We start from the raw sequence: 143235 nt of genomic DNA on the forward strand, positions 1-143235 counted from the left end.
CCTGTCACTAGGTGTTTAAAATAGTTCTCTTCACTCATTGAGAGATTTCTGTTCAGTCATATAAAATATGTTCCTTTGTACATTTCCACATTATGTGATAGACTTTGCTCGTCTGAGAGGCAGCGATGTCATGAAATTTTACCTAAAGAGCTTCTTTAAAGGCACAATCAAGTTACAAAAACGGCTCCAGTTTGTGTTAGTCGAAAGAGCCAATCAGCTCCTTGTAATTTAGGGCGGTTGGCTAATCGAGCACAGTGATTGGCTTTTAAATCGACTCTGTCCCGCCTTAAATGGATGGAAACAGCGAATGACGTATTGCGTGGCTTTATCAGATCGACACATGGTATGGACTGGTGACGGCAGCTGAAAATCCCAACCCGCCTGTTTTATGTGTCGTATAGCGCCGCATCGTATCTCACCGTCTCGTGCGCTGCTACGTGTTTGCTAGCTAAAGTTCTCTTAGCACTCCGGTGTTTGTGGGTCGGTTGAAGGGCTTCGGAGCAGGAAAAAAGACACCTGACCCTTCACAATGGCAGCAGTTCTCCTTCGGTCACTGTTGACCAAGAAGGTAAAGAAAAGTTATTCCCTTCCTTTCCAAAACAGCTGAGTTTATTTGGACGCTTATGGAACTCAATATATAGCTAACAGCCCGAGCTGCAAGCTAACGAAGTCGTTGACTGCCACGCACGTTGCACACAAACCTCTCATTCTTCTTTGATATATACATCAATGTGTAATTTAATTTTGATGCGTTATTTGCATTTGTATATTGGAGTGACATTTTATGAAGTGCATAGACTTGGATCTTGTTACCGTAAAGAAGTCATTGGACAATGAGTTTGATAACCGTCTATGACTAAATGGTGTGCTGATTGTTCCTCACAGGTCCCCCTCCAGCTGGGTCGCTGTTACTCCTCCTCCTCAGTGGTAAGAGCCTTCACTCATCCCATTTCATACCTCAGCAATGAAGAGTGATTTGAGAAACTAAATGGTATGTGTTGTACTAAAAGGCAGTCCATCAGTGCAAGAAGTCTTAAACACCCCTGCGTTTGAAATATGTCCATTATTTGACTCATAGCCTTGCACAATTAAAACAACTTGTTTGCTGTTTACATGTTCTCAACGTTAACTGCAGAAATAACATAACGCACATTTGGGATGCACTTTATCTGATACGCCGATTTTTACTAAATGATTTTAGCAGAGACCGATATCATTAGTGATATTTAAATGTAGTTCAGACCTAAAACTTCAGTCCTTTAAACACCCAATTTAAAGTTAAGGGATGAACACATTTTTTAAAAAATCAGTCTTTAAAACACACCTTGAAATCTAAGGATTGATGAAAGAAGAAAAATATTTTAGCTGATGTAGGTCTGTTGGTCCAGCCTCGAACTCCACTAACTTATTTGTTTGTACAGCCAATATTTACAGCTTATGTAGGCAGATTTTTATAGCCTAAATATCAGTCAGAAAGCCATCCATCCATTATTCACACTGCTATCCAGTTTGGGGTTTCAGGGGGCTGGAGCCTATCCCAGCTGTCAATGGACCCTGGACTGGTTGCCACTCAATCAGTGGGCTGACATACTGAGACAAACAACCAGGCACCCTCATTCACAGCTACAGCCCATTTAGAGTCTAGGAGAGAACCCACGCTTGCACAGGGAGAGCATGCAAACTGTTGATATCGATATGAAAATTTCTGTTCATATTTACGTCTGATATATCAGCTGTAAATATTGGCAGTATATATGGCTTTTGATATACAACTGCACCATCAGGTAAAAGTCGTTGCCTAGGACACTACATAAGAAAGGGTGCCGAACATGGGCCCTATACTAATCTACTTCCCTACTCCTCTCTAGGCTCGACTTTACACAGCCTCTCTATTCATGGAGACACTGTGTTCTTAAAATGATATTGTGTGTGTATAAATATATCAGGATCAGCCAAAATGAGTTTGTAAATATCTGCATATTGAACATGGTTAAAATCCATTATCGATTCTTGCATCCTCAATAATCAATATTTTGGGATACATTAGATGGTATAGTCGTTAAGCATAAACTTCTTCTTGTGAAAGTGAAAAATGATCTTTTTGAAGAAATGAGAATTATTTTTTTCTGATAGGAAAACGGTTTGGTGAAGTTAGACATTAAATAATTAAATCAAGCATATCTTTAGATTTCTTATTACCTCTATTTGTCAGTGGCTTGTTGCAACTCCACTAATATAATATCGTCTGAATATACCAGGCTTGCTCATTTATTGTTCAAATATGCCTCCTGATTTAGTTTGTTTGTACAAATTTATTCAGCTTCAATATTTGATAACGCAGAACACTTTTAAAGGTTTTACAATGATTACAAAGGCTGAGGAAAAAGTGATATTGAATCAAAGAAAATGTGATTAGTCTAAAGGCACAGATGATGTTGAAGTATCGATTCAGAAAAGAGTGTTTGCATTCTCCCCTAGGAATTTTAGTTTAACATAGCTTATGGTGTGATGGAAGAGTCAAATCAAAATAGATAGAATTTCACCATTTATGTCAATGATAATGTTATTTATTTACCAGCTCAGTGCTCTATCTCAAAATTTAACTTGCAAAAAAAAAGGAAGTAAAATGTTCTAAAAATTTCCACTAGTTGCAAAGTAGCTTTATTCTGAACTTCTGTGAGGAGTATTGAGCTGGCCATAAAGCTGGTAGTTAATACCGATACCTCAGCTTGGCTTACAAAGGCAAATGGGGCCATTGTTTATCAATTCTGTCATTTTCAATGCATGAAAATGCTTGTGAGGCTGGTGTAAGACAAAGTGACCCAAAGCACGCTACAGACACTGACTTTTTCTTACAGCAAATATCTATTAGTGACAGATCCATTTGACTGCTGAAAACTAGAAGGTTGAGATTTTCCATATAAACCCCAATTTATAGAAAAAATTCAGCGAAGAGATAAAAAGTACTCCTTTTTTTCACAGGAGCAGAAAAATCAATACTGACTGAAAGTTCTTCTCAGGAGCAAAACATCCTTGCGTCATATCTGCTCCTATTTCCTCTTCTGGTGTCTCTGGATTTTCAATAAGTGCTTCTCTGAGTAACATCCTTAAAGGCCTTTGAAATTAAAGACCTACCATCAAGACCACCTGATTTATGCTGCAAAATGCAAAACTTTGACTTTGAGAGACCATCTTTTAATTCAAGCAAAGAAATCCTTCTGTTAAACTGTGCCATGCTAGGTTTAATGCCCTTTTTGAAATGATTTTTTCCTTTATTGCTTTTTTCAAAATTGCCCATGAGCTTCAAATGTATTTACAGTTTTTATACTAAGCATGTATTCTAGATTTTGCCATTATTTCAGTGTACCAATCAACTATACAAACAAGGTGCTTAAAAATTGTAAAGTGGGATTAGATGCCAACTAATACAAGAGGGAGACTGTCTGAACCATCAGTGCATCATAAGATAACAGTGTATGTTGTGTGGCAGTGGATGGATGACCTAAGTGAACTCAGTAATGATGTAATCAGATGGCATGAATTAAATCATATGCTCCTGTGATCTTCTAGCCCACCACCAAGCTGTTCATTGACGGCAAGTTTGTTGAGTCCAACACCTCTGAATGGCTTGACATCCACAACCCTGTAAGTACTCGCAGATGAACTATATTCAACCCCGTGAAGAGGCTGTAGTAATAAGAGTTCTGATATTATCTGGCTGCAAATAACCAGTTCAGGTTTGTAGCAGTAACTTTTAATGATCCATGTAGGGAAGATAACTCTTATAGCTTAATTTACAAAGCGAGATAAATCAGAGCCCAGTCTGCTCAGCCACGTGTTTTAAATCTTTAAAGTCCAGCCCTGCTGTAGTTTAGCCAGACAAGTGTATGCTTCTAGCAAAGCAATGATTGGTGATAATAGTGTGCAGAAACAGCCACCACACAAGAAATACAATCTGTAAAGAAAATAAAACATTTGGTTATAAATATTAATGCATTAATGATATATGAAGTAATGATTTCCCCTGCTCCAAGTCAACCTGTTTGAACCGACTGTCTGCTACTCCTCAGGCCACTAATGAGGTGGTGGGACGGGTCCCCAAAGCTACACAGGAGGAGATGCTGGCAGCCGTGGACTCCTGCTCCAGAGCCTTCCAGTCCTGGTCTGAGACCTCCATCCTCAGCAGGCAGCAGATCTTCCTGCGCTATCAGCAGCTTATCAAGGACAACATTGTAGGGAGAGTTTTCACTTGTTTGCTTCTAACAGAATTGAACTAGTTTATATGCTGGTTTAGAGCTAGAATAAATAGTTATTTTGTTTTGTATTATTTTTGGGAGATGGGGAACCTTTGATGTCATTGTACAATGTACAACAAAGTGTAAAAATGCAGCTCTTGTTAGAGTATGACATTTAGATATCCACATTAACATATCAAAACATTCAGTTAGGTAGAAAAAAAAATGCATTCAAGGACGGATTAGTTTGATGATTAAATCTTGCAGATGTGTCTTTGCTGAAAATATAATTGTTTGAAATGTTCCAACCTAACATCTTTAGACTGTTTTATTATTTTTAAGATTTCTTGTCAGAATAAGTATATATCATTTAATGAGCTTTAACAAAAATTTTGCATTTCTGCTTGGAAAAAATGACTGTCACAGAGTGTCTGATATGAAAATAGTTAATTTTCTCAGGTTAATTAATTAAAAATTGCTTTTTTAGTGCCCATCTTGTTTATTTGCTTATGTATTGAATGTCTCATGAGCTATTTCTCAACCATGCTTTCAGAAAGAACTGGCCAAAATGATCACCTTGGAGCAGGGCAAAACCCTTGCAGATGCAGAGGGAGACGTATTCAGAGGACTTCGTAAGTAGCACTGAGATCTCCCGCTGTGCTATTGGGTTTAGATGTCCTGATTAGATTAGAGTGCAGGTGAATATACAGCAGGGATCAAATTCCTCTGTTCAAACTGTTGTCTATAGTATCCGTATCTCCTGATGAAAAGTCTGTGTCTTTGGCAACCCTTTATGCCTCTGTGAGTGAACTAAGTGGCTGCAGGATGTCAATTATTTGCGTGAAACCCAACACTCTTCTCACTTTTAAATTAATAATGTGGGGAGGTTTCTTTTTTGGCCATATTGGCATACAGAGACTTTCAGGGTGTCTAATTATAGCAAAACAATGATACGGAAATGGTATCTCTGCAGTGAACATTGTTACATACTGATATTAAAGTGAAACCTCCTGGTTTGTTTTCTGTCTGAAACACTGCAAGCTCAGCTTTTAGTTGCATACTATATAAAGATAATTCTGCAGCCCCCCTCTCCCTCCTTTTGGAGCTGCACTTGTTCAGGTTGGCAAACTTGCATTAACAAGAGCCATGTTGGGAAATTAAAAGAGCCATGCACACTTAAAGTAAACCAAGATATATTTTTGTTATTCAGTGACAGAGCTGCCAAAGTTTATTTTGTTCTTGGTACAGCTCCCAGTTTGGGGATGCCCGAGTTATTCTGGCAGGCTCGCTCACTAACTTATCAGCTGAAAATCAGGCTACATCTGCAGGTGTGCTGCCAACATTAGAGATTTCCCACAGCACTGGGACCAATGGGGCATGAAGATTTTAAGGCTTTTTTACAGTTCACTCATAGGGGAAGAAATAACACTGGCACAGGTTGTTATGTAATTTTTCTGTTACCATTTGAGATGAATTCATATGTTGATTGTGTATTTATGATGTCTATCTTCGCAGTAATTATTTTTTTACTGGTGCAATTTTACTTTTTTTGGAATCCCACAGTAACAGATGTGTAAACTGTCATTATGGGTAAGACAGTTTCCAAAATGATCCATCTTTTTAGCATTCACTGTATCATTTTAAATTAGACGAAATGCAAGATGGGTGTTTTTTTCCTTATTAAGACAACAATATGAGACATGCATGGAAATAGAAACAGTTGTTTATAATGAACATTACCCAACTTTCGCAAAATGAGGTTGTCTTGGAGAAGTGTCCTCCACTCCTCTAATATTTCCCATTTTTTTAAGAGGGTTATCTTTCAGTCATAAAAATTTCATAAATCATTCTGGTCCTCAGTAGAAGGGTTGACTGGTGTAAGCCATTTCTTTTTGTTGCCTTCCTGGCAGCTTATTTGTGTTCCAAACAAGGATTCAATTTGAATATTTTCAGATGAATGTGAAGTAAAAGTTTGGAATAAATTTTAAAAGTTGTAATCACTTTCTTGGCCTTTGTAGATGTCTCGTTGCAAATGAGTACTTTTCAGACATGCCCGATACCTCTGTTTAGTATTGCTTAATTGAATCCTTTCACCTCCTCTTCACTCCCCCCCAGAGGTGGTCGAACACGCCTGCAGCATTACCTCCCTCATGCTGGGTGAGACCTTACCCTCCATCACCAAGGACATGGACACATACACCTACCGCCTGCCCATCGGCGTGTGCGCCGGCATCGCCCCTTTCAACTTCCCTGCCATGATCCCCCTGTGGATGTTCCCGATCGGCATGGTATGTGGCAACACCTACCTGATGAAGCCCTCTGAACGGGTCCCTGGATGCACCATGCTCCTTGCCAAAATGCTCCAGGATGCCGGGGCACCAGATGGTACACTCAACATCATCCACGGCCAGCACGCAGGTGAGTGTGTGACTCTGTACATTCAGAAAAACACAATCTGTGCATATAATAAGCAGTGGGTAAAGGTCCAATGATGATTCACACATTCATCAGATACCCCCCAGCAATAAGTAGATGGGAGATTTCCATAATATGAACAGCCTATATCTGTAAGTAATTCACAAGCATTCCAGGCACGAGGGTTTAACTCACTGGATTTGAACCTTTGTTCTCTCTTGTGCCTTAGGGTGCAGCACAGATGGTGAAGAGAGGGTTTAAAGTATCTGTTTGTATTCTTTTGTAGCGGTGAACTTCATCTGCGACCATCCGGCCATCAAAGCTATTAGCTTTGTGGGCTCCAACTCAGCAGGAGAGTACATCTATGAACGGGGATCCAAGAACGGCAAGAGAGTTCAGTCCAACATGGTACATGGGAACACCAGTGCTTATTTGATACATTTTCACATCCACATATACAGCTGTTAGACTTAAAGTCTCACCAGGGTGATTTGCCTTTTCTTCATACTAATTCACATGTAATGTTATGTCAACATATGAACAAAAACATATGTAAGAGATCTACAACTGTTTCCAAGACAACAGCAGAGTGCTCAGTGGTCAGTGGCTGATGTGTAAACCATATGTGAACATCATCATTCTGCCTCTGTTTGAAGTCTTGCTATGTAACAGGAGAGAAACCCTACTGAGCGCTGTCCTATATATTCTATATTAGGGTGCCAAGAACCATGGTGTGGTGATGCCTGATGCCAATAAAGAGAACACCATCAACCAGCTGGTTGGTGCTGCATTTGGAGCAGCTGGCCAGCGCTGCATGGCTCTCTCCACGGCTATTTTTGTAGGAGAGTCTCGTGAGTGGCTCCCAGAGCTGGTGGAGCGCTCCAAATCACTACGTGTAAACTCAGGTAGCGTCACTGATGACTGTGTCCACATAGAATACATGCATTTGGTAAATGTTTTAAACTGTTTCAGTTCTTGTGCATTGTTTGCATGATTTGGACTTTCATGCAGAGAAATTTTTCAAATTTATGTCCCTAAGGTGATCAGCCTGGAGCAGACGTGGGTCCTTTGATCTCCCCTGAAGCTAAGGCAAGGGTAGAGTCTTTAATCCAGAGTGGGGTGGATGAAGGTGCCAAACTGCTGCTGGACGGGAGAAATGTTAAAGTCAAAGGATATGAAAATGGCAACTTTGTAGGACCGACCATCCTGAGCAGTGTTCAGGTGAGAACTGACTCCAAAAGTACAACATGGATGCCCTTTTTATAGCTAAATAATAAAAATACATGATCTGCAAGTCTGCACACAAAATTTTGTGTGTTTTGAATGACAAAGCTTTGCTGCGCAAAAGAATCAGTTTATGATAAAACACTAAAAGCTGCAGCATTTTAACAAGATTACGACTTGTCTTTTAGATGAAGCAACAAGTTTTAGAGGGGCTTTTATTCCTCAGTCAAAACTCTCCTTTTTCTGGTTAAAACTCTTTCTGCAGCATTCTGAATTAGCGATAGTTTTATTTTTGTGGTAGTCCAGTAAAAAGAGAGTTACAAGACTGAGGTGATTTCTCCAAATTTCATAGTATGTAAAGCATATCAACTGATGTGTTCTCAATTGCTGGACTTCACATGATTAAACAGATGCACTACACTGTATGGGCTTAATGATTCACCTCCTATAAGTTTACCTGCTGAATTATATATAATTATATAATGTTAATAATTTTGTGACTATGGATGTACTTAGAAACTAAATCCTCTGTTCATTAAACAGAAATTTAAGGTAAGATATGTCAGTGAGTATAAAGGAAGGAAATTTATTGTGCAAAAAAAAAAGAAATCAAGTATATTTATCCTGGCTATCCCGTTCCAACCTTTTTCTGCATGTTGCTTCCTTTGTTGCATCTAGAAACATTTATCACTTTATTCAGTGAAAAAATTACGGAGCCCTTTAAAAGGGACATAGGAGAAGAAAAAATTAAGGGAGAAAAAACAATTTTAAGGAACATGAAAAAAAAAATGGGAGAATTTTTTTTTTTTAACAGTTTGCGAGATCTCGCAAAGTAGATTGAAATCATTCCATAATATTTACGGTGATTGAGGGTTTTTTTTTGTAAATATGATGATCCTCTGCTGAGTTATTATGGGGAAAAGCAGAATCTGTGAATATCTTTAAAACTTTACCAAAGTTCGAAATTGGCCTAAAATTTTGAAGAAATTCAATCCATGCTTAGTCTCAGGCATGCTTTTAGTCTCAAAGAAAGGCACATGAAGGCATTTTGGGTGAAAGGGGACTGTTGTCGTAACACTCGGATCTGGTGGACCTGGTCGAATTCATCAGCAACCAGTTGTAATCCTCCGGACAGCTGCACGGGTACAGATGAGTGTGTGCCAAATGTTGTGTTAGGTATTAAGCCATTTGATCTTCCTTAAAAAGCCAACAATGCCCCCATTGATATATATTCCATATGGCTTCAGTTTATCATATGAATCCAAGTGCCAGATGAAGTGAGCTCCTTTTGCAAAGTAGTTCCGTCTACTTAAACGGCTCGCTTGTCTTACTGAATGCCGTCCTGGATCCATCTCTTTCAAACCCATTTGTACGTTTTCTTTACTTACACGTAATATTAGCTCTCTGCATTTTGCACACACCCATCTGTACTGTGCAGCTGTCTAGAGGATTGCAACTGGTTACTGATGAATTCGACCAGGTATGCTGGATCCGTGTAAGTTTTACGACAAAAGAGTCCCCTTTCACCCAAAATGCCTTCAAATGCCTTCTCTGAGAAGAAAAGCATGCCTGCAACTAAGCATTGATTGAATTTCTTTAAATTTTAGGCCAATTTTAAAGTAAAATTCAATTAATCTCCCCCACAGATGCTCACCTTCTGTTGTTTTGGTTGGTTTGACCCGGAAGTAGTTACTGCTATGTCATTTAAATCTACTTTTGCAAGAGCTCGCAATACTTTGGTGAGACCCCACAAACTGTTAAAAAAAAAAAAAAAATCTCCCTTTTTTTTTTCTTTTTTCCATGTCCCTTAAAAAAATTTTCTCCCTTAATCTTTTTTTTTCTCCTCTGTCCGTTAAGGGGCTCTGTAAAAACTAGATGTCCATTTTAAATGCAGCTGAAATGTTTGTTACTTTCTGTTGGGTATTTCTCTGAGGGTAAGTGATGTCAAATGGGTTTGGGAGTGTGCCTAAAGTTAGCAGTGCCAGCACCACAAGCTGTAAATATCCAAATGACTGCTGAAGATTGTTACTTATTGTTTCAGTTGAGTGGTTATATTTCCTGCGTTGCTCATACAAGATGCAGTCAAATCCTGCAACAGGATGGACAACTAACCATGCACATCCCTCGTTATGACCCAACAATAAGTACAATAAAATGCATATTAATAGATCTGTTATCAAACAACTTTTAAAAAAGCATTATTACAGAACATTACAGAACATTGCCTGGTTTGAGTTAATATGTTGTCTTAATGTATTCTGGGATATTTATGATATTGTAGTGTGTGTGGTGCTTTCAAACTTCTCTATTATGGGCATACTGTAATACTGCTTTCCCTGTTTTAGTGGACTAAGTAGCATGTTTTAGAATTTCCGTCTCAGCAGGTGTCCTAATATTGTTGTAATGAGCACAGGTTTGGCCATCTCTGCAGCTCATTTTTACCCTGAGGAGATAAAGTCATGTTCCAGGTTAAGAAACCTGAGGAAGCTCTAATTATAGGACTTTTTTTTTTTTTTTTTTTTTTTTTGCTTCAAGCAGTTTGGACTAACCCTCCTATCCAGACCACATAGCTGTCATAATAAAAAACAAAAAAAGGAAACCCTTACCTAATAATGTGAAGCTGTCTCTGTGACATTTTTCTGTTACAACTGAATTTCATGTAGTTTCAGTAAAAGGTGATGTTATATTGCCAAAGGGAACTCTAAAGGAAACCTTCCTCTGTTCTTTCCAGCCTAGCATGAAGTGTTACAGAGAGGAGATCTTCGGTCCAGTGCTTGTCGTCCTTGAGGCCGACAGTCTGGATGAAGCCATTTCTCTAATCAACAACAACCCATACGGCAACGGCACTGCCATCTTTACCACCAACGGAGCCACAGCACGCAAATACACACATGAGGTGGACGTGGGCCAGGTGAGAGCACGAGCAGAATAACAGAACACTGGGGGTATCTTCATGAGAGCTGCTTGTGTTGTATGATTTTCAAATTGTTTGTCAAGATCCAAAGTGACAGTCACCTTTTGGTGTTATTTTAGTCCTCAGTGAATCACCTGTGAGAGACTTTGATGAGTAAACAGGTTTGTGTGGGAGGCGTTCTGTTTCAAAAAGAGGAAACAGACATTGTTCATGTGAAGTGGGAATATTTATTGGAGCGACATGAAGGCTCAAAGGAAAAGTGCTATAAAGAATTCATGAAAGTGAAACACCCTGTGCTGATTTTTCTCGTCTACATTTAAAAGCTCCTCCTTTAAACCAAAGCTACTTCTGCTTATTTTTTTGGTATTTAAGTCTTTTTAAACAACAGCACAATCTTTCATGTATTAAAGGGATGTTATGACGCTTCTTTAAAGAGATGAATTAATGCAGCAAGAAACACAGTGTGATTTAAGACAGATGTGAAGAAACTGTAATCTTTCTTATTTCGTTTCTTTCATATTTATTTACACATTTATTTTAATAAGAGCAGAGATTGTCTGTTTGCTTAGTATTTACCTTGTAGTACAAATAAAGTGAAGCAAGCAGCCGGTCCGTACATCTTAATCCTGCCAGATGTCACCTGCCAGTGTCTATAAAGATCTGGGCAAACCTGCATTAAAAAAGGAGCCAATTTGCAGCAGGTCTGCCCAGAATCTGTGACAATTTGATAATCAAGTCTTGTTCCACTGGAGTCGATGTAAAATTTAAGATTTATAAAGTTCTATCCTGCTGATAGATGAGAAAATTAGTTTTCACAGCCTTTTTCTTGAGGATTTATTAAGATAATGTCTCCCCTGCATAGACTCTCAAAGGGAACTCAGAAAAGCATGCATTTGTTTGAAGATGAAAGCTTGATTTTGATATGCCTCACTTGACTTCTAAGTAGTGTTCCCCAAAAATTTAGGAAGATTTCGTTAACTAAATTACGCAAATCATAGCCTGATCTCTTGTATTTTTAACCCTGCAGTAGTTGCTTATGAAATGTAATTCATGTGTTTATTTATATTTGCAGATTGGTGTGAATGTCCCTATCCCCGTCCCCCTCCCCATGTTTTCCTTTACTGGCTCTAGAGGCTCATTCAGAGGAGACACAAACTTCTATGGCAAGCAGGTAGGAAACATTAGCAGCTTGTATTATTATAATATAACAAACACAGTGTTTTCCACAGGATTTTAGGAGACTGTGGCAGGGGGACCCTAGACCTTCAAGGGGGTCCAGGGGCATGCTCCCCCAAGAGAAAAATTGTGACATTTTTAAGTTAAATGCACCAATCTTGTGCATTTTTAGAGCAAAATAGAGGTTTTATCCATGGAAACTTGGTTGTCTTTAAACAATTTTCTGTGGTAGTAATTCAATCAGAGGTGTACTGATTATTATTGATTAGCCAGTTACATTTTGGAGTTTTATCTGTGTAACTCAAGAATTAATGAAATCACAGAAACAGATGTTAACAGCAGCTGTATTAACAAAAAGTTCAAAGGCACGCTCATCCCATAAGGTTAAGTATTGGGTGCTATACCAAGAAAAGTCACAGGTAAAACAGAAAAATAAGTCTGCACACCAGAATATTCTCCGAAGCTTATTTCATGAAGATTACCACCACATATGTGACATTTCAGGCCCTAGCCCTTTATCAGATGTCAAGACATTTATGTCTGAAGCTCAGTCACAGTAACCTGGCAAGCTAGATGGATGTGTTTCACACATCCATCTGGTAAACCACTCATAGTCAGCGTTTAGGAAAGGGCAGAGCCTTTGAAGCTGCACCCCTTCTGAGTTGTAAACTCCATAGAGAACTGTATAACGCAAACCATGGCGACTGTAGACATGTCAGTACACGACTTGTCGTTTTTTAAAGGAAACAACTCACTGCTGTTCTTCAGAAATGGGTGTATCCGTCTGCTTTGTAAGGTTACAGTCACAGTGCAGAGCTTTTTTTCATTCGCTCCACACACTGTGTGCGCAGCATGGCTCACGTGTACGTATGGGTTCCATTCTGAGCAGGCCAACAGGATGTCAGCTTTATAAAAATTGTAACATTGGCTGGGCAAAATAGACTATGACGATAAAAATTAGACTATGGCAGAGTGCCATAGTCTATTATTAAAGGGAAACCCTTATGGACATAAACATAGTGGCTGACACAAACATGCTTCTTTTCCACCAGGGCATCCAGTTCTACACACAGATCAAGACTGTGACTTCTCAGTGGAAGGCTGAGGATGCAACTTTGACCAGCCCTGCTGTGACCATGCCAACAATGGGACGCTAAGCTAAACTGACATCACATTTTATGTAACCATCAGTGACTTCTCATTTGCCTTAAGAACCCCAAGGAATGGGTTTGTAGGAAAAAAAGTAAAGGTCTATTTTGCTGGAGACTATTAGTTTGTGACTCTAAACATGTTTGATAATGTTGCACAAACTCACACAAAAGCAATTCATTTAGACAAAATGGACTTATCAAATGAACAGTACTATCAGGCTTTGTTTGGAGTTGTTTTCTTTATTACTATTCTCTTCTACCTGGGTGGACTATGAGTTAATCATGGTCAATCGTGTCCTTATTTAGCGGGGTTCTCTGGTGTCAATTTTTAAAACCTACATTAGAATCAGGTTCAGGGATTCTGCCTTAAAGCCGGCTACAGCACTAGTCTTCCATGTTTATCTGCTGTGGTTCTTTGACCTGCATTTTTCATCACAGCTTGACTTGAGATGTTAACAAATGGAACAACTGCTCGAATGACACTCCCATACTGCTACTCCGTTTAAACTGAAATGTTTGCTGTCCAGTACATGATACTCCACTGTATACTATGTGTTTGGATGTGTCTGTGTGCCAGATAAAAGGGTCATAGTTTGCACTGTACTGTAAGACTGATGCTTGTTTTAGTATACTATCCATGAATGGCATAAAAGCTGAATTGCAGTGTTTAAAACAACATGGACTTGACATTTGAAGTTCTTAGAGAAACTGTTACAGAACATTATGTGCTCAACATGTCTTCATCAGATGTTTTTAAACCACTTCAAACTATGTTCCTTTGTCACTTCTCTGTTTATTCTTGTGACTGATTACAGAGAAAATAAAGAGTTCAGTCTGTGATGCACTGAAGAAACTAATTTGACTCAATTCAGTACTGATTTTGTTGCAAGTTTATGTATTGTTCATTGCACATAAAGTAAATAGAACGTAGTGGTTTACTGGAGCAAAAAGGAGAAAATCTAAATGATGCCTGATGAACCCTGCAGTTGAAAGGCATACAATAATGGTTGAACTTGATTTGCACTGTAACCTATAATTTTGCTGTTGAAAGCTTCCTACTGCTTTGACTGCCAGCAGAATATAAGCAATAAAAATAATGCTCCTGATGGCTTTCCCTGGCAGAATAAGCAACACATTGCTCCATTAAGTGTTGTTTTAAACACGGCACAATATATTCAGATTTCATTCTGACATTTATAGGGCCGAGATCTCTGAACGAGACCAAACAAATCCATCACAACCTAGCAACGCTGACGTGACGAGGAGTCAGCTGCTGCTGCTGCTAGTCGGACATCATGGTGAGCCAGGACAATGTTTAGCATCCAGACAACACTGAAAGTTAGCTTAAAGATACTTTATTATGGTTTTAATGTGTTTCTAAGTGTTTTGATAGTTCCATGGTCTCTTTTTGCCTTTTTGAAGACTCGGCGGTACCGAGCGACTGTTAGCACACGAATGTAGCTTCATGTCAAACTTCACCGGCTAGCTTTCTGTAATGCAGCATTTATGCTAGCACTTGTCAAAACACTGAACTGAGAATAAACATCAGTGTGTACAAAACAACGGTTAATAACGCTAAATGCAAAGCTAACTTTAATTTCTTTTATCAGTGACGACAAAGTTGGCTGTTCAACGTAATTCAACCTTGTACAAGTTAACGATCGGTGTTTTGGTTAAACGAGTTACCGTGTTAAGTGGAGACTCTTGGATGAATGCGTCCGTAGGAAACATTAAAAATCTCCTTGTTCTTGCGCTTTGCTTAGTTTTTCAATGAAAAGTAATAAATTTATCAGTGTGTATTTATTGAGAAACTAAAACAATGGGGGGTTCGTGAGGACTTCAACATTTCTCTGAGAAACATTCAGCTAAGAGTCGCTATTTAACATGATGCCTTGATAATCCACAACACCTGCAAACCGTTTACACTGGCATTTAAAACTTTTTTGGAGGTAATATGGTCTTTTTTGCAAAGTTATTTTTCAAAGCGATGGCTCAAAAGAGCAACTTAACACACGTAACGTCAATATCCACAATTCGAGTTAGTTTTATGTAAATATTTTAACTTAGTGGGCTTTAAAGTTCCTGTAAAGTGATTTAAAAATAGGTTTGCTGTGTGACAAGCCACTGTGTTATGAACCACCAGGCCGAATTTGATTAATGAAAAACAACTTCTAAATTTGTAAAATTATTCTTCAAAATCATGAAAAATAATGCAGTAAAATCTGCTTTCGGATGTTGTGATGTGTCAGTTGAATGAACTGAACCTGCACCCACTCACCAGAAATACACCCTCTCAAATTTTGAAATGATGTTTCTGATTAGAATTTAGCTGCCTCGCTCTGTCAAAGTGAGGAGACAGAAGTTGGGGATTGAATTGACTGTTTTCTGGAAAAAATCTCTCTGCTATGATGATTTTGATGACCCGTAGGCCAATGTGGCTAATAGATCTTGGAAATTCACCTCACAATGACCAAAAACACAGCCTGTCACTGGCTGTTAACTTTCAGTGAAGACAGTGTCATCAGCTAACAACAGATTGTATTGAGATGAACTGGTCTGCAATTTCAAATCATTGTTAGTGTTAGCGATGTCATGGGCTCAGATTTTGCCCTGCTCAAATTAAACCAAGCCAGGAAAGAGGTTAATGACTTCCTAAAGATTAAAGTCAGGCATTCAGTCATGCATAGATCTCTGGGGTTTTCACATGTTTACAGCAACCTCATTTGATCATATCTAGTGTGTTTAGACACAAATTCGGGATTACGCTTTACAGGGACCTTTATTTAATTAAAGGCAGTCGTTAACCACATGTAGACAAGTTTCTCCCTGCATCATAAACACCCAGTCAGAGGATGCTGGCTGATTAAACATCCATTCCCTATTCACTGACATCCCTTAAGTTAAAAGCATCAACAACAGTGGATTATTAGCTTCACGAACACTGCAGCTTTAAAATTTTATGTCATTTGCCGCTTCATTTCTGTTAGTGTCACAGTAGGAAAAAGCCTATTTTAGTAATAAGCTTGCTATTGTCCTGCAAGCCAGAAAAGGAGGCTGGCAGTTCTAGAGATCCAGCATTATAAACAACACAAAAGCAATTACACAATGATTTAATATTGTCATCAATTTGAAGCAAACACTGGATATTTGTGCTCTGCAGCAGTGGTTCTCCCTTGGGGGTTTGTGAGACATTTGGACGGTGTCACCAGATGCCTTCCAAAAAACAAAGAATATTTTTAAATGATTTCAAATGGTATATTTTACCCATTTTTAGAAAAATACATGCATTCAGTTAGTCCAACATGAAAACATGTTATGTTTATAAAAATATTTAAGATTTACGCTTGCACATGACTATTCTTGAATGTGCATGGCTGTCCTCTGGTACAGTGGGGGTCCCAAGTCTCTGGAACCTTTATTTTCAGGGTCCTGGGATGAAAAATTGAGAACCCCTGTTCCACAGAAAGGACAAGTGCTCAGTGAAGGAGTCCCCAAGCCCAGTTCAATCTGTATTTGCCTCCACAAGTCAACTGTGCCGACAGATGGGCAGCAAGAAGCTAACACTCCACCAGGGTTGTCAAGTGGGATCTCAGCCTGTCAGCTGTGTTTCGTCCAATCAGTCCCACGACATCTCCAGAGGGCTGAACAGTGATGATTGTCTAAAGTTTTGTAGTGACATATTGGTTTACTACTCTTTTATCATGACAACCTTAGCTGTGAGAATATGGTTTATTTTATTGGTTTATTTGTTCATTTAACAGCACTGAGTCTCTCTTGAATATGTTTACCGCCTGAAGTCAGCCGTGGAAAATAAGCTTTTTAGAAAACAACAGGCAAGAAATTTCCCAAAAACTTCACACAACTGTTTGGCATTGTCAATGAATCATGCAAGGTTTTCTTAATTTAACTCCAGGCAGACTGCTTCTGCCTTTTGCACCTTTATTTTGAACATTATTTTATTTTGATACCAACAAGTCAGTTTAGTTATCTGCAAATTTTCACACAAACAGACTTCAGAAGTTTTTTATCTGCTCTTTTAGCTAATAAGGCATGCAACACCTTGTATAATAACATTGTGACACGTCCATGATTGCACCTAATCTCCCTAAACATTTGTCATTGCTTCACAACTACATGTTTTGTTCTGTAAATCTTTCAAGGATGGTTTATTTTACAACTTTTCAAGCTAAGAAGTGCAGACATTAAGGCTGGAAACGAGGTTTAAATGCAGACTGAATGAGAAGTAAACCCAGAAGAATTGGTTCTTTTCTTACTCCTCTTTTCAGATAACACTTTATTTCTTAAACACTTCAGTGACAGTGAAATAAATAATAAAGGAATGAGAAGGCAGCCAAAAACTGCTTTTATCTAGAAGTCACGATTCCATAAAACATTGTCTATCCGTTTTTAGTTTCTATTAATTTCTGTATCTTGCTCCAGGCAAATGAAATGGCTGGAATTTAAACTTAAATTGGGATTCACAGGGAGTGGAATTACTCAAGAAAGACTATTTTTAGTGTCTTTATTTTCTGTTTGCAGAAGGTTGACATTGTCTCAGCAGGGTTCTCCCACAGCAGTAACTGAGGCTTTGAATGCATCCTAATTCGTCACGTTTTATATCTCAGTTTTGTAGGGAGATGTAGAAACACTTGAGTTACCATGTATTGATTGAACGTCAAGATCAAAGAATTAAAGTTCCCCAGTGTAAGTTTAACATGTTGAAAGTATGATGTTTTCTAAAGTGTCTGCAGGAGTTGACTCAGCAGGAAGACAGGTTGATTTTGGGATTTGTCTCCATGTGGTTGGCTGGGAAGTGTAACAGGGAGTGGTCATATATCCCTAGTGGAAATATCTCTTATCAAGTCTGACTCTTCTATAGCATGCCATGAAGTAATCCAACATCTCCCATTACAAGCCAGCAGCAACAGTTGCAGATGCCTTTTTGATACATTTATAGTCCTGTAACGTGTTTTGCTGTTTCTCCAGAGTGAAGATGAAGCTCTCCGTGATGTTTTCACTCCTGGTTTTGCTTGCTGTTGTAGACCTGAGCCGAGCCCAGCTAAAGACCTCTCTTGTGGATTTGACCAACAGCATAGGGAGCATCCTTCCCAGCCTCAGCCGGCCTGCAAACCACAGCAGGATATTCTATGCTGTGATGTTTGATGCTGGGAGCACTGGGACACGGATTCATGTGTACACCTTCATCCAGGGTGGCTCAGGTAATCATAGCTTGTACTCTAACCTCTTTAAATCTCTATAATATCAACACGCTTGATGAAAGGCAGGTTAAATAATTTTGTGCTCATACTGTATTAGTAGTGCTATGCAATGCTGAGCTCTGTCTTTATTTCCTCAGCATGAGTTCTGTAAACCTGTATGCTTAAACTTCAGTAGAGGGAGGTTATACTTGACTTCATTAACTTTTTAAGTCATAATCCTATTTTGTCAGATTCAAGTCAACATGCCTCATTTTAGAATAAGGGGATATAAGTCTGTGTATGTATGCTAAGAAGATTTAAGCGTCTTAATGCTTTTAATAGCTTGCTGCATATTTGATGTGGGTGGATCTTGTATCTTTAAGCAGAGCTGCCTGTTTTGGACAATGAGATGTTCCATTCCATAAAGCCAGGTTTGTCTGCGTATGCTGACTCCCCTGAAATGGTGAGTTCATTTTCAAATCTAATCAATGATATTGAGCTGAAAAGAAAGGTCTACTGGCTCTACATTGTATTCAGAAACACTGCTGATGGTGTCCCTCTGCGGGGAATCACATTTCACAAATGAAAGTAGGTAGGAAGTGAGAAGTCAAAGTGACAAAGAAGTGACTGATATGCAACACTTGGAGGGTTTTCTCGGCTCTTACTAGTCACCCTGTTGTCATTGCTGGGTTTTATTGTTTTAAAGGCTGCACACACAGTGAGGATGCTGCTGAAGGTGGCCAAGAAGACGGTGCCTCGTCTGGAGTGGAAGAGGACTCCAGTGGTGCTCAGAGCCACAGCTGGACTCCGGCTGCTGTCCACAGAGAAAGCCCAGGCTCTGCTGGAGCAGGTAAAAAGAGTGCAGAGGTACTGAGATGTGACATACTGTTGGGAGCTCTGTAAAGAGGAGTGCAGTTTTTGTATCTAGGGGGAGTTGTTACGCGCTACATTGTCTGACACTTTCAAAGAAGAGTGCAACCTCTTACCCAGCGAAGGAACAGGCGCAGAAGAAAAGGAACACTTTCTCTGCTACGGCAGGTAGTTCAAACACGAGAGGAAGAGTATTGTTATCAGAGTGGTGGAAGCTTAGAGTAGAGGGGATAAGATGGTAATGGATGGCCCTGGGGCACCTTGGAAGATAAGTGATACTTTATTAATCCCCCTGAGGGGATTAATTAATCTTTTCAAGCAAAGGGCACCTCTGGATGGGCTACCATTACAGTAGATAACATTAAGGCCAACTCTCTGCTGCCCCCTCCTTTTCTCCCCTCTGCTCTCTCTTTCATTTTGCTTCTCCTCCTGCTTTTCTTTCCCCTCTCTAGGTTCAACATGTGTTTGATGAATCTCCTTTTTTGGTCCCAGACAACAGCGTCAGCATAATGAACGGCAAAAATGAAGGTAACGTCTGCCCACCCTCTGCCCCGACAAACAACACTTTCGTCAGTAATCACAGCCACTCATGTTCACTGCGCAGCGCTTTGGAGGTGGCATCAGAGAATCTTCTGCCCTACTTTCAGAGCGAGCTATAATTTCTGAGAGGGATCTATGTTTACTGCAAACATTCAACTAAATTGCAGGAGATTATTGCCGTCGTTTATGATGACTCTTAAGAAAATGAACTGGCTCTTCACCTCCAAGTTGTTGAGACTTTAAAAGCTGTGATTATGTGCTGAAAATTTGTTTTTGTCTGATGTGTTGGAGTGTAAATGATTTGTCAGCATTTCAACCCTATTATCAGAAATGTAGCTCTTACTAAAATGTTTGCACATCTGTCTATGTTTACACTGTAAACAGCATCATTTTTTATAAAAAAAATTGTCAACAGCTCCTCCAAATGAGCTGTGCATTTCAGATGTAATGTTGTGTGTCTCTTTGCTTTTCTTTTTGATGAAGGAATCCTGGCTTGGATATCTGTCAACTTTCTGACAGGTGAGTGCTGTAAACTCTACATGATCTGCAACATAATTGACAGAGCATTTCTCCTGAGCATATTTCTTTTCTACTGTAAAGCCAAATTTAACTCAGAGCCTGAATTTGTCAGTGTCTTATTATAGACCATGGTTCACAAATACAGGCTAATGCGATAACAATGATTCTGTAGCCTAAAGGAGAGAGCTGTGATCTTTATCAGGCTCACTGCTGAGATTTTTTAGACTTATTTGGGATGCACATTCTGTATCACACTGGCCTTTTGAAGATTACATCTCAGGTGTGACTGATTAGCTCCTCTCTGTTGTGGCTGTGGGATTAAAATGTTTTCAGGTCACCTGAAAGCTCAAACCAAGAAGACAGTGGGAATCTTGGATCTGGGAGGAGGATCCACGCAGATCACTTTTCTGCCAAAACTCAGGGTGAGCTGCTTGTTTGCAGATCTGTGTACAAATGACACTCATTGGTGAGCAGTGCCCCACTATGTCTGTTATTCCATTGTAGAAAACCATTGAAAGTGCCCCTGTTGATGATTATGTTGCCAGATTTGACATCTTCAACTCAACATTTGAGCTGTACACCCACAGGTAACAGATCCAGTAGTTAGGAATGTGTGAATTATTTGTGACTGCACCAATCATGTCTATTTCAGGCGATTTCAGACATTTTACATTTTAAATTAGGATCCAGTATTGACTCATTATAGTACACATGGTGCTTACATTACAGTGATACACACAACTCAAGATTCAGTAAGTGTAAAGATGCTGGTTCAGGATTTTATGAACTGTTTCCTGATCAGTGTTCATTTGTGCAGCTATTTTAAATCTAGTTTTAAAAATACTGACATACCTTACATGCACTGTGGAGATATATCGTGGATTTTGTATAGGAGCCCATGACATCACTGATCCCTATGAGGATTATAAACCATAGTTCATCTCAGTACAGTGTGCTGTTAGTTATGTCACTGCCTTCAGTGAAAGGTATCAGTCAGCTACATGTTGGGTTTATGTTTATTGTGAGGTTAATGTGCAAAAATCTATCAGCCATGGGTGATTAAAAGTATCATAACAGATATTTGTACTAGAAAACAGTAAATTTAATTCCCCACTTCTGTCTCTCTGCTTTGTCACAGAGCCAGCAGCTGAACTCTGATCAGAAGCATTTTTAAATTTTATTTTAGAGGATCATACTTCTTGTGAGTGGATGTGGCTTTAGCTTATTCAGCTGACACGCCCACACCATCCTAGAGCAGATTTTAATGCCTCACTTTTCAGAATTTTGAAGCTTAATTTTTTTTTTTAACTTGGAGATGTTTTTCATCACAAAAATTTGGCCTGGTTGTTTATAACCCAGTGGCCTTTCAACAACAAACCTAAAATAAAGGTTTTTTCCCTTTACAGGGACTTTAACAATTACAGTTGTATTAGTACGTGTTTTTTACAGTTGATGTAATCAGTTGTTAGCTCAATCGTCCAAGTTCCCCCTGCCTTTAACGTGCCCGATAGGCTCTTCCTGGTCAATGGAGAGACCTGGTTCACTGCTCAGTGTGTCTACCTCTGAAGCTTACTTCTTGTTTTGAATTGAGGACTCTATTGGTTAAAAACTGCTCATTCATAGGTTTTCTTGGGTTTGCACTGCAAGTGATCCCAACATGCTTTTAAAGTAGTATTGCAAACCCTGGGAGGGCACTATTGGTCTAATTGTGCATCCCATGTACAGCTACAGGCTACAGCCCTCAAATTGAGGGTCCAAGGTTCATTTCCCTACCTCAGCCACTCACAGACTCCATCCACCGTCCTGCCCATTTAATTAAGGCATATTTGTAATATATTTGGTCTCATTTTAAATTGTCCTTTATTTTAATTGATTTTAATGGAATTTTAAGGTATTGTTACATCCCTATATTCTTCAAAACTCCATTACCTATACCACTTATCCCTGTTTGGGGTTGCAGTTGGGGCTAGAGCTGATCCCAGCTGGGCGAGAGGCCGGGAATGCCTTGGACTGTTTCCAGTCTATCACAGGGCTGACAAAAAGATAGATGACCAGGCACAGTCACACCTATGGGTGTGGTGTGACGTAGTACCCTGAGAAAACCCAGGCGTGCATGCCCTGTCTGATAGGGATTCAAACCAGGAACCTTCTTTCTGTGATGCAGGTGAACAAACCCCCTGCATCACTATTCAGCCCATAGTTGAAACTTTTTCATCTAATCTTATCTGAGTTTAAATTGGGACAAATTTATTATCTGATGAGTCACAAAGATGTGAGTAACAGGCTGACCATTTATTTGGCCTATTTACAGAATGACTTGCTTGTTAAATGTGCAGTCTGTTCCTGTTTGCTCTTTTGTGACCATGCTTTCATCTTACATGCAGTTACCTTGGAAATGGTCTGATGGCGGCACGGTTGGCCACCCTGGGCGCTCTGGGTGCAGAAGGTACTGTGCTTACATGATGAAAAGGTGGCCTGTCGCCATTAGCTGTGGGTCAGTGTTGTTCATTGTGAGTGTGTGTCTCTGACGGACACAAAGCAGTGAGTCAGTTCTCTGGTCGCTCGCTCTCCAAGCACTGAAGATGTTTTTGTGGAATGTCTTTCTTTCTAATAAACAATTCAGCTGAGACCCTGAGATGAATCACCAAAAAGCTTTAGAGGAAATTGTGTTGGTCCCCAGTTCTCGAGACAGTCTCGGACCACTGTGGCTGTTTGTGAAGCGGTTGAACCAGTTAGAAAATTAAATGAGTCATGTTTGTGCTCTCTCAGGGCTGGAGTGGCGTGTTTTTAAAAGTACGTGCCTGCCAAAAAAGTTCAGGGATGAATGGAGCTTTGGAGGGCTGACGTATCAAGTGAGCGGACACCCAGATGGTAAGAATCTGTTCATGTTAAATTAGCACGCTGAGTTCAGTAAATTCAGAGCTACTTAGTGTGGGGATAAACACTTTTAAACACCGCTTTGAATTCATTGTGATGGGATTAACCTTAAGACTACAAACAAGCACAGTGTAGAACTTTCAACTTTTGTGATAGCAACCAACCATCTGCAGAAAAGCTTTTAAAGCCCATTTAAATAGACTTAGTGGTATTGCGCATCATTTTTTGTTGTTGTTCCAGTGTAAAGATGCATAATTCACACTGCTGTCTCTGTTTTCTCTGCAGGTTATTCAGGATACAAGCTCTGTTATCAGGAGGTACTCAAGGTGGTGAAGGGGATTATTCATCAGCCGTACGAGCTGGAAGACAGCAGCGTCTTCTATGCATTCTCCTATTACTTTGACAGAGCGGTGGATGCCGGCCTTATCGGTTCGTACACTCTCTCAAACGCACCTTACGTAATTATACACACCCAGCAGGATGTTATTACCCATCCCAGAGACAGACACAGGCAGGACAATGTGAGTCATCAGCACCTGTCTCAGTGGATTTGAAGAGCTATAGGTATGTAGTTATTAGAGAAATTGCTATCCTCTGTCAGTCTGAGCTAAAAGGGCACGAGCTCGGTTATTAGTATTGTGGAAATGTGAATGTAAATCTTCTCTCTAATGATTGGTATAACATTTAAATGCAACAAAATGACCAAATCCCTTCTCCGATGTCACAGATGGGGTCCAAGGAGGGATGCTGGAGGTGAGACACTTCAAGAAGAGAGCAAAAGAGGGTGAGAAGCAATGCATCATAACAGTGACAGATCTGCAGCTCCCTGTACTTGAGACACAGTGCGCATCTCAATAGTCTGGACTAGTGTCCTCGCTGCTTTCTGAAAGCCTGCCCTCATCCTCTCAGTAGAATACAGATGACTGATTACCCATCCTAACAGACATAACTCCCCTTCTGTCTGCCCAGTGTGCAATAAGATGACCAAACACCCTCCCATCAGTTCTTTCCTGTGTATGGACATGACCTACATCACTTGTCTGCTCAAGGACGGCTTCGGCTTCAAGGATAGCACCGTGCTGCAGGTGAAGCAGAGCTGCAACAAGCACAATCAGCAGAAGCAATAAAAAGGACAGTTCTGTTCAAAAGGGTTTGAATTAGTAGAACATTACCATTGGAAATTGTGTAGCTCAGACTCATCGCTGTATGAGTCATCAGCCATTTACTCTTGTTAAAAGGCATTAGTGCATCTACGTTCAGCATTTGTTACTATCATCTGATTATAGATGATAAGACTGAAACATCAGTGACATTTGTTAAAACATCAAACCCAATTATTGAAGAAGTAGTTGCTTTAAATCCCCAGGACAACAGACTGATGCTCCTGACCTTAAACATAAAAAAGTGAAGAAAAGACTCAAACTTTGTGTTACTTTTTTATTTCAATAAATACAAAAGGCATTTAAGTGATTTGGTGTTGGGTTTTTTCCCTCCTAGTTGACCAAGAAAGTGAACAACGTGGAGGCAAGCTGGGCTTTGGGCGCCACGCTGGACCACTTCCACAACCTGAAGATCCACTGAGGAGGAGGAGGAGGAGGAACAAACACTGCTCATAGTGTACACTACTTTATCTAACAGCCCCAGACATCTGCTGTTTGTTTGTTTTTTCTAACCTCATGAGTAATTCTTCATTTTGTTTAAAAAGCAATTATTCTCAAGTGTTAATATATTGAGCTGTAAATGAGAAATTTGTGCCTTACTCAGAGAACAAGTAGAGCGCTGGAGGTCCACACTTTGAGTGGAAGAAGTTAACCAATGACACGCTGAGTGAAGCAGCTCTGGGCATTTTGTTTCAGATGGTTGTTTCTGTGTGTTTTTCTCAGGTTGATAAACAGAGAGGCTGTGACCGGTGTTTACATGCAGCAGCGTGATATTCTGTGCTGGAATAGTTTGTTTAATGTCAGCGGTTTTCTTATTAGTAATACAGACAATGGAGTATCTTCCTATGCTGGTACATTTTGACAGTCAATTATATCGGCTGTGGTGTCTTTAAAAGTAAGTGGGACTCCATTTCCATCAGAGAAAACATCTCTGCATTTCAAACTCACACTTGTTTACAATGATGCTGCTCAGAACAATGCACGGTCATTATATTTTCATACACCTTGAAACCCGTCTCAGTTTTTCTTTGGGACTATTTAAGTTCAAAAACTTGAGGAAAAAATGTTGTTTGTACAAACATCGCCATGTCACTCTTTTCAAAATAAAACCATCATCATTATTACTAATTACAGATATCTACAGGGTTAAAGTCAGTGATTAATCTATGTACAAATGGATGTCTACGTTAAGTCCGCTCTGGCTGCAGGAAACGGCAGTGAGTGTAATATTGCATGATGACGGGCTACAGCAATGCCACCACATCTTCTCCATATGCATGGCCTTCGGTCGTCATGGTCACCAATTCATGTGGCTGTGAAAGGACTACCACTGAGTCTGCAGAGCCTGGAGAGAGGGATACAAAGGACAAAGCACCTAGTAGCATGAATAATGTCCAAGAGTGAGTCACCTGTCGATCAGTCCCAATATATAAACTCTGAATGCAAAGCTGCATTCATGATGAGACCAGGCACCTCTGTTTTAAAAGAAAAACTTTCTTTCTTCTGTCCTTGAGTTCCTTCATGTTCTCACCTGGTTATGCTTTTTGGTTTTAATGCTGACAGGCCAATTTAACAAAACTGAAGGGTGTTCAACGATCCCTTTAATGAGCTCAGAAAATATTCTAGCTTAGAAAAATAAAAGGAGTAGGCTTTCAGGAATGACATATGGAGCTGTGGAAATGTGACTGTGAGGAAAAAAGCACAGATTGATAAAATCAATGAACGAAAGCTTAAAAACTAGGTCATATATGCCAAGCATACGCCTTACTTTGATTTGATAAAAAATACAATGAAAGTATAACTTTGAAGAAACTGTCAGATGAGATTTAAACATCCAAAAAGGAGAAAGTTAAAAAGGTTACGCCTTTTTAAGTCTGCTTCCTTATTTATATAAACCACATAGAGGTTCTCTGTCATATAGGTCATGGTAATCCAAAGCTTCATCCTAAAGGGGACTACTTTACTGGATTTGGTGTTTTTGAGGACACTGACCTTCTCCTCCAAAAGACTTATTTCTGACCTGTCACTTTCAAAACTGAAGAAGCCTGTTTGGAGTAGAAGAAGAGAGAGGGGGAACATCTTCAAGAACATTAACCAAGTCCAGGAGCACCCTTTTGGATCCAGCTTTGTATTATAATAATATACTAAGCCTTGCCTTTATATTATGTCTGTATATTTATTACCTTTTTTAAACAAATACAACAGATTTACAAACCTAAACAGCAGGGATGCAAAATAGTAGAATCTTGGTGATATACTGATATTTCCAAACAAAGTTTTGCAATCTATCATTCAGCTTTAAAGTCCACAAATATATTACTTGCTGTTTACAGTGAAGCAATTTTTCTTCAATATTCAGCCACTCTTTCTTAAAAACACAAACAAAACAAAACAAAGATTTCAACTGACTATAAAGAACAAAAGAAGAATAATTTAGTGATGTCAGGTGATCAGAGATGGAAACGTACCAGATTATTGTAATCAAGTAAAAGTGCAGTTATTTTGGTTAAAATGTACCAAAGTAGAAGTAAAAGTACAGGTCTATAAATCTATTCAAGTAAAAGTATAAAGTCTTTTAAAGTTTACCCAAAGCACTGAGTAGCTACTTTAGATATCCAAAAGGCTTTCACAGTGATAAATGATCTTTCCTTAATGTGCAGTAACTACATGAGAATGTAAATCTCCATCCAGGTTGGCTATTACGAGGTGTGACTTCACCTAAAGTAAAATGCCACAGCTGTTTTGTGATTAAATGTAGAATTATAATCTCTCTTGTGAAAGTCAAACTACTGGCTATTCACTTAATATTGTGAGAAAACTTGGACCTCCTTGTTTAGTCTTAATGTGCTAAATATTTTTACTCAGTATTTGATATTCTTTACAAATATAATGAAGAACAGTACTTTCCCCAGTGTAAACTTCAGTAAAGAAAAAGTTTGAGTTTAAGAAGTTCTTGAAAAAGTATAAGTACACAAAAAGGCTACTCAGTTACAGTAGTTGGAGTAAATGTAATTAGTTACTTTCCATCCCTGCAGGTGACACAGCCGAACTAAAAAACTAACTTCACTTCTCTTAACTGAAGAAACAATTGTACTGGATATTTTTATTGAAATTATCAGTTTATTTAATAATCATTAAAGCCAGTGTCACATGAAAAAGATAATCTTAAAAAAATTAGCTCTAAGAAATGCTAAATCTGTTAACTCATTAGAAGTGATTCTTGGAATGTGTCAGCATCAAGCTAAAAAATACAACACAATTTTTCTATCAAATGCACATCCCTTACAGATAAGGACACAAATATTGGCCCCTTGTGAAATCTTGAGGTTTTCTCAAGTGCTGTTAAACTAAGTAATTAATTAGGAACAGAGCTTTTCTAAACATCCTAGTTTTATTCTGGGTCCTTACATGATTTTACTTTGAACACAGAAACAAACATATTTCACTAAAGCAAAAACAACCCCTGTCTTTATCATCAGCCTCCTTTTAAATTGACCTTTTTGTTGAGCCATAGTGTCAAGGACTAAACTGAAAAGTAATCTTAAGAAATTCAAAGAGAGCCACAAAGTACAGAACAAGCCTGGGAGAGGTAGGAAGAAAAAGATTTCAAAGACTCGGGAAGAAAACTAGTGAGAGATGTGTCCAAAGACTCCAGAACAACTGCCAAGACACTAGTGAATGACTTAGCCAAGTCAGGAACTGTAGTCTTAAAGAAGACCATCGCTAAAGCCCTGCACAGGAATGGACCGAGAGGTTTCAGACCAAGAGAAACTCCACTTCTGCAGTAGAGATCCCTTCAAGCCAGACTGAAGTCTGCAAGGCACAACCTGGAGAAAGATTATGCAGACTGGAAGCATGTCCTTTGGTCAGATGAGACCAAACTAGAGACTTCTGGCCAAAGAGATGTTGCTTATGTTTGGAGAAAGAAGGTAGAGGTGTATGACCCAAAGGACACGGTCCCCAAAGTGAAACGTGGTGGGAGTATTATGCTGTGGGGAAGCGTCAGTGTGTCTGGAACTGAGAATCTCATAAAGGTGAAAGAAATCATGAAGAAAGTGGACATTTTGAAAGAAAACCTCAAGCAGTCTGCAGCAAAACTAGATCTTGGTTGTCGCTTTGCCTTCCAACACGACAAAAACCCCAAACATCTGGCTCCTGGTGAAGAACTACCTCCAGAAGACCAAAGGGAACCGTACTGACTGGCCTGCGCAAAGCCCTGACTTTAAACCCTTTGAAAAGCAGTGGAGTGAACTGAAGACGAAGGTCCATGCCAGAAGACCAACAAATGTGGAGGAGCTGGAGAGATCAGCCAAGGGAGAATGGGCTGGGATTCCTTCAGGAGACGTGTCTGAGACTTGATGAAAACTACAACAAACAACTGCGACTGTTATCAAAGACACAACTGGCTATTAGCATCAGGTGGCCAAAAATTTAGAAACTGGTATTTATTTATTTATTTTTTGTGGAATAATTTTGTTTCTGTGTAAAAAGTAAAATATGTAAGCACACCTTAATCATGATAATAATATTACTAGTTCCTTTGTTAGTTATTTAGCCCTTCTTAGATAAAAGTAAGAAGGAAAGTAAGGAACCACTGTTCTCTAAGATACTGAAAAAATCAAATGATACTAATACTGGTCCTAGGCACCAAATCATGGGAACTTTCTAGTTTTCAACTATCAAAAATTTTAAACAAACTTCTTCACAATGTCTAAATTCCACAAAAACACTGGCAGGGTTTAGGTACTGAAACATTAACAATGTATTTGTGCAAAAAAGGGAAAAACAGACTGCAATTTTGATGGATTCATTCCTCTCCTGAGTACCTGGTTTTTGAAATAAATGTATTTTTTCAAGGCTTTGCCACCTGGGATACTATCATTCCCAATATTTCATACATGCATCTATACGTCTTGTATCCAGAAGAATTAAAGTATGAACATTTTGACATCCATTGGACAAAGTGACATGTAACACAGGAGGACATACCAGAGTTGTGTTTCTGTATTTGTCAAAACCATAAGTGATGTTGTCTTGTAGTTGTATTATATAAACACTCTATTTATTAAATTGCAGTATGTGGTACGTCCTCTTGTGACCCCTATTCTCATTTAGCAGTAAAATTCTCTGGTGTTTGGCAAAAGTTGTCAACAATTCTTTGAAGTTTAGATCACAGAAAACCCAGCCGGATGGAGAAAATTAGAATGTCAGCCAATAAAGTAATAAGGCAGACTCGACTAGTGGAAAAAAAAACCCACAGTTTATGTTATATTATAATTAGCCTGTGTATATTGCAGAAGCAGCTCATGTCAGTGTCTGAAGTAAATGAGCTGCACAGCTAGATTAATATTACAAACATATGTTTGCATGAGAGCCAATGTTATTAAGGTACTTGAGGCTGTAGTAAATTTGACAGCATGAGACCAGAATTAGCATCATGTTGCTTCACTGCTGAGTGCTTGTGTTGTGAAATTTTACTGTAAGCTATGGTCAGAGAGTTTTTAGTTAATCATATCTGCAACGGCAGCTTTTAGAAGTCTTTCTGGGACAAACAGCAGGACTACGACTAAGAGGAAACAAGGCGACAGATGGGAGAGAAACATCCAGAGAGTATAAATAGCATCACAATAACAAAACATATGTATTTATGTGCCCACAGCAGAGGAGCAGGTGTTTCATTTAGCAGAATCACAAAGGTTCATCCTGAATCTACGAGGTGGGTGAGGTAGAGATGTGTCATCGCTGTGCTCATTGGTAATGTTTTCTATACCTAAAATTCAGGCTACACTATTAAAAGATGATACCACAACTGAGAGCTATGGCATTGACGTACCAACAGGTTGTTTGTTTGAACTCTGACAATCAGCACTTCTAAATCAAGAGCGTTGAAGGCAACATATATAAGAGTGGAGTAAAAAGAGGTTTGAAAGCTGCCGTGTAATAGGCTTGTTTGCTCTAAAGTTTGTAGGAAAACACTCAAAGTCACGGCAAGTTAGAAAAACATAAAAACCTTGGCCGAGAAAGAAGCTGGTTAGAAAATCAGCTACACAAAAACACTGGAGAAGAAACAGCAGCTCTGTATGTTGATACAGCACCGCTGACATTAACATAAATACAGTTAGCTTCACTAAATCACTGTTTACAGCAGGACTGTCAGATATTAAATCCTACCTGGTGATCTCAGCATGGCGTGGTGAAGATTTATGGGCTCAACAGTAGTTGTCATGGTGACGATATCATCTCCATTTTCACCGTCTGCCTCAAGCAGGCTGCTTTGAGTCAGAGCCTCACCTGTCGCACCATAAACACAAACTTTAGTATGACAGTGGGTAACACTTGACTTTTACATTTACATTTCAACAACACTTTAGACTGGACCTTCCAAACTTGTCTGTAGATTTTACAACAATTTATGACATCAGAGTTCAAATATGTTGATTTTTATGTCATTATATGGGTTGACATTCAGAAAGTTAAGATGTATGTTTTATTTTTAGCAATTTTTCCTTTTTTTTAAACCCGACAAGCCAGATAGACTGTTTCATGTATCCATAGCACGGATATATTTCACATTCATCTGGGAAACCTCTCATATAAAGCGTTTGGGAAGGGCGGGACTTATAAAACAATTATCTGATGGTAATCGGCTCTTTGTGCCATCAGTGAATCTGTGTAAAGTGTCCGCTCTCATACGGAAGGAATCTTCATGAAGTAAGGCTTGTGTGTCATGCACTTCCTTGTATTTTTAAAAGCAAAAGTTTATCACCACTGTCAGAGCAGGTTCTTCACCATCTCCTTTACATAGCGGTCAAAAATTGAGTTAAATTAAAAGTAATGTTCAGAGAGGGAAATTATTCACTTCTTCAGTTGTTGTGCGATGTCACTGCAGTGATTCTGACTTGTCTACATCTGTTTTCCCCCCTGACTTGTCTGTAGTCAAACAGCACTTCGCAGGGTTAACTTACTTAACAGCACAGCTCTGTTTTCTGTGCACACATATGAACCTCATCATGATCTAATGAAGAAAAGGTGTGAGAAAGTGTCACCACCTCTTCCAGCACAGCCTCTGCTGGTATGTATCAACACTTTTTAGTGCAATAAACGATGAAGGGGGATATTTTCATTAGTGTCAGGTTACATACAGTGTGTGATGATGGCAGCTGCACCTACAGTTAGGACAGTGTGTCTCAGAATTAAACACTAGTCTATTTTTGTTACATTGATAAATAGAACACAAAGAGCTTCTTAGATGAAAAACTAATGTAGGGAATGCAACTGTGTCCAATCACTGAATTTCACAGTATTTACCTTTTATCTCTAGATAAATGTGCTGATTTGGCCATGAAAACAACTCATACTAATCAGGAAAAAGTTGTGACAGTGTCACCTAAAGTGTACATTCAAATGGGTTTAACTTAAAAAGTAGAACTGAAAGTTAATCATTGAAGATGGCAGGTGAAATGTAGAACTACTTGCATTTTTCCTTAAATTGGGACTTTATTTTGAAACAAAAAGAGTTAAATCAAATCTATGTTTTTGTTGTAATTCATTTATCATCTTCATCAACTTGACACACTATGTGCACAAACATTCTGGGGACAGGTTTGAAAATAATTAAAAGTGGAATGCTTTATGATTCTGACATCTAAAATATATTAATTGTATTTATTCAGAATTGATGCGTATTTCATTTTCAAATATTCTACAAGGTTAAAGGTTTTGCTATTGTCCTTAAAAGAACCCTTTACGTGTTAAGCACTAACTTGAAAAAGGTTAAGTGTTAGAAAGTTTAAAAAATCATGAATATATGGATAATGCCTTCTTAGGGCTTCTGTCCTTCACACAGAAAAAAACTGAATAAAAAAATATTGGCACATTCCCTCAGAATAATAAAGGAATAAATCACAGATGTTATGATGACATTTTTCCTGATTCTTATACTCGGGTTGCAGATCTGGCTCTGTAAAGGAGCATTAAAAAGCACTGATTGAGTTGATTTTTTTCATGGGGCAACAAATGATTGCATTGTTTAAGAGCACTGACAGGCCTACTTGCCAATATTAGATTTTTACATTAAAAAAATCACAGCAAATATTTTTGGAGGCTAATGCCAATACTGATATCTGTATTGAACTACACTTGCACAGATGTATAGATTTAGCTGTTGGCACTGTGCGTAGAGCAGTGATGTATGGATGTGGAGGCAGCTCTAAATAAGAGGGTGTTGGGTAGCCTGTGATTGAGTCTGCATGCTCCATGTACAGAGGCTGTCGTCCTTGATGCGGTTGGCTCAGGTTCAAATCAGCCCTGCGGCTTCTGTCCTGCACGTCATCCCCCACTCTCCAAAGTTTTAGATACTATACAATGTCCTTTATAAAATGACGGCATAAAAGCCCAAAAATACATCTTGAAAATACCATAGTTTTTCAGCTCAAGACCCTAAAGGGGAAATCTTCTCTCCCTGGGACCCAAACTTCCAAAAATACACCATGTATTGCAACAAAGTCAACATATCAAAAGTGAAATAGAAATCCCCTGCAAGTTTTATGCTAGCTTATATTCATTTGTTGGATGTCTTTATCTCGTTTAATTACTTAACAGCAGGGTTTTAATTCTGTAGTGATGTAAAACTTTTTGATCTGTTCTATGCACTGCAACAAGTGATGGGCAGCTTTTAATTAGTGGATTAATCTGTGTTACATTTAATACTTGGTTTTAGAAAATGCTGAAAGATATCTAACTGGCTAGAAAGGCACTCAAAATAGTGTCAAAAGTAAAATACAGCATTTGTAGGTGACTCAGTGAGGATAAACTATTTAACTTAAAGGCCAGAAAACTGTTCTTGGCTATGCTTTATTTGATTTTTTGCCCTGTCTTAAGCAAAGGGGACTTAGTTTTCTTTCTGGATATAAAAAACATTATTTGAAAGGAAAAAAGGGTTGTGACAGCAACTTTACTCCGAACAGATCACGTTCACGACCACACATGAAACACACTGAGGCCACTCTTCTGTGTTTCCACTTACTCCTGGTAAGTCAACATTTATGAACTCCTCTTTATATTGGCATTTTAACAATATGGACAAGACAAAGCACTTTTCAGTAAGTCCGTTACCGCTCACCCTCTCCCTTGCACAGTCAAGCCAGAGGGCGAGTGCAGATGTCACTAAGGATGGCATGAAGACGAAGGAGGGGGGAGTGAGTTAGAGTGACATAGCATGCAGAGCAAAAAACAATTCTGATTTGACTGGGGAAATCAATGTAGTCATTTTGTAGGCCTTTTACTCAAAAACTGATGCTAAGTTTAGGAAATGCAGCTTCAACACCATGGTAAACATTTTGGCTGCAGAGTTTGCCAGTGTTAAACACCATGAAAACACTCTGCTTGTATTTTAATCCGTCATCAAATGCAAGAAAATGGTGCCATGGCCTGGAAACATAGTTTTTCTCTTACTACCGTTTTTATTTCTCATACTTATCCAGAACTGAAGAATGATTAAAATCAATCACCATATTTTGAATACTCTGTTTGAACCCTGTTTCTAAGATAAGCAGACAAGAATTTACTCTCGTCAGAGATATCAGTGTTCAAGACTGAAATCCGCTCATTACTTCAAACTTTTAAAGTTACCTTTTGACGCCTTTCTTAGGGTTGTTTTTAGGACTGTCCTTATTCCAACAAAGTCGATTAAATAATTCATCGGGTATAAATAACACAGAAACTACCCCTCTGTTGTGAAGCTGCATCTTTCTTGTGCTCTGCTTTTTTACAAAAGACCAGCCTCTTTGGGGAAGCTGACCCGAATAAATCTGCTGTTTATAATTAGAGCTTTGGCAGCCGTTTTCCTCAGTGGTGATTCAGCTGCCGTGCTTCCCACTGCTACACAAATGTGACAAGGAGGAAAACACTCTGTCTGCTCTCATGTTTCACACCAAGAAGACAACCTAATTTAAGCTGATTTTGTACAATTAGACCTTATGTTGGAATGTACAGCACTCATTGAGAGTCGCTTTTATTCGGAGCTGATAATGAGATAAAGCATTTCCCCACAGCTGCAGTGGGAGATTTATACAAACACCCACTCATTTCTCTCAGTAATGTTAGGTGGAGGCAGAAGAGCTTGAGTTACCGTGTCGTTTAAATATGGTGATTACAGACCAATGTGACCCCATCACAAGACACCCAACAGGCCTCGTTCTGCACAGCTCTGCTATCTCTGCTTTTCTGCTGATATGAACCATCTAAAACAATTCAGCCACTGAGCCTGAAGAACAAAAATCTTAATGATGAATTTTTAACTGCTAAAAAAAAGCATTAATTATTCAAGAAATGCTCCTGAATGTAACTTAAACCAACACTTTCTCTGTGCACTTTTTAAAATGTATGGGCTGCTTAGAGCTACATAATCCATGGATTAGCATTACCACCTACTGCACGGGGTGTGTATGTGAGAAAGAAAAGGGATAATGTCAGAGAAAAGACCTGTTTCTCTGCTCTCAGTGCTGAGCCCCTCCTCTCCGTGCCTCTTCCTCATGTGGACGTTCCTGCTGCCCGACTGAGAGAACGTCTTCCCACAGATCCCGCAGTGATGAGGCTTCTCGCCTGAGAGACGACAGACAACAAACATAAAGAGACGTGAAATCCTGTGATCCTGCTCTGTATCTGCAGCAGGATGCATCGCTCAGGAACATCAGGATAGAGTGGCTGTTGTCAAGCACTAATTACAAAAACAGCGCTGGGCCGTTCCAGCTGTAAACTGTGTCCCACTCACCAGAATGTACGAGCATGTGTTTCCTCAGACTGGAATACTCTGCAAAGGATCGCCCACATCCATCTGCTTCACACAGAAAAGGCTTCTCTCCTGGAAGCAGCCACCCACCACACACGAACATAGAGGCACGCACACATAGAACTCCATATTACAAAGATTTACAAATGTACAAAGCATTACTTTGCAGAATTGCACTGAATAATCGGATGAGAATATGGGAAAATGGATTTAAACAGCTCAAAACCCTCTGGAGGTGTGGAACGCAGCTTTTCTTCCTGTTTATGTTACCCACAAAGACAGCTGACCTAATTTTAGGCAAACTAACTTATAAAATATAAAATAATCTGATCCAACTCAGGGTGTTTCAACCATTTTTCCTCTCTGATAGCAATTCAGGAACATGAACTTCTGCTGATACTAAATATAAATATGATTTCAATCCAATGAAAAATATACAGTTAACTAAACTTAGCACAAAAAGAAAGGAAATTTGTGTTTGGTAGATTATTTCTTTGTTGTAACAATGCAAAGTATTCCTGGCTACCATTACACCATAAAGACAGAGGAACACTGCAAGCAATTTAGAGGGAAGTTTATTGGAAAGAATAAGTCAGAGGATGGGTAAAAAAATATTCCAAGATCCTGAACATCCCCCAGAGTTTAGTTAAATCCATCATCAAGAAATGGAAGGAATATGGCACATGTGTAAATCTTCTTAGATCAGGCCACCCTCACAAACAGAGCGACCATTCAAGAAGGAAACTAGTGAGAGTGGTCACCAAGACACCTATGACTACTCTGAAGAAGTTTACAAGCTTCAGCAGAGGAGATGGGAGGGACTCTGCATAAAAAAAAATCTGTTGCTGGGGTTCTTCTGCTGCTTTCTGGTCATCAGACAAGATGCTGCGTTTGGCAGACACCAACACTGCACATCACCACACACACCATCCCCACTGTGAAGCATGGTGGTGGCAGCATCATGCTGTGGGAATGCTTCTCTGCAGTCAGTTCTAGAAGGCTTGTAAAGGTAGAAGGTAAAATTAATGCTGCAAAACATAGGAAAATCAATCTTATTTAGTCTGAAAAAGAGCTACAGCTTGGGAGAAGATTTATTTTCCAGCATGCCAATGACCCTAAGCACACAGCGAAAGCAGCTAAGAAATTATTTAAAGACAACAAGGTGAATTTTCTGGAGCAGCCAAGTCAAAGCCCAGACCTCAATCCAATAGAGACTTGGTGGCTGGACTTGAAAGGCCTGTTTAAGCCTGATCCACAGGAAACCTTGACAGAACTTGAGCAGTTTTGTAAAGAAGGATGAAGTAAAATTGCAGCGTCCAGCATCCATGTTTTTAATTGATTTTTCTTTGTGGAAATCTGTTTTCACTTTGACATTAAAGTGTTTTTTTTTTTTTTGTTTTTTTGCAAAAAAGCCTAATTATATTAACCATGACTGATTTATAAAATCAATAAAAGGGTAAAACATCCAAGGGGGTGAATTCCTTTTATAGGCACTGTAGAACAATCCTCTCTGAGAGCCAGAATAACTCTAACAAAGTAAGTTTGCTGTTTCTTTCACAGTAAGGACTCCATCAATCACACTCCACTCCCTCTTCTCTCCTTTGCCAACCCCACTGTGGCCACCAAATTGGCAGCAATTAATGGGAATATAGCTGACTCTTGTGCTGTTTTCACACATGCACTCCTGCAAAGTTCATCAAAATTTCAGACAGCCTGCCTACGAAATTGTCTTGCTGCTTCATACATGTCCCTATCAGTCTGAAGTTTCCCTGTCAGACAGGAGAGGGGGGTCCCAGGAGGTAAGACATGGCATTAAAAGACACTGTGGACATCTAATGATGGCAGTGAAGCCAGAGTTCAGAGCTATAATGATAGATTTTAACTGTATATCAGAATGTTCAGTACTGTGCAGAACTTTTAGGCATGTTTGGGCCAAAAATTGAGGCTGAAGTAAGGCGTAGATGTCGACACCTTCAGGGGTGCATGTGGTGATTAAGCACTGTCTAGGGGACTGTCCAGGTGGGTAGTAGGGTTGTCGTGAACCTCTGGTCATGCTGTGGATGTCTCAAGGGCCCAAAAACCGCCAACGGTCTCCAGGCATATTACAGGGGGTGAAAAAGGCCCGGACATAAAAGATGCCACTGAGCTTGACCTTGGCTGCCCTCCCCTCTACAACCCCTGGTTGTGGCACATCAAACCTGTGATAAATCCTTACTACCCCTAGCCTAAATATTATGCACAGTACTGTAGCTGAATGCATTCAGTGTATCAATATATAGTATGAAGCTGCTTCATTATGTGCATTAGATTACATTGGTTTCATGTCACCACCATGCTGGCTTGCAGTGATTGGCTCATCATGACTTCACATGAAAATTTTACTCCAAGGATGAAAAAGCCAGTGTTAATGAAATGTGGAGGGAACAACATCAGTTAGGCCAATGAAACTGTGAGTTCATAGTTTTTTAGTTGTGGCCTCATCTGGCCTTATCCATTGGTCACTTCTTTGCATACAGATGTGACTGCATGGTGTGTGTGCATGCTCATATAACAGATTTTTCTAAATCACTATAATAAAGATCCCTTTATGTGAAGCAAAACTGCATATGCTTTCACAGAAAAGATGACCAAATTGCAATTTATTGTGAAACCCTAAATATAGGGATGCATCAAAGCACTGGTTTGACATGAAACGTCAAACAGATGTCAGGAGCCAGGATTCATCTGCTGTCAATTAATGTTTCCATCAATTAAGAGATGTTTCATTGGCAGAAGACCCACATGTTGGACAAACTCTGTTCTGTTTTCATTGCAAAACCTGAAAAATGTTGGCATAGTGAGACTCCCCCAAATAAAAGAAGTTATGACATAAATGACAAAAAACACTGGTGTCAGCAAAATTGTTATTTTAAACACTGACATTGATCCTGATCTTAAAAACCAGTGCTCCTCCATTTAAATATAGCAGTATGTCTATGTATGACAACACTAGCACTTCCCCTTGAATACAAGTTATTAACTTAAGGGTTTTTCAGAGGGAATGTTACTTAGTTCGGTCACATTTGGTGTTTTCACATGCAGAGAACTAGTTTTGATTATGTGTGAACAGAAATTGTAGAAATTTTCACAATTTTTCCTGCCAGCCCCCTAGTAATATTTCAGCCAGGAGTTGGATTGTGTGCTCACGGCATGTAATATCAAAGGAAACCCCCTGTGAGTGAGGGGGCAGTGATGACATTTACATGTTTGCATCAATGTGATCAGCCTGCACATAATGAAGCTGCTTCACACTCATTTCTACCCAATTATCTGTTCTTTTCCATTTTCAATAATGTGAATATATCAGATTAAACAAGGGACAAACTAACATCACTGTGTTGCACTTTTCTGTGACTTTACATCACGTCTTCCCTCCTGTATTGGAAACTTTATGCTGTAAGGGGCATTTGAATAAGCAACTCAGGAAAGCACAGTTGTCACAACTCATAACTGTGATACTTTAGCTACTATCAAATGTAAAAATAGTGGATATTTTCTAGCTTAAAGCTGTGGTATGCTGTGGTATTGAAAAAGCATCATCATATTAAAAATTCTGATAACCCCATGAGTAAGATGTTTATAGAAATGTTTAGGAGTGCAGGTGTGAAACAGCTTACTGTCAGTTTGTTCGCTCTGACTTCCTTTGTATTGTTTGCTGGTGCTGCATGGTTGTTGTAAAGGTTCTTCTCTAAAATGACAAAACAGTCATTTTTGAAAGGTGTCAGAGAAGCACAGATTCCTTTTTGGGTTTCTGTTTTAGAGCCGCAAAGAAATATTTTATGTTGAAACTCTAAATTATTTAAGGCTAATAAATTCTGGTACAAATCTGTGCATTGACATGTGAGCTTGCTGATACCAATTTAGCGTTTTTCAGCAGGCGTTGAAGGCTTTTCTGAAGCTTGTATCCATATTGGAGGAACTTTACATGCAGCTAAAAGGATATTATAGCTCACAGAGAGCTGCTCATGTGAATATAAACACATTTTAGCTGACACACTGGAGGGTCCCGAAAAGAAGAAGCAGACTGTCTATCAGGAATCTTAATGTCACCTTAAATAAAATATGACAGAGAGCTGATCCTCTGTGCGGCAGTGAATCTGAGGCGCCAGTGCTGCTGACTCTTCACATCTCCACCTCGACTGCGCCGTGGAAGCATTAAATGAGCGCAGTCTAATGGCCTGACTCAGTAATTGCTTCCAGCATGTTTGGGCTTTAATACGTGTGTCTCTCCCACATTCCCCACCTGTGTGTGTGCGTCTGTGATTCTTCAGGTTCCCAGCAGTGGTGAACTTCTTGCCGCAGTTCTTCTCCTTACAGATGAAGGGCTTCTCGCCGTTATGGGTCCTCATGTGAACCTGCAGCCTCTGCAGCACATAGAAGCTCTTCCCGCAGCCCTCCGCGCCACACCTGAACATTCGGTCGTTCCTGTGAGAAAAGCAGACAGACCAGCCTCAGCGTCTGATGTGAAAGACTCATTTACAGCTCACCTCAAGGTCAGACAAGGCAACCATAAGAACATCTCCTGGACTGTTGTTAGCAGAGCTCCTGCTGCACAGTGCACACTTTTTTCTAAGTAAGAGCTGTGTCTTTTTTCTCTGTCTGCCTTCAAGTAAAAAAAAAACCTTTGGAAAAACTGTGATCATTCAGCTGAAAAACATCTGTACAGCTCTGCTCCGACACCTAGTCTCTAAAGCCTGAGGAGGAAATATTTAATCACTATTTACTCTAATTTCTCCTGTGTTATACAGTAAATTCCTCTAAAGTGAAATAACAAAAAAAGTATGGCAAAATCTCCCAAAATACATAAAAATGTTCTTGCTTCTTCATTTTTAGAGGTTTTTTTTTTTTTTAAATGCACATAATGTAAATTCCTCGCCCATGGGCTCTTAATCAACACAACAAATGCAGACACTTTGCTAAGTTCTGCCCACCTCCTCTACATATTTGCTTTGAATTAAAGAGTCTTTTAATTTAAAACTTTGCTTCATGAGGTGTTGTTACCAAACTGAAACCAGTGTTTTGGTTACATGGTTCAATTTCACATAATGATGGAGAAAAGCTGTAAAAATTGGCCTTTCTATTTTGCACTTCAAGCTACTTGCAAGGCATCTGCAGTAAGGCCACTCTATAAGCTTTCCTCCCTAGTTATGTGAAGTTCATCCATGAAACTGAAACACTGTTTTTATAGTAAACACAAAGGGTTAACTGTGTTTTTATTTGTCACAGACCATGGCAGTTCAGTGAACATAATCACAAGACAAATACAACTAAAACATGACAGTATTTACCCAATATGTGTCAGGGCAGACACATGGTCTGCATGTGTCTGCTCTGTTTTTAAAGCCTCTGGATGTGAGAGCAGAGAATCCCAGATGCTGATACATTTTAAAGGCTACATGTGGATATATAGAGGTAGAGAACACTGGCAACAACTGTGTATTTAGGTGCTCTTCTTAGGATAGAGTCAGAAACAGGGGTGAGAGCGGGGAGAGACATGCAGTAAAGGGCCGAACCCGGGCCGTCCGTGTACATGGGGCGCACCTTAACCACTCGGCCACCTGCGCCCCTTTGTGTATTTAACTTAATTCTAGAATGGTGACTTTACCTGAACAACCTGGTTGGAGATCTATTCTCCTGTTGTTCTTACCAATAAGGAAAGTTCATATTTTACTGTACATCTCCTCAGTAGCTACTCAATACTTAAATTAAACTTTAAGTATTGAGGAGTATTAAACTAAATGCTTTTTACTGTTACTTGGGTAGATCTATAGACCAGAACTTTTACTTTTTCTTGCGTAAAATTTAACCTGATTAACTGTACTTTCACTTGAGTGTGATAGCCACGTACTTTTTCCTCATCTGAGAACCAGGCTCATGTTTACAGCCATCTGCAAAAGTCATGCTGGGGTTGGAAAGGTGTAGTGGGGTATGGGGGCGGGGGAGAAGCAGGAAGAAAGAAGAGGGGGATGCTGAAGGAAGGACAGGAGAAACAAAAAAACAAAACATGGAAGACAAATTTATGGTTATAATGGTCATAATTTTGTAAGATACTGCTTTAATGTCAGTAATGATGGTAGCAATATGTGAAGAATTAGCAATAACGGCCATGGGGGGTAGGGCAGGGGCAGGGGTAACGTTATGACTTACAGGGGGGGAGCTGTTGTCAAAGAATAATAATGGTCCATTACAAGAAAGCCTCACAATACATGAAGGAGATACAGCAACAGAACAGCAGCTACCATTATCAGTTCCTGCTTCCTTCTGTAGCAGTCTTCAATGTTACAGCCAGCATTTAACAATTAACAGTTTCTGCTTCTTGCCCACCCTAATATCCCTTTCCAGCATGGCTTCGGCAGATGGCTGTAAACATGAGTCTGGTTCTGCTCAAGGTTCCTCCCTGTAAAAAAGAAGGTTTTCCTCACCACTGTAACGAGGCTAAATACTTACAGCACTGAGCTCATGGTGAGTAGCATTGGGTCTTTATGGTAATACATCAGACAGTGCGGTCTAGGCCTGCCTTCTTTGAAAAGTGTCTTGAGATAACCTTGGCTATGAACTGGCACTATGCAAACAAAGACTTATTGATTGATTGATCGATTCATGCCTGTCAAAACAGCTCTGTCATGGTGGCTGCTGTGATGAGAAACATCCCATTACAACTATAAAAATGAATAATTTCTCAAGCTTTTTAAACTTTTGAGTACTCAGCTTAAATTCTATATAACATATAAGTAGTCATTTTCTAAATGAATGTTGATATTTCAGGTTGAAACAGCTAGAATCTGTATATAGAACTCATTTTTTAAAAACACTTTTCACATTCTGGTTGTAAAAACAACAAAATAGCATCTCTCCTAATAATTTTTTATAGTTATTAATGACTGAGTTTCTAATAACATCTGAGATATGATTGCATGTATTGTATTTTAAAATGACAGTGTGTAATGAGTGTATTAGCCTGCAAGCTTGTATTATTATTTTTCAATTTGGTAAATGTTTCCACATTAGCCAGGCTTTGCACAGGGTTGAATATTGATGCTTTGGCACCAGCAACTTGTTGGAACTGCTGCCTGGAGCCATTATCTTCATCTTGCTGAGCGTGAGTGCATAATGTGCTAAATATGAGTTCGTGCTCGGAGTCAAACATGTTAATGTGCGTGATGTGTTACATGTGTCTTATAGGTGTGCTACCTGTGTGTCTTCAGGTGGTATTTGAGATGAGCGGGCCAGGTGAATGTCCTGCAGCATCCCTCAAACGAGCAGCGGAGGATCTGCTTAGAGAGGGGGCGGCTGGTCCGAGGCTGCGGTGGATCTCGCTTGTCCCCCTCCGCTGTTGAACTGTGCGTGTGGTCGCCTAGGCAACAGGAGGAGGAAAGTGAGCAAGGGTGAGCAGGAAACAATCCAGGAGTTGGCAGGTGGTCGGCCTCTGGAGCACGGTCGTATAAAAAGCTAATCATCAGGTAGTAACTGAGACTTGCTGAACAACTGCCGCCAAAAGAAAACAACCGGAAGCCGAACGCAATCACTCGCTTTTCACCTACTTGGACTCCCCACTTAGAATGCTGTTAGCGGGTCCAATTTTGCTTACAGCATCCTGGCAGTAATGTAGCCATAACCGATACCCCACTGCTGACAGAAACTTGTCTAATCTAATGCGTGTTGGTGGGAGGGCAGCTATTACAGCAGCTCAGATGAGTTTTAGTCCCACACTGAAATAGTTAGTCCGCTGCAGACTCCCCATTAAACAACCTGCTCAGTACTTCAGCGTCTTTTCTTTACTGCCGGAGCAGCTTACAGTCACATATTTCATCTAACAACATGATAAAATGTACAAAATATCACATTTGTTCAGAGCGACGGGCAACATTAAGGTCCTGTTCTGTTTCTGTTTTTTAAATCCCTTTAGACTGGTTTACATGTGGGAAATAAGGAATGGGTTTAAGAAGTTTTGAAACAGCATTGAAATAACAGTGATGATCTACTGCCGTGCTTCCCAACCATTTTTCAGAGGAGCACCCCCTACATGGACCCAAGAGAGAAGAAAAAGTGACACATGGCCACCAAAAATCAACATAGATTTGAATTGTTTTACTTATAAACCCTAAAAAAAAGGCCTATGCATGCTTTTCTCATCAAAAAAAAAAAAAAAAACATTTGTATTAACTACTTATAACGACTTTTTCATGGTTTTAGTCAATATTTGCAAATCTAATTTTGGCAGCCTCAGAGCAGACAAAGCCTCATGCCCCCCCAAAGAGCTTTGGTGCCCCCCATCCCATTCTTCAGATATTCTCAGAAGGTGAATGGACGAATGCTCTGTCCGTCAATTTCATTATGAGCCAACCAGAGCAACAAGACAGGATGAGATAGTAGACATGTGCCACTCCAGTAGCAACCTGAGCTCGACAGCCTGGAGCTGCTGTGGCTTACAAACATGAAGCATCTTCTCTGCCAAGAGAATCTTGTTTTAATAAAGAAATGCGTCTCAGTTCTGATAAAACTGACGCTATACTATGGCTACATCCAAGCTAATTGCTATAGTGGTGGAAGCCATTGCTATTGGCCTCCAGTACAACTAAACCCTGCCTTCTGTAGATTTTTACTTTCATTAAATTATTAGTAATCAGTCACAGTGATTAAATTGAAAATATCTGAAAATATGTGAAAATTTGTCCTTTTGACATTAAGAATAAGATAAAGTTGCCTCTTGGTAACCAAAGTCGCCCATTCCTGATTTACTTACACATGTAGAAGACAAGATCAGCAAAGAGATGTAAATCTACTGCTTTGGTACACAGGGCCTAAAATATTCTCCAACTATAAGATTTGAAAGCAGGATAAAATATTTATTTTTCTTTACCTTATTAAGGATAAAACTGTCTTTGTGAAGAAAACACACCACCGTGTTTCCCCATACACTGATGATACCTGGGCAGGTCACCTGGGTATAATTACAGCCAGCTTGATATATTCGCTGACACTTTATTCTTACATACAGTAAACACCTTGTAAAAAATGAACCTAATCTAACATAAATAATAATAAAAAGATGATGTAAATGAATATTTAAAAAACATTATTTACCCTTAAAAGATCTGCTGCTCAGCTGCTGGCTGTAAAAACAAAACATTAAGAAGGTGTGGGGACCTTTTCTGGAGTACTTTAAGAACCTTTGGTTATTTCAAAGATGCACTTTCTTTCATTTTATGAGCCCCTTTTCTCTCCTTTTTTCTTTCCCTTTACTTGTGAACAATAAAACCTTGGCTTCCAGCAACTATCTGCTTTAACCTCAGAGCACACATTTTAAAATAAAGTGGTATTACAACTGTTGGATGGGATAGACAGGGTAGAGGGAATGAGTTATGAATTTACGTTCTACTTCTGTTAATGGCCAGAGTTCACTGTGCCCTTTGAAAACATGTAAACTTCTCAAAAATGTCAATCAAAGTTTTTCTAGGCTTTATTGTAACCCAGACGCTAGGCTAGAAATCGTTAATGATCAGAGTCAAGTTTTTTATTAATTATTTACCTTGACATTTTTTGAAAAACATTTATTTTAAACAGCCTTAACTTCTTTTGAATTCAGTTCACATTTACATTATTTTCATGAAAGCGCATACCACTTCCTGTATGTTAGAAAATTAGTTTAATAGCCTGCCAAAGTGCATCTAGTGCTTTCATTGTGAAAGGTTGCTTCACCTACATGAAGTTATGTACTTCTGAAGCTTTGTTAGAATAAATCAAGGCAGTTTTGATCGTTTTTTTGGTGTCACATGTTGAATGTTGAATGAGTTTAATGAACTAGACCACGAGGGCCTCAGACAGTATGTCAGACAACCCCCAAACACTGAATTTAAGCCACAAACACTGAGAAGGCTGTAAAGCATGGTGGCACAAGCATCATGATATTGGGATGTTTCTCATACTATAGTTTCAGGGGCATTTATCACACACCAGGGATCATGGATCAATTTGAATACAACAAAACACTTAAGAGGAAATGCCCTTGAAATGGCTGCTTCAACAAAACAACAACCCCAAATACACCAGCCCAATCTACAGGCCTGCAGAGGAATTGTGGAATGTAGTCCAGCTGTTCTGGGATGGAATACCTGTTCACAGGTGCCAGAAGTTGGTCAACTCCTTGCACTACAGATGTTAAGCAGCTCTTAGAAACAGTGGTTATTCAACGAAATATTAGTTCAGTGATTCACAGGAAAGCTAAATCTACAAGTATTTTTCAGCTCATACAGTAAATATTTGGGAAGAAAAATGCAGACTGCTATTTTTTGAAAACCTTAATATTCCTTCTTCTTCATTTTCTGTAAAGTAATAAGAAATTTGATGCATCTTTTTTTATGTTTTGATTTGGAATATGATGTGCAGTGTTCCCAATGCATTTGTGTGTACGGAAATAAAAGCTGTTGTAAGGATTTTGACCTTTGCTCACTTTTTAATCACATACAGACTGTATCTTTTACTGGATATGGATCATAGCGACCCTTTCCATTGTAGCAGGACCGTCTAAGTGAAATGGGATTAGATTATGTGATAGTTTATTGATTAAAAATCAATAAACTATTAAGATAAAAAACTCATCACAAAACATCACTATTTGTTCTTACACAAGTGGGAAAATGGAAGAAAAAACAGTGAGTCAAAGAAAGTCAGACTAAAGTAAAAGTTCAAACAATAGCTCCTAGCTGGGATCAGAGGTGGGTGCAGGCAAAGAAGGTGAAAAAATCCCTCCTGTATCGCTTTTGCAACATGGACCTCTGGCTGCAATTCGGCTCGAATGGAGTTCAAAGATCAGAGACGTAGCTAGGAGACTCTGTGCCCTGCATGTCATGGGTGAAATCTTTATCTAACAGGCCACCTGTGAAGGGGAGTTAAAACGTGGCCAGATGTGGTGCAGACTCCTGGCGCGGGTCAACAGCTTTCTACGGCACCTTGTGCTGCGGAAAAGAGCCTGTGTGTGGTTCAGATCAGAGAGGGGAGCTTTAGGAGGAGAGTTGGAGGAGATTAAGGAGAACTTTGAACTGACAGAGTAGCGCATGAGGAGGACATGTCTGAGTGGAAACGCTGAAGTAAACAACTGCTGACAGTCAAAGGGAGGTTTGAAATACATTTTTAGCATTTCTTATTTATAGATGTGACCGAAATTGGTGCCACTTTGGTGTCTTGACAGCTTTGATTGCATTTCCATGCTAGCTTTTTTCATCAATCCTAGTATTTGTGATGAGCTAAGCTAACTGCCTCCTCAAGATAGATTTATGATCTTCTTGTGTAACTCTTGTTATGGAGAAGGTAGCAAGTAGACTTTCCAAAGTGTCAAACTACTCAAAATCATACCACAGCTGTTCTATGAGTTCAATCACTTCTTGTACAGATTTCTTTACTAATTTAAATCTTATTACTGTTTCTTTTGTCTTTAAGTGTTTAGCTTTAACTATGCTTTATAAATAAACTTGCCTATTGGATTTATGTAGCATTTTTCTCTAGATCACTTGTCCAGATCCTGTTTCGATGTCTAACATCTCTCCACTGCCTTGTTCTCTCTCTCTCTGAGTCTCTGGAGCCTGCCTTAGTCACATTACTAAACACACATTAAATCATCAGAGACACAGCACACAGAAAGGTACTTAAGCATGATCAATGTTTGACAAGAATGCAGCCCTCACAACTCAGCTGGATATTCGCAGACAGATTTGTAAATCTATGAAGACAAAGCTACAAATTCATTGTGATTGAGAGACTTCTGATGAGGATCACTGAACACAGTTTCAGTCAGTGCTGATTACAACACATTTTCATCTCACTGCTGACCTCATTTCTCTCCTTTCTGTCTTTGATGCCTGCCGTAAGTAGACAGGCTGATGTTATCTCTCACTAAAATGTGCTGCTTCCTACACACAAGCTTCTTTTCTTTTTAATTTTCTCCCCTTTCTTGTCTTAAACACCACACATTGCTGCCTTTGATGTACATGCAACTAGCACTGCCCACATCCTTTTGACAAACTCAGGGGGTCATTGATACCTTGCATTAACATCGGTTTTAGGCATTCCCAGGGACGTCGTTAGGCCATTTTTGGGCCCCTAACAATAACTACAGTAAAAACAGTGATGAAATTAATGAAGGAATGCACCACGCTATCACGTTACTTTCTGCTTATAGAGCAGAGATACTCAGACCTTGGCTCTCTAGTCGCCTGTGGCTCTTTAGTGCCAAGTCTAAATGAAAACTTTTATTTCCTCTTAATCCGTGAATTATTATCGTCGGGTGCGCGCAACAGAAGAATGTGCTTAAGAGAGCAGAGGAAGTCAGCTGGTAGTGTGTCTCTTCAGTAAGCTCATTCATTGAGGTGTGCTGTCTTGTGTTCAAACTGAAGATTCCTATGCCCTCATTTTAACAAGTTTCTTCAGTCGCTTCCTCTCCATGCTCTCCCACACTGGTATTCTGTGATGATCATTGCGATACACGTCGTCGGTCATCAGTGACCCACACACACACACGGATCACATGTTGAGGTAACGTAATATCTAGTGAAACTTGTCCAAACGTGGGTCTTTTACTTGATCTTTAATGTACTGCTGATAATGAATTCTGTCAAAAGAGCAGAAACAGGAAACCAACACTACAGAATAACATGGGGTGGAACAATGTGTCTGGGAGAGCTACAAATGAAAGGCAGGGCCGGTTTTAGACATTTGGAGGCCCAGGGCAAAGACCAATATGAGGCCCCTCCCCCTTTAGCTAAAAGCATCAATAATGAGCCGGAAAAAAATAGAAAACATCTCTTTTAAGTTAGGCAGAGCCACAGAACTACAGTAAATGTCCCAGTGTGATTTATAAATACCTCTTTGAAAGCATCTCAGAGCTCAAACTAATATTTTAACACGTCATTAGACCAGGTGGAACTTGCATAAATAAAAAATATATGCTCATTTTTAGTAACATATCCTTTCCTCTAACACAATAAAGATTTTTATGTGGGCTATTGCACCTCATTTAATTACAGATTAATCAAACAATTCACCGTTTCATTTTATTTCCACCATGGATCAGCTGATCTATGGATCTTTTTACATCCCTGGTTTTGGAATGTGGCTCTCACTAAAGTATTTTAAGACAATATGGCTCTTGGCCACTGGTATAGACTGTCTTCAGACACAGAGAAATATCGGTGGCAGACAAAAATAAACTAAACTAGTTTCATATCGAAAGCATAAAAGCCTGAAATAAGAAATAGGGGAGTTATGAAACTATATATTTTTAGATATTATACCACATTTATATTTTACTGAATGCATTAATGGATATGTTTTCCAACATCTTTTCCATGAACTCACTTCAGCATATAGACCTTTAAATACCAACTCATAAACTCACTCAGGCTGTTATTAGAAAAAAGGAGGACCTCTTCAAGGCTCAGGAAAAGATAATCTTCTAAGAAAAAGAGAGTGAGCCAGATTATAGATCCTGATAAACGCTCTACAACTAATAATAAATCAATTAACGAAGCATTTTTAGTTGTACCAAAAAAAATTGGTACACGCTATATGCCAAGTAATACCTGCAACCCTTGGGGCTAAGCCCCCCCGTCTTCCATTCCTACTGACGGCCCTGGGCATTCCAGTAGCAAGTGGTAATCCTTACATCTAGGTGTGGACAACCCTCGCGATAATCTAAAGATAATGTTTGAACGATCAGACTGCACTCAGAGGTGGTCTGGGATGCCTTCATCTGGGTTGGTTTGGCAGACTTGTGTGTGCCAGTAGCGACCACTCAGCCAGCTGACATAGTCTGCAGAAATCTGCCAGTAAGAGGGAAAGCATCCATCCAGCCTCACTCATAAAGATGAGAATCCTGTCTCTTTTTCATTTGGGAAAAATCTGAATGTAACTGAATTAAACTCTTTATTACAAGCATGCAACAAGAAAGCAAAATAGCGATACAGTACAAGATAGTCAAAAAGGAGTAGGAGGAAGTATATAATTATTTAATCCCATCCCTTATCCATAAACCATTGATTGTTCATTATTTAGCTACTTGGTGTTGACATAAAAAAATAGGAAACCGGCGCCCAAACTCCTAGATTTAAGAGTTAAGATGTGACAGGCATTGGTTCTTATTCATTAAAAGCCTAAATTGGCAAAATGCCATCACACAAAACATCTTTGTTAAATCAATCTCATCATCAACTCAACATGATCTAGAAACTTTGCTTGTAGTTCCACGGGCAAGAAGTGGGAAAGAAAGGAAAGAAGTGCTTTTAGCTTCTCTGCTGGGTTCACTTGGAAAGACAAAGAACATTAAAACTGCAAACACTTGTTTCTTTTGGTCAGTTTAAAGCTAATGATAATAAACTATTCTGCCTTTGAATGTGACTGTTGTTAATTGTGCTGTTAATATTCTTTGTATTCTTCTGTTTCATTGAAAATTAGGGTTGAATAAATCTTACAAATAGCTCACAAATATTCAGTATACCACTGTGGCTTGTAAAAGCATGTTTATAGCAAAATAAGGGTCCAGAGCAGATAAAGAGGTGCTGATTGACTCTTTGCTCTAACTCAAGCTTTTTTATACCACTCTTCCTGCGACCCAAACCTAAAAAAAAAATCATAAAGTTTCACTATAAGACCAACACGACTGTTAATATATTTTTTAGTCTAGGTTTGTTGGACTACTTAACTACTTTACCATTCCACTGCATGATTTTAAAATTGTATCAATGTGGAACTTATTTAGATCTATTTTATACACTGCAATTGGTGATATGGCTGTTTTAATCAGTGGATTCTTCTGTGCACTGTTTAATATTTGTGTTGAGAAAATGCCTGAAAAAAATCTACTTAGTGAGAAAGAGTCAATTCATCCTAAAAAGTCAAATACAGTATTAGTATGCAAGTGTAATGGTTAACTATTGCACTAATATGTTTTTCTGAGGCAGCAGTTCTTTGTTTTGCTTTATTTTGTGTTTTGCGTCATCTTTAGCAAAGGATATTACCCGTCAGTATAAGAACAAACTTTAAAGTGAAAGAGGAAAAAGGAACTCGATCAAAAATTGTGACAGAAACTTTACAAAAAGACTACAGAGTGAATACAAACAGCAAAAAGGAGTGGTAAGAAGTTACAGTGTTTAATATTTGGGAACGCCTGAAGAAGCATCAACCTTTCACACTGAGCTGTTTTTGTTGCTGTTGTGTTATATCATCATATTATATTACCATAATATCAGCAGATATGAAACTTTCTGCTGATATTTACAACCAACATTTTGGCTATAAAAATCTGCCTATATCTGGTGTAAATATTGGATTTAGGAATAAGTACGTTAGCTGAGTTTTAGCCTTGACCAACAGACCTACATCAGCTGAAGTCTTTCTTTATTCATCGTCATTCCTTACACTTTAAACTGCTTTAAGAACATAGTTTTTAGGTCGGGACTACATTTAAATCTCTGTATCGACATTCGTATCAGCTAAAATCATTTCATAAATATAGGCACATCAGAAATCCAACAGTTTCAATATGGTGCATCCCTACTTTAAAATAAACCATGAAATTGTTTGATCACCTGTTAGCTGGTGCTTCATTTGTTGTCTGTTGAATCTGTTTATTTTTAAGTTTTCATTACTGAGCTGCTCCACACATAAAACACACTCAGGACTTTCCTCTGCATTTCCAAAAGCTTTGGAAGGCCAGCATTTCTTTATATTTTCACTCTAACATCATGGGCATTTTTCTGTGGCACTCAAAGTTTGGTACCGCTCGCTCTCTCCTTCGCCCAGTCAAACCAGAGGGCACTTACAGGTGTCACTGAGGGTCGCACGAAGACAGGGTAGGGGGGAGGGACTGAGAGTGACAGCCCCTCACACAGCATTTAGAGCAAATGAATACTCTTTTTACTCTGACGAATGGTGACCCAATAAAAACTGGCCCACGGCCCACTTTGGGTTCAAGTTTAGGAAAGGCTGCTCTGAGCTTCATTAGTATTTCCAGCAGCTTCGCCTATCCATGTAAATGTGAACAGAAGGGAACCACAGTAAGCCACAGAAATGGGCTCTTATTTGCGAGTGAGTTCTGATTATTGGTTGTCACTGAAGACGTTTTAATATTGCACCGTGATGTCCTGCAGTCAACTAGGCAAATAAATGTCAAAACCAGATGTTAATGCAAGGTATAACCAACAGTAAAACCTCTTCTGGATGTGTTTGTGCTGATTTTGGCGCCCCCTGTGGATAAAGCAGCACCTCTTTTTCTCTTTACTGACTTTTCCCTGTGCATGCATGTTTAATATTTTACCCAAAAATCATCATGTTGTCTTCCTAAAGAATCTTACAGTGAGAAAAAGGTCCTTTTGATAGCTTTGATTGCTGTCGATCATTTTGTCTGACACCAATTCCACAGCAGACATAGCTGCACAGGACTCATTAATTTTCCTGTTGATGGTCTCACTCACTTTGATGGTTATTAAGAGACTTCAGCAAAATTTGAGTGTGTTTCATATCCAGGTAAAATCTTCTCACAGGAGCTTTAATTTTTGCGTTGATGAAACAAAGTGGCTTTACGGTTACTGGCACCTGCAGCTTTGGCGTCCTGGCTGGCCTTGGCATCTCTTGCAAGCTGCGCCCGTGTGGCGGCGATCAGGCTGTCGTGTGCCAGCTCCTGTACCCGCAGATACCAGGGAGCGCTGCCATCCATCCCATAGTCCCCTGATGAGACCCCCTCATCGTCATCCTCCCCAGCGCCATCTGCGGCGAAGATCAGCGACTCGGAAGAAGCTGTGATGCCTGTGAGGGAAAGGCAGAAGGACGATCACTGTGAAAGAAGAAACTCAAGGCTATTCCAAAAGTCTGCAGGATCACCAATGGCCTGAGTCCCCCGAGGTCATATCTTTGAATTCATTATTGTTTCTCTATCAAGCTCAGCAGTTTGTGTTTAATGTTTTATTCTGGAAGGCTAAGAAGATGCTGGCAAACAGACACATAAGTTGACACACTGAAAACAACACAATCCCCCTTTATGCATGATTTGAATTTAATGTAACAAAAGGCAGAAAGTGATTCTGCCCTCTGAAAAGTCTTTTCTATCCGTCACATCGCTCACTGAGTCACAGACTGAACACAGCGCACTGCACAAAAGGTGCATGTCAAGGGACCAAAATTAATTTTCTGGCTCTGCTGCCAAAGGCTGATGAACCAAGAGAATGTGCCTGCCAAGGATCATTTCTTCCAGCCAAAATAATTCACAGTTTTCTTCATGAAAATGTGTCACCTCATTTCTTTTTAGCGCCCTGTGTGAAATCTGGAGCCATATGAGACACAAAGTGCAGACAAAAAAAAACAGATTTAAAGTTTTAATGTAAAACTTCTCAGCCTTTTAAAACGATGTTTGAAATCCATCAGGGAGTGACTCATCAGCATACAGGAATAAAGAATTTATTTATTGAGAGAAATATGGAAAAATGCAGATAGCTGGTTGATAAACTTCTGCAGACAGGAGGAGTTTGTCTTCTATGAAATTTACAGAGTAAAAGCACATTGGATGTAAATTTTAGACTCATACATATAAGGGTTGGCTGTTGTTTAGATTACTCCTACCTTTTGCGAGGTTTAGCAGGACATATGAAGTGCTTTCTGACTGCTGTAGGTCATGAAGGATGGGTGGAGGGCTGGGTGAAGCCTGTGGATGAGAGTGCGACTGGACCACTAATGGGCTTCGCTCTGACACACCTCTGAACTCTGATAGTGAGGGAGAACTCTCAGGCTCATGGCTCAGGCCCCCATCTGAGGAGAAATCAGTGTTTCAAGGTTTCAGTAAAGAATAAACTCTACAAGCTGTCTGTTAATAAAATCCCCAAATATTCAGGCATCTCTTAGGCAGGTGATACTGCTCATGTTTTTTGGATGATCGGAGCTAACTTCATCTAGAGACAGAGACATGGCCATTTAACAAAATTTAACACCAAGACAAAAATGGAGAAAACCTTCCAATTACTCCTTCAATTAACTCCACCGGATCTTTTGAAAGTATTCTATTCTAGTGTCTGTTTTGGGTAATTATTTGAAAAGCTATCAAATAAAGCTAGGCTGCTTGACTTTTTGCACCAAGAGTGGTTGAATGTCATTGAGCAGAATTATGAAAGGCTGGCGGAGAACATGCCAAGCCCAAGAGAGCTTTGACTAAATCAGGGTTATTCCACCAAATAATAATTTCTGAATTCATCCCAAGTTAAACCAAAAGTATTCTGCTGATGAAAAATGAACATGACCTTTTTTTCATTGCATCATTTGCAATCTAAATAACACTGCATCTTATTATGATCTCATAAGATTTAATTTGCAGCAAGAAAAGGAGATAATAAGAATATCTTGGGTAGAACTGAGAAAAAACATTGTGCAAAATAAAACAAATGTTCATTTCAATCAAGGGACTACCAAAGAAAAGAAAATGCATGGAATATGTAGATGTATACATTTACATTGAGACTGTAAGATTGATACATCATCAAATGTTTAACTAGTAAGGTCTTTACACACAGCTTTTTTTTTGTCCCGTTTTCTTTTTAAAAGCTCATGTGGTGTTACTCATGTTCGTACACTGACGCCAGAACTTTCATCTGTCATTATTTTCTGTAATAGATTTGATTTTTTAGTTTTTTTCTTATATGTCAAAGTCATTTAAATGGGCAACTTATGATTCAGAGCAGTTACTGCTCACTTCTTGCTGTAAAAAAATGGAATTGTCTGACAGCCTTTATAAATATATATGTGTGTCTTGTTTGGTAGAGGAGATCAGTTTTGGGATCTGGGTTGCATTTTGCATGAGGCTTGTGGAGTTTCGACAAAGCTTTTAAATCTTCTGAGTTTGTGCTTAGAGTTTTGAAGATTTAGGTCACAGTTTCTGGAAACGTGTTTGTACATTTGTGAGAAACTGTAATCACAAAACTACTGTGTCACCGCATGCGATGCTAAAGTACACCTTTTTTGTACGTACCTACAGCAAATAAGGAGAAAATGTTTGAGGGATAGCTGTTATACCACCAGTTTGAACTGTGTGGTAGACAATAAAGAGGATTTTTGTACTATGAAATACTGCACATTGCCTGTAACAAGTATTCACCCCCTTGGATGTTTTACCCTTCTATTAATTTTCATGTTCAATATAATTTGGCTTTTTATTTAACAAATATTCATTACAAAAACTGTTTTGAAAGTGAAAACAGATTTCTTGAAAGTAATGTTAATTAAATAAAAATATGTAATGTCAAATAAGTGACAGCATAAATATTCAGCTCCTTTGAGTCAGTATTTAGTAAGAAAATATGGACACTGCAATTTTACTCCATTCTTCTTTGTAAAACTGTTCAAACCGCGTCAGGTTGCACAGAGACTTGGCCACTCCAGAACACTCACCTCGTTATCTTTAAACTACTTCTGTGTAACTTTCACTGTATGCTTCAGCTCATTTTCTTGCTAGAAAATAAATCTTTTCCCAAGCTGTAGTTCTCTTGCAGACTGAAAAAGATTGTCCTCCAGGATTTTCCTATATTTTGCCACATTCATTTTACCCTCTACCTTCACAAGCCTTCCTGAGCAAGCCTAATGTTACCCAAAAATCTGGAGTGAGTGAGTGCTTAGATTATTGCAACTCAGTAAACACCTTTATCAGCCAAAAATCGATTCACTGCCAGCAGACAGTGAGAAATGCAGCAGCTCAGCTTTTAACAAGGAACAACGAATGTGTCCATATCCCTTCCATTTTAGCTTCCCTCCACCGGCTGCAAGTTGATTTAAGGATTTATTTTTAAAAAATTTTTTAAAGATCATTTTTAGGGCATTTTGCCTTTAGATAGAATAGCTGAAAAGAGAGGGTCAGACATGCACCAAACAGGGCCAAGACCAGGAATTGATCCTGCAACCAGTGAGTTGAGGGCAAGAGCCTCTGTATAGGGGCGCTTGCTCTACCCACTGAGCTTAAAGGTGCAGTGTGTAAAACTGAATATCAACATCTAGAAGTGGGTTCTAGATTGCATTTCTCTGCTGGAAACTGTGGCAACCAGTTGAATTTAATGTGTATCTGTAATGTGAATACAATACAATACAATACAATAATTTTATTTATCCTTTTTTCCTCTATGTTACCATGGAAACATATAAAAATCCAAGATGGTGGCATCCATGGAGGGGACCCTCCCTATGTATGAATTAAAGGTTTATTCTGAGTTGTTTTTTTTTTTTTTTTTCAAAATAGCTGTTTTTGAATTTAGATGGCTAACACTTATTTAAATAGACCATCTTAGAAATGTTTTGCTTTATTTTACTAAGTTTGTTCAGCTAAATGCTACTAGGCTAAATATCACTGCACCTTTAAGGCCTGACTTTAAAACTCTTTTACTAACTTTTGAGGCACAGACTGGGCTGGTCCCTCCATATATATTCTGAGTTTTTATCCTCCTATAAGCCAGGATGCAGTCAGAGATCCTCTGGTAGGGCCCTGCTGACTGTTTTAAGACCCAAGCTGAAAACCAAATGTGACAGAGCTTTTGCTATCAGAGCCCCCAGACTTTGGAACAGCCTGCCAGAGGAGATCAAACTTGCAGAGTCAGTCTCTCATTGTATTTCTCTACTCAGAAAAAAAAGCTTTTACTCTTTTATGTTAACTTTTCTTTATAAATTTATTTCTTACGTCATTTTATTGTTTGTTTGCTTACTTGTATGATTGCTCATTGTGTTTGTTGACTTTTATTGTGTTTTTCATATTTGTTGTGAATCACCTTGTCATTTGTATTGAAAAGTGCCATACAAATAAAGTATTATTATTATCGTTATCATTTTTATTAGTAGTAAGGAATCCCCAGTTATACAGTGTAGCAGATATCAACACTGAAAGTGATCTATATGTGAAACCACTCCTAATTTAGACCTGCATTAAACAGAAGGAGATAAATAACCAGCCTACCTGTGAGCTCCAGCGGGCTGCACAGTGAGCTTTCAGCCGGGGTGAGCAGAGGAAGACAAGGGTGTTTGGACTCCGAGTCCTCCAGACCCTGCACAAGAGGGATGGACGCGTTCTGTACAAACTGCACCAGCAGCTGGACACAGAAATCAACAATAAAAAGATACGTTAAGGATGTAGAGATTGTGTCATATTTAGCGTAGAATTCAAAGTCTCTACTAAGTCTGCAGTTATGATGAAGAGTGAGCATAAATATGATGACAGGATTACCTCTGGTTTGGAGTCAAGCTCATCAGAAAGCATTGATCACCCTGTTTTAAACCTGCACAATAAAACAATAATAGCTTTCAATCAAATGCACCATATTATGTTTAAATCTGAATATAGCAACAAATACCTCAAATGTGACCAGCTGAGAGTAGATACTGTCAATCATGCATGCAGGTTGCAGGTCATCTCTGAGTCCAAACCATCACAGTCTGAGGACAAACAAAACAAAACCACAAATCATCAACTAATCTACAGGAGGACGAGAGCAGCAACAATTGTGATGCTCACAATTGTGAGTCCAAATAAGTGACAAATAGGCATTTTAAAAAGCCATCCTTGAGCTGGAATAGCTATGTACCAGTCGTTATTGCTTGTGATGAAAGTGACAAACTGCGTTATTAACTTAGCTAGCAGGGTTAGCACTTAACAAACTAGCTACCGGGGCTAACAGGTAGATGTTAGCTACCCGGTGTTAAAGCTTGGCCTCCTACGATACACAGTGCATGCTACCGTAGTTATTAATACTTTATTAACATGGAAAAGACTCGTTTACCTTGTAATGTTTGTCCAACTGAAGCTACAAGGTGTCAGCTGTAAGAGAATAATAGTCCCAAAACAGAGTAGCAGGTTTGTTCTACGGAGTCTCGGATGGAACAATGTGAGCGAACTTCCGCGTTCGCTTTAATTGGAATCTGTACCACCGGCGCCACCCAGTGGACAAAATTTCGAACTGCATCATTTGCCCTCTGTGCATGCAGATCAGGCCTCTACCATCAGGGAAGAGGTTAACTCAGGCAAGGAGCACCAAATCTAACAGATAACCTTAGGACAGGTCATTCGTTCCATCAGCTGTGGGGTTAACATGATTAAATCCATGGGAGTTGTATTGCCTGTAAAAAGTATTCACTCCCTTGGATGCCTTTTATTGATTTTATGAATCAACCATGGGCAATACATTTTTTTTGTGACAAAAAGCTCTCTAATGTCAAAGTGAAAACATATTTCTACAAAGTAATGTCAATTACACAATGTTAGATAAGTGGCTGCATAAATATTTGCCCACAGAAAAGAGACTGGCCTAATTCAACACAGGTCCAGTCAAATGGTGCTTGTAGTCTCACAGTTAATGAAATGGGGAAACATCCTTTAGAGTTCACTTAAATCCATCATCAACCTGAGTGACCATTCAAGAGAGAGACGAATGAGAGAGTCCACCAAGACATCATTATGACTATTACCATAGTTATCATATGACTACTCTGAAAGAGTTACAAGCTTCAGCAGCTGAGAAAGGAGAGACTACATACAACAGCTGAGTTCTTCAACAGTCAGTGCTTTAAGGGGGAGTAGAAAAGGGAAGCTTCTTTTGAAGAAAAAGGTTAAATCTCCACTAGAGTTCACCAAAAGACAAGTGGGAGACTCCATGGTCAAGTGGAAGAAATTTCTTTGGTCCAGTGAGATCAAAATGGTGCTTTTGGCCATCAGACAAGACACCAAATGCTGCACATCACCATAGACACATCATCATCACTGTGGAGCATGGTGAAAGCAGCATCATATGGTGAGGATGCTTCTTTGCAGCCAGCAGACAGCCCTTTTGAAACAATAAGGACATGCTACCATAAACTAAGGGTTGTGAAAAACAAGGCAAAAATTTAATCTGTTGTTTAAAAAACTTTCTAATCTTTAATTTTTATTTGCCTGGAAATTACACACACGCCCCAACATATACTTTTAAAGCCAAAGATATTTTTGTATATTTTATTTCTTTATTCTATATTAGGATTAAGTTTCCCCCCAAAGTTGGGAAACCTGTTTGTGCTGTAGGTTATCCTTTTTTGAAAGTCTTATTTAGAGCAGTGGAGCACAGTCAGTGGGTCACTAATGTGTCTGGGAAAAAAAAAAAAAAAACGTGTCAAGAAGTAAATTAAATATAAAAAGCAGGGTAGGGTTGTAACTCCTTGCATTACTCAAATTACTGTAATTATCTCCCAACCTTTGCAGCAAGAAAGAATATTCTGCTTTTCTGGATCAAACACATTGTCCCTACCAAGAAGCCATGCCACAGCTAATTACAGAGTTACAGTCCTGAACAAAAGTAATGGCACCCCTGGAATTTTTCCAGAAAATACACCATTTCTCCCAGAAATTGTTGCAATTACCATTTTTTTTGGTAAACATTTGTTTATTGCCTTTATATGCATTGGAACAACACAACAAATCTGAAGAAAATACACAAAATTGACATAATTTTACACAAAACTTAAAAAATGGGCCAGACAAAATTATTGGCACCCTCAACTTCATATTTGGTTGCACACCCTTGGAAAAAAATAACTGAAACCAATCGCTTCCTATAACCATCAACAAGCTTCTTACACCTCTCAAATGGAATTTTAGACCACTCTTCTTTTGCAAACTGCTCCAGATTTCTCAGATTTGAAGGGTGCTTCTTGCATCAGCAACTTTGAGATCTCTCCGTAGATGTTCAATGGGATTTAGATCCAGACTCTTTGCTGGCCACTTCAGAACTCTCCAGCACTTTGTCTCCAACCATTTCTTGGTGTTTTTTGAGGTATGTTTTAGGTCATTGTCCTGCTGGAACACCCATGACCTCTGACGCAAACCTAGCTTTCTGACACTAGGCCCTACACTGCAGCCCAAAATTTTTTGATAGTCTCCAGATTTCATGATTCCTTGCACACAGTCAAGGCACCCAGTGCCAGAGGCAGCAAAATAACTCCAAAACATCTTTGAACCTCCACCATGTTTGACTGTAGGTACTGTGTTCTTTTCTTTGTAGGCCTCATTCTGTTTTCTGTAAACAGTGGAATGACGTGCTTTTCCAAAAAGCTCTTAGTGTCATCTGTCCACAAAATGTTCCCCCAGAAGGATTGAGGCTTACTCAGGTACATTTTTGCAAACTCCAGTCTGGCTTTTTTATGTCTCTTTGTCAGCAGTGGGGTTCTCCTCGGTCTCCTGCCATAGCGTTTCATCTCATTCAGATGACCATGTATAGTCTGAGCTGACACTTTTGCACCCTGAGTCTGCAGGACAGCCTGAATTGGTGTGGAAGTTGACTGAGGATGTTTATCCACCATTCCAACTATCCTATGTTGCATTTTTTGTCAATTTTTCTCTTCCGTCCACGTCCAGGGAGATTAGCCACAGTTCCATGGTTGTAAACTTCTTGATTATATTACGCACAGTGGACAAAGGAATTTCAGGATCTCTGGAGATGGTCTTGTAACCTTGAGATTGTTCATATTTTTCTACAATTTTGCTTCCTAAGTTCTCAGACAATTCTCAGCTCTTCTTTCTCTTCTACATGCTTGGTGACACTCACAGGCACACAGCACAAAGGTTGAGTCAACTTTTATACATTCTAACTGGCTAATTGGCACCTGTTACTTGACGCAGGTGAGTTTAAATGAACATCACATGCTTGAAATAAAATGATTTACCCACAGTTTTAAAAGGGTGCCAATCATTTTGTCCGGCCCATTTTTGAGTTTTGTGTAAAATTATGTCAATTTTGGCTTTTTTCTTCTGTTTTGTTCCAATGCACATAAATGAAATAAACATGTGTATACCAAAAAAATTGGTAATTGCAACAATTTCTGGGAGAAATGGTGTATTTTCTGGAAAAATTCCAGGGGTGCCAAGACTTTTGTCCATGACTGTACTCAATCAATAGCTGAAAAGAACTTCAGCCCCTTGCATTCCCTAATGGTGTAGAAATGTATCAACAGATCCTCAGATTCAAGCTACATTTAGGGGGAAATACAATATAATAGAGGTTACACTCCAAACTTTGGTGGTCTTTAGAAAACATGCCTTTTATATTACTTAATTTTCCTGTTGTAAGTACGATTTCTATCTCTGACATTTCTGGCTTAAACCTCAGAGTAATATTATGAGGTATTCCCTTGATAGAGAGTTTAAATTGATGTTTCCTCAAGATCTTCAGAAATGAGATCACTAGACAACCTGAAATGCAGTGATCACAAGAAAACAATAAAATAAGACATATGGATGCTTGTCTACCTACGACTTCCATACAAAACTATTCTTTTCCCCACTGTTGTTATATTATATACTCACAATTAAACAATGTCTAACTAAAGACCGTCAGGACCAAGTATAAACTGCAACAGCCAGATTGCTTAATTAAGCTTAAACGGGGCCAGGTGCACTGGCAAGAGTAACTGCTTAATTCTCTGTAAAATAATTAAATTGGTGTTCCTGTTGTTACCCATTTGTTTTAAGTTCTGTAACATAAAATGAATTTTTATTGTATGTTCTTGAGATAGTTGAACAACCCTTGTGTTGTCACTTAAACTTTTACTGCTGAAGGACAGATGACAGATGAACTTCATGACTCCTGAAGTGTGATCTTCACTGTCTCTCATCCTGCTGGTGTGATTAGAAAGGTGTCTGAAAATCTCCCAAAATAAACATCTCAGTCCTCTTTCTCACTTTCCTCAGAGATTACCAACATAAGTAATGCCCCTCCTTGTGTAAAATAAAATTATTTAATTAGTCCAAACAGTTCTGATGGAAAGCTCTGCAAAAATGAACAAGGACATATTCTTTGTAATGCCATTTATTACACAAGCAATGAGTTTCTAACTCCACTGATACAAAAAGAAGTTTTAAAGCGCACAACATCAACCCTTTAAATCATAGTTTATTGTTCTTGGATTGGTATAGCTGAAGAATCTGTATTTATAACAAGTTCAATGAAATTTCTGTTTAGGTAAATCCTCCACAGTGGTTCTCTTATGAGGATTTAAACACCTGTATATTTACATGTTCAGAATAAAAATGCCAGCAAGCCACGGTACATTCACTTTGCCTGAAAGGACTACAGGAACTATTTGGGCTACTGATCACGTTGCTGGTGCAAGACTGAATCATGTTGATAAATCAAAAACAATGTATTCTTACACAAACATTTCAGCATCTTTTCAGTGAAAGAAGGCAAACAAAAATGCACCGAGGGACAAAGCTGCCAATGTTTACATGAAAAACTCAGAATCCAGTGTTATAAAATCACATCCTACTGAACAAGCATATCAGTATTTTCTTTTTTATTGTATATCTTTTCCAAAGATAACACAGGTTTGTAATAATGACAGCAAGGGCAGTCCATGATGCTGCAAGTAGCAGATACAGATTTAGGCTTATGATTTGATACAGCTAGTCCATCACATAGGGAGATTTAAAACAGTAACACAGCAGTGTGGATCTATGTAAACAAACTAAACTTTAGATTACAGCTGATGGTAACCAAACTTTGATAGGTGTGCAAACCTCAAACAGATGGCATCCAACAAATGTAGCTCTTTAAAAAACAGACATGGCCTGTTTTGTTGTGCTTTTATTGACGATGTCATCTCTCACCTTTGTTATATTTCATGTAGCCCTCATACATCCAATCAAAGAGGAACCATTCTTCTAGACATTATTCTGCAATGTTTCTGTAAGTTTTGGTAAATGTGAGAGATGTGTTGTTGTGGGAAGGAAACCTTGCACTGTCAGTTTCTGTACTGATGAACATGTGGCAGCTGTAAAATGAGCTTAAGAAGCCAGAGAAAATTAGTTTCAGCACCTGGCTCGAGTGTCTTAATAAGGCTTTTAGAAAGGATACGTGGTCAATTTTCTACTTACTTTTCTATGACAGTAAGACTATTTAGCTAACCGTTGTTCCCAAAAACCTCAAAGTGTGAAGTGAAAAAAAATTTACAGCTAAGGTCAAAAGATTGACTAAAATATTTCACTTATGTCTGGAGCATTTAGAAAACATGCGACACAGAAGAACACAAAATGAACCAGAAATCCATACAGGTTCCTTCATACATGAATTTAGTGCTTCAGAAGTACTGCAAAGCTTCTTTTTCACCTTGGGATTGCTGAAAGGTGAATCAAAAATGCCACTGTGACATGACCTTTATGTGGTTGTTTTAGAGCAGAAACCTGTGACTGCACAAACAAAGACAGTTTGGCTGAACTAGTTAGTCACTGTCTTGTAAAGTCAAAACTGATTTAAGATAGAACAAATGGCTAACAAAAAATTGAATCAAGTCAGGAAAATTTACTTCTAGTCTTCTCTTCATTAAAAAGACCATTTTTAAGAGATTACTACAAAGTATCTGTGCAGAAAGACTGACCAATGATACGCACCTGTGCACCCTTTATAGAGCACTGGTACCCAAATGGTTTGGCAGGTCAAGTCTTAGTGTGCCATGGGAATTTGCACAACAATACCCACTTAGAACGACTACACAACAACTGCAAATACTGAAACAAGTGTTAAGAAGCTATTTCGCATGGATATGAACATGGTTTGCCTTGATCATAGGTGTGCCTTGGACAAAAAGTTTGAAAACCACAGCTTTAGAGTAAAAACATCCACTGACTCAGACACAGCTGCTTTAAAAATAAGAATCATGAGGGGGACTAGGTTCTTTCCGTGTGCCCCATGTAGGGAGGTCGTTGTCTTTGACATGGATGGTCCAGGCTCAAAATCCAGCACGTGGCTTCTTTCCTGTATGCCATTCCCCAGTTTCTAGCTCTGTCCACCATTCAACAACAATAAAGGCATAAAAGTCCCAAACCAAACGTGAGAAAAAATAAGAGCCAAAGAGTTCAACAGAATGCTTCAAAGAGTGATATAACTACAGAGCTAAAGGGGTGAAGGTATTTCTCAAACCACAATTCATTCATCAAGGAACCCAAACCTCAGCGTTGGTTAATGCAAAAGTAGCTTAAATGTGATCCCTTTTAAATCAGCAATAGCACAATAAAGTACAAAGTCATCACATCAAATATTAAAACATGGTCAAAGACAGAACATGAAAAACATTTTGCATAATGAAGAAACCGTTGTTTAAAAAAACTGACACTGTGAAGTAATGCATGGCTGTACAATAGCAAAAGTATTTATATACTGGTAGTTTTTATGTTGCCTCTCAATGCACTTCAAGTACTGTAGCTTAGAAAAATTTGCAGTCAGCGTCAAATAAGCTACCATAGCTGCCGATAAATTCTGCGCAGAGGTTTAATCAGAGCCGCTCTCGGGTTATTTTAGTGCAAATGCAAAGCTCTGCAGCGTACATCTGGTTTGGATATTAAGGCCATAATTTATTCAAATAAAACAAAACTCAAACAACTGATCCTAATTTAGACAATGCAGCTGTTAGACTTTCTCTGTACCTCTGGACTCATGAGGCCCAAAGCTGATACACAACAACTGGTCTTCATTTAGAAACCTGGCTTGATGATTGTTGCAGAAAGGTTAACAGGAACAGAGAGGAATTTAGAACAGAAAATCTGTGCCGAAGCTGGACAAAACTGACAGAATAAATTACATCCATGTGTACAGTATATAAAAAAAAGAGGTGAAAGAACACATACAGGTTACTGACAGTTATTGCTGAACTAAAGGAGGCACCCATTTTCATTGGGATCATATCAGGGAAGCATCTAAACGGCTGAAAACAGCTTTCATCCTGTCAGTTCATGCTATAACACAACTTCCGGCAACATGATGGGAATGTTAAACTGAAAACCATTAAATAGAAATGGATGTGCCAAATCTTCCACATCAGCTCTGAAAATGCATCTGCAACTGAAAAGACACTTAAGGCGCATGTTTGTCTCTTTAAAGATGCTGACGGGTGAGAGGCTCTGGACCCATTCAGTGACATGAGTCGTTCCACAAGCCTGTCACAATCATCAGTTTTACATAAGCACAACTGCTGCATATTAATAACTCTGATTATGTACACAGTTTGAATGTCAACTGCAACACAACAGTATCACAGCTTTACACATGAATACAGAAAATCAAAAGATTTGTCAACATAATCAATTCATGTATTGTGACATTCTCGAGTCAGAAAGAGCAGTCTACTGATGCCTCAGTCTTAAACGAAAACTTCTTGTCGTGCACTTTTAAAGTTAAATATCCAGCCTCAGGGGTTTTAATCAAGCTCTGCGATTCCAAGCCTTTGTTGTGCATTCAGTAAAACAAAAAGTTTCATATTCATCCTTTCGTGCCTCAGATCCAAATCTCTTAGGGCTTTAGGTCTTGATTGCAGATGAGCAGAATATTTCTGTGCAGCAGAGTAGAAATATCAGTGGAAGAGATGTCATCAGTATGGCAGAACAGTGAGTTGTGTTTCTGGCCTTATTTGAGCTTAGGCCTCTGACACACCAAGCAGACAGCTGAATGTGGGACTTTCATTTTGAGCATCATTTCCTGCCCACAGCGCAGGTTCCTACAGTGCCTACGTTTTAGAAGTAAGAGAGACTGCACAATGATTTTTTAAAGTGATCAGATTGTATTTTTACATCAAGATATCAGGCACCTTTTGCAGCAACTCTGTAGCCTTAAAAAAACTACATACACTGGTAATCCTGCTTTCCAAAGCAGAGAAACAAGAAATGGTGGTCCCCATCTTGCCTTCCAACCTTCTCTCTGACCATAGCCTGTTTAAATTCCGACAGTCTTGCTTTTCTTGTACCAGCACAGATTTTACTCTGACATTAAAAGACTTTCAAGAGTCAAGATATGATGTTTCTGTGTAGCACAGGGTAAAAAAACCCATAAGCTGCTCAAACTGGTTTTCAGAGCATCCAAAATGCAATGCATTTTGAATCACCTCCAAATGAGGCTTAAATCTGGTCTGCAAAATTAACTTTCTATGTGTGTTTTTGTGCCGCCCAGGCATTCTATAATTCAAAGAAGCTAAAAAATTTCAAATGGCAATCTGAACAAGTTCTTAGATGCAGCTCTTCTTAACTGACCTAGAACACCTTTTAGGTTTTCTTTAGTTTTTTCCTAATCCATATTTTCTTTTACCACCATGTAGTAAAAGCCTCAGAGTTCAGCAAAGCATGCACCATGTCCTCTGAATCTTTAAAAAGGATGCACTAATATTCTCAGTTCAGAATCTCAAACATACTCACAGACATATTCCACAAAATTCAAAGGGCAATAGAAACGGTAGCGCAGTTTGTTTTACTCCTCTCCCTCAATGTTTCCTAGATTACAAACACAGATTGCTGACTGAAATATTTCCCTTTACAAAGGTGCAAAACATATGTGTATGTTGGCAGTCAACTGGCCATAAGCTATACTTTTCAAGTGCACTTTTTAACAAGAGACATGAGGCAGCAAAAAGTTGTTATCTGCATCAAATCTTTGAGATCGGCTTGATGTATCAGGGCCCTTGGGCGGCTGGCAGCCAAAATGTAGGCCAGAGAGCTCACTATCTGTGTGTGTGTTGAGTGTGGGGTGTGAGTGTATTGTGGAGCACATTACTTTCGGTCCATCTGTCTCTGCACACTCCAACCCCCAACCCTGGTCTTCCTTTTCCACATCTCAGTCTAAAGGATTACTGTCTAGCACTAGTCTCGGTCTAATCTGCCTTTAAGCTGGTCTGAGCAGCTCTCTCCCTCTCTTTCTCTCGGTCCTCCTCCTGAAGCCGAGTCTGCAGTTTTAAACAGATGCTGGTGTCCCCACTCAACACTGCCTGCAGAAAGAGGTCTGTGTGCTCCTTCAGCTGGTCAAGGTCGCTCTGGGTGCGCCTGTTCTGTCGGTGGAGCTCCTTAGTGCGGAGTGCAATGTCGAGCAGGCCTGATTTGCTCAGAATGTTGTAGGTGTTGCAGAAGCGCTTCCTCTTTGTGTCAGCGTCACTGTCTCCTGATGAGCCGCTGTCTTGGTTGCTCCCCCAGGAAACAGGCTGCGTAAGGTTTTTGGAGCCTGTGGTTTGAGTCAAAGACAGGGAGGTGTTAAAGTCACACTGGCTGACAACCGATGAAGGCCTCTCCCTCACAGGACTGCTGCTACCACTGCTGGTGCTAGTTTCTGCTGTGTGGAGAGAAAGTCGGCTCTGCAGCAGAGGAGACATGGGGCTGGGGCTCAGAGGAAGACTGGGAGTGGTCGAGCTTGAATTAGTTGAGGCAACACTCAGACTTTTCTGCTGCTTCTCTCTCTGACAGTGTTCCCGGTGGGTGGAGGTCAAACCACTGCTTCTTTTTGAGTCAGAAGAACAAGACGAGACAGAGGATGATGAGGAAGCAGTCCCTCTACCTGAAGAACTGGAGCTGTCTCCAGGATGAGGAGCAATCTTGGGGTAGGATTTCAGGATTGGAAGATACTTCTTAGGGCGTCTGTGTCTCGAGGAGGCCTCTTTGGAGGCAGGGGAAGCCTGGCGAGAGACCACAGGCTGGAGAAAAACCACCTGAGGCTGCTGGACCACAGGCTGAACCACCTCCACTGTGGGACTGAAACTCCAGGGCTTCAGGGCGGGAGGATTATCTCCAGGCTACAAAGAGAGAAAAAGTCTAAATTAAATACTTTGAAAGGCGAGAAGCTAAAAAAATGTTCTCAGACAAAGGATTGTTCTTCCCTTTGTATATAGAAAGACTAAAGTTGCAACAATCATGTCACACAAAACAATAAAAGTTGCACATACTGCTAATTAAATCTGTGAGATTGTAATTCATAGAGTAAACCCTGCCAACTATTTAAGCATGCAGAAATTCTTACTAGAAACATAGTCTGATTCATCAGCACAATTTAACCTGAGAATAACTTTATAGCCATAGGGGTCACATTTTTTTCAGTAATAGACAAATAACTGAAATCATCATCTTTCATAATATTTAGACGTTATGAGTTGGCTATTATTCTGTAATGGTTCCAGCACTACCACCTACAGTGTTGCCTTGACAACATAGCAACCTGAATAGTTGCTGGATGATTACCAACTCCCCTTTCATGGCTTTGTGTATGACGTGGGTCTACTGACCACAGGTTCAGCTCTTCTTTGATCTGCTCATGAAACAGCTGTTACAAATCCATTTGTAGTTTTCACAATTACCAGAGAAGACTGCCTCGTAGTTCCATACATCTACAATTACATTACATTATCTAACAACACCTCATAATGCCTGAATGCTTATTTTTCTTCTCTATGTCCTTGAAGGTACTGAAATGACTTCTGAACGTTAATACCACTAAAATGAATTCAATGTCGTCTAGTCATTATTGAACCAACCTGGAGGAGGGAGGGATGACACGCAGTCCATTCATTCAGACAAACAGTAGAACCACATCATTAAGTCTGAAAGGCTGGGGTATTACTAGCGCAAAATGTAAACTTATACAACATTAAAGGACAACATAAGTCAGAATGACTACTTTAGTTACTGTGATGCAAATAAGCTACAACATAAAAATAAAAGCATAAAAACAATATTATGTACAATACTTTACTTACAGACACTTTCATATTTAAGTTTGCTGACAGGAAGAGTTTTAATGTGCACTTGCTTTCTATTTACAGTTATATATATTCCTATAGTAAATGCTATGCACTATAACACCAAAACAGATTTCTGTTCTGTTTAAACTTACTTGGTAAACAACCCATTTCTGATTATTTTTATCCATCAAAAAACAAGGGTGCAGGCTTTAACAATTTAATTATTAACAACACCAGTCTGCTTCAGGATTTGTTTGAAGGAAGTTTTGTCATCAAAACATTAAAAACTACCCCAGCACATTCTTGAGAGTCTCTTTTCCCATTTTCCTTCTTTTATGAAATATTAATTTAACGCTGACCTACTTCTGACCTGCTATCAGTGCACTAATTTGGTCAGCACTTAGTCTCGCCTGGAATGTGAATGGTCAGTCTTTCGGGTCACATTCCCGGCAGATATGACTTGACTGCGAAGGCATGTTCGAGTGGAACATAGGCACAGTAAACTTTGACCACATTCCTGTTATGACCTGCTCAAACCTTTGCCGTAAGTTCAAAGGTGAAAAGGTGGTTGTTGGTAGCAAGTTCATCTAAAAGAGTAAACACTTAGCTGAGCTGAAGCGCTGTACCTGCTTAAGGACGACGTTGTTCATGATGATCATAGGTGAGAGGTTGGAGTAGGAGCCTCCCACTACAGTTAACTGAGAGGGCTGGGGCCCTGAGCCAGACTTTTGTGGTCCCTGTGGTACTGCAGCAGGGCGGGGAGAATCCTCCGAGTCTGTGGTGTCCATGGTGCTTGTGTGTTCTGAGCTTGCATCTGTTGACAAGGAAGAAGAGAAGCTAGAGTTGAACAAAGTTAAGTTTTGAATTATAAAAGCAAATTTGTTTAATTAGATCTCCATTAACTTATGCATAGCAGCAGCTATCTTTCCTGGGGTCTATCCAATTCACATGTGACAATAAAAGCATAACAATAGGGCCGAAAGATTGGGGAAAATAATCAAATTGCGATTTAATATGCAATTATTTCAGTTCCTCAATTTGTGTATTTTTCAACATGCACAAGCAATAAGTCAGTCTATATGATAACCAACACAATATTAGGTAAATATAGGGTTAGGGTTATATAGTAGATTAATACAACTAAAGCTGAACAGTTAAACAAATATCGAATTGTGATCATCTTAAATCATATTGCAAATAAAATATAAATTGTTGTACTGAAGAGAGTGATCATTTTTACATCATTCTCATTTTGATTAAGAAAAACAGACAAAAATGAAGTGAAGCAAATGTGAAGTACGAATTTTTTAAACTATTCTAAAAAAAAAAAGGCACCTGACAATGTATGATGTGAAGAGCATAACACCTCTTCTGCAAAAACAGTTTAAACTGGTATTGTGACACACAATTCAGGTTAAAGAAATATTACACCTTTTGCTATGTGAACATTTGCTGCAGGCCATGTTGCAATGTAATCTACATTTTGATTAATTGCCCAACCCTACATACAGACATATGAAAATTAGGGATGAACAATATCATTTTTTTTCATTTGATATTTACAAATTGATTTTAGTCGATATAGATATTTAAATGTAGTTCAGACCTAAGACTTCAGTCCTCGAAACACAATTCAAAGTTTGAGGATGTTTAAATACAATGAATGATGATGAATACTGAACAAGACTTGAGCTGACATACTGTAGGTGTGTTGGTCCAGGCTAAAAGTCCATCAACTTATTTGTTCGTGCGGCCAATATTTACAACAGATGTATACTTTTAAAGCCAGAATATTAGTAGTACATATCGGCAGAAGTTTTAATCTGTCAATGCCGAAAACATCGTGCATCCCTAATAAAAAAATAAATAAAGTTCAAACATCTCGATGACACAATACAATAACAGAAGGACAAATACAATCAAAGCAAGAGCAAGTCCAAACCTGAGAAGCCAGAGTCTCTCTCTGAATCAGTCCGGGAGTCTCCTGACTTCATGATGCGAGGTCTGTTTACTACCCTTGAGTGACTCTCTGCCTTTCTCTTGGTGCTCATCTTCTCTCCTGTTGCACAAACAGCGTCCTTGGCTCTTCAAACTCCCACTGAAACTACATCAGCATATCAAAGACTGGGAATAATAATTTAAAAAACACTAAAAAATAGCTTGTTTTCATGTCTGTTGCAGTATACATATCAATACATGGACAGCAAATCGACAAACTAAATGTTAGCATTGTGCTTTTCCGTAAGAGAATGGCATTTTATTGCAGCTACACAAAGTAGTTTCATATGTCCCGCATTACATTTAAAGGGAAGCTAACACTGTACAAACGGCGTTGATGAACGTTGTTAGTTTGAGGCTCATGTGTTGCCCAAAGACCCAAACATTGATAACCAGCGACATAAAATTTGGTAAACTGCAGCAAACTTCATGAAAACGGACAAACTACCTAATATAAACTTCGCATAAACAAACAGGGCGAGCTAACAGACAGCTAGCACTACGCTTAGCTTCTTTCCGGGCTAACTAACGTAACAACGTTACGAAGTTCACACAAGGCAAGTTACAAAAATACACGACAAAACGTTCAAAAAACAGAAAAGACGGTGCGAATACTTTTTCCTTGTGGCAGTTCCAACGACGCAGTCCAAAAAAGTAGAGGATAAGTTGCTGCTGGACGGGCGGGTGGACGTGTGTAGTGTCGTCTCGGCGACTTTTCTTCCTTGGTGTGGCCGTTGCCGTAGCCGTTGACTGAGCCGCCTGCTACGCTGACAAGAACTCGGTGTTCCACGGTACCATACACGAGACACAGCGCCCCTCCCCTGCCTGCTCGGTCACATGCTGAGCACGGTGGCAGCAGCCGTTAGCCACAGCGCTTCAATAGTCCTCTTTGAGCGTCAAAACGGAAAGCAGACTAATGTCGGGCCATGGCCTTCCACTCATCCATCGACCATTGTCTTCAAACGGCGAAAAATGTAAACGACAGGATATTCACCAGTTCACCCATTCTGCCATATTTGGAAGTCAGGGGCGCGGTCTTGTCTGGAGTACCAGACACGTCACATTTTGTGCGTCGCTACGCTATACCACCTGGTCTGTTCCCGAGCGTCTGATTGGCCGGCGAAGCCAGCAGCTGAAAAACGTGACAACAGCCAAATGTGTGGCAAGTTGAGGACATTGTGTTCATCGTGCAGTTAGGAGGTGTACAGTACAGTGCAGTGCAGGCATCTCAAATGTACTGCCGGGAAAGCCCGTGACGGGAGGTTTCGAGCGTAATGTTCTTGTGTATTACATAATAGCCTGGCTGGCCTACAGCTAACCTAGGCAGAGTAAGTCTTCTCTGCTGCATGTTTCAATAAGTAAACAAACCACAGCTATTAGAACAAAACGTTCTCACGTGGAGGCCCGTTGGTTTTAAATGAGTTACTTTTGCCCCTGCAGCTTAACACACTGCAACAAATAAGACTGGAGGTGATGTGGCAAGATTTCTAATGGTAGTGTCCATGTATTCCTGAGAAAAAGACAACCACAAGTTTTATTTAAATTATACTCCCAAAGATATCAAGAAAACACAGCTTGAATTCAGAATAGACTGATGATCAGCTGTTTATCATGCATTTTATTAGTGGCTGACAGGTGGATTTCTATAAAATATACAATTTGAAGTCCTTTCTGATAAAACTCTTTCAATCTTAATTGTATTGGGGTTGTTTTAATTGATGAATAGGTTTAAAAACAAGAGCTATAGTTTTTCTCTTTTATGAAATATACCAGGATTATTTGCTGTAAAGTAAAGCCACAGCTTTATCATCCCACATGTCTCAGGGGGGATCTGAAAGTACTTCAAATAAAGGGATAACAATGTGCTCCATACAGGGCCTGGCTTGATAGAGAGACCAGTGGTCTTGCATGATATCCATTCCAATGGACTGCCAATGCAAATGTAGATAACAAAGAAGGCTCTTGTTTTATTATACAAACTTAAGGCAGAGTATGAGTAAATCAAACATAAGGTCACACAGATAGAGTTTTATTTCAGTCTGTAGCTATGCATTGGAATCACAAGAGTAATCTGTTAATGTTATAATGAACATGAAGTGATAGAGAAGACCTTGTTGTCTGTGAATGATCCTCAGGATGAATGAACCTTAATCCTTTCCTCTGGCAGCTCATAAGCTTACTGTATTCTACTCATTATCTCTATACCTGTTGTTTAAAATCTGTCTGCGTCTATAACTAAAACACATACAAAGCAGTAACTTATCAAAACTCAACATTTACAAGTTACAGGCAAGCACCTGTTTCTTTTTCTTCTCCAGTAATCAATCAGGTGAGATGCATGTGCAAAAGATGGAAAGTCTGATGGATAAACAGGATGAGGAAACAAAGTAATGGACAGAGAATGAACCATTAGACATAATCAGTTTACAAATATGTTGTTCCTTCTTCAGACTCCTCCAAATTAAGCTACAAACCAGGATGTTGATCAATGAAGATTTATCTTGTTTTGAGGGAACTGGCACCTGAAAAAGAGAAAAAGAAAAAGAAATGGAGATTGTTACAAATAGTTCTTAAATAAATATGTATTTATACCACAATTTCTTTGATATCTCAAAATTTCAAATGTTCTGAGGCAACCTCTGAGGCAGTAAAGCATTAAATGTCAATGAGAAACATTATTCATTACCTCACACTTTATTTTGCTACTTTTATAGCTGTATTTATGCCTCTATTTAGAACAAATTAAGGGATTCAGACACAACAGAGACCGATTTTGTTATGTCGCATCCTGATGCTTCAGTTAAAAAAAACACAACAATTTTATTCTCAATTATCTACAACCAGAATCCCATCATAACAAAGGTGAAAACAGAATGATATATATATCTATAAATTAAGTACAAAACAAAACAACCAAAACTGAAATTCACATTGACATGATAAAATTCTTGTAAAGTCCAGTTGCCCTTTTGATGAAAAATTGTATATCCATGACCTGGATGAATGAGAAACTAAACAGACAATTTGCATAAGTATTCAGACCACACATGACAGCCCGCTTGGAGTTTACAAAAACTCCATGAGTGTTCTGCAATGAGGAGAGTTCTGCCATGATGGTGGCAGCAGTGAAGCATGCTGCCACCATCATGCTTCACTGTTATCAGAGGTGTCAAGTAACTAAGAACAAATACTTCATTACCTTACTTAAGTAGAAATTTTGGGTATCTGTACTTTACTGGAGTAATTCTTTTTCAGCCTACTTTTTACTTCTACTCCTTACATTTTCAAACAATTATCTGTACTTTCTACTTCTTACTCCTTGTGGTTGGATGAGAAGTATAAACATAATACCATTCCAACACCCTATTGGTTTGTACCCAATCCATCGCAGCTGTGCATGACACAAATCACGTCACACTCCAGCAAGGAAATAGCAGACATATGTAGCCTAGTATGAAGATGTCCATGGCAGAGACTCAAGAGAACTCGAGTGAAATGTCCCAACCAAGCACCAGCGAGGAGGTTGGTAGGCAGGAAGACCAATACTTACAGGCAACTAGTCACCATATCTTCCACTCCATGAAACACATGTTAAAGCTCAATAGTACACATATATGGTTCTTGAATGTATTTGCATTGCACTAAAATGTGTTCATTTTCGACGGGCATAAATGCGTCTGAAACAGGTGCATCCCAGATATTTCAACATTAACATTTTTATACAACATTATTGTGATTATGGCTTTTAGAAAAATGTGTTTTTTGGGTAGGTGGGGTAGTGCACGATAGGCCCCTGTGGCGCGGCCTAAGCTTTTGTCCTTAATTTTGTCCTTTTGTCCCCTTACATTACTTTTACTTTTATACTTTAAGTAGTTTTGAAACCAGCACTTTTATACAGTTACTTGAGTAAAAAGCTTGGGTTGATACTTCAACAGAAGTCTTTTGAAACCCTAGTGTCTGTACTTCTACCTGAGTAATGAATGTGAATACTTTTGACACCTCTGACTATTATGTCATTTTAGCAAATGCTTTGATCCAAAGTGACTTACATTTGGGTCAGAAGTTCCTGGCATTAAGGACCTTGACTAAGGGCCCACACTGGACATGTGCTCTGACTGGGATTTGTACCTGCAATCTCCCATTGCTCAGTCAACAATGCAAACCACTGAGCTATCCAGCCAACTTCACTAATGCGATTGTATTGGGCAGGTTATGAGCGTTGCATGTTTTTTCTCCAGGCATTATGTTTGTAATTAAAGTCAAACAGTTCAATCTTGGTTTTATCAGACTAGAGAATCTTGTTTCTCACAGTCTGAGTCCTTCAGGTCCTTTTTTCAAACTTTAAGATGGCTTTCATGTGTTTTGTACAAAGGAGAGGTTTTGCATTGCAACTCTGCGATAAAACCCAGATTAGTGGAGGGCTGCAGTGATGGCTGTCCTAAAGGACCTTTGTCCCATCTCAGCTCAGGATCTCTGGAGCTCAGCCAGAGTGACCATCAGGTTCTTGGATACCTCTCTTACTTCCCTGACTGTTCTGTTTGGCCAGGTAAACAGCTCTTGGAAGAGTCTTGGTTGTGCCAAACTTCTTCTATTTGAGAATTATGGAGGTCACCGTGCTCTTGGAAACCTTAAGTGCAGAAGATTTTTTTGTAGCCTTCCCCAGATCTGTGCCCGTCAACAATCCTGTATCTGAGCTTTGCATATAGTTCCTTCCTTTCCTTTGGTTTTTGATCTGATATACACTGTCAGCCATCAGCCCTTCTATAGAGAGGCCTGTGCCTTTCCAAATCAGGTGGACTCCAGTCAAGGTGTAGAAACATCTCAGCAACAACCAATAGAAATGGAAGGAACCTTGGTCAAATTTCAAGTGTTTGTGCAAATGGTATGAATAACCATGTCAATGTGATATTCCAGTTTTTTGTTTTCAATAAATTTGCAAAAATCTTTGGCGTTCTTTAGCATTTTGTTTCACTTTGTCATGATGTGCTACTGAGTGTAGATCAATGAGAATTATTGGCTGAACATTGGCATCAGCTTAAACTGGCCCTGATGACAAACATGAGCACTGTCAAATATATTCAATGCTGCAGGGAAGAGGTATTTTATTGGAAATAAGTCGCCCATTAGTTAAACTGATTTGTATTCATAGTCAAACATAAAAGAAATGTCCACACTGTGGGAGTCTTAAGCAGTCTCTAGTAAAGCTAAGCAGGAGGCAGTTTATAAAACATGTTCCAGGATGATTGCAAGAGGGGAGAGAGAGAAGTGGTCTACTGGTACATCCTTCCCATAAATTTTGAGGTGCAACATCTTGTTAGAAGTACTTCATACTTTAATGTTCTACTGCACTTTTTGTTTAGGATGATTGTTGCAGTATGTTTTGTTGTCAACAATGAGCCTTCACTAAGATCAGCTGCTGTGTTAGAGAATACTGAGTTGCATATGTGTCAAAACAGGAGTAGCTTTCTTCATGCTTCATCAAATGTTCTGTTGAATATCGTCAAAAGACCACACACAAAAAAAATAAACCTACAAACACCTCGTGGCAAGACAAACCACTATGTGTATAAATAGATGAATGGTGTGTGTGTGTGGATCTAAGTAAGGGGAATAAAGCCCAATTTATATATATTAATATGAAACATAACCTAATACACAAGAGCATAGTTGGTGCATCTATACAACCACTTTTTTGCTGCTCTCAGTGTGAAATTACAGAGAAAAGTGTAAAACTCATTCAGAAGCATCATTCAAACCTAAATACTGGAGGAACAATGAGCAGTTCCTGTCTACCCTCCATATTACCCACATTTTTAGTACATATTGAACCTATGGTCCTTTGAAATTGTTTGAAAATACATGTGACAACTGTTTCCAAACTGCAAGTGGACACTAGTGTCCTAAAATAAAGTCTCAGTGCTACCTGTCACCAACATGACACTTACGTACATGGATGTGTAACAGAACAGGTCTACAGGGTATAGGTCAAGGGTCTATTGGAGTCATAGGTCATTTAAGACAGAGCCTCTGTTTGGAGCAACTTTTCTCAGCACTGAGTGAAAAGATAGATTTTCATTCTGATCTGCGGTTCCAAAACAGGAACCCTGACTGAAGCCACGATGAAACATTTAAAACGAATGTTTATTTCTGCAGGTTTTGTGTAGGAAGTTTTAACGAAGCTCGGTTTATGTTCAGCGCTGGCACGGTACAATTTGATCCATCTGAATCTACTGGGAGGAATTAAAAACTCTGCAACTGTGTGGTCCCAAGACCACTAAGGACGGGGTCAACGAGATACCAGGCAACTGACGCTAAGTGATGGCTTACAAATAACACAAGTCAAGACAAATCACAGTGCAGAATTAACATTAATCTTGATCAGAAAACAGAAACACAACATGACCACCCAGGTTCTAAAGATGATAAAGCCTCTAAAGTGGGGAAACCAACAGACCACCACCAAACACACAGTCTTCTTTCATGATGAGTCCAAGCCCAGTGTCTGGCTCTAAGCTGGTCTAATTCTCAGGATGGAAGTCTCTGCAGCCTTTTAAAGGCTGCTGGATAAGATTTCCTGTCACTTTTCTTCTTATCAGAGGACACACTGAAACCGTAAAGCCACCGCTTTAAACAGCTGACCTAGCCTCACCATCAAAACCTCTTACCCACAGAGGGAAAGGTATCTGTGCTTCAAATACTGACGAAAGAAAAAGTTCATGTTTGTTTAAATCTATGCTAAAACTCTGCTCAGATGTTAACAAGTATTATTGGTTGTTTAAATATCTGCCAATAGTGTGACGTAAATGTAAAGGAGATAATACTCTATAGTCAATAAGTCTACACAAAGAACAGATTAGGCTAAAATGAGGCTTCAAACATCTCAGAAATCAGCCAGAAGTAGTCTTACAAGTATAAAATTCCCTTTTTGTAATAAAGGCAGTGTTCCTCTGAAGAGCTGAGGTGGAGAACCATGAATAACCACCTGTTTTCTCTAACTTTGACTACATTTCCATATCTCCACCTCATCTAAGCTATTAGCTGGTAGGCTAAAGTTGAGAATGCAAATATGCACAAAGAAAGGGCTGTGAATTTTGTCCTCCACCGTGCACATTTGAATAGTTTCAAGAAGGTACTTGTCTGGTACACTGTGGACAGGACAATAAATGAACATGGAAGCTGCTTCCTGAGTGTTGTAATAAAAGTGCCATTTGTAGTAGGGTGGCACAATAAATCACAGTTTTATCTTTATCAAAAACAAAGGTAGCAATCAGCTTCCCTCATAGTTACAGTTGCAGATTTAGCGATGAGAAATGCTTACTTTATTACAGATTCACAAATATATGCTCCAAAGATCTTTAGCTATGGCTAATACAGATACTTTAGTATTTGTTTAGCTACCACTCTTCAATATCAGAAACAGTAATGCCTTTCACAGGCCTAAAATAAAAACCTGGAGTTTGAAAAAAAAAAAAAAACTCCACATGAAAGCTACACTCCTCAATCAAAGTAAGCACTGTTGATAAAGCACTTCTCCATGCTCTTATTAAACAAGATTATGCAGGAGACGCCTCACACGTTGCTCTTAGAAATCACAGTTTAATTGGCATTATTTGTCAATTGGTGTAGCTGTTGCTGCATAAACATGTTAGAATTTGGGTTTGTCTCTGCACAGCCAAACAGTGTGATGCTGTATTAAAGCTCCACAATAAAGTGCACACTCTTAAACTTTGTAAATAAGTCAAAAGGCACAGCTCTAATGCTTCACCTATTTTGCGCACTGGCACGTAGACACTGAGCAATTATGCAGTTATTTGGGGACTGTCTGATGAGCTGATGGAAGTGCTCACACACAAACTCTCCAAAGAGCAGGAAACAATTCCACCTCTGTATAACTTAAAAACAAATGATGATGTATCAGTAAGTTTGGTAAATATTACTTTGACATTATTATTACTAAGCCATGACGAAGAGTTAAATCAGTATGTTGCCCCCAGCTGCTCTTTCATCAATGTGTGGCACCTTTACACGTGATGATGAATATGGGAGTGTTGCGGCTGAGGAAACTTTGTCAAGATGGTGCTTAAAGTGAACACATTAATATTGCCATTTGTTTAATTAAACGCACTGTCTGTTATTCTGAATATTAAACATGGATTCTTAGAGTCTGTGCAGGATGTGGGCAGTAATGGTCAGAAATCCAATAGACAAAAAAGTTGCTGCAGGTCCTGAAACATCAATTTTTGTAAGGGAAAGCAAGGAGCATGATTAAGAAAAGAGAAGAGCCCCTCACAGTGCTTTAGTGTAAGAAATGATGATGAATAAAGAAAAAGATTTCAGCTGACATAGGTCTGTTGGTCCTGCCCAAAACTACCCTAACTTATTTGTTTTTATGGCCAATATTTACAGCTAATAAAGACAGATTTTTAAAGCCAAAATATCAGCACAGATTTAAATGGTTGCTGATACAATAATTAACTTTTTAAGCTAATATGTGCAGATATCAATATAATGTCGATAACACGGTGCATCCCTTGTACAAATCATAAACTGGCCCTTATATATCAGCAAAATGTACAACTGTATCATTAGACATAGGTGGCTGCCTAAGGCTCTACACACCTGTTCTGAGCCCTGAACATTTTGGATGAAGCTGTGAATGTAAAACCACCACCAGACAGTCTACTTCCCTGCTCCTCTCTCAGTTCTACTTGACTCAACCTCTATTTCCACTGGCAACAGTGTTTCTTAGAGTAAAAGATGTGTATATATCAGTATCGGCTAAAATGAGTATGGAAATATTGGAACGTCAGATATTGGCAAAAAATCAATTGTGTATCCCCGATAATGACTCTTTAAATTAATAACATCAAACTATGCTAATAAAGAAGTAAGAACTCAATCACCAACATTTCTTTCCTGATTTGTAAGTCAAGTATTTTCAGATTCCACCTTCACAGTGGCTGTCCTTGGTTGACTCTATCAGCAGCCTTGGATTATTGTGCTAAAATGTTTCTGTGGCCTTAAACTGAAGCACAAGTTCATTTGCTTTAGAAAGAGCAACATGTCTGCGGATATACAATGATATGGTTTAATCTTGTCTGTCCTTGGTTGTCTGATGGCTTGGGGAAAACAATGATGAATGTTGCAGTAAATGTCCAAACATTTTGAATAACTGTGTGCGTGTGTGTTTTTGTGCGCCGCAGGGGGGCAATCCATCTCTTACTTGCCACAGCCGCTCGCTGTCTTCTTGTGTTTCCTCCTCCGGGGTTTGTGCTTTATAGACTCACTGCTGCTGCAGAGGAAGAGCAAAGTGCAATGAATAATATTGATGTTTTCATGTCTGATAGATATAACACTCATCCACTGACCTTTTGTTATCTGTAGGTTTCTGACGGGCTCTACAACAGGGAGGCACAAACAACAAGCAATTAGCTGCAAAACGATGTTATCAATTTGCTTTTTTTTTTTCTTTTTTACCTGCATTCACACGTCTGATGCTCCACAAATGTGAGCTCCACATGGTGCATGGATATCATAGGATGAAGCCTTATTACCTGAGACACAATTACAGCTGTGAAACAGACTGTTTAAGAGTAAACAGAAAATAATTGTTTAACACCTCTGTTTACTTTTATCTTATGAATTCTTCCAGATGAGAGATATTGCCACACCTCTAGAGTAATGTTGCGTTCAAGTGTTGCCTGGCATTCTAGGTAATCATCTCCACAGCAGCCGGAGCATCGCCAAAGTGGGACACAAGCAGGCATGTAGATGTACTCCACCTCTCCAGGGTACTCCTGCTCCACATCTACCAACTGCTCCATGGGCCGACACATGCTCCTCGTCCACACTTCCTGGAATGCCATCACTGCAAGGAAAGTTTCAGTTTTAGCCTTTTAATCATATTTCAGGGGTGAAAGTAGCAATCCAGTTGGAAATGAGAGGCCTTACCTTTTGAGTGGTCTCCTTCTGTAGAGTGTGGAGTCTGCAGAATATACAAAAAAAAAAAAAAACAGAGGAAAATCCATTTAATTTTCCTTTGCTACAGTGAAACATCAGCTATAAACATAGCTACAGTGATCAAGCGCCTGGAGTCAATCAGAAATCTGAAACAGGTGAGAAACGTCATCTGGTGTTGCTGCAGTTTCAGGGTGCCCTCTAGTGGCCAAGAAAAGGTAGTGCACATGTAATGATCCAAGTAACACAATGATGCAGCATGGTGTACCACTGTGCTGCTGTTTGCAAATCAGCAAAAAGCAGTAAAAGGAGCCTGCCACCACCATAAAACCCACTTGAGTTCTCAATTTGTTGTAACACTAGAAGGTTTATATTAAAAGAAGCAAAAACCCTCAAAGTATGCCAAGAATAACAACAAAGAATAGCTGCTCTTGACTCATGGGTGGTTCGCACACAATAAATACAGCAAAAACAAAAGAAGAACTGAATAGCGTCATGACACAGCATGATATTTTTGGTTCTCACAGCCCAGCATCCCAAAATGTTTCTGATTTCTTAAAGCCAAATTCAGCAGAGAAACAAAGTGCAAAGCTGATTTTGGCTCTCTCCTTCCTTTTAATAACAACAATGTGCCTCTGACTCCTCACCTCACTATGAGAACACTGATGGGAACACTTCCTGCACAACAGCAGGTTTAATGATGGGATCTGTAAGTTTGTTGTAAGAGAGTTTGTGCGGTTTCCAAAGAGTTTGAGCTGCATTTACAAACAACTGATATTACGGTTGTCAAGAATACTTTAACACTTTTGAATACTATGTTTTAAAAAATGATCCAATCTCTGTTATTTTCATGATCAAACATTTCAAAAAGTAGCTGAAGCCTTAATCAAACTTCAGATCTTAAGTTATATTTTTTAAAAAGCTGCTGGGAATTAAAGGAGTAGAGCACTGTCTTACACTCTCTAAACCAATGGCAATGTTTCTGTTCAAAAATGTTGCCAATGTATTTTTGCAGGTTTTAGTATCTTAAAACAAAAAGATAGCCCATGTTGGGTGATGAGTGTTTTTATTTATTAGCAGTTGTATCGAAAGAAGTGAATAAATAATGATTTTAACAGCGATGAAATATTATTAGGTGTTATCAATCACAGCTCAGCAGATACAATTAACTATATCCAAAAAAAAGAATATCACTTTCATTTTTTTCCTGTGACTTAATTCAAGATGTAAAACTTCCTTATATTCTGAATCTATCTCATACAATGTGAAATATTTCCTTTTTTTTGTTTTAATCTCGATAATTATGATACAATATTAGAATATCACAAAAGGACTGATAAAACAGAAAAGTTCACTTTCAGAGGAAACTCTGCTCATTTATAAACTCAGTAGTTGGACCTCCTTTTGCACAAATTACTGCATCTATGTGACATGGCATGAAGCCAATCAGTCTGTGGCACTGCTGGGGTGTCATGAAGCCTAAGTTGCTCTGATAGCAGCCTTCTGCTCATCTGTATTGTTGAGTCTGGTGTCTCTTATCTTGCTCTTGACATGTTCCCATAGATTCTCTTTAAGGTTCAGGTCAGGCTAGTTGGCTGGCAAATCAAACACAGTAACAACATGGTCAGCAAACCAGTCTCTGGTAGTTTTGGCTTCACTGTGGGCAGGTGCCAAGTCCTGCTGGAAAAGGAAATCAGTATCTTCATAGAGCTTTTAGCAGGTGGAGGCATGACATGCTCTAAAATCTCCTGGTAGATGGCTGACAGGGTTGACTCTGGACTTGCTAAAGCAGAGTGGACCAACAGCAGCTGATGACATGGACCCCCAAACCATCACTGAATGTGAAAACTGAAAACACTGGACTTCAAGAGCCTTGGATTCTGTACCTCTCCGGTCTTCCTCCAGACTCTGGGACCTTGATTTCTATTTAAAAGCAGTCTGTTCACAGTTTGAACTTTTACCATCTGGTAGACCATACACAGTCACCAAAGAGTCAGTGTATTAGGAAAGTCTTTAGACCCCCTTCACATTTCAGATGATACCGATACCATTTCAATAATATTATGTATCCCTTGTACTTAATCTTAATATTCTGGTTTGAGACAATCCTAATAGATGCATTAAAAAGCTCTATGATGTGTAAAACATGCAAATATGCATGAAAAAATATCAAACTCAAGGCGTTTCAGTGGAAAGAAGGACACATTTTTTTGCCTCTATTTTTCGTCTTCTTGTCTCTTGTTTAGTAACCAATAAAAGCTCCTAAGCCAAAGAATGATCAGCATACCGAACAAAAATAAAAGATGACATGAGCAAGAATTTGTTCTTGGCATTTTCCCCTCCATTGTCTTGCTCTCATCCACTCTGACCTAACCTTCCTCACATGGCTCCAAAGAGGAATTCTTAAATGTCAAGTGTTGTGGTTGTTTACATGTTTAACAGATATATGTTTTGGGTTTGGTTTTCTACTGGTCTGAAAACCACCAAAGTAAAGTTATCTTAGGGATGATGGAAGAGGAGAGAAAAGATATTTGGATACAAAACAAAAAGCCCAAGATTTTGTCATTTATCCAGTAGCTGATGAGACTGTTTGGGGGGGTTGAAGTGGTGAACTGTACCTCACTGTCTGGCTGTGTTTGTCTTAGGTAGTCTCCTTCTCATTTTTACATGTTTCATGCATAAAGTTCCTGGTTTCTCCCCCTTCAGTGTGCACTATAAAAAGAGATGCTGGCATTTTAAAGGTTAGGTTCAAAATGTTCAGGCTCATGAGATGTTGTCCATTAAATATTGTCAACTGTATTAAAGATATTATGTAATCAATACACACTATCAACATTAATGTACAAACCACACCTTTCAGCATCTTTGTGCACTCACGTCAAACTAGTGGCATGTTAACAGTCACAATGAGCTTTAGTTGATTTTTAAAACATCTGTAAAGCACAGGAAAAAAGCAGATGAAAAAGTTAAACAAAGTTACCCTTCATGGTATCTTAAGGGTGCTTTAAAAATTGTATTCTCTCAGACTATCTAATATCAGCAGGCTACCCCTGTAAGAGGGTTTATGGACCGCATAGTGCATTAAACACTTTATGGTCCTCTCAAGTCCAAGAGAGATCAAGTTTATTAGATTTTAATGAACTCAAGTCTAATTTACCATCTCCATCTACTGTGCAGCCAGTTTCTTGCTGTCTTATATGTACTTGTGGTGTAACAAAAGGTAGCCAAACCAAAAAACGGCATAGAAAAATGAATGTTCATGACAACCATAGCAGCAGGGCCCAGAGTAGTCAAGTTTTGTCTCATGGTAAGTAACACTTGAGCTGTGGTGATGGGATGAGTTTTTCAGATTCAGTATGCAAAAAAACTATGAAGTGTGCACAGTAGTGTGCAGTTATTACTTGGCTAACTTTACCTGAAATACACAGTCAAAAGAGAGGGAGAGAATGTAAAAAGTTAAGGGGAGTGAAACAGATAGATCCTCTTAGAGAATGGTCAAATGTGACTCCTGTTAGCTTCACGTGAAGTGCTAATAGGAGTCACGTTTGGAGCGGTGAATTAAAGACAACTTTGTTAAAAAATAATGCTAACCTGACTTTTGTAAAGTCAGGTGAACATTCAGAATATCACAAATGAACCTTATTTCACATTAAATAGACAATAATGTTGATTACTACAGCATTAATTTGGTTATTTAGTAAAAAAAAAAAAAAAAAAAAGTCAAAACTATTCCTGAAACGTCTAAAACTCGGACAATAACGATGCTTCCTGGTAGCAGTATGACATGAAAAACATGTTTTAAAATATTTTAAATTACCTGCGCAGGTACCCGTAGCAGCAGAACCATGAAGACATGTGAGACTCCGATAAAACTCTGCATGATACAGTTCAGAAAAGTGTCCACCCCTCGTCTACAGTCGGTCGGTATAAGGTGAAAGCAGAAGCGTCGTGAAGCGGCTAAGGTTTTGATTGGCGCGCCTTCTTTAGATGTGCACGAGCTGGGATGGAGAGCGCGCGCCAGTCCGTCTGTGAGGAGGGAAATGTGTAGTCTTTGTCTCTCTCTCTTTCTCTCCCGCTGTCTCTCTCAAACACATACACTTTTTGTCAGTTAGTAAAAACAAACACATTAAATATGTATAGACCGATGTAATAGAAGCTCCGTTTTACCCATAATAAACACTTGGTCATCAAATATGCAATAAAAATCAAAACAAACTGATATACTAAAGGAAGTAGTCCTATTTAATGATAGCTGCATCTAACACTATTATCTGAATGTATATTTGATCTTGGCTTGTCCCCAGAGTTTGCATGAAACTTTTTGCAAGACCATTAAAAGTCATAAGCTCCATGGCCATTGTCAGTTTTTTCCATTAGGCAATTGCTTGAGGCCTCATACTCTAAGGGACCTCAATATAGCCTTTATAGGTGTGCATTAAATATGAGGTATGCTAATCAAATTGTTCTTATTGATTGAGATTAGGGCTGTCAAAAGAATACCTTTTAAATAGAGATTTATCTAAGAATTTCTGTAGTCAATCGCATCTGTTTTATTGCATATTGACCTTCCATTATTTTGCATCTAAAACTGTTTTTGTGTCATTTTGGATTGTTCTACTGTCTTTTTTTAAGGTAAACTGACTTCCTGTCAGGATACAGTCTTGCTTTTTTAGGTAGGTCAAAATAATGACAGAACTGAACCACAGATAAAGGATTAAAAAGGACTCAAGGGGGCAGAAAAAGTAAATGTAACATGAAGTGCAGATGACTTTAGCTTGTCCACTGAGCTGTCAGTGAGCTTTTTATTTAAAGTGGAATGAGACATTAAGGAGCAGTGGTAGTATTTTACATCACTGTGGCTGCAGGCACGGCTGCCCATAAGGGTGGATAAAGGGGAGAGCCTTCTGGGGCCCAGCCAAATGGGGGGCCCATGGAGTTCAGGAAAAAGATAGTCCATTACAAAGTTAAGCTGGGATAAAGATTTTTTATATTTAACCTGAATGATAACCACTCATATCAAAGAAACATTTATTTAATTATTTGTTAATGCTGTAGTATAATATATATGCTTTTCAAAATTTAAACCGCCTGTTCTAAAACAAAATTACCCATTTATTGGCGCGCCAGCAGTCGAGTGGCTAAGGCACATGCCATATATGCAGGCAAGGCAACCCGGGTTCAAATCCGGTCCATGGCACCATTTCCTGCATGTCTCTCCCCGCTCTCCTCCCTGTTTCTGACTCTATCCACTGTCCTATCCAATAAAGGCCAAAAATAAATCTCTAAAAAAAAAAAAATTACCTATTTATTTGTAATGTTAACAATGTGGATGGGCACTACTTCGCCATGATGCACTTAAACGCCAGATTAGCAGAGGATTAAGTGGAAGAAATTGGCAGAATACAGAAAAAAAGGGGCAAAAAGTGGGATAAAAGCAGCAAATGATTTACAAAAGGCAATAACAGCCAAAAATATGCATAAAATGCTGAAAAGCAGATAGAAACTACATAAAGGGATTAACAGTGGCAACATGGGTAAAAGTTGCACAAATGGGTGGCAAAAATGGTGAAAGAGGTTAAAAAGTTGCAAGCATTGGTTAAAAGTGGCAAAAGTGGATCTACTGGGGAAACAAATTTGTGAAACAGTGATGAAAAGGACTTAAAAGTGGAATCAATAAATCATTTGAACATTAAAACCCAACAATAGCTTGACACCATTTTCAGCTCCAAAATAAATTAACTGTTTTTACGAAAACTACTCATGTTCAGGCTATTAAAGCCCCTGTAAAGTTTTTTTTTTCTGGTTATGACAGAGGCTGAAACTGACACTTGTGCTTCTTTTTGGTCCATAAAAGTAAATGAGACCATCATCTACAAAATGGATTATTTCTCTATGTTGCATTATCAATAACTCTTGAAACAGCTGCCATGGGGTAGGCGGCACAGGATACTAAAACCTCCTTGTTGGCATAGTCCAGAGCAAAGATTCTCACTGAATGATGTGTCTGACTGTTAAAACAAAGCAGAGGGATATTTTCAGTCAGAATCACAACATGCACTCAGGTCATCAGCAAATATATATATCACTCTGTTCAACAAAAATCCCGCAAACAATACTCAGAGGAGCTTGTAGTTTCAGGCAGTGTTGTCCAAGTTAATCAAATGTTTCTATGTCAAAGGATCGTAATTAATTTTCTATGCTGTAGCTTAATTAAAGCTAATAGTTTGCAGACCATGCTACTGCTATCCAGAGGAATTTTAGCTAATATCATTGGCAGGGACATTTTGTTTTTATTTTGCTTATAAATGAAAATCTGGAGGAGTACACTGTACTTTTTCAAGTGTTGTAATCACACAGATTGCACAATGTTCTTCTCCAAGATTCACTTTGTCTCTTACGCACTTCATGTTTTATGTTAAGAAAATTTGTACTGATTTATTGTTCACTGTGGTATCATTGCACAATTTCAGAAGGTATCAGTGTTCAGCTGATTTGCTTTGTCATATTGTTATTGGAAGCCTAATCTCTCCAGGTTTGATTATTTAATTACTTTCAGATTAAAATGAAAGACACATTTCTGCTTAATGTGTTAGAAAATTCTGTTCTGAGGGCACATAAACCATTAAAAATTTTAAAATACTGCCACAAAACTAAAAATGTGGCTCTGTATAGCAAGACTCGAGAGATAGTTTTATAAGTCTATATTTGTACAAAACAGATTAAAACACTTGTTCAGCTGCACATAAACACAACAAACTAATCAGCCAATCACTTGGCAGCAGCCAGCGCATTTACGCACACAGACATGGTCGATATGATGCTGAAGTTCTAGTATCAGAATGGGAAAGAGAAGGGATTTAAGTGACTTTGAATGGGGTAGGTGTCAGATGAGGCAGTTAACAGCTATTTGTTTTTTCAACAGTGATTCACAATGATAGTATGTTAAATGGTTAAAAGAGGCAGACATAATTATTAACACATGCACAGGACATCAGTAAGCAGATAAGAGGTAGTGCCTTGTACACATGGCGCATACAGTAACTAACATGAAGTGTGGGCTCCTCACAGGAGCTCCAAAAGGTTCCCCTTTACTCTCTAACTCATCAGAGATGTGGTTATTTACACAGATGCTTTGAGAATAAGCACAGAGCCTCAACTTCATTCATGAGTTTGGTAACCTTGCAAAGCAGATGAATTTGCCTGTCTCCGTGTTTGTCACTGGTGATGTGTGAAACAAATCCATCTGGTGTGTCAGGTTATAGGTTTGGTATGTTTCTAACATATCTGATTTCAATGGTATATGTCTAAAAAACTAGATAAAATTGTAGTATTAGAAAACATCTGTCTTCTTGTTTGTGGATTTAATTCACAGTAAATGTTGATTCCTGATCAATCCCAAAATGACTAACAGCTGCAGTGACAGCAGCCACATGGAGATCTGATTTCATTTGTTCTGCAGGGTGTGACTGACATGCACGGCGATATCCCCGCATTTATTAGGAGGGCTCAGATGGGTTTTCTCAGACAGTGTGATTTATGGGGTAATTGGTCCGGTGTGTTTTGAAAAACAGCCTCAGTGGAGGAGATAACAAAGATGGATGATTCCTCTCAGTCCTACAAGCTGAACCAGCCGACCTGCATTATGTTTAAGTAGGAAAAGTCATGTTTTTGTTGCCTTGTGCATGATTTCTTATTAAGGTTTGAATTAAGAGGAACAAGGTTGATGTGGAGTTTTGTTTTGTATAGTTTCCAACTATAGAAGGAAATAAAAATGACTAAATTCAGTTATGGACAGTGATAAAATGAACTTTTGATACAAAACAGACTTTTAGTGTTTGGAACATTTTTTCTAACCAAACGACTCTATAAATGTAGGGTTTATATATTCTTCATTGAAAATAATACATGAAAAATCCCACAATATTTTAAACGAAATCCAGTTCTAGTGTTGACTACTAACATGGCAGGGCAGTCCTGCTGAGAGCACTGTAAACTACAACATCAGGGCCAGCTTTCCTGGACATATCTCCCAAAGCATTGTTTACTTCATAATGTGTTCTACAAAGCTGTCTTGTTTGAATATTCAAGGTATACTATATGGACAAAAGTATTTGGTCACACCTGTCAATTATTGAATTCAGTTGTTTCATTGTAGACTCCATATGCAAACATTTGTGATACAAAATGGGCCGTTCTGAAGAGCTCAGTGACCTAAAGTGTGGCACTATGATGGATGCCACCTTTGCAATAAGACCGTTTGTGAACTTTCATCCCTGCTTGATATTCCTTAGTCAACTGTAAGTGATATTATTAAAAAGTGGAAGCCTTTAGGAACAACAAAAACTCAAGCACTGAGTGGAGGAGCCTCACATCACCAAGTCCCATACCAAGCATCAAACAGAGTAGTGTAAAGCGCACCGACACTGGACTGTGGAAACATGTTCTGTGGAGTGATGAATCATGCTTCTCTGTTTGACAGTCAGATGGGTGAGTCTGGGTTTAGCAAATGCTGGGAGAATGTTACCTTTCTGATTGCATTGTGCCAATTGTGAAGTTTGGTAGAGGAGGGATAATGTTCTGGGACTGTTTTTCAGGGTCTGGGCTAGGCCCCTTATCTCCAGTGAAAGCCAATCTTAATACTTCAGCATACCAAGACATTTTGGGCAATGCTGTGCTTCAAACTTTGTGGTAAATGTTTGGGGAAGGCCCTTTTCTATTCCAACATGACTGTGCTCAAGTGCACAAAGCAAGGACTATAAAAACGTGGTTTGATAAGTTCGGTGTGAAGAGCCCTGACCTCAATCCAATCAAGCACTTTGGGGATAAACTGGGACAGCGGTTGTAAGCCAAGCCTTCTCATCCAACATCAGTGCCTGACTTCATAAATTCTCTGCAGAATAAATGGGCACAAGTTCCCACAAAAACAGCTGCAAAACAAGGGCCAACTCTATATTAAAGTACATGTATTTTATTACAATATCATTACAGTCCCTGTTGGCAAAATAGTCAGGTGGCCAAATACTTTTGTCCATACAGTGCATGTTGTAATGGCTTGCAATAACATTAGAAGTCAATATTAATATGGACGATTTAGATAGATACAGCAAAAATGTATAAGTTTTCCCGTGGTGTGAGCCTGTGAGGTGTGTTGAGAGTGGTATTTCTTTGATCTGCTCAGAAAATGAATAGAGCTGCTCCGACTTGAGATTGTAAATATTTAACATGTTCAGTATTTACAATCAGAAACAGAACAGGTCTGCACTCACTTTGTAGATTGTCTTGTGGAAAGGAACAACAGCTGTTGAGATAGCAAGCTGACTGAAGGAGGAAGTACAACAAACACAGCCATGGCAATGTTAGTAAATATGTAGCATGAAGTTAGATGGACATCAGGAATGGAGGACCAACTTGTTGATTTGTGGTAACGTGATATTATACCAAATTGGAAAACTGTAATAGAACCTTGATAAAATGACATCACGAACCCTTTATCATGATGCGTATCACATTCGTGAGTTTAGTGTATCATTACATTAAATCTAAATCCATCCTAACAATCTCTTAATCGAGTGCAGAAAACCTAGAGAGCATAATAAACCTTAAATGTCAGGATTTCATCATTAAAATCCACCATGAGCAGTGAGTGAATGTCCAGAGAGATTTCATGAAATGAACTTTTTTTGAACTCAGTGGACCTTAACTGAATTACTCCACAGCGATCCTCAGAGGCAGGGGTCACCCACTTTTGGGGAGTTTCCCAGTCTGATAGGCAGAGGTCAGACAGACAGCTGCTGCTTCCTGTCTCTGGGAACTGCGCTGATGCTCCAGTCTCAGTCCCCGTTTAGGGAGGATGGGGTTTCCTGCAGCTGGAGCTGAGGCAGCAGGTGTGACTGTACAGGTCTGTTTATACTCTGATGTGTATGAGCGGGTACAATGTAAATATCCTCTTTAAAGTCACTCTGGTGTTAAATAAGTAGATGTGCCTTTTAGCCAGGTAGCCACAATGTTTTTTTTACCTGAACATCTCAAAAATCTGATTATTATTCAACAAGAATGTGATGGGTTTGCTTTTCCAGATGGAAAAAATGATCCATATCTCCCAACATCTATCTACATCTTTTTAAAGTCTCCTTCACTAAATCTTACTCCCTATTTTTAAGCCTGTGGTCAGAATCCAAACTCCATGTGATTTCCCACACTTTTTGCCAGTCTGGAGCTGCAGGTGCATTGTGGGCAGTAATGCTACTGGTTCCCAGGCCTGACAGTAGCCAAACAGATGGACTCTTTGTGATGAATGTTATCCTAAAGGCCAAACAGATGCAACTGCAGTCTAGGACACTAGAAAAACACCATGTTTGGAGTTTCTGAATAAGTTTGCTGAATAAGGACATAAACATGCCAGTTGTATGAATTTATATGGGAGAGCTGCAGAACTGCACCTGGTTTAAGTATTACAACACTAACCTATCCTAAAAGACTAATCTTGAAGATAAAACACACTACATTGTAAGCAGTTGACAAAAAAATGCTGTTTTAAAGGAAATTTTTTGCCTCTCTTTACATCAATGCATACAAAATATGGCCTGCAAATTGGCTCTGATCTGTTTTTTTAGGAAACAAAACCTGTTTATTTATTTATTTATGACATTTTGCCACTTAGTTTTATCATGATGGTCCATCAGGGTAATTTTGCATTTAATACATCTGAGGTTTAGCTCACTTTGTAGAGCAAACACCCATACACTGAGGCTACAGTTCTCCAAGCACTTGTTGCAAATGAAGGCAAAAAGCACCATTAAAAATAATCTTTAAATACAAGTGGGTTGGTGGAGGTTGGGGCTCAAGAGATGCTGAAAAATTCAGAATGTGGTAATGAAGACAGAACGATATAATGCAACATATCACTATGACAGTGGGTAAATTCGTCACTCAGAGAATAAAGACTGCAAAGAACAGAGGGATTTTAGAAACACCCACAGAAATACTCTAGGGGGAAAGTTACAGCATGGGGGGTTTATTTTGATCTGCAGCTATTTCAGTACCAGACATGATTCAAATTTAACAAATTCAGCATCTTTTTGGTTTGGTACTGGAGGATATTTGAACTGTGCTGAAACATCACAAGCATGTGTGCTTGTTTTCTAGCTGTTTGACTGTTTTAACAATTAAGAAATGGAAATACTCTTCATACATTAGGCTGGTATGTAGAAATGTTTTAATCCCGAAAATCTCAATGATCAGTACTTCCTTTAAAGTATGTGCGAGGCATATGCTTTATTTATTAAATGGGTAATTTTAAGGTGAAATGGCAGAAACTGTGTTGAAAAAAATATATGAAATGACGCTTGTACTGGTAATTCCATCTATTAATAGGCTGTGTTGATGTGTTCAGACCCTATTCCTGACCCTTTTACAGTTTTTAGGGTGGCTAAACTGGAGTTCATGAGAAATTTGATTTTCCTTGAACACTTAAATCCTGCTTTAACATGAAAAGGCGATGACTGCTAAAATAACTGAGCACACATGTGAGTGTACAGGGTCTTTATTACATCCAAATAATAAATAACTTTGTTTTTCATGAGACTGCAAGTGACATTATTGTTATACCAACTGATCTTCACACTTAATCAGATATCACACTGGTATTCTCCTGTATTTTCAGAACTTTAGCAATGTTTTCTGTACTTTAGCTGACAAAGATGAACTAATCTCAACTTAAAAAAAGTATCTGAAACTTTTCTGTGAAAAATTCTGCATCGAAATGCCAACAAAATATCAAACATGCTGAAACTCAGGTTCAGCATGTTGCTAAACAAGACTTTGAATGAAACAGAAGACATAATCTACAATTAGTTTCTGTTACAAGTGTTTCTGACCAAAGTTCAGATATCTGTTCTCTCTGGTAAGGTCAGAAATCAACAATCCCAGCTGACAAAAGAGTAGATATGACTACCAGACATGACAAACTTGTAGAGCTGTTTGTGTTAACATTAATATTTGTGTGGAGATGTTACATTAAAGATTACAGGGCTGTTTTTTCTGTAAGTAAATTGAACCTTGTTCCAGCATGTTCTACTTCTCTGTGGAGAAAGCTCTCTTCATGAGAGGAGGAGGGGTCTTTCCTGCTTCATAGAGAGTTTCTGGAGGAGGGGAGCTCAGGCAGCACCAGTCTGGGATCCGTCCTGTCTGGTTGTAGTAATCTCGAGACACCGACCTGCTGCCAAGGATGTCCTGCAGTGCCCCGAAGATGGCACCTAAAAAGCAGATGATGGTGTGAATACAGTAAATTACCAACATAATGTCAGCTCTTTTCATACTTCCAAGTCTGCTAATTCTGGAGAATTATTCAACAAAAGTGCCACTTTTACATTTTGAATGCTCAGATAGCCTTAAGTTAAGTGAAAAAATTTGAGCAGAATCACATATCTGACCTCCGAGCCAGGCGGTACAGTTAGGTTTGGCAGGTGGAGCGTGTATACGCAGACTCCTGCTGGCCAGCACTTCACTGTACTTGGGTTTCTCCACCAGGAGGCGTAACTCTGCCAGGAGACGGTGCATGAAGCCCGGCAGCATGGCTGTGCCTCCGATCACTACCAGGTTCTCTGAGAGCACTTTGCGTGCATCAATGGGGCACTACAGGAAGATACATAAACACATCAAATTATTTAGGCCATTTGATTTTTGTTTGCACAATAGATTACTATCTTAAATATATTCTTTAACACACAGTCATGGTTTTCACTGATGAAAGAAACAACCCCAAAATTAATTCTTTCAACACTGCAATGTGAGAAATAATACGTGGGAGGGAACAGCTGTTCTAGAAGATGTCAGGGCAGGTACAGACTCAACATCTAGCATTAGCTGACAAGTACTTTACTGCAGGGTCTTCTCTCATGTGTAGAGCGTTAATGAAGTTATCAGTATGTGTATATCCTGAGTAGAGTGCAGCACAGGTGGAGGTTTTACGAGTAATACTGTTATAGTCAAAGTCTGATGCTGAGATTAATTAGACCACCGTGAGCCGACTTGATACCCACATGGAAACTGCTCTGCTGTATGGAGTAGACACTGAGTGTTACCATAGTAACGACTCTGAGTCAAACTGCACTCTCAGCATCAAGGCTGTGCACCATGCAGAACAAAACCAAAAAAACTCTTTACAAAATGCGCATATTAGGCATAAAGTGATGACAAACAAGGGGAAGAACATTTAGGTAAAATTACAAACTTATTCTGCTTGGCCATGGCACAATGTCAAAATTAAATGGGCAAAGTGAATATTTTAACACATGAAATACAGAAATAAAAAGAAAGGAAAGGCCATAGCTGATTCTATTCTACACAATTATTGCACATTTTTAAGCCTTGAGTTTATTCAAGTTCAGACTGTTCAACAAGGTAAACAACAGCAAAAAAACATAACCTCTTGACCTCATGTCATAACATAAGAAAAGAAAAAGAGAAATTCTTAACCTTGACCAGAGCATCAAGTATCAGAGAGGCCACACTCTTCTCTTCATTGTCCTGTTCAAAGAGGATCTCCATCACAGAGTCCCTGGATGAAAAAAGAGAAAAAAAATCATAGCTAAACAGTTTGCAGAGAAAAAGTATGTTAAAAGAGTGACACAGGTGGATTATGAGAACAAAAAGTCAACCAAGTGTGTGTGTGACACACATCAAAATTGAAACTCCTTTATTGACAGACATTTTAGATGTGGCTAACTAAATACAAAAATGACATCAATTTCAGGTTTAAAGAAGCATCAGATTGAAAGATTATCCAATGTACTGCAAGGAAACTTAAATAATTTATAAGCTCTATTCACAGGATTAGTATTACCAAGGGACCTCTGGTAATTTGTAAATAAATAATAAATTTGTAATTAATCATTGTTTTTAATCCTGTATGACTTGACAGTGTCTGTAATTTGCTTAGTAAAAATACCAGGGCAAATTACCAACCATACTTGAGCACACACATATGTACAGGTAATACTACTCCCGTCTGAATCAGTATCATTGTAATTCAGGTTGGTAATCATGTGGTTTTTCACAGTCTGTGCGACTTTTTTGCTACTTTGTCCGATCAAAAAAATCAAAAAAGGTTTTGACTTTATTTTGCTTGGCTCTTTCATTTAAACTGTACTTTCCAAGCGAATGTGTGAGCACTACTGCTCTCTAAATAGGTGCAGTGCTTCTACTCTGCCTCCAACAGCTTCTCTGCACAAGTGCTTGATCTTATGTTGGTATTATCAAGCTGTTAATTTCATGTATAACCCAGTTTCTTTGCTGACGTGTTGCTAAACATTTAGTAATTAGGCCTGAACAGCTAATCTGCTCAAAGGGGCAGTTGTGGTGCGGAATGATCCCAAATTGAATAAGTGCAGAAGAACATCAGCATCAACAGCAGAAAACTTTTAACAGAAGACAAAAATAGTTCATATTCAAAGTGAGATGTCTCACTTTCCCAAAAATTAACAGGAGGGATGTAACAGTGTTATTTTCTTTCTTCCTCTTTTTCTGTCTGATCAGCTACGGATACACACAGGCGCGACCTTAATGTGTACTGGGAGAGCCAGGGGAGATTGTTCACTTGTTCATTGATCATGGACAGCTTGCTACAGATCTAAATATGTAGAAACACTTTGGCTCATCTATATATTCTAAACTTTGGTTGACAGCATTTGTAAGATAGGCTACATGGATGAAACGTCACCTGTGGAACGCATGCATTACATTGCATTTTTGTATAGAGTTTAGAAATAAAAATTCAGCGTGTTTTCATTGCTGCAACCATGCAGCACTTTCAAGTTTTCTTAAATATCTGTAAATTTGAGTACATTACAGACTATGCCTATCCCATGCAAACATGCAGCAGCAAACACTGATGTCAGGGGGTAAATCATAAATTACCAGAGGTTCTCAGGTAATCCTAGTCTCCTGTGAATAGTGCTTTAGACTGTATATAGTACTAGATGAAGTCTTAGTGATGTCAACCATTTGATAACTGAAGGGGGGGTGTGTTAAGGCTAATTCGTGGTTGCTGTCATACTGAAACTTTCTCTCACACTCACTTTAGGTCAGCCTAGAAAGAGACAAAGAGATAAAACTGAGGTGACCCTTAAGGCTCTGGACAAACGGCTACTATACACTGGCTTTCAGTCATATCAGCCTAGTTATGCAGAACTCGTATCCTTCTAAAACCATAACAGACAAGTTATTTAAAAGATCATTCTCCTTGAAGTGTGTGCCCATAAAAACATGAACCTTTCTGACCAATCCACATGCTTATTTCTGATGTGAAAATAGGCATTTTAACATGGGGTGTGTACTACGTGTGTACTACTTCTGGTGCTTCTGCTTGAGACCCCAAGAGGACACTCAAGGAACTGCACTTTTTTGCACCTCTGCATTGGCTTGATTTTCCAGCCACATAGACTGCCACTTGTAATGATTTTATAAAGCAGACTGTAATATGGTAAAGAGTGGTCAGCAATATATGAATATATGAACTTGTGCTAGGATAGCAGTATAAAATCTGAGTTTACTTTGACAACACATGTGCTGATCTTCTGATATGATCCGTCATGATATAAAAAAAAAGATAAAAATAAAGATTGGAAGGGCATAATTTGCTAAAGTACCTGATTGATCCTTTAACATGCAGGATTTTCTCACCATCCAGAGGGTAATCAACATCTGGAGGAGGAGCTGGACGCTACAGATATATTGATACAAGGGAAAAGGGGTAAATACATCGGTAAATAGAAGTGTTTACAGTCTGAAAATAGTGGCATTCACATTCACAGTAAACCACACATAACCTCACCTCAGCTGTTCCATCCAGGTTAAATTTGGCTTCTTGGATTTTTAATCCCCTCTGTAAGTCACTGACAAAACATGTTCGCACTGCAGGAGGTAAAAAAATAACACACAATCAGTGTTCACCCAAACAAAACACAGGTACAGGTTCAATTTATGAATGCCTCATGGTGACAGAGGCTTTATCTTATTTATACATTATTTGGTCATGCTTGTAAATACTACAACCAAAATCAATAAATCAATGACCTTATACAAGACCTACCTTTGATATCCTCCACAGTCTCCTCTGGGATTGTTCCTGTAGAAACAATGACAAAAAGACATGAATAAAAGAGAAACTTAATCATCTATTCTCCACTTGGGCATCAAACAGCCTCTTCTTTGATTTAATTCTTCAATTTATTTTTAACTTTACTCAATGCTGAGGCTAAATTAGAAGTAGCAAAGACAGGTATCACATAAGTTTCCCTATACAAGGACATTTTCTTTAACTGACCTATTTTTAACCAGCAGAAATCTCATTAAGATGAAAAATCTACTTTCTAGACAACAACAAAAACAAAGAAAAGTCTTGGAACATTTTTGCCAAATAAACTTCTTTTGTGGTGTTGCTTCACGTCTGTTGGAGAGATTTTAAGAATTTCTGTATGGAGTTCAGGCTGTGTACACAAATAGTTCTCCTTGGACAATACAGTGCAGAAAGGGTTAATTATAGAGACTTCAGTCTGTCTGTGCGTACTGCAGAAATGCAGTTCATTTACCAGTCCAGTCAAGTGAGTCAGCCTGCTGTCTGTCTCAATAATTGATGCATGTATGTGTAGCTTCTCTCACTCTGCGGCAGCTGGAGATCCCACAGCTGATTCAGTTCAGTTTCAACAAAGTGTGCCAAGAAAACTCTAAAATAGCCTTTATGCATATGTATAATTCACTCAAATATCACACAGGAACATGTTCTTCTACTGAATAGTAAATGACGCACACTGGGTCAAAGCCTTAACTTTTACTGCTCTCAGTATTGCTGAACAAATCAACCATCCATAGAAAGAGTTAAAGTTAATCCATTTAAAAGAGAAAGATGGCATATGGGGATTTTTGTAATTACCAATGACAGCTGGTACGCTCTGCCCAGTGGTGGTGTCTGTGTCCACGGTGCATTGTTCCACTAAAAGTGCGTCTAATTCTCTGCGAGAAGAACAGAAACCTGCTGTTATCAACTGAGATAGGCATATCTTAAAACAGACTTTACACTCACAGATTTTCAATCAGACATCACTGTGTGAAATAGATTTGGTCTTTTTACAGTCAGCATTAAATCTGTTCAAGCTACTTACTTATGGATGGCTTTTCCTCCCAAAGGCAAAGCCTCCCAAGCTGGTAGGATAGGAGTGCACTCATACACCTGAATTTACAGTTAAGGTGGTAAACTCAAGACTGAAAGTTTACACACAATTCTTTTGTCTTTTATAAATTCAGAAAGATCACAAACTTCTAATAAAATGAGTCACTATGAATCCTGCCTTCCTAAGTTCCCATTGCCCACTCACTGTAGAGCAGCTATAAAAGGCATGATAAATTATTGCACCTTATTCCAACTAAAAAAGAAAACAAACCCCAGTTTCCTCAACAGTTGGAGTTTTTTTATGTCGGAAAAAGGATACAGGTAGCACCAGAGTCTCTGTGTATCCACAGTCCATCACCAGTGCAGAGTTGATGCCCAAAGTCATGATGGACATGAGGTGACTTGGGGCAAACAGCACAGAAGGAACCTGGAAAACATCATTAAACATTAGCACTCAAAACCCTTCTAACACAACTTGGCTAACAGTAACTACTGAAATTGACTGGCTGAAAGTGTTATGGGCTCAGACCTAAATATTTGTGTAAATTTGAAAAACATTTACTAATAGTATATCAACTTCAATAAAAGGTATTAACACTCTGTCCAAACATGTTCTGCATGTACCTCAAACTGCTTGAAGAAAACCTTGGTGAGTGTCTCTCTGAAGTGAGACGGGCAGAGGATGGACTCGATGATGACCACTCTTCTGTCGCGAGGGTTCACCAGCAGGTGTCTAAATGAGACAAATGGTAAACAATTAAACCTTGATTTAATGAGACCACTCCATTTTCTGGCATGTGTTAAGCACTAAAGATGCAGTACATTTCTTCAAACTGTGAACTGTATAAGTGGAGTCCCACCTGAAGTACAGCAAATGGATAAACTCTTTGAGAATGACATAAAGTTCTTCTGTGTTGATGTTGTACTGGACCACTTTGATGGCCTGAAAGTTAAACATCACATTCAAATAAACGTGTACTATTTATCTTACATATGTATTTTTGAATGAGCTCACTCAGGAAAGCACAGCACTGTCTCACCTGTTGCTGTCCCGGTTTCCGGATCTCGCTCGGAATTATGAACCTGGGCCCCGTTTCCCCTGCAAAGCCACATCTGCAAAGAAAGGAACCTGTAGGCTTAGTGTCAAGTAGATAATAAATATCAAATATTGACTTTTCATGAGTGTTCCTAAACATACAGCAAGAAATGCAAATATAAACCTATTTTAGGTTCATATCAAGGGTGTCCCTAACTAATGATTTACTCACTCAAACCTGATTGGTCAGATTTTTGCCTTTTTTGCACTCATTTATCTATATTCTTATTGCAAAGTAGGAGATAAGCTGCATAATAAACTAGCTGTCTTCTAGACTATTATAATTATATATAATTATATAATTATATAATTATAACTATATAATTATAATTAATTCAATGATAGGGCTTGATCCATCCTTATCTCACTCACTAATGCCCTATTCGCATGGGACCAGTATTACCAAAGAACCTTTGGTAATTTTTTAATAATCTCACTGGACATCTGTGTTTTTATTGCCACATCTATAATTTGCAGTGTAAGAAATCCAGAGCAAATTTCCGACCATATTTCAGCACACATTGGTCCACGGGTAATTCTAATCTCGTAGGAATAGACATCTCTGTAATTTAGGGTGGTAACTATGTTTTTTACAGCCCGTGTGGCTTTTCTGCTCCTTTAACTGATCGAAAAAATAATAGAGGCTTTTTAGGCCATTGTTAGCCAAGTTTTGACACAAATAGTTTATAAAAGTTGCTTCTCTGTTAGTTAATTTCAGCATATGTGTGAATAATGTCTTTATTTTACTTTACTTAGTTTCCAAATGTGCGAGCACACAGTTCTTCTGCTCTTCCTACAAGTGCCTGATCTAATATCAGTATTATTTAACTGTACATTTCATGCATAACAGAATTTATGATTTGAAATGTGTCCCTCAACATTCATTGGTTAGGCTGCAACAGCTGATCTCCACAAGTAGGTTCGATATCAATGCGTAACGATCCAAAATGAATAGAGTGCAGAATAATATTCACAGCATCACCTGCAAAAAAACTGTTTAAAGTAACAGGAGAGGTTTGTATCTAACATGAAGTTAAAATTATGTATAGGACACATGAAGAAAATGTAACCTGCAGAACATGATGTGGATGACATTGCATTTTTTTGTATGAATTTTAGAAATAAAAATGAATAGTGCATTTTCATTGATGCAGCACCCTTGTGTTTTCCTTCAGAAAAATCTATAAATTTGAGTACATTACAGACTTCACTCATCCCCTGCGAATCCACAACACCAACCACTGACAACACGGAGTAATTTACAAATTAACAGATGTCCCTAGGTAATACTTATTCCTTACAAATAGGGCATAAGTCTGCATAATGGTGACCCTGTGACCATACTGCATATGCCTATTCACAAAACACAACGCTCATAGCTTTAACAAAGCTTTGCTATGAAATACACAGCAACGGCAACACAAGCAGAATAAAAAGCACATCAACATTTTAAATTGTATATATAGAAATACATCAAACCACTTCTAAATAACAGTAAAAAATGCAGTTAGACATAATGAGGCAAATAAATTAATTGTGTTATCTGTTATGTTGCAAACAAACTAATTAATACAACTAATTAAAAGTAGATATTTTCAGAATTGTGCTCATCTTCTTATTCCTTGTTTACATTTATGCATCTCATCTTACTGAGGTTTTTCAACATGTTAATGTTCACATTTGATGTTGTCAGCTGTTTTATCCTGTGTCTTTTAATTTGTCTGCCCGTGACTGGTTTTGAAAGATGCTTTATAAATAGCTATTATTATCATTATTAGTAACAAATATTATTATACAAAGACAGGCTATGAGTCATGATTTCTATGCAAACAATGGGCAAATTTATGTAAAATAAGATATCAAGCACCCACGTACAGCTGGAATTGAATGCTCCTTGTCTAAAAAGTGGGTGTTCGCCTATGAGACTGGCAGCTGAATGAGGCTCTTTATCATCAAATTTTGAGTTATTTCAAATAACCCTTACTGGATATAAATGCAGGGATAAAGGTAACACAAGGCAATGGTATGAAAACTAAAGATGCACTGACTATTAATCTTAGAGCCAAAACTGATGTCGATGTTTTAACAAAACGATGTAGCCAGTGCCCATACCAGTATTTTTTTCATCACTTTGTTTTAAGTAAGACTTTTTGTATGCCAACATTTTCTTTCACATTTGACCACGAAAACGGATCAGAGTTTGTCTAAATGGCTGGTAAATATCTCTTATTTGATTCTGTTGCTAGATTTACTGAACGCCAACACAAACTTGATTGGACACATTAGTAAGCGGTATCTGTTCATTTTAGATTAGTTGGCCAATGTTTGTGAACAGGGCTGATATCTGCCAATGTCAATGTTAAAGCAATGCATTGGTACATTCCTAATGCAAACAAATCAATAACAAACAGGATGTCTCCAAACAAGGTATTTACATTTCAGAGAGAGGCTAGTTTTACAGGCAGAGCAACAATTTGTTGACTTGAAAGACAGAAAATATTCTTCAAAAGCTGCAAAATGCTTTGAGAAGGTAGCATGTAAATGAAAATACACTGACGGCTCTCTGTTATACGGCATGGAGGTCTAAACAGAGACACCATTATCAAAAGACAAGAGGGCCATCCTCTTGATCTTCATGTGACTGGCCACAGGCATGTGTCTTTCCTTGACTTTCTAAATCCTTGAATTAAATTTTCATAAAAATGGCATGAATCATGTTGCATTATGAATCACTGCCACCACAGTTAGGTAGAAAAATAATGGTTGCTTTTGTTGCTGAGATATCTAAAGTAAAAAGTGAGCAGACTTTTAGTGTCTGACAGCTTTCAGATTAGCAGGTGCTTAGATTTAACTAATTAGGTCACTGGAACAGCAGGCGTAATGGTAAAAAAAAGTTTTATACCAGAACAACAAAACCTCGTTATTAACTGATGAAAACAGTGTGTAACTCGTTTTCCATCACTGTCATAAAACACGCACTGATAGCTGTATTTTTGATAAATCATTTCCAAAACCATTAGCTCTAGCTTCAAATGGGATTATGAAGTGGAATAATGCGAACTCATTTGATGTAGTATTTAATAACCCTTATGCAGCTCGCAGTAATGCTTGTCTTTTAGCTGTTTCACACCAAATGGATTTTAGTTCTTTTTGGCTTTAGCCACCGCTAGCTAACAACAAATGACAAGTCTAGTTAGCATTTAAAGATAGTCCAACAATACATGCTTCTATACAGTATATTAAAAATACGCTTTTGTGTGAGTTTGTGAGATTTTGCCGCATACATAATATGAACACATGAGCGTTCAGCTAAGTTTTAAATATAGGTATAAATGTAACCGTTAGCATATGATGCTAACATGTCAGTTACCAAGGCTAACGGCAGACACTCACTTTGTGTACGCTGCTCCTAGGTCAATGACGATCGCAGTCTTCTCTCCTCCACTTCCTAACCCATCAAATAAGGGCATTTTAATATGTAGTCCGCCTTAGGGCGAAAATATTGTCAGTATTTAGCCGTCTCAGTCGCAAATTCGCATCGTATTAAAAGGATGGAAAATCTGTTGTCTTCCTGTTGGGTTGGGTCTTTAGTGGCGTGATGGCGTCACGCGCTGTCGCCTGATCAAAAAGCCTACAGTCTATGAAAAAAAAAAATAAAGCTCAAAATAGAACGATTGATCACCTGTAACCAACACAATTCACATCTATCAATAAAATGAAACTTTTCTTTAAAATAAAACCTAACTTAAGTATGGGAATTGCCTTTCGTGCATTGCAAGATCTTTTATTTGCTCCAATACACTTATTTCTTTTCCTAAGCAGTAAAATAATGTGCTTTGGCTCTTTGGTTCTTAAATAACTCAGGGAACAGTTACACCGGTGAAATTATGAAAAAGATTCAGTTCTCACAAATTACGATCAGACAGGATATAAAGTTGGTACACGTTGTTTCTCCCTCTCTCTCTCTCTCTCTCTCTCTCTTTTTTTTTTTTTAAAGGACAATTTGACCCTATTCTTGACCTTTGCTATGTAGATGAAGTTGGCGGCAAATGAAGAGGCCAATTTCCAGGAACAGGGCATATGAGACAATTTTAATTAATTACGCTGGGATACTTGATATTATGAGCAGTTATAGTAATTCATGGTTAATTTAAATCATTTTGAAGGCACCCTTGGCAATGCCAGAGGACCCTGGTTGAGAATGGTTGGTCCACAGAACTCTACCTTAGGGTTTTACCGGGGAATTTCAACCATGGAGAATACTATATAAACCTTTTCATTTGTTGTGACCAGTTCACCTACATGAAGATCATTTATCATTGATACAATTAATATCCATGCAATATACAAACAGAAAGGTCTTTAACAACTAAAATAAACTACGATACCATTTAAATGAATTTAAGGCTGAGAGCAACTTTTTGCACGTGCAATCATCATATAGGCGCTGTTAATCATAATGATAAAATCTATTTACAAATGTGATAAAGCCCAGTTTAATAGGCAGTTTAAGGCAGAAGAGCGTTGCCTATAGGGTACTTACAGTTGTCAGGCTACTAATTTGTCATTGTTGCAACAGGTGGGATTAATTCCGCAGCTACTGCTTCAAATGGTATGGTTTTAGTTTATTTTACACCATTAGAAACTGACACACTCGGTATTTCTTTTCCTAATAAATCAGATTAAGAACAGTTGTAATGTACTCCTCTCAGTGGGCATCACCTGACCTCTAAACTGAGGTTAAGGAGCTGTCCATTCAGCACTACCAGAAGCCTTAAATGACCCAATGAGAGAGACAGTGATGCTAACTTTGATCAAACTTTGCATAAGTGAACAATTCACAGAAACAGTAGACGCTAAAGCAACAGCAGACGCAAAGCTTTTCGTTTGTGTTATTCATGATAAATCATGAAGCATTTGGTCTCAGCTTATGAGGTGCAGGCGGACATACGTAGAGAAGACGGAGACTTTGAGTCAGTGACGCTGAGCTGCACAACAACAAGCCTCTCCTTCAGCCTGCTGAACGCAGGAGACTCTCCGGAATCTGTCGCGAGCTGCAGCCCTGCGTCTACAGGCACGAGGATCCGTCATGATCTGTGAAAGGTAAAGACAGTTTGTATTTTTAACCGTGTACGACTTAAATTGTTTACAACGAGCGATTATTAGCGCTGTAGATGCGGGTTAAGGAGATGCTATCATGAACCCCAGCATTGTAATTGTGTGTAACGTGGTACAGCACCGCGGTGTGCTCACAGTTGTTGACTGCACGAGCACAGGCTACTGTGTGTTAACTGTATTGATCACAGGAGAGGTACGCAGGCGGAAAAGTGCGTGGCATTGTGACATTGTTGCACTGATCATCATCAGGGCTGGGTTCTGAGTCCCCTCAGACCTTTCTGTGACTAAGGCAGCATGAAAGGGTGTCACCCTGCCAACAACACTGCAGCTTTTCTTCCAATTTTGACTGATAAAGGAGCGATGATTGGCTGATTATTGCTGTGACACCATGTGAAGCAACAAATGCGCCATGCACTCTTGTTTGCTTAGCTATTTTAATCAGTTAATATGTTGTATAATGTGCAAATACCCTTATGAACATGCCCCCCTTAGCAGCAGGGACGCAGGTTTGTGTAATCTGAAATTATAACACTCATGGATCCTTCTGTAGAGGCTCCTGGAGGATAGAAAAGCTGGTGCTATTTATAGGTGAAGTGCGGAGGGGTGCTAAGGATTGCTGTGTCAGATTCCCACTCTCTCCCCCTCTCTCTCTATTTTTCAGTCTCCCTATGTGTGGTTGTGCGTGCCCAGCATTCCCTCTATTTATACAAATTGAACAAAAGAGCCTGAGATGAAAAGGAATTTCATCCGAATTATTCAAAACTGTGCAACTGCAGCATCAAAGCGAAGGCAGGCTAAGCTGCTCAGTTAATCCTGTTCTCTGTGGTTATCACAAACTGTATGAAGTTCTCACTTTGGGTTCTGGCCCTTAATCTGCACTTGCACACTTCTTTAAAGTATGTCACCCATCATTCCTCTTAGACCTCTGATTTGTTCATCTTACATGTACACTGGCTGCAGTGTTGCTGTTCACGCCTGTAAGCATCTATCCTTTGTGTCCACTCTCAGCAGCCTCTGAGACGAGACAGAGATGTTGATGTCCAGGACACTCGGCTGCCTCCTCCTGGTTGGGCTGTGTCTCTGTATCCATGGAAACCCTGTCCTCCTCCCAGACTCCCCTCCCACACAGGACAGATTAACAACTGTTGGGCCAACACAAACCCCAGATGTAAAGTCTGAACCAACAGGTACCGAAAGTCTGATTGGTTTAGCGTTGGATGTAGGTGCAGGAGGAGGGGTTGGCCTGCATGGAGCACCTGTGGGAGCAGTGACGCAGACAGAAAATGGGGACAGCCTCGATGGAGTATCTGGGCCGAGAAAGGCTGGCAGAGAGGTGCAGAACCAAATGAGTGAGGGAAAGAAGGTTGGGAGCACATCTAGGATGGGAGACGCCTTGACACAGAAGGGTGCATCAGAGGAGGGGGATACCGCTGTCACCAATGATCCTACAGGTGGGAGGAAGCACTTGGATGTAGACCTTTCCTCCACAGACAAGGGGAGCAAAGACAAAGACGGAGAGGGCCTAACAGACCCACCTGTTTCCTCTGTCCAGGATAAAAACACAGAAACAGGCCTTCTGTCCTCTACAGAAACTCTAAATCCTGGAGCCACCATCCAGAAACTTACCTCCTACAGTCCAATCGTTGTCTCCCCTCACACCTCAACACTTGTATCCATTTGGGACCAAGATGGAGCTACAACTTCATCCCTCCCAGCCCCTCTGTTACCTGAAATTGGAGCAAACCCGATGCCAAAGGAGGATGGACCAGAAAGTGTGTGGACTGAAGCTACCAGGCTTGGAGGAGGTAAGTCAGAAAATTAGAAGGGGATGAGGGAAAAATGGACATATATGCATTTTTCAGGGGGAGAAAATACTTCTTACATATTTGTGTTCCATGCAAGTTCAACATATCAAACAAAACTGTAAACACAAAACCTCTCCAAAGGCACTGCTTGTGAACTTGGGTTCATAGGCCAGAAGATATTATTATTATTATTATCATTATTATTATATGTAACTGAATGCTGCTTGTCCAGTCTTAACTTGAAATGGAAAACATTCCACTAGCATTATTCTGTAGCATTTGTTCTTTGACACGTAACATTATCTAACTCAGGTAGTTGAAGTCAAATCGATCTGACTAAGCTAGCGAGCAGGCTGAAATAACATGAATAAGCCAGCAGTTCCAATCATAATCGATCAAAGTAGTCTTGGGCAGTGTTACTGAGATTTATTCCATGTAACTTAAACAGTTCAAGTTTGTATGCACAAAACTCCTCCAGAGGCCCGCTTGGCAACAGGTAAGGCAAGCAACAGCTTGTTTTACGAGTCATGCCCCCTAAAACTTAAGCAAAAGTTTAAAATGTGCTAAATTTGCAATGACAGTAAGAAACCTCCCTGAACAGGCCCCAGGAACTTTCATTGCACTGCTAAGGGTTGCATGTATTGTTCCTGAGAAAACCTGCGTTTCTCAATAAACCACTAAGAAGAGGTAGGAGACAATAAGATAGTGGTAAGGAGCAGACAATGATAATTAAAATAAATAGTAAATAATTGAATACTGCCTTTCTAATCTTAACTATGAGGGAGAAATACACACTTGTATAGCATATGTTTTGCAAGCATTACAGGTGACTGTTCTTTGACAGAGGAATTGCTAGTTAGAGCCAGGGCTATGCAAGTCGACTTGACTTAGCTAGCTAGCAGGTTGAAATTACATGAATAAGCTATTAGTTAATATTTTATCAAGTTAAATTAGTCTTGGACAGTGTTACTGCAATTTATTCCATGTAATTTCAACAATTCAGTTTTGTTTACACAAAACTCCTCCAGAGACCCTGCTTATCAGTGCCCCAATGTTCAGTCTTATGCTCTATTTTAATTTCCTTTTATATTAACAATATCTGTAATAACCTGTCAAAAAATATATAATTTTTTATGCAGATGACGCTATTATTTATTTCTGGTCATCCTCGATTATGCAGGCTTTTGTGTCTTTACAGTCTGCTTTTAATGCTGTTCAGAGTTGTCTACAAAAACTTAAATTGGATCTAAATGCAGACAAAACCAAACTCATTCTCCAATTTAAGTGAGTTACCAGGGAACATTCATTTGGTCTTAAGTGTGTCTATTTAGCTAGTCTCTAACTATAAATATCTGGCTTTTCTTATTAATCGTGAGCTTTTATTCAAAGCACACATTGCCAATTTGGTCACCAAACTCAGGGTGAAAATAGGTTTCTATTATAGAAATAATCTGTGCTGGGAGCGCAGGTGGTTGAGTGGTTTAAGGCACTACCCATGTACGCAGGCGGCCTGGGTTTGAATCCGGCCCGTGGCCCTTTGCCCCATGTCTCTCCCTGCTCTCTTCCCTGTTTCCAAGTCTATCCACTGTCTTAAAACAAAACTTAAAAAAACAAAAGAAAGAAATAATCTGTGCTTCTCCCTAAGATCTTATAAATATATTGTATCAGCAACCTTTCTATCTTTGCTTGATTATGGTGATGTACTGTATATGACTGCTTCAGCCAAATGTCAACAATCTTTGAATATTTTTTATTCACTGTGCTCTGAGGTTTGTCACTTGTTGAGGTTTGTTGTTGTCACCTCACTTAACACTGTGAACGCTATGTTAAATCTGGCTTGCCTTCTCTTGGCTTTGTTCCTTCTTCAGAGAAGTAAAAGCCATTATGCCTTGTGTTCTTGTATTATTAGCCACCTGTTTGTTCCTCGTGTCAGGACTGAACTGGGAAAAGAGTGTTAAGTATTGCTGTCCCTTCTGCATGTAATACTCTACAGACTGGTTTGAAACTGTCAGGACTCATTTTGCTGGAAACCTTTAGCTCTATCTTGAATGAAAATGCAAGACCATGGAACAGTGCCATTGTTTTTAAATTGTCATTGTGATTCCTGTCCCCGCACTTTAAATGTGATCTTGCTGTAATTCTGTAGGTTCCCCCTTTAAAACTTAAGCACTGGCTGAAAATATGCAATGTTTGCAATGACAGTGGGAAACCTTCCTGAGTCAACTTAACTTTGTTTTTTTTCTTTAATGTTTATGTCAGTCAACTTGACTTAGCTAGCTAGCAGGTCAAAATAACTTGAGTAACAGGCCACAGGAGGGCCTTGGACTCTAGAATTGCTATTGAACCCCTGTAAAATAGAGTAGTGTTATGTTCTGAAGTTATTGTTACCCTGTATGAATTCCCTCCACATCGAGCTCTATTCTTCATCTTACTGGAGTTTTCAGGATTTCAGAAGGCTTCATTAAAGATCGAGGCGGGAATGAAAGGGACATGTCTTGTGGCAGAGATTGCCTTTGATGATTAGCAAAGAAAGAACCCTGCTTTTCCACGCTCCACTTTGAACCCCAGCTGGGACCCGTGGCAGTCTAATTACTTTCTATTCCTGACTCCAGTCTGCAGAAAATAAGAACGAAAAGACACAAACACAGTCTGATTGCACAGTGTGTTATTTAAGTCATTGGTGGATTTAACCCCTCTTTCTTGGTCTCCATATACCCCACTTCTCCCTTAAAACCTTGTCTTTTTCTTCCTGCACTGTTGAAAAGACTCAGACAGGTTATTATTCAGAGAAGCAGAGGAGAGAAATGGATTAAACAAGTCTGTCTGAGCCAATATGTGTTCCTGACGTCCATTTGGGGAATCGTGTGTTTGATGAAGCTGCCTCCCGACAGAATGGAGCCTGACGAAAAAAACCCAACTCCCAAAACAGCGTTATGTAAAAGCTTTGCAGTCTTTATAAGTATTTTTTAACCTACTTTAGAAATGCTTTGGACTAAAAGGGATGCCTGAGACCTTTGCACAGTAACAGTTTTCCTCTGTGTGAGCCCCTTATCTAGAATTACCCCTATTTCAGACAGTCCTTTTTTTTTTTATTGTGTTTTCACTGCTATGAGAAGGTGCTTGTACTGCTAATGAGAAAAACTTCAAGTCCAGAGACGTACCTGCGCCAAAATGCTGCAATCCTGCACAAATTATTCAGTATTATATCCTCAGTACAGTTGCTGCTGTGCAGAAGAAAACATGCATTTTTTATTTATGTTGAGTTATGTGGGAAGAAAATGCAAAACCTTCAGCTTGTCCTCGCTCATTTGTCCCAGTTTTGTCAGAATGTGTTATGCAGGCAGGAAGGTAGCACCCAAGTGCAGATGGTTACAGACGGTCCAGAGTAATTTCATGTGCCTACATGACTTTGAGTCCGGTGTGGGCAGATAGGCAGGCAGGCAAAATGGAGGCTTTTAAACCTTCATGTAGGCAGGAAAGCATGTCTAGGATTTAAAAAAAAAAAAAAAAAAAAACTGAACGGGAACCAAAAAAGTTGTAAACCAACAAGGCGGAATATGCGATTAGTTGTGTCAGCTAAACATCAGTAAGGTTTATGTAAACTGTAGAATAATACTGATTTGTGAATTGGAGGCAAGTAGGCAGGTATTCACAGAAGGCCAGGCCACTGACTGGCTGACTAGAACAGAGGTTCTCAAATTTTAAATGACCCCCAAAACAACAGTGCCAGAGTCAGTGGGGAGACTGGAGGCCCCCACCTTCCCTGGAGATGGTTAGAGCATACAAGCTGCTCAAAGCATCATGTACAAATTTACATTTTAGAGAGTTTTTGTATAAATAACTTATATTAAAGTGCAAATCTTACTTAATAACTACAGTTGTATTTTAAATTGAGCTAATTTAAGGATTAAAAAAAAATAATATATCATATAAGCTATGTAATTATTAATCATTTAAATTTCTTTCTTTTTTTGGAATGCATCCAGAAACCCCCTTTCTGACATCAGATATCAGACATCACTATGCTAATATAATTTAGCAAATGCAAGCTAAAGCTCACGTAACTAAAACTAACTTAGCTATTGGCAAATGTAGCTAAAGCTAAGCTCACAAAGCAGCAATGAAAGCTGTGTAGGTACAAACTCTGTGTAGTTATGTTAGCTTTGACATTTGCTAAAACTCTTGTAGCTAAAGCTAACTTAGCTGTAGATAATAGAGCAATTTAGCTAACGAAGCTACGTAACTAACGTAGCTAAATCTAAGCTTACAAAGTAGCTGCGTAAGCTATGTAGGTACATTCTGTGTGTAGTTTGTTAGATTTGCTACGTTTGCTAAAGCTCATTACGTACCTTATCTAGCTACGTACCTAAAGCTACCTAAGATAAAGCGAGCCACCATTCGAGTGAGTAGGCTACACCTAAACCGGATCTATACATAATTTAATCCTGGATTAGACCACTGACCTTTTTCTCTGTTTTATTTTTATGTTGCTTAGTCTGTAAGGTTTTCTATGTGGTTATTTCATGAACGTAACTGCAACACTCTGCTTATGAATAAAGTTGAATTTAAAAAGCAAATCTTTCACTGGAAATATGTTGTTCTGACTAGTTACGGCACTTCCTTTCTCTCAGATAAGCAGTCTGGGAGAGCTGCTGTCAGAGATGTTGGGACTGCAGCTAGACCCCTCTCGTTTTTTTAGGGCCTTTAACAGTTTTCACTGACATTCATCTTCTCTTCAAATCCTAAGAGAATTAAGTTTGGAAGATTTGTGTCACACCTCAGTTTTATTACTTTCTAAACTGAAAAAAATCATTCAGGAATATTACTTACCCACCCCCAAAACAAAAAAAGTCTGGATCTGCCCCTGATTTAGGTCCTGTCTCTGTTCTCATGTGTCCACAGTGGACACAGTGGCCCCGCTGTCCCAGGATGAGGCCACAGAGGGCACCATGTCGTCAGAAGCTCTCCCTCTCATCTTTGAGCCCATTGAGGAGGTTGCATCAGAGGGAGTACAGGCAACAGTCATGTCTTTGCCTGGTAGTGCTCAGCCTCCTGCTGCCATGGTGACCGCAGGAATGGACGTGGACCCGCAGCTGGTCACCGTGGAGACAGACAGTGACGGTCCCTCTCAGGCCCCTCCCCTGCTGACACCAGACTGGACATCACCCTGGCAGACATCTGGGGCTGAGCTGCTGGAGCCAGTCAGCTCCTCTGGAACGTCTGGTTCACAGAGACAAACAGGAAGTGAGCTGGAGGAACACGGGGAGAGAGGTAAGGGGAGAGAGAGTGTGAGAGACGGTGAGAGAGGATGTAGCAGGAGAGAGAATGACTGAGGGAATCTCTGTTTCATCATGAAAATACTGATTACAATCGATTAAATGCATTATTACAACCAACAGTTGCACATGAAATACATGCATAGTTTCCCACTGCAATAAAGCTAAATATTAAGAAATGATAATATCAAACTTTCTTTATATAGCATTTTATACAGAACAATGTAGCAAAAGTTCTTTTACATTAGGGAGTCTATGTAAAAGAAGTGAGTGGTCTGCCCTGTCAAAGGCTGTACTCAGGTGCATTATCACAAAATCAGAGGGTATTTTCTTTATCCATGCTGGACCTGAGGTCGTTAACCATTTTAACTAGTGCAGCCTCTGTGCTGTGATTTCTCCTAAATCTAGGCTAATACATTTTATAAATACAATAAAATCAGTGATAAAATCATTTAACTTCTTAAAAACAAGCTGTTCTAAAATTGTACCCAAAATGGCAAAGTGAATACAGGTCAACAAACAGTGTAATAACAACAGTGTTTGATTCATTGTATGCTAAATGTTTGTGAGTATACACATTTAAAGCCCAGTTTGATCACGTTATTTAGAGCCACTGCACATTTTTCCTTAATTAAATAGTCAGATATGTCTTGTTCTTTTAGTGTGATTTAGAAAATGTTCAATTTTTTGTCTGTTCAAATCTGTTGAAGTCATTTAGGGGTTCGTTTGAGAGTTCAGAGTAGTGGCTGCAGCTCCCTTTTTCTCTCTCTCTCCCTCACGTTGAAACTTCCCACGATTTGTGAGGGGTCTGGCTGCAGACTGTAATAATGATAATAATAGTAATACATTTTATTTAGAAGTGCCTTTCTCAGCACTCAAAGACACTTTACAGATTTAAAAAGATTTACAATAAAACAACAGACTTAATACACTTAATACAGAATAAAGTGGGACAAAGTAATTACAATGAATAAGCTATCCTGAACAGGTGGGTTTTGAGTCTGGATTTGAAGAGAGGAGGAGAGTCACTGTTCCGGATATACATCTCTTACAGCCACTCTCACAGACATTCATCTCAGATGGAGACAATTTCCGAAAGGAAATGCATGCTTAAACTTTTTGTAACAAAATCAGATTTAACTGCTGTTCAGGCCAGGGTAAGGGTTAAGATAAGGGTTAGGATACCAAAGTAAAAAACCTGACCTGCAAAACCTGATTATGAAAACATCTAGTAAAGTCAAGTTACCAGCCTGCTTCCAGTGAAAAAAAGCTTGTACTCCAAAAGCTTGTCCTCCATGAAAGCGCAGCAAGTGCAGCTTACATAGCTTCATTAGCTGCATAAGCTACTTAGATAACATGGCTAAAATTTTGTGTAGCTAATGTCTCTAAAGCTAAGCTCATAAAGCAGCTTGGTAAGCTATGTAACTAAGTAATCTACGTAGCTAAGTTAGCTTTAGTTATGTTTGATAAAACTCACATTGTTAATGCTAACTAAGCTACATGGGTTTGTGTAACAACTTTAATAACGTAGCTAGCGTAGCTATGTTAGCTTTAGTAAAAGCTAATGAAGCTAAAACAAGCCACCTTTCATGTAACTACTTCTAAAATGGGTCTTTATGTAATTAAAGCCCAGGTTTGACCTCTGATCTTTTACTCTGCTTTTTTTCATTAAATGCTTCTTGGATTTAGTCTTTGCAATGTGGTTATGTCATGAATGTAACTGCCAGACTTTATGTGTAAAGTTAGATTTTTAAAAAATCTTAATACGTCCATTCTGAAACAGACAGCGTCTGCAGCCAGTCTTGCATGTGTTGCCCATGCATAAATTTCAACTATGGAACATTAATTGAAGGCCAAAATAGAGCTCTCACTCATCTTGGCACAATGTGGTGATGCAAAATCTTGTGCAAATAATTAATTAATAAATATATGAGGGTCTTATTCTGTGGACTTTTGCGCTGAGTAGAAAAATGAACTCATTGGAGTCAGTGTGTGAGGTTTGTGTGAATTACATTTTTTTTGGATACAGATTTGAAGAACACATACCAAAAAACTAAATCAGTGTACACAAGTCTCTTCTTTATTAAAATCAATGTTTTGGCCTTTCTATAGGGATGAGTATCAAAATCTGGTACCAACCAAGTACAGGTACCAACATATCCCATACCCACAGTACTAAATCACAAAGCCGATTTTGGTGCTTTATTTTGGTACCTTACCACCCCAAAACTATCCCTGTCACTCCAAAGTAAAGGCACAAAATATGTTATGTGAAGAAGTTACACCTGTTACTTTAAATTCTATTGACATCTCATTTCTGGATCATTTACGATACCGAGACAGCTTCTGTTAAGCTGCTGACTTTTAAAGCACTTTTTTTCCCTCTTAAAATTATCCATATAGGCACCGTTTAGGCTTTTTAAAAGTATCAATTTAGAACCTGTATCGGAAAAAACCCAAATAATACACAACCCTAGCTGTCTCTAGATTTCAATGTGGTGTATTTTCTTGAGTTAGTATATTTAAGACTTTGAACATGGCACTGGATTGGCTGAGAAAGAGAGAGAGAGATGATTGAGACAAAGAACCACAAGGACAATAATAACAGATAAGACAGTTGTGGCTACAAAGCTGATAATATTAAAATGTGTCCAATATTATATGAAAGGTGTATGTTTTGTAAAACTACATAGCATGACTCTTTGCAGACACAGCCCTGCCGATGTCTCTGAATCACTGAAACACAACAAGCACATGTTACGCCCACTTAAAATCATGCATCTTGTGCTCAGAGACTGATCCTCCCACACGTCATTAGACAGTGAGGAGCTGTCAGTCGTTCAAACAGCGTATGTAAACCTCCTCTCTCCTGCTGCTTCCTCCTCATGCTTTGTTATCTGTAACATGAAGGTGCTGTAAGGACACCCAACCTCCAAGAGAAGTTGCCCACTGTCCGCCCTTCCTTCTCATCCTTCCCACGTGCTATGACAGCCGTAACCATGGGAACCCATCAGCCGGCACACAAATCCAGATCAGGGTTAGAGGAGATGGAGTCTGAAGGTAAGACGAGTTTTATCGACAACTGAAAGTCAGTTTAATTTTAATCTTAATCTTTTCCTGAATGCTGAGGAGCACATTTTTATCTCGTCCCCCTCAGAGGAGCAGGATGAAGACGAGGATGATGAGAACTCAGAGGAGTCCGTGGAGGATGAGAGCGAAGAGGACCTCACAGAAAGTCCTAAAACGTCCTCCACGCCACCTCCGTACAGCCTCATCCCTCCGCCTCCTGTGTGGGTTCAACGCAACCAGGGGCTGAGTACGACAGCATGATTCCTAAACATATCTGTGTCAACCTGAATGATTACAAGCAAGCAAAAATGTTCTCTTTAATCATAAACTTAAAGTATAAAGAGGAATAACTGTCAGGATTTTGCCATGTAATTCTCTGACTCTCTTCTTTCAGTGAGGAGCTGGGTAGAGCTGATCAGAGAAAAGGTAAGACTGCCCTCTGCTGGCTGGGAAAAGTTTTCATCAAGAAATACCACTTTTTGTTTTGTTTGGATTTCCCATGAGTTATGGATTGATCTTATTACCCGGAAAACAAAACTTACCATTAGGGGTGGCAAAAGTACAACCACTCATTTCTCAAGAAGTCTAAAGACCAAGTGAGGAAGACTGCTTAAGGTTGAAGTCTGTCTCATTGTTAGACAGTATATAAATGTATTCATTGGTCTCACTAAATTCACTAAAGCAGTGATTCCCAAAAAGTATTAAAGCTTGGTACATTTTCTGAGACTTCCAGGTGAATATGATGTTACCAATTAATCTACAGCAGACATCACAAGACAGGAAAACCTGGAGAGTCATATCTCATCTTTGTCTTCACCTGCATGTTAATGCGTATCTAAGAGACACAATCCAGCAATTTACCACATCTGTCCTGTGGGAGCTAGGTTTTTGTGTGTATTTGATATAAATGTAGCACAAAAATTAAGGAAATGTGTGATTGGTAGGTTATTTCTATGTTGTAACAATACTTCTTGGCAATAAATCTTATACCTTTAAAAAGCTTGTTTAAGGTGCCACATTTGTAAGACACATGCATTTGTGGGACGAGCAGCAGAGCTGAGTATGTGGATTACGCCCATAAACAATTTCCCAATTCTTTCTGTCAATGCAAATGCCAATATGCAATACTTTTCTGATGTAAAATGAGGCAAAGATGTATGATTACAGAGCTTTTGCACACTTCATGTAGCTTATAATGCATACAATTCAGTTGAAAATGACCACAATCCTTCAGGAGGAATTGATAAATAAATTGAAATATAAAAACCTGGTTGTATAAATAAACATCCCCCAGACTAAGCCACCATCAAAGCTCCTTTTAATTATATTTCAACTTTCAGTCCTTTTGGGTAGGAATCTATCAAACTAACCTTTCCTGACATGGCAAAATCTGTCCACTCTTCCTTTCCAAAGTGCTCAAAATCTGATCTGTCAGTTCACCCAAAAGATTTTCAGCTGGAGTCTGGGCTGGGTTTTCACCCGCCTATCCCAAAACTTTTGTGACTTCTTTTTCTGGTGAAGCCATGCTTTTGTAGGTTTGGGTGAATTGTTTTGGTTGTTGTCATGCAGAAAGGGAAAATTCCTGTATATTTTCAGCTTTCTAGCAGACGCTTGAAAGTTTGCGCCAACACTGAGTAGTACTTTGAACTGTTCATAATACAGTAAAACCCCAGTTCCAGCTATAGAAAAACAGCCCAAAAGCAGGATGCTGCATTGCAACAGCAAATTGAATACCCAACTTCTGTCTCTCTGCTCTGGCACAGAGCCTGGCAGCTATGCTCTAGCCGTAGCTCACTGTAAGGTCAAGAGGCAGGCTTATTGCTGGTGTGCTTGTCCATTTTTTTCTTGAACAGCAGGAACAGACATCTTACCAGCTGAGTTAGTCTTTTAATCCGTATTTCAATTGTCTTTAGTCCCAGATGATTAAAGGAAGCAGACTGGGGCTTCCTCTTGACAAGCAGAAACAGTTTAATCCCTCATGTCTATTAGCATTGGGACGCTAAAGTTTAGTAAAGTATCCTATAATAGACATGTTCTAGTCTGTCACAATAAAAGCAGCTAATGTTAATCATCACTGAAGACTTTAATTTTGAAGAGTAGCATCAGATAATGGAGGGAACACCTGAAGAATTAAATACAGGATGAGAAATGAAGCTTGGACTTTTAGCTCTAAACTTGTTTCTCTGGTGGCTGACACAAAGAGCTGGCAGGTCCAGCAGAGCAGACAGATGACCCTAAACCTCCATTCAGGTTGTAGCATTTCTTTTTTTTTATTTGAGATGAGTGGGCATGGCTTTGGCTCATTCAACCGACACACCCACACCATCCTAGAGCAGATTTTACAGTCTCATTTGTCATGATTTTAATTGTGTAACTCTTTAGATGTTTTACATGACTGAAATTTGGCCTTCTGGTTCATAACACAGTGGCCTGTCATACAACAAATCTAAAATACAGATTCTTCTTTTAATTACTTTACAGAGACATTAAGGATTTTTTAGAGCCACTGTATATTTTATATCTATCTGGGTTGGGGTGTTTGGGAAGAGAAAAACCTATAAATGTGACGTAGCATTTGCCACCTCTAAGGAGTAAACTACACAAACTGGACACGCAGTCATATTAAAACACAATTTTTGCTGTTTCTTGCAAAAGAAAAAGAATGAGAAAAATGTGAATGAGTATAGCTATGACCTCTTCTCCTCTAATGATGCTGATTGGTCCGGTTTGACCAGGCTAAGCATTTCAGCTTGAAGCTTTGCAAGATAGAATCTGGCCAATCAACCGTCTCAGCAAGGTTAAATTTAACATGAGCTACAAAATGGTTGAATGTTAACATTAGGTGTTAGCTAACTGGCCATCAAATATATTTTTTTTCTTTGAATATGGCTTGGTTTCCCTCCTGATTTTCACTTTTTCTAGTCTTTTGCCAAAAAGTAATAAACTGATAGCGACTGCCACAAAATTTGTACAACTTAAAAACTTGAATCTTGATGTGAAGTAGGATTTGAGCCCCCACCTTGTGAGTGAAGTCATAGGAAAATGGCTGTAAGTTGTTTTGATGACATGATTGTACTTTTTCAGGGGCTTGGACCTCAAAATGGGAGGCCAGGAGTCCTTCCCTTCTCAGGGAATTTTTTTGGACACTGAAACTCTGTTTTCGTTTTAGCACCTTTTTAAAATTCTATATACTGAGCTTAATTGTTGAAATAATGTTCGGTATGTACATCATGCTTGATGACCACCTTTGTCTTTGCTTTGAGGCCTCTTGGTGCACTTACCCCACATGCCTAATGGTAAAACCATCTTTGTGTGTCTGTCCACTCTTTGCAGGCGGGTTATGTATCTGGCATGTTAGCCCCTGTGGGCATTGGCATCACTGGGGCCCTGCTAATCGTCGGGGCTCTCTACAGCATCAGGATGATTCACCGCAAGAGGAGGAACAGCTTTAAACACCAGAGGAGGAAGGTCAGGCAGCAAGAGGTAAGTATCTTGCTTTGATTTATCTCGTTTTTTTTTTTTTATAACCAATCTTACTTGATGTTAAAAATCCAATCCTGTGTTAAGTTTTAAGGCTATCTTTCCTCCCCAGCAACCTCGGGAGCCCGGGACTAGCCGTCAGGACCAGGCCATGCTGCTGGCTGACAGCTCTGAGGATGAGTTCTGATCAAACCTTCCTGGCTCCTCTGTTTGGTGACTAGTGGCTGATGCTCCTGTAAAGGAGGCCTGCCAAACACCCCCATTGCTATGACGACCGAATCTCCCATCACCCGGGGCTGTTTGACTATGACTCATCTGATCCTCACAGTGTGACTGAGAGTAGGACACAGTTTGCACAGGCTGCACAAAGGTCAGCCTTGTACCCCTTTCTAAAAGTACCAGAGTGAGCACTTTTCTAATTGTTGTCAGGTGATGTTGGCTTTACAGTGAGGCAGGGCTGGTGTGATGCACTTTGACATGAAAAAAATGTTGCTGCTGTAAAAACAAAATATGTGGGCAGGGTATTGGTGGGAACGTGTGGCTGGTTATTCAAATTTATGTCTTTGTGGAGCTGAGGGGAAATAAAAAGGGCTGTAGAGGAGTAACATTACATAAACAGTGTAAATACCTGTGCTGTAAATGTAGCTGACTTGGTGTCAGTCATGTTAATGTAAATAAAGTTGGAGTTCATAATACTTATTTGGTATATTCTAAAGGGATAGCTTCACATTTGGGAGATTAGCTCATTCATTTCTTTGCTGAGGACAGGATCATTCAGCTTGAGCTTGCAGCTTGGTTCACCAAGAGTTACACGATAAAATCCATTAGACTAACCAGGAGTAAGATGATAAAATGTGTTAGCATGACCTACACTAAATCATAGTTCTAAATAAGTTAATCAATAAGGGTTGACTGCTCTAACTGCTCGGTTCCAATACATCCCTTGCCACTGCCACTTAGGCCTGCCCTGTGTTTTGTACAGTCACCTCTTAGGGTAGGGGTGTCCCAGTTCCTGTGGAATGGAGAAGTAGGGTGAAGTACAAGGGGCTCATGGCCCTTTAAATGGAGATTATACAGAGACACACTCTAAACCATGTACCAAAAAATATCCCAGAATACTTTGGTTGCTTAAACAGCAAATTACAGGTGCTTTTTGATAGCAGTTCAGCTAATATTCACCCCCCTCAAGTCAGTATTTAGTAGATGCGCCTTCGGCTGCAATCACAGCACTGGTTCTGTGTGATAGGTCAAGTTCTGTCAGGTTGCACAGGGATCAGGCATGAACAACCTTTTATAGCTCAACCACAAATTCTCTATTGAATTGAGGTTTGGGCTTTTACTCTGCAACTCCAGAACATTTACCTTGTTGTCATTAAATCATTTTTCATTGTATGCTTCGGCTCATTGTCTTGCTGGAAAATAACAAATCTCCCAAGCTGTAGTTCTCTTGCAGACTGAATAAAACTGTCCTCCAGGATTGTCCTATATTTTGCTGCACTCATTTTACCCTCCACCTTTGCAAGCCTTCCAGGGCTGGCTGCTGAGAAGCATTCCCACAGCATGATGCTGTCACCACTGTGCTTCATAGTAAGGATGGTGTGTCTGTGGTGACGTGTAGTGTTTGATGTCTACAAAGTGTGTCTTGTCTGATGGCCAAAAGCGCCATTTTGATCATTCATGGAGTCTCCCACATGCCCTTTGGTGCTCATCATAAAGGAAATTTAATGAAGGATAGCCCCTTGAGATAAATCATCTCTTTTTCAATGGGGGAGATTTCCCCACTATCTCTTGTACCTCTGTTTTGAGGGGAAAGTGAGTGGCTTGAAAATGAGGGCTAGGGGTAAAAGTTAGAAATAGGGACAGGCCAAGTGGCATAAGTGGAATAAACTGACATATTTAAAACAACATGTGTTCAATGATCATGTGCTCTCCTGACACCAGTAGAAGTGGGTCTGTTAGTTACATTACAATCACTTACGTCAAAAAATTATCTAATATTTTTATGTGTAAGCTGTATGTAATCTTTAGAGGTCTTTGTTAAATGACTTTAAGCACTTTAACAAAACGACAAGCTGTGTAACAGCCACTGGTGTTAGTGCTGAGCTAAGTTTGACTTTCTCTTATCTTTCCAGACTGTATGAATGGTATGGATTACATGAACTAGTCTCTGTGTAAGAAATCAGGTGAGTGTGATTCCAAAATGTGCTAAGCTATTCCTTAAAGCAAGATTTCAACCCATTAAGAAACCTTTACATAAAAAATGGTTTGATTTAATGCTGTTTCAAGGTGAAATCGAGAAATTGCAAATGTTTCATGATTTCTGATTTGCTCTTAACAATAACCATGATTCACATACAGAACATAATCCTGATCCATGTAGCATAGAACTGATTTTGATGTCTATTTAATGCTCATATCTGTAGTTTCATTAAAGTACCATTTTTAAGTGCATGTTTTTAAACACACAGACCTGTTTCAGAAATTATTTCCTTTTTAGCAATGAAGAGTTTGGGGCTAGAGTTAATATTCTTACATGAAACTATATTTTTTCTTTAACCAGCTATTTTTGCACAAGAGCGGCCCTAGTGAGTTTATCTGATCCAGACGGAGACAGATAAAGGAGGCGTTTTAGGCTGACACGTTTGCCCAAAGATTGTCACAGACGCTGGGTTACAATAAGATGTAAACCATTCATTTTGAGAGAAAGAGATGAGTGCTTCTTTTTGCTTTGGATAGAAAAAAATGTAAATGTTTTAAAGTTAGCCAAATGAACCATGTTTCAAAAAAATTACTGCAACACTTGTCTTTATTTGTAAGTAAAATCTACTTTCTGTTATTTCATGAGCCATCTGATATGCTTCATGTTAAACTGCCTGTTTATCTGCAATAATACTGTTTTAGAGTACATGTGATGTAAAATAGTGGACACTTTTTTGTCTCTTTCTGTAGATATGAAACAGGGTGTGATAAATTAAAATAATTCTTTTAAATGCCTGATTGTGAATTTTCTCATCAAAGAATTTTGCTCTTAAGTGGTGAAGTGTTGTTCATGAATAAGTCGGTTCTTCTGTGAGAGCAATGAAAGCCTGCTCTTGTTTGCTAGTTTTCACCATTTAAGATGTTATTTAATGGAATTAAGGGTTGATCTGGGATTATCTTGCAGACTAAATGATGTCTAGATAAGTCATTTAACAAAAAAATGCGTATTTAAATTTGAGGTTCCCCTTTCTCATACGATTTATGCAAAAAAGTTACATTTCTTTTCATTTAAAATTTGCTGATTTCCTTTTCCAGCAGGATTTGGCACCTGCCCACAGTGAAGCCAAAACTACCAGAAGCTTTTGCTGACCGTGGTATTACTGTGTTTGAATGGCCAGAAAACTAGTCTGACCTGAACCCCATAAGGAAACTGGAGAAATCTCAAAAGATAGCTAAGAGACTCCAGACTCAACAACATACAGGTGCATCTCAAAAAATTAGAATATCATGAAAAAGTTAAATATTTTTTGTCACTCTTTCTGAAGGTGAAACCCATATATTATATAGACTTGTTACACATAAGAGTGAAATATTTCAGGCCTTAATTTCTTGAAATGTTGATGATTATGGCTTACAGATAAGAAAACCCAAAATTCCGTGTCTCGGAAAATTAGAATATTACATAAGGTCAATACAAAAACAGGATGTTTTAAACAGAAATGTCAGGCTTATGAAAAGTGTGTTGATTTCTATGCCTTCAATACTCGGTTGGGCCTCTTTTTGCATGAATAACTGCATCAATGCGACGTGGCATGGAGGCGATCAGCCTGTGGCACTGCTCAGGTGTAACAGAAGCCCAGGTTGCTTTGATAGCAGCCTTCAGGTCACTCTTCTAGGTCCTAGAGTCTGGAGGAGTGGAGAGGCACAGAATCAACATTGCTTGAAGTCCAGTGTGAATTTTCCAGTCAGTGATGATTTGGGCTGCCATAGCATCTGCTGGTGTTGGTCCACTGTGTTTTCTGAAATCCACAGGACATTTTAGAGCACTTCATGCTTCCTTCTGCTGACATGCTTTATGGAGATGCTGATTTCATTTTCCAGCAGGACTTGGCACCTGCCCACACTGCCAAAGGTACCAAAAGCTGGTTCAATGACCATGGTGTTGCTGTGCTTGATTGGCCAGCAAACTGGCCTGACCTGAACACCATAGAGAATCTATGGGGTATTGTCAAAAGGAAGATGAGAGACACCAGACCCAACAATGCAGATGACCTGAAGGCTGCTATCAAAGCAACCTGGGCTTCCTTTACACCTGAGCAGTGCCACAGGCTGATCGCCTCCATGCCACACTGCATTGATGCAGTAATTCATGCAAAAGGAGGCTCAACCGAGTATTGAAGGCATAGAAATCAACATACTTTTCATAAGCCTGACATTTCTGTTCAAAATATCCTTTTTTTATTGATCTTATGCAATACTGTAATTTTCTGAGACACAGAATTTTGGGTTTTCTTATCTGTAAGCCATAATCATCAACATTTCAAGAAATGAAGGCTTGAAATACTTCACTCTGTGTGTAATGAGTCTATATAATATATAGGTTTCACTTTCAGAAAAGAGTGACAAAAAATATTTAACTTTTTCATGATATTCTAATTTTTTGAGATGCACCTGTAGATCAGCCGAGAGCTGCTATCAGCCTTGAAAGATTTCATAAAAGCAGCAATATTAAGTGCACGAGGAGCCTACGTCCCCCTGATGAAAATGAACAACACTCCAGACATCAGACAAGACAACCCAGTTTACAGCATTAAAAAAATCAAATAATTTATTTCTGTGTTCTTTTTCCACATTAAATAAAAGCTATTGGACATTTCCAGATCAAAATCAAGAGAGGGGACGGGGAGGAGGGACAGGGGGAACAGAAATCAGACATGCAAAAACACCTTTTGCTCTCCCCTTTTGCACACTTCATGGATGGCGGTGGAGGCGGTGCACGCCGCCCCAAAAAGACTGCAGGAAGCCCCTTGGGTTGCTTGCTTGCTTGCTTTTAGTTGCACAGCCAAGAAAAACATCCATCTGACCAACAAAATTGGTTTCTGGGGGAATTAATGATTGTAACACTCGAAATGAAGGCTGGCAGATGTCACCCCGGGTGAAACAGAGAAGTGGGGTTGTTATTAGAATGAGTTTTTTTAGATCGCACGCTGACATCCAGGGTGAAGACAAAAAAACTGCTTCTGACATCTGTGAACACTGCACTGGCATGTCAAGTCAAAACTTATTCCAAATGCATTGTCAGAGAGAAAAACTAAGCAACACCACAAGCCATGGCAAAAAAACTGATAGAAGATGACGAAGCCCTTCAGTGTGGGATCTGAACAGAGCTCTTTTGGCTTTTCGTGACAGGCTGTAATGCCCAGAAAATTCACACAACTGCCAGAGTTCACAGAGGGAGGAGGAAACAGCCTTTTCCTTTACAATCTAAAACACCTGGAACAAAACAGGTTAATTTCAAATGTGTTACACATCCTCTTCTTTCAGTAGTTGGCGTTTAAAGTAAGATAAGCCGGGGGAGGAAGGGGGCACAGATGAGACAAAATGAGTGTCCAACACATGGACCGAAGATTGAAACCTTCAAAATAAACAGGTGGAGCTAACACAGGGAGATAAATGAATATAAACAGTGTCAGATGAACAGAGAAGTTTGTATTTCAGGGCCTAGAGCAGTTTAAAAACTGCTTATAATCCTGATATCACCTCTGAATGGGCTAAAGTAGCACAGAAACTTAAAATAAACATCAAATCTGTTAAATCAACCCAATCCGCCCACTTCCCAACAGATGATTCACAAAAAAACAAACATGCTCTCAAAATATCCAATGAATAGAACAACACTCGTATACAAATCTGAAAAAAACAAAAAAGTCATATGATCCATTGCTCTGAATGCGTAGACACAAACTTGCATACACAGGCTGTTAGGTGGGTGGCAACTCTGTAAACATCTACTCTCCCTTTCTTTCAGCTCCTGGGATCAGCAGAGGGGAGACAAACCCAAAACATCTGACTACCATAGATGTTTGCTGCAGAGTTTAGTGTGTTTTCAAGTCAAGTTTTTGTTGTTTTTTGGCAGTTCTTTTCAGTGCTTTCTTCTCTGAATGTTGCAGGGAAATGAAAGCACACCAACGTCCAATTGCATAATTTGAGAATCTGCTAGGAAAATGATGCTTTAAGTTACATTTACGTCATGTGATGGTTGTTTTTCTACTTCCCCTCACAACTACCTATCATTTTAAACTCTACCTTACATTGTGGAAAGCCAAAAAAGTGTGATTTGTTTCTTCCTGTTGACCTTATAAGGCTAGAGCAAAACACAGCACCTCAAGGGCTCTGATTATTCCTGTACGAGACCTCTGAAATGAAAGTCTAGAAAGGATCCACACCGTTGCCAAAACACACGGGACACATTCACACGTGCACAAACACACTGCAGCAATTTCCAAAGAAGTGCATCTGACCTTTGTTCATTTTTACTTCAAAAAGACAAAATAAAGAGGCTAAAGGAAACTGTTGTCGCCATATTCAGTGTATGGGGTGCAGGTATATCGCTTTCCAGGCTGGAGATCTTTAAAATGTTAGTGAGGTTGGTTGTGCATCGAGTTTAGGGCACCAAGGGAAGTGCATTGTGGACTCAGCCGCCGTGGAGCAGCGTGAGGTCATACAGGTGTCTGAATAAACAGAAAGCGAACACAAGAATAAAATATAATCTGCTAAGAATACTTGTCTATTTTCCTTTTTCATCAAGAGATAAACACTCACACACACGCACGCATTCACAGCATACTCAAAAACGGGAATCCAGCATATGAAAAAAATTCGACCAGACCAGAAGTGAGCCGAGGCTGCCGCCTTCAAAGGGGGTGTGGTCTCTGCAGTTGTGGCTGGTAGTGCAGCTGGATTGAGTGGCACTTTTAAAGAGGAGAATAATCTGAAAGGAGTGACACGTTTGACCACAAGATCATTGGCAAGGAGTCTCTAGGTTTCTGAGAATTTGGGGGATTTTGCAGCAGCTGGCAGTGCATTTGGAAAAATAACAAAAAGTCCCAGAGGGTGTGGTGATGAGAAATTTAGTGAGGGACACTGAAGCAAGAGGGGCAAAGTTTGAGGCCAAAATGGAGTGATTTCGATCAGCTGCTCTGCACCAACAGGATTGCACCAAACACAGGAAGGGGGTTAGCTTTAGACTGGGTTATTTAGCACGCACACGTCATACTCTTTCTCACATTAAAATAAATGCATGCATATCTTTACAGGCTTCAGTCCTGGAGGCTGAGGCAGGTGATGGAAAACATGACAGAATGGGAAACAAAAACGGCAGTGTTCGCACTCTCTCGTAGTGAAACCAAGCACGCCACACACACATGCACACAAAACAAAAACCAGGCCACACACTCGTTTTCCAGGAGAAAATAAAACAAAAACATGAGGCGGTACAAACACGCAGTCATACTATAGCTTTTCCACCAACCGTCCAAGGTTAAAAAAGAAACACAAAAATAAACTCCACAAATATTTTTCTTCCCAGTCTGTTTTCACCGCCCTGCTTCCTTGTTTGTGTTTTAAGTCTGTTTGTGTCCTGTGTTCTGCACCAGGATTCGCTGCGCTGCCGTGTCCTCACTTGAGCTGCCTCACTCTTCACGTCCTGATAGATGTGGCATCCAAGGTCAAAAAGGTTAACCCAAGGTCATCCCAGAGACCACGCTCACTTGCCCCCATGCCTCCCCACAGGAAATATGAGGGGATGCTTTATGAAAACATCAGCTGGGATGTTGGTCCAGTTCTGCCTAAACAACTCTTGTTCAGAGGTCGAGGACAAAAACAGGGCGTGTCTGCATGTCCATGTGCATACTCCTTATGTTTGAACACAGGTGTGTGTTTGTGAGGGTGTGTGGACTGTGTGTATATAAGAGTGAAATGACCAGGGCAGAGCTGAGGCCGTCAAGCTGATAGTGTACGAGGTGAACAGCACTGGCTGTCCTGTTTCCTCTCCCCCTGTCCCCTCTTCGTTCCTCTAGCGGAGCCACAGTTTGAGCCGCAGCGCGTCCACTCCATTCAGGTAGTATCTGAACAGCCGCTTGTCTCTGACAAAACCCAAGTTCTCGTACAGCTTCAGGGCTGATTTGTTGGTGATTTCAGTCTCCAATACAACCTGAGAACACAGACAGAAACATTTTAATACGAGAATTAAGATCAGTTCTATACATCCAGAGACACATTTGATTGCTGCTGACTCTAATAGCAGTTTGGCATGTTTATATCATACAATATAGGTTCTTTGTAGATGACGTCAAGTCACAGCAGAGAACTCTAGAAGTGGGGCAAGTGATTTCTGCATAGAGAGAGGCCATCAAAGTAACACACGTTGTGCTGTTTAGGACCATACCAGGCTTTAAAAGTGTAAAAATAAAGACATTCCTGAGCTACCTTTGTGTCCTAAATGTAGTGTCATATTCAGGCAAAAAAAAAATGTTTGAAAGCTCACAGATAAATGGCAGAAGCCTCAGTCTGAAGCCTGGATGAGTGGAGTCACACCCCACTCAAGTATGGTCCATTCCCACAAATTGGTCCTGTTTGCTTCAGTACAGTTTGTCACGGTTTAGCACATAAACTCTGATCTTGACTGTACTTCCTCAGCTGACGTCCGCCCAGCCTCGCTCCCTGTGACGGGAAATCACTGAAAATTTCAAGCGATGCGGATGTTTTGGCTGGCTCTGGATTTGGTAACAGTTTGGCTTTCTAAATATGGACTAAATAGCATGGAGGACAGATAACTGGCACTCAAATAGGATGTAGCTACCATGATTCAAATTTTAGGGCCTTTTCGTAGAACAGGTTAATTTGTGTACGGCACATCATTACTATTGTCTGATTAACAGTACATCACGGTTACCATTAAACACACTCACAACAAAACAAGGATTTGTTATATGCTACAGATGCACAGCTAGCCCCTTAGCTCTGTAAAAGACTCTTCAAGACTTTTGTCACCCTTCATCTGACTGGACAGAGCTAGAAACTAGGAGGTCTGCAGGAGTAATTTGTGATATTGATCACATCCATGCCAGGTCAATCTGTGAAACTGGTAAAATTCACTTTTTATGGAAAGTGAAGTGATCATATTCAATGTATGAAAAACATTTTCTTATAACAGCAGTATACAGATCCATTTAGAGGCTAAACATACAAACTGTTCTCTGTTCCCATTCATTTCAGAAGGTTTTTTTTACTTTCTGCCCCTCATCTGGCATTCATGCCCCATCTGGATCATGTGACAGCAAACAACCTATTAAAAGTTTGATTATCAGGGTGACAATGGCCTAGTGCAGCTTTTCCCAAACTTCAGTATGCTGTGGCCCAAAATTCTCATATTGACCAAACCCTCATGCATCCATAACATGAGATTCAAAGTAAAATCAACTGAAATGACTTCAAACTTCCAGTATGGGACTCCACAAACTCTTTTCAAGTAACGTTACGTCCACAAAATCAAAAATAAATCCTTAGAATCTGGAAGTGAGTGGACTAGTAGAGTATTTCATTGAGTGTTACTAGTTAATCCAACACCAATTAAACCATGACACTGATACAACGACAAAAAGGCTGCATGTGGGCGCTGGTTTAGCTTGGTTGGTAGAGCAGGTGCCCATACACGTGTTCTCAAAACAAGTCCCAGTCTCTATGCTGTCTCTCTACTAATATGTTCTGTAGCTGTCCTGTCATAATAAAGGCAAAAAAAGCCCCAAAATAATCTTGGGAAAAATGGAAAATAAATTGGAAAAAAAGTTGCATATAAATTTAATAATCTGGCTTAGATTTTTTTCTGTTCTGGGAATTCTACCAAATATTAAGTTGAGGACCAGTATTTTATGATTATTTAAAACGTGGATGTCTAGTTTTGAAATTATCCTTATAGGTTTTATTTACTGTGAATAACCTCTCCCAGGCCACCTGAAGTACCTCCAGGGACCACAGCCCACATTTTGGGGAGCACTGGCCTAGTAAATAGATTATTCTCCATGCACAAGTGCTAAAGTCCTTCAAGCAGGCCACCATATACCAGAAGATCAGGGTTGGGTATCATTTACTAGTGCAAAATCGATGATTTTTAAAAAGGTGCCAGCGCCTTAACAGTGCATGAATTGATACTTTGTGTTAGAAAAGTCGGCAGCTAAATAAAAGCTGCCTCGGTGTCATGGATAATTCAGAAATAAAGATGCCAATATAACCTAAGTAAAGGAAACTAGTGCAACTTCTTCACATTACATATTTTGTGCCTTTCCTTTGGAATGATGGGGAATGTGGTGGGGCAGCAGGGTATCGAAGTGAACCACTGAAATCTATCTTGTATTTCAGTATGGTAGGTATCAGATCAGTTGGTCCCAGTACTATGTTGGTACCGGATTTCGACACTCATGCCTACAGAAGATGAGGATTTTTCTCTGATTCCAATTTTGCCGGTCATGATTCAGAATCAATTTTAAAATCAAACTGATTCCTGATTGAAAACACAACCTCTTTATAAACAAAACAAAAAAGAGAGAGAAAGGCTAATTTCAGCATCTACTCCAGTCTGCTGTGCACTAAGGAGTTGTAAATTAACTATCACTTGGCTTTAAAAACTTAAATATAATGTGTAAATACAGTGAAGAAAACCATAAAAACAAACAACTTTTATTATTGCTTCAACTCTAAAATACTTTAATATAAATAAAATGTGTGGTCATAAGGAAGACAAGTATTTATCTCACTGTGAAAAGAATTACAATCATGCATCTCTAGCCTTCACCGTTGACAGTGCTGTTGGAGAGCAGGTGTTATGGTTCCACAATTGACCATGTAAACTGGTGACTTTTACCTACCTTAAAAAAACAGAGCATTTACTTTTATATCCAAAATACTCATGGCAGCAGTGTTGTTAATTTCATTGACTAAAACCATGAATAAAAATGTTCGTCGACAGCGTTTTTTTCCATGACAAAAATTAATTTAAGACTAACAAAAATGATTCTTTGATGACTAGAACTGACAAAAAGAAAGTTTAGTTTAGACTAAAATATAATGTAGTTTTTGTCTGATATTCAAAATCCATGGTATTTCTCCACTGTGGGTAAATCTGTCAAAAAAACAAAGCAGCTGTATCTATTCTGCCTCTCAGCTGTAGAAAGCAGGGACCCCAGGTTTGGCAGAGTGTATAGAACACACTCACATGATTTGATACCAGATTTACACAATAAAATACATGCTTGGACTAAAGTGAAGACAAAAATGTGAGTTTTTTTATGGACTAAAACTAGACGAAAGTGTTTTGAGTGTTCGTCGACTAAAACTAGACTAACACTAAAAAGGACAGAAATGACTAAAAGTGACTAAAACTAAAATGCATTTCATTTAAAGACTAAAACTAAGACTAAAATTAAAAATGGCTTGCCAAAATTAACACTGCTTGGGAGATAAGAATTTAATCAAAAGCCAAACACAGGGGCTCTGGAATTTCTGGACATCTGTTGTTATGACAACCTCAGATTAATTCGACATATAGTCACCAGTTAACATGGTCACTTATTAAACCATAACACTGGTCTTTCACATCTAACAGACATTAGATCCTGCCATTTTTACTGGCACAGAGCTAGCGCTGCTAATGCTAACAGCCACACTGCTGAATCTGTACAGCAGGGAAAGAGACAGTGTGATGGGAAAATCCAAGCAGTGAGGCTGCTAGTCTCTCAGTTGTGCTGTTAAAAATGTACTCAAGATGAAATAAAGTACATTTAAAAATACCGATTTCAGGTCAATCTGAATCGATTCAGAATTCTTTAAAATATTAATATTTGCGATTCTGATGTTAATCGATTTACCAGCAACTCTAGTGGCCAAGGTTTAAGTCATGCTTATTCTCTCCTTGACTTCCTACTCTACCCTTTCTTGTCTAACAAAGACAAAAAAAGCTTCTTAAGTTTCATTATGTATCCAGAAAAGGGTCTAAATAAATGTATTTCTGCATTTAGCACTAGAGTAAGTTTCTGTAAGAGAAAAAAGAAGACATACTCAACACCACAGCTCCAGACTTGTCTAAGTGGTACAAGTAGTAACTTGGTGTGTCTTGTTAGCTAACAAGATACTTACTGATACTTCAAAGAGTCAGACAGCTTTTGAACATAATTAGACTCGATGGCTACCCGTGAGGTGAATAACTTCTCATGTACGGTTTCTTCAGGCAGCTATTTTAAGTAAAAATACCTGTATTGAGTAAGCTGCTCATGCTGAGTCCTCCACAATGTTTGTATTCTACACCTATGTGTCTTGCACCTTAGACTGAGCTGAGCAATCAGTTTCCCTCTGCTATCAGGCTTTATGCTGCAGTAAGCCAACTATAACATTGAGCAGGCATTTTTCTCTTGTAGTGCTGGTGGGAATAGCGCTGTCCACAACAGAACAATATAAATGATGGCTTTGTCCTGGAGTGGTAAGAAGTGGACATATCATGATCTTGAAGCAGCTAAAGAAGGGCACACACTACAAGATAATCAGGCTGTATTTGAGCTTGCCCCCCCCCCCCACTAAAGAAAGCGAAGGTCTTTTTGTTAGATTTTCCTGTGATGTGAGGTATGTTAGGAGTTGTTTTGCCAGCCCATTATGCTTAGAAGACAGTCAAGCATGCTACGGTATTAAGGCACCTTCAATATTTATGATCAGAAATCCTGTTGTGTGGATGAAACACAGGGGAGAGTGTTCTCTCTGTGGTCACAAGGAGACAGAACGATAGCTAATCAGGAAGCAGGCTGGCTGAAGAAGGAAGTGCAGCAACACAGCCATGGCAATGATAATAAAGGTGAAACAATGCTAAACAGACGTCAGAAAGACCAATTCTTTGATTGTGGCAACAACAAGGGTGTTAATCCATGTCCTGTAAAAAAACACAACCAAACAACAAGGAAGGGCATTGGACAGAAACTGCAATCACAGTGAATGTAGGAGGAAGCTAACAGCTAGCTGTATTTAGCTTGTTTACCCTAAAGATGTATTTGAATGCCTAAACTTTGACTTTTGAGACTGGAGACTCTGGTTGATGGTGGATGAATCTGTCATCATTTGTCATTATTTGTAATCACGTGTGGGGTCTTACACATTTTCAAACTTAGACTTTGAACTATAATGCACGTTCAGCTCATAATATTGACATTTCCCTCCTCAATGACACTTCAGAAGCTAATCCAACATTAAATGGTTGGGGGGAATGCTAGAGAGATAGGGAAAGCTAGTACAGTATAGATTTTCCTCTGGCATTGACAAAGCGTAAATATATGTGGTAGAGCTGCTGAAAAGTAAATAATGAGTATTATAAAACAGCAAAAACTTCATTCTACTCATATTCAAGTATGTGTTGTTTGCTTTATGTTGAATATGGTCTTTACAAGAGATCATTTTCAGTAACAATTTGTCTGGAATGACAGGAACACTTCGTGCCTGTACACCAATATATTTCAATCTGTGGAAGTCTGATTTAAAGATGGTCTTAGCAGACTAGACCAAAACTAAGACTTACCAATAATATATCTTTGATGACAAAAACTCTGAAGAAAAGTAAGTTTAGTTTTTGTAAAATAGACTAAATGAGACTAAAATGTATTTTAGTTTATGCTGGACATTACAAATCCATGACATGAGTGCGCACAAGCTGGTAGATAGGGTGAATCTGTAGTCTTTCAGCTGTGGAAAGCAGGGATACCAACACACAAGTATGATTTGGAACCAGAATCAGGCAGAAAATACAAAAACATTATGACTTTTTTTGGACTAAAATTGGACTGAAATGTTTCTGAGATTTGAAAACTAGACTAAAACTACACAGGATAGAAATGACTAAAATGTGACTAATACTCAAAGGCATTTCAATCTAATGGCAAAGACTAAATCTAAAACAGCTGTCAGGATCAACACTGGATCAGATGTTTTACCAGTTATCACAACATACCTAAACACCTTTACTATTAGCCTTATATGGGGTAATTAAATGGCACTATTTGACACAACACCAAAAGCTTCCATATCATGATACGGCCCATTTTACCCAGAAAGTGCAGAGGGGACGGTGACAATGCATCTTAGTGACAGTGCCATAACAATGCTCCACTGTCATTACACCTTCAGACATTCATAGTGACGCTAGCAAAGTAAACAAACATCACCATTTGCAAGTATTAAGCTAGCATTTGACTTGCTTGTGGTTTAGTTGCCATTCATGGTTTGAACCACTTAGTCCCATTCACCAACAGTCTAATAATGTCTGACATAGGGGGGCAGATGTCCTAGTGGTTTAAGGTCGCCCCATGTATGCAGGCGGTCCAGGTTCAAGTCCAGCCTGTGGTTACCTTCACCCACTCTCCGATCCCTGTTTCTGAATCTATCCACTGTCATCCTCTATAAATAAATGTATAAAGCCCCCAAAACTCTGAAGAAAAGTGCCTGATGCATCTGAAACTAGATCTCTGAGCAAGAGCTAAACAACAATCCTTTAACCTTAGCTAGCATGCCAACTTTTATAACTAAACTACATTAAACTCACTCACCAATTTAATATTATTCTACCCTATGGGGGTATTTCGAGCACGTAGCCGATTCTTAACACCACTCCTGATACTATTGCCCAAAGCTTCCGTTACATAAGTCAGCCCTTTCAGGATGACAGTGTCATCTATTTTGGACAACTCTGATATGGAATTTGGAGAATCAACTAGCTTTTCCACCATTGTCCTTGTGTTTTCCATGACTAGAGTAGTCGTTTTCCAGGTTTTCACAGATATGGGAACCCTGACATTGTTATTGGGTTTACTTTCTCAGGGTTCCTACACACTTTTAAAAATTAAAGACTTCTTAAAACCTGGACTGAGGAACATTAATGTCACTTTTTGCATAGTAAATTGTACAAAAAGACATGAGATTTCTCAGTACACTGGACCAGGAATAAATTTGCTGATTTAATGAACTGTTAGGAAATGTCGAATGGAATTATGCTAAAGACATCTTTGGGGTTACAAACACCCAACTTTGATCAATTCTGGCCCATTTACTGCCTCGTTTCTATCAATGTACTGTATATTGATATCTATCAGAACACATTTTTGGTGCTGAGCTGATTCTAAACAGTTCTGACTATTAAAATGCAGAATAGTACTTTTCGTCAGGGAAGACCTGTTAAAATAAGAGAGGGCTGCAAGAATCTTTAAATGGGCAACCTGGTAGCCCAGATGTTACAGGTCGTTTCCACCAAGTGGTCCGGCACAGTTCGGTGCGGAACGGCACGCATTTTTTTGCGTTTCCATAGAGCAAAAGTTGGAAAGGGTCCGAAAAAAAACGACCCGTACCGTCTCACTTTTTGGCACCCTTCCGTAGGGGTACCAATCTTACCTATCCGTACCAAGAAGGTGGAGCTACACACACAACAATAGGGGCTGCACTGATGTCACGTCAGTACGTGACTCAGCTGCTCGCCTCTGGGCTTCAAAACACAGAAGTCTGCACTGTGAGGAGCAGGCGAAAATGGGATACAAACGGACTAATATCTGCCTAAATGGGAAATATCTGGACTCGACGGAGATCCAAACTGTTTCCTAGTCTATGGATATTGATATCTGGCCACATATCAAGTTTCCTAACGTTTATCTGGACCTGATTTTAAGTACACAAAGCAGAGCCCAAAGGCTTACATCAGCCTGATCCATCCACGATGGATGAGAAACTAAATTAATGCTTAATTTTTGTGAATACAAAGCCTTAGAACAGTTCATTCTCTTCTGTAACCAGCTATTAATCTACTTCTTACTTTAGGTAACCTGTGAAAACATCGCTCTGTGGTTGTTGAATATGGTTGTAAAACTTCAGGCTGCAAACTATTTTAAAACGAGATCAGTGCACCCCGGATTTCTGACTTAATCTAGTTTGATTTTAACACCAGCTGAACTTTTCCTTTACTTTTAATGCAGCAAATTCTCACAGTACAGCTCTAAACTTTCATATTTTGTCCTATAAACTGTTCTAGACTAGATATATTCACATATTAACATAGCGTTATGACTCAAACCATCTCTGTACACATATTCCATCAGCGGACTGACAGCTGTTAACATCATTAAAATGTTATTTTTTAAAAAAGCACTTTGAGTTGAAATAAAGCTGTTTACTGCTTATTCCCTACTGATTTCTGGAGGAACATGATTGTATAAGGTTTCCTTGAAATTAAAGATTGGATAAGGCTATGTCTTTCCTAAAGTGCCTGCTGAAATTTAAGACCTCATACGGGTAAAAATCAGACATTTTAAGACTCTTTAAGGCCTTAAATTTCAAATGGGCAATTCAAAACTATTCTAGAAAATCACTTAACAACAATAAACCAATCGATTCCACAAAATAAATGCCAAAGAGAATCTAACTTTATCCAAAAACATGATAAATTCCTTGCTTAGTTGAGTATGTATGACAAACATTGGACATGTTTAACTTCCATTCCTCCAAAGAAAAGCTTTAGTATCCTCCCCTCTATTCTGAGCAGGTTTCACAGTCCATTCATTGCAGTGCCTTCAGTTACATATTTTTTGTCATTAGTGTGTCATTACAGCATCATATAGCTACAGGAGTGGTGGTTGAGCTGTTTTTATTAGTCTGCCTTTAAAGCAGGTCTGATTCCTTGCTATTACTGGGTAATGCACTTACAAGCAAATAAATCACTTTTACCATGTAGACAAACCAGTTCTGTCTGTCTGTAATGAGGGTAGTAGATTTTAGACTGTGTTAACCTGATAAACTATTGGTGTATTTTCTTTCACTGCAGAGTTTGGAGCTTGCTGAAAAAAAAAACATTTCTACAAAAGCCTGTGCCTGGTACGTGCTTCTTCTTTGTGTCAAAAAAAAGAACAATTTTTGTGGTGAATTAGTTCTTTGGTGGTCTAAGTGGTCTAAGGTGCTAAGGCGGGTTCGAATCCGGCCTGTGGCCCTTTACCGCATGCCTTACCCCACTCTCTCCCCCATTTTCTGACTCTATCCACTGCCCTCCTCTATCAAATAAAGGCATGAATAGCAAAAAAAAAAATCTTAAAAAAAAAGACTGGTGTGAGTTTACTACCAAATCTCATTTCCACCTCAAATATTTGGAGATTTCAAATTATTTCCAAACCTTCAGTGTGAGAGGAGCGATGACTGAGTCCATTCAGGAAAAGGAAGAGTAAGTGAATCATTTTTAGAAGAGGGGAGATGGTGAAAGGCTCTGAGGAGCTGACAATCAAATCAAGGTTATGACTATATGAGATATGTGAAGGGCAAACTGAGAAATGTGGGCCTTGAAATACAAGCAGCCTTATTTCTTTTTGGTTTGATTCTTTCTCTCTGAGGCACAAGATTTGAAGTAGAAGTAGGTCTGACTTTTGGCTAACAAAGAACTAAAAGAGTGCTTTATTGCTACCCTTTTCACATGTTGTGTTATGAATCAAGCATTTTTTTCAATTGGTTTTGTGGTTTCTATTTCGTTTCCTCTCAAAGACCAGCCATTACTCTCCTGATGGCATGAATTCAGTGACTGAATACTCTGGCACACATAGTCCAAATGTGTGCCAATGTCAGGCGTACAGCCCATGTATGTTGGCATTAACCCCTCAGTGTGCGTCAGATTTTTCTCTTGATGCAACATAAAACATAACTTAGAAATAATCTCGTCTTACCTCGTCACAATCACCCTCCACCATGGCATAGATGGCCTTCTTCACCAGATTAGTACCTGTCAGAGGGAAGTCAAAGTCAGCCAGTAACAAAACATCCACATTTGAGAAAATGACATCCTGGTTTTTCTATTTTTACTGTTTAAAACCTGTTAGTATTAGAAAAGCAAAAGGTACAGTGTTATACCTGGACTCAGGCTGCATAACTTATCTAAATTTAGCATTTGCATAAAGAGATTTGGCTTTCAAAAAAAGCAGAAAAGACGCTGTTGGCTCAGTATAAAAGCAAAAGACTACTCTGTACAAGACATGCAGAGTCCACATCTCACCGATGCTTTTCCTTCTGTGTTTCGAGTCCACGGCCAGCATGGCAATGTAGCCACGACGGAACATCTTCTTGTGCATGTCAAGCTTACATACGATGGCTCCAACACACTCCTGCTCCACCATGGCCTGTGACAAACACAGATAACAGTGTAGGCACTGAAAGCCTGGTACGAGCTCTGCTGTCACCCTGCCTGTTCTGCTGGCTCTGTGAGCTGACCTCTGACTTTTATTTCAAGACACTTCCTCTTGTGTCACATGCAGCGTTCAAGACAAATTGGAATTGGGAAGTTTATGACCGTGAGGCTCAGGGATAAACAAAGAAGAAACAACAAACACAGGCTGAACACTGGAGGAATAAGAGGAAACAACTACTTAAAGGTCTTTGGTCTTGCCTGAAAAATGACTTTTTAACTAAGCTTGCTCTTATATGGCCGACTGTGACTTGACAACAGATCCTTTCATGAGTAATGTCCTAAAAGTGATATTATCATGCCAGTTAAACTTTAGACTAAAATCCCAAAAACTAATCATGTTGAAGACTTTGACAGACAATTATCATTAAGCTGAAAATGACAACACAAACTCCAAAACAAAGTGCTGTCAGTGTGACATTACCATATTTATGTGTGTTTATCTTCAGCAGGTATCTACTCAATGTGACTGTCTTTGAAACATACTGACAGGTGAAAGCATGCAGTCACACCCAACCCAGCTGATGGTATGCAGCCTCAGGACAACTGAAGTCCATAGGCAACAACAAGAGTGGCTCCCTTAATTATTTTTGAATGAATAAACTAAGTTAAAGAGGGACTAAAGTGCTGTTCTCCATGGCATCAATGTGACACTCACCAGAAAGCAGAGCTGCGGCCAGTTGTGGATGAAGTACCTGTACGTGTAAATTGAATAAGGCTCAGATAAGTCCTTGGTGATCAGTCTCATGATCCACGGCATCTGCAGCTCGGACTCATAGCGGACATATCGGATGCCGTGGCTCTCCTCCTCCACACGGCCGGGAGAGCCGCTCAGGTCGAGCCGGGCCAGCTCAGCGGCCGGCGGCTGCTGCTGTTGCGGGTCGGCAGGGCTGTCCTCACCGCCGGGCCCGGCAGCCTCCGTCGGCTCGTCGTTGGACAGTCTCGGGGGCTCCGTGTGGTCAAACTCATTTTTCCCTTCGTCCTCGGGGTGGCTGTGGGCCGCGTCAGTTCTTGAGAAGCCCGGCATCCCGTTCATGCTATTGTTAACCAGGGGAGAGAGACTGCCGTTTTTGGAGAAGGGGCTGTGGCCTTCATGTTGGCAATGCTCACTATTGTTTCTGACGGCTGGAGCCTCCTCGTTGCTGCCGCTGCTGCAGCTGTCACAGTTGTCCACGGACGGTCTCGGATTGTCAGGCCGGTTTCCTGTGTGTTCATGGCTGTCAGTGTCCTCTGTGGGGCTCGCCAAGCCGTTTAGCTGCTGCTGCTCTCGGGCTTGCATTTTGAGGTGCAGCGCCGCCGGGCTAGCTCGAGCTAGCATGTTCTTCTGTTTCTTCTGAACCGACGAATTGACCTCGTTTACAGGTTGAGACTTCTTCCCTATATCGGCGGGTACACGGTCCTCCCTGTAGCAGGCCGGCTTTGCGTCTCCCCCCGCCGGATCCGTGCTCCCAGCCCCGGGGAAAGAAGGAATTTCAGCCGGGGATGAAGACAGTGCGCTACTAGGCCCAGGCGGCACTGTGGCCATCCCACCGCATTAAGGTGGAGATTCACGCTTGGAAAACGTCGAACACAGTCTCATCAACAAAGCGAAGGCATAAACAACCAAAACACAACAAAGTTAATCGAATATTACATTAATCCACGGCTTTTTGAGGCGTTAACGTATCCGCTCGCGACGATAGTCGCTGCTTTCTCCTCGATTTCCCTGCTGCCGGAAAGTGCTGTCGCAGCAAACGCCATTGCAACAGCAGGCAGAGACGTTTTACGACAGTGGTGTAACGAATGACTGAGGCAGAGGCAGAGACCAAAACACCAAACTAGTGGGCAGTTTCATACTGTTAGCAGAAAGCTTGAACCTTCTCGTTTTGGCTTTTAGTGCTTATGTGTTTTACTAATTAATTGACCCCTTTTTAAATGTAGTGAAGTAAAAAACTTACCCTTAAACATACTTAAAGACACACATGCCAATACTTTAAAATAGCGGTATGACTACCTGAAAATGGTTGGGGATCCATATTCTCAGGCTATTTTACTTGGCACCTCCTCAGTTACTACTATGGCTGGGAAATTAACCAACACTTCGATTAAATTCAAATATATATACCTACTGAAATGTTTAAATCACAGAAGTTGCTAAACTTTTTGACCTAACTGTTAAAAAAAAGTTTCATGTTTTTTTTTTTGCAGCAGCAGCAGCAGCAGCCGCAGAGATGTTATGTTCTACATGCCATGCAAACACTGAAGCATATTTTTTCCCCTCCGGAATAGTTTGCAAAAATCTTAATTTTCAAATTTCGTAAATGTTTCTCCTACTTAAAATGAGAATGGCACATTACAAAAATTTACATTGCATCAACATGAGTCAAAATAATTGCAGTTAGATAAAAAAAAAAGTTCAGTCCCAGTTTGAATTATACTTTCAACAAGGCTTAAATCAGTAAATTTACTGCTGTGACCAAAGTAGATACGCAATTTATCCTGATTCATGCATCATGTTATGACAGTCTTACATATACAGTATATGTACCTGGCCTACAGGTAAAAACTGGTTATATTTAATCTATCTAATATTGTGTAGGTTGTGATATAAAATGATTTGTCACTTGTGTTTGTTGAAAAATGCAGAGAATTCAAAAGTGCACATAAAAGCTTGAGTAACTTGAGTAAATGTAACTTGTTACTTTCAACCTCTGAGTAAAGGTGATGCTCATTCTCACAAAGAAAATATTTTAATTGTTTAGTTGTGAAGAGTTCAGGAGTTATTTTATGCCTTCATAAGCTGTTTCCTGTATTGTATTGATAAAAAAAAAATGTACACAAAGGACTTGAAAACTGTCCTTACATGAAAATAGTAGGTGAAATAACTGCAGCCTGATTGGAAAAGAAGGGAATATTCTCCGGTGACTTTTGCAGTGATATGGCAAGTTTTGAATCCCCTTATCAGTTTCCAAATTAAAATAAAAAAAGGAAATACTCATTAAAAGTTTGGTTTGTCATACCTTGCATTTTGCAGCCAAACATACATAAATCATATTATCAATGTGTTTTAAATTCTAAATTGGACCAGTCTAATTTTAACTGCCTCACAAGGACTGCTGCAATTGTCATCAGAGAAGTCAAACTGAAAAGTTGACAGCCCACTTGTCTTATCCACTTTCTGACCAGCAGAGGGAGCCAAGCGATTTCATTCAGGTTTCTTTGTCTTTTGCAACACTACTGCCGATTCTCCACTAGGAGTCGCCAGTAGACCATTTTCCTCTGCCCCTCTGAGTCATTGTGCTGGATGGTCTCCTTCCAAATCAGTTTTTACATGTTTGCTTTAAGGCATGGTAGTTTTTCTATGATGATATCAAGGCTGTCAGACTTAGTACTTTACACAAATTATGATACTGGGATTCATTTTTAACAGGGGAAGCCAAATTTGTCAGAAACCATTTTTTCATTTCTCTTCACTGTGAGTGGTATGACATAATTTCTTGACTATAACAGGGTATTATAAAGTTTCAACTAAATTACTTTTTCTACACCAAGACACAACAGAAATATTAACTCAATGCAATTGAAAGCAATGTATCCAACATTACAGGCTAAATGGATTAACATCTTTAATTTTTATAGACAAATACTTGCTTTGTATTTGTGTTATAACTGTGGTTATGGGACATTTACAGCATTAAGGTGTCTATTAAAAAACAAATACATCAGTGAAACTACAGAAAAATTAACAAACTGTAAAATTCATCTTTACGCAGATGATACAACATTATACCCCTCAGCACCCTCACACAGTGCAGCTTTGTCTCAGTTACAGTCTGACTCTAACTGATCTTAAACTAGTGCTCAACCCCACTAAGAACAAATGAATGATTTTCTGAAGGCACAGCACCGACCACCTTGATGCCACCTCATTCACAATAAATAATGTAAAAATTGAATGTTTTCAACAATTCAAGGATTTGGGTATCTAGCCAGATAAAGATCTGTCTTTTAAGGCACACATTTCAAATTTAATGAGGAAAGAAAGCCTGCAACTTGATTTTCTTTACAGGAATAAATCCTGCCTGTCAATGAGAAACCGAAAAAAAAGAGTGTCCAGTTTTAGATTATGGAGACATCCTCTATACACATGCAAAGCCACTGGATGTCATACAGTGCCTATATTCACCACCTTTGATGTTTTACCCTTCCAGTGATTTTATACATCAATTTATTTTTGCTTTATTGATCAAAAAAATGACAAAAATCTCTTTCATGTCAATGTGAAAACAGATTTCAACAAAGTAATGTCTATTGAATAAAAATATGTAATGTAAAATAAATGACTGCATAATATGGCCTGATCTAGGCAGATTTACACGTGTGCAATATTCCTTCTATTTCTTGATGATGGATTTATCTGGACTCCGGGGAATCTTGGAATTTTTTTTTTACATCCATCTGCTGACTTATACTTTTCAAAAACCTTTTCTCTGAGTTGCTTGGAGTGTTCTTTTGTCTTCATCGTGTAATGGTAGCCAAGAATACTGATTACCCAGGTACTGAACCTTTCCAGATACAGGTGTCTTTATACTAAAGTCACCTGAGACACATCCACTGCACTTAGGTGATCCCTGCTTCACTAACTGTGAGACCACTGAATTAGTCACTTTAAACGGGTTGAATATTTATGCAATCACTTATTTTTCTTTACATATTTTTATTTAATTGGCATAACTGTGTAGAAATCTGTTTTCACCTTGACATTATAGAGACTTTTTTGTAATTTTTTGGGCCAAAAAGCCAAATTATATGGAGCATGATTTATCTATAAAATCAATAAAACATGTAAACATGCAAGGGGGTTAATACTTTTCAAAGGTACTGTATATTAAAATGTTCTTTGCTTTATTACTGGTGATGGATTTCATACTCATCATCGTGACTTGTACCGCTCTGTAGGCTGGCGCTTGTTAGGTCGGTGCAACAAGAGCTAAAAAATCAGCACATACACTGTTTATTTACAGATTATTCATGGGTACACTCCCTCTTTACCTGACTTCACTTCTGTCTACCAACACATATGACCAGATCTCAGAACTGGATCACTTTAAAAACACCGATGTTGAGGAGTGGATGGAGTAGGACCACTTTTAGTGTTGCTGCACTAATTATGTGGAACAATTTCCAAATGAGAGATTTCCTTCTCTAGTTTTTTATATAGCATTTTTAAAGAGGTTGCATTTGAACAAAATAAGGAAAATAATTGAAACTGCTTGAGGATGTTTAATTAACCAGGGCATGGGTTTAAAAGTATTTATACAGTATGAGTTTATAACTGTATTTACAATTATTTTAACCATGTTGTGCATGTTTTTCTTATTTTGTCTTTAAGTGAATAGCTGCGGGGCATCCCTGGAAAAGACTGCAGCCTCAGAGGGATCTCCCAGCTAAAAGAAAAGAAGAATAAGAGGGTAAGAACTGTCCAATTAGCAGCGATCTTCATCCACAGGAACATTTTAAAATGTGAATATTACAACTAAAAGATTCATTTGTATTATTTTAGTTTTTCTTTCTCTTGCTGCCAAGTGTGCTTCATTCTCCTTTAAATCTTGAGTGCTTTCTATTAGAGGATGGAAATGATGGCAAATACTCAGACTTATTTAAAAAACTCTGTTGTTTCTGTTAGATTTGACCCAAAATACCAGTCAGAAACAAATGAATCAGCCTAACCTAAGAGCAGACTTGTGCTCATGCAGGTTAATCTGCAGGATGATGTAGAACATTCTAGGTGGCAGTGTTACTCTACTGCGTCTACAAGGTTCAAATTTAAAATACATTGTCTCAACTTTGAAGGTTACAGAGCTGCATTACTCCCTCAAACAGTGGTTCTGTTTTAGTGGGTTGAGACCCATAAGTGGGTCACAGGGCTGGAATGTCTGCCTTGAAAAAAATGCTGAAAAAATCAGTGGTGTACAGAAGCCCTAAGCAGACATGCATCCATGTATTTTATTCTATTCAAGTTTGCTTTAAAAATAAGTAAATATTGGCTGTTTTCTCAGGATCTACACTAGTCCATCTTGTTATTCGGGATAACAAAGCTGTTTTTTCTCGTGATAATGTGTTTATTTTCTCTAGATTTCTAGAAAACAACCAAAATATACATGTCATCATGGGAAATGGGGTAAAATAAAACATATTCATGCATGTCCTCACAGGGCTTCTGTAGTGATGTGCTGTCTCTTTGTTCAGTCATTTGTTTTGTTCAACCTGCAACACGATTAGATGTGAGGGCTTGAAATGTTTGGGGAACTAGTGTTGGGTTTTCTCAGTAAAGAGGAACTGATGGGTCCTGAGGCTAGACCAGTTGAGAACTACTACCCATTACAACCCCGTTTCCAAAAAAATGAGACACCATGTCAACTGTAAATAAAGACCTATCATGACAATTTTCAAAACATTTAAACACCATACTGAGTTTAAAATAAAAGATGACAAATTAACTGTTAAAAGTGAGAAATGTTAGCGCATTTGGAAAATTAAATGCCACTTTTGACTTTTATCAGTTTTATACATCATCTTTTAAAAAAGTGCAATCAATTACAGCAAATCAGCACAAATAGCCAATACTTCAGCCTGCCTAATATAACTCAGCCCTGAGGATACCAAAATCTACACAGTGCATTTTTATTTATACAGTAGAACCTTTAAGTTAGATATTAAATTGTCCATCTTGACTCTGAGATTTGAACTTTGGTTTGAAATGCATATTTAGTTCAACCCATTTATTTAGGATCAGTAGAACCCGATACGTTTAAAAGCTCAACCTAGCCTTGAACAGTAATTAGTTTGAACAAAAATGAAGTCTAAAAATCTCTTGAAGGTCTTCTTTCTGCAGACAAACGTCAATAGATCAGTTTAAGAGCAGATGTTTTGCCTGTATGACGACCACTTGGTCAGTTTTTCAGTCAGGAATGGTGTCAGTCACTCAGAGAGGTATGGTGGATTCATTCTGACGAGGACTTATGAGTGCCAAGCCTTAACCAAATTTCAACTAGTTCTGAATTCCTTGGAAATTTTCCTTTCCAAAATTTACACAAATTTCCTAATATTGAGAATTATGAAAAATTCCACCAAACATTGAAAAATTCCCTAATTCTTGCTGTATGACGACCACTTGGTCAGTTGTTCAATCAGTCAGAAATATGTCAGTCACTGAGAGAGGTATGGTGGATTCATTTTGATGAATGACCCCGAGGACATGTGAGTGCCAAACATCGACAAAGTATCAACCACTCTGAATTCTGAATTTGTTGAAATGTTCCTTTCCAAAATTCACACAAATTCCCTTAAATTGAAAATGATGGAATTTTACCCCAAACATTAAAAAAATCCCTGAACATTCCAAGAAAATTTCAAATGATATCACTCCTAAATTCCCAAAAATGTACTAATATATTTCCCAAATATCAGTGAAAATGCCTAAAATTTTCAATGAAAATACCAATAATACCAAAAATATCATTTTCTCTATAACTTAAAATGAAATCCTCCAAAAATACAATTATTTCATTTTTTTCCCTTTACATTATCTGAAATTATTCAAACCTTCCAAAGTTTACAAACTAAAAAGGAAACATTTCCATGAAAGTTGCTGAAAAATTAATCACAGTTTCTCCCAACATTTCAAACAAAATACTTAAACTTCAAAGGACATTCTGGACATTTTTTTTTTTAAATTCTAATAGCAGAAAATATTACTATGTAGTAGAAAAGCCAAGATATAATGTCCTTGTAGGTACTTGAGGGTCTTAGGAGGTTAACACTGGACTTTGTTTTGCTACAATGATTTTTGCTGATGATAGTTTCAGGTACAAGTCAAAGTCAGGTACATGTCCAAAAAGCTGTGAAGCCAATTAGATCAGAGATATCAAGAGGAGGTTTTTACTGCTGGACTATTCCTTACATCTGCAAAACCTGCAAAATAGATTTAGTGTAGTTGCTCTTTTTCTAAAAGATGAATGTTTCTTATTCTCCCTAATCTTCCGTATTCATACCGTTCCAACTTTTTTGAAACATGTCTTGCTGGCAGACAGACAGACAGACAGACAGACAGACAGACAGATAGATAGATAGATAGATAGATAGATAGATAGACAGACGGACAGACAGACAGACAGACGGACGGATGGACAGACAGACAGACAGACAGATAGATAGACAGATAGACAGATAGACAGATAGACAGACAGACAGACAGATAGACAGATAGATAGATAGATAGATAGACAGATAGATAGATAGAATCAACATTTTGTGACACATTTAAAGAAGCAGTGTCACACTTTGTAGATATATGTCACAGAGACGGAGAGATAGACGGGGAGAGAGACGGCCCTTTGAAAGC

At 39.1% G+C, this 143235-nt stretch overlaps 8 protein-coding genes across 12 annotated transcripts; 3 read left to right on the forward strand and 5 right to left on the reverse strand.

Annotated features, from left to right (window-relative positions):
* The first annotated feature begins 333 nt into the window (after positions 1 to 333).
* Positions 334 to 13972, forward strand: LOC121521936 (methylmalonate-semialdehyde dehydrogenase [acylating], mitochondrial-like). Its single transcript, XM_041806147.1, has 12 exons — positions 334 to 568; positions 886 to 927; positions 3571 to 3645; positions 4071 to 4232; positions 4789 to 4867; positions 6351 to 6653; positions 6937 to 7058; positions 7366 to 7555; positions 7690 to 7871; positions 10606 to 10785; positions 11861 to 11959; positions 13017 to 13972. Exons 1-12 carry the CDS (start codon positions 530 to 532, stop codon positions 13119 to 13121), a joined length of 1578 nt encoding a protein of 525 aa, XP_041662081.1. The 5' UTR covers positions 334 to 529; the 3' UTR covers positions 13122 to 13972.
* A 369-nt stretch (positions 13973 to 14341) lies between these two features.
* LOC121521224 (ectonucleoside triphosphate diphosphohydrolase 5-like) lies at positions 14342 to 24755 on the forward strand. Of its 3 annotated transcripts, none has more exons than XM_041805018.1 (14): positions 14342 to 14413; positions 18102 to 18334; positions 18697 to 18776; positions 19020 to 19163; positions 19636 to 19711; positions 20207 to 20242; positions 20576 to 20664; positions 20747 to 20829; positions 22627 to 22688; positions 23012 to 23113; positions 23405 to 23548; positions 23847 to 23903; positions 24089 to 24204; positions 24617 to 24755. In XM_041805018.1, exons 2-14 carry the CDS (start codon positions 18109 to 18111, stop codon positions 24698 to 24700), a joined length of 1299 nt encoding a protein of 432 aa, XP_041660952.1. In that variant the 5' UTR covers positions 14342 to 14413; positions 18102 to 18108; the 3' UTR covers positions 24701 to 24755. The 3 variants fall into 3 exon arrangements, with proteins under 3 accessions (XP_041660952.1, XP_041660953.1, XP_041660954.1); XM_041805019.1 differs by having other exon boundaries at positions 18700 to 18776; XM_041805020.1 differs by having other exon boundaries at positions 14351 to 14413; positions 18207 to 18334.
* Positions 24543 to 57012, reverse strand: znf410 (zinc finger protein 410). The gene is made up of 12 exons (XM_041805017.1): positions 56893 to 57012; positions 56467 to 56548; positions 56340 to 56391; positions 56073 to 56205; positions 52712 to 52897; positions 51692 to 51901; positions 42299 to 42461; positions 39351 to 39532; positions 35051 to 35140; positions 34762 to 34881; positions 30451 to 30570; positions 24543 to 25624 (listed from the first exon to the last, which is right to left on the reverse strand). Exons 3-12 carry the CDS (start codon positions 56370 to 56372, stop codon positions 25524 to 25526), a joined length of 1338 nt encoding a protein of 445 aa, XP_041660951.1. The 5' UTR covers positions 56373 to 56391; positions 56467 to 56548; positions 56893 to 57012; the 3' UTR covers positions 24543 to 25523.
* Positions 57013 to 60931: 3919 nt separating this feature from the next.
* cipcb (CLOCK-interacting pacemaker b) lies at positions 60932 to 70611 on the reverse strand. Its single transcript, XM_041806131.1, has 4 exons — positions 70232 to 70611; positions 69561 to 69722; positions 68245 to 68432; positions 60932 to 66676 (listed from the first exon to the last, which is right to left on the reverse strand). The coding sequence occupies exons 2-4, from the start codon at positions 69667 to 69669 to the stop codon at positions 65768 to 65770; spliced, it is 1206 nt and encodes a 401-aa protein (XP_041662065.1). The 5' UTR covers positions 69670 to 69722; positions 70232 to 70611; the 3' UTR covers positions 60932 to 65767.
* A 948-nt stretch (positions 70612 to 71559) lies between these two features.
* LOC121521924 (vascular endothelial growth factor A-like) lies at positions 71560 to 83551 on the reverse strand. Of its 2 annotated transcripts, none has more exons than XM_041806133.1 (7): positions 83391 to 83551; positions 79568 to 79601; positions 79288 to 79484; positions 79094 to 79170; positions 78985 to 79014; positions 78840 to 78905; positions 71560 to 72138 (listed from the first exon to the last, which is right to left on the reverse strand). In XM_041806133.1, the coding sequence occupies exons 1-7, from the start codon at positions 83451 to 83453 to the stop codon at positions 72102 to 72104; spliced, it is 504 nt and encodes a 167-aa protein (XP_041662067.1). In that variant the 5' UTR covers positions 83454 to 83551; the 3' UTR covers positions 71560 to 72101. The 2 variants fall into 2 exon arrangements, with proteins under 2 accessions (XP_041662067.1, XP_041662066.1); XM_041806132.1 differs by having other exon boundaries at positions 78840 to 78908; positions 83391 to 83550.
* Positions 83552 to 91099: 7548 nt separating this feature from the next.
* On the reverse strand, positions 91100 to 101421 carry actr10 (actin related protein 10). The gene is made up of 13 exons (XM_041804620.1): positions 101230 to 101421; positions 97781 to 97853; positions 97601 to 97683; positions 97365 to 97473; positions 97060 to 97167; positions 96733 to 96800; positions 96504 to 96583; positions 95664 to 95699; positions 95406 to 95485; positions 95221 to 95294; positions 93050 to 93131; positions 92005 to 92206; positions 91100 to 91827 (listed from the first exon to the last, which is right to left on the reverse strand). The coding sequence occupies exons 1-13, from the start codon at positions 101304 to 101306 to the stop codon at positions 91646 to 91648; spliced, it is 1254 nt and encodes a 417-aa protein (XP_041660554.1). The 5' UTR covers positions 101307 to 101421; the 3' UTR covers positions 91100 to 91645.
* A 1384-nt stretch (positions 101422 to 102805) lies between these two features.
* On the forward strand, positions 102806 to 118048 carry LOC121521026 (armadillo-like helical domain-containing protein 4). Of its 2 annotated transcripts, none has more exons than XM_041804732.1 (8): positions 102806 to 102939; positions 103963 to 104759; positions 109662 to 110030; positions 112946 to 113095; positions 113193 to 113351; positions 113499 to 113530; positions 116438 to 116587; positions 116697 to 118048. In XM_041804732.1, exons 2-8 carry the CDS (start codon positions 103985 to 103987, stop codon positions 116769 to 116771), a joined length of 1710 nt encoding a protein of 569 aa, XP_041660666.1. In that variant the 5' UTR covers positions 102806 to 102939; positions 103963 to 103984; the 3' UTR covers positions 116772 to 118048. The 2 variants fall into 2 exon arrangements, with proteins under 2 accessions (XP_041660666.1, XP_041660667.1); XM_041804733.1 differs by having other exon boundaries at positions 103966 to 104759.
* Positions 118049 to 121364: 3316 nt separating this feature from the next.
* On the reverse strand, positions 121365 to 136608 carry naa30 (N-alpha-acetyltransferase 30, NatC catalytic subunit). The gene is made up of 4 exons (XM_041805344.1): positions 135511 to 136608; positions 134664 to 134787; positions 134338 to 134393; positions 121365 to 124775 (listed from the first exon to the last, which is right to left on the reverse strand). Exons 1-4 carry the CDS (start codon positions 136375 to 136377, stop codon positions 124638 to 124640), a joined length of 1185 nt encoding a protein of 394 aa, XP_041661278.1. The 5' UTR covers positions 136378 to 136608; the 3' UTR covers positions 121365 to 124637.
* Positions 136609 to 143235: the final 6627 nt, after the last annotated feature.

This window comes from Cheilinus undulatus, linkage group 14 (assembly GCF_018320785.1).
Source record: "Cheilinus undulatus linkage group 14, ASM1832078v1, whole genome shotgun sequence".
Taxonomy (NCBI): Eukaryota; Metazoa; Chordata; class Actinopteri; order Labriformes; family Labridae; genus Cheilinus; species Cheilinus undulatus.

Bases quoted from the DNA above. Each gene is read 5' to 3' on its own strand.
- LOC121521936 (XM_041806147.1), top strand. From the start codon at position 530: ATGGCAGCAGTTCTCCTTCGGTCACTGTTGACCAAGAAG. The intron at 7,556-7,689 runs GTAGCGTCACTG...TATGTCCCTAAG, and splicing joins ATCACTACGTGTAAACTCAG to GTGATCAGCCTGGAGCAGAC. The intron at 11,960-13,016 runs GTAGGAAACATT...CTTTTCCACCAG, and splicing joins CAAACTTCTATGGCAAGCAG to GGCATCCAGTTCTACACACA.
- LOC121521224 (XM_041805018.1), top strand. From the start codon at position 18,109: ATGAAGCTCTCCGTGATGTTTTCACTCCTGGTTTTGCTTGCTGTTGTA. The intron at 18,777-19,019 runs GTGAGTTCATTT...ATTGTTTTAAAG, and splicing joins ATGCTGACTCCCCTGAAATG to GCTGCACACACAGTGAGGAT. The intron at 23,114-23,404 runs GTAAGAATCTGT...TTTTCTCTGCAG, and splicing joins AGTGAGCGGACACCCAGATG to GTTATTCAGGATACAAGCTC.
- znf410 (XM_041805017.1), bottom strand. From the start codon at position 56,372: ATGCTTTCTGATGAGCTTGACTCCAAACCAGAG. The intron at 39,533-42,298 runs GTAGCACACCTA...CTTTTCTCACAG, and splicing joins TACCACCTGAAGACACACAG to GAACGACCGAATGTTCAGGT. The intron at 30,571-34,761 runs GTCTTTTCTCTG...ATGGTGCGACAG, and splicing joins CACTGAGAGCAGAGAAACAG to GTGAGGCTCTGACTCAAAGC.
- cipcb (XM_041806131.1), bottom strand. From the start codon at position 69,669: ATGAGCACCAAGAGAAAGGCAGAGAGTCACTCAAGGGTAGTAAACAGA. The intron at 68,433-69,560 runs GTTTGGACTTGC...CCTTGTCAACAG, and splicing joins GAGAGACTCTGGCTTCTCAG to ATGCAAGCTCAGAACACACA. The intron at 66,677-68,244 runs GTACAGCGCTTC...CTCTCTTTGTAG, and splicing joins ACAACGTCGTCCTTAAGCAG to CCTGGAGATAATCCTCCCGC.
- LOC121521924 (XM_041806132.1), bottom strand. From the start codon at position 83,453: ATGCAGAGTTTTATCGGAGTCTCACATGTCTTCATGGTTCTGCTGCTA. The intron at 78,909-78,984 runs GTCAGTGGATGA...CTTCCTCTGCAG, and splicing joins AAACCTACAGATAACAAAAG to CAGCAGTGAGTCTATAAAGC. The intron at 72,139-78,839 runs GTAAGAGATGGA...TCTCTTTTTCAG, and splicing joins ACAGCGAGCGGCTGTGGCAA to GTGCCAGTTCCCTCAAAACA.
- actr10 (XM_041804620.1), bottom strand. From the start codon at position 101,306: ATGCCCTTATTTGATGGGTTAGGAAGTGGAGGAGAGAAGACTGCGATC. The intron at 97,684-97,780 runs GTGAGACAGTGC...TTTAACTTTCAG, and splicing joins GGAAACCGGGACAGCAACAG to GCCATCAAAGTGGTCCAGTA. The intron at 95,486-95,663 runs GTAGGTCTTGTA...TACCTCCTGCAG, and splicing joins GACTGTGGAGGATATCAAAG to TGCGAACATGTTTTGTCAGT.
- LOC121521026 (XM_041804732.1), top strand. From the start codon at position 103,985: ATGTTGATGTCCAGGACACTCGGCTGCCTCCTCCTGGTTGGGCTGTGT. The intron at 113,352-113,498 runs GTACGACAGCAT...CTCTTCTTTCAG, and splicing joins TCAACGCAACCAGGGGCTGA to TGAGGAGCTGGGTAGAGCTG. The intron at 116,588-116,696 runs GTAAGTATCTTG...TTTCCTCCCCAG, and splicing joins GGAAGGTCAGGCAGCAAGAG to CAACCTCGGGAGCCCGGGAC.
- naa30 (XM_041805344.1), bottom strand. From the start codon at position 136,377: ATGGCCACAGTGCCGCCTGGGCCTAGTAGCGCACTGTCTTCATCCCCG. The intron at 134,788-135,510 runs GTGAGTGTCACA...TGTTTGTCACAG, and splicing joins GGCCGCAGCTCTGCTTTCTG to GCCATGGTGGAGCAGGAGTG. The intron at 134,394-134,663 runs GTGAGATGTGGA...TCCCTCTGACAG, and splicing joins ACACAGAAGGAAAAGCATCG to GTACTAATCTGGTGAAGAAG.